At 59.9% G+C, this 124,954-nt stretch overlaps 9 protein-coding genes and 2 long non-coding RNA genes across 27 annotated transcripts; 5 read left to right on the top strand and 6 right to left on the bottom strand.

Annotated features, from left to right (window-relative positions):
* Positions 1-3,538: 3,538 nt before the first annotated feature.
* Positions 3,539-13,107, bottom strand: RHBG (Rh family B glycoprotein). The gene is made up of 10 exons (XM_004778501.2): positions 12,810-13,107; positions 8,060-8,246; positions 7,436-7,586; positions 7,178-7,325; positions 6,116-6,282; positions 5,699-5,836; positions 5,440-5,573; positions 5,018-5,139; positions 4,068-4,141; positions 3,539-3,910 (listed from the first exon to the last, which is right to left on the bottom strand). Exons 1-10 carry the CDS (start codon positions 12,994-12,996, stop codon positions 3,842-3,844), a joined length of 1,377 nt encoding a protein of 458 aa, XP_004778558.1. The 5' UTR covers positions 12,997-13,107; the 3' UTR covers positions 3,539-3,841.
* A 720-nt stretch (positions 13,108-13,827) lies between these two features.
* Positions 13,828-17,841, top strand: LOC106004297. The gene is made up of 3 exons (XR_001177268.2): positions 13,828-13,911; positions 17,086-17,227; positions 17,678-17,841. It is a non-coding gene; the product is annotated as an uncharacterized LOC106004297 (long non-coding RNA).
* Positions 17,842-23,204: 5,363 nt separating this feature from the next.
* On the bottom strand, positions 23,205-29,479 carry TSACC (TSSK6 activating cochaperone). Of its 2 annotated transcripts, none has more exons than XR_006608570.1 (5): positions 29,350-29,478; positions 28,649-28,705; positions 26,253-26,302; positions 24,381-24,503; positions 23,205-23,435 (listed from the first exon to the last, which is right to left on the bottom strand). XR_006608570.1 is itself a non-coding variant. In XM_045086744.1 (5 exons), exons 1-5 carry the CDS (start codon positions 29,404-29,406, stop codon positions 23,218-23,220), a joined length of 690 nt encoding a protein of 229 aa, XP_044942679.1. In that variant the 5' UTR covers positions 29,407-29,479; the 3' UTR covers positions 23,205-23,217. The 2 variants fall into 2 exon arrangements, 1 of the variants encoding a protein (XP_044942679.1); XM_045086744.1 differs by having other exon boundaries at positions 28,649-28,890; positions 29,350-29,479.
* Positions 29,480-29,637: 158 nt separating this feature from the next.
* CCT3 (chaperonin containing TCP1 subunit 3) lies at positions 29,638-46,836 on the top strand. The gene is made up of 14 exons (XM_045086743.1): positions 29,638-29,801; positions 31,578-31,639; positions 32,254-32,304; positions 32,400-32,462; positions 33,463-33,559; positions 38,921-39,038; positions 40,883-41,069; positions 41,663-41,812; positions 42,574-42,706; positions 42,881-42,962; positions 43,959-44,139; positions 45,526-45,771; positions 46,031-46,162; positions 46,500-46,836. Exons 1-14 carry the CDS (start codon positions 29,771-29,773, stop codon positions 46,602-46,604), a joined length of 1,638 nt encoding a protein of 545 aa, XP_044942678.1. The 5' UTR covers positions 29,638-29,770; the 3' UTR covers positions 46,605-46,836.
* On the bottom strand, positions 42,419-48,217 carry LOC123393743. Its single transcript, XR_006608571.1, has 2 exons — positions 47,222-48,217; positions 42,419-43,041 (listed from the first exon to the last, which is right to left on the bottom strand). It is a non-coding gene; the product is annotated as an uncharacterized LOC123393743 (long non-coding RNA).
* Positions 48,218-50,008: 1,791 nt separating this feature from the next.
* LOC101678158 (glycosylated lysosomal membrane protein) lies at positions 50,009-52,651 on the top strand. The gene is made up of 6 exons (XM_004778503.2): positions 50,009-50,186; positions 50,508-50,765; positions 50,947-51,147; positions 51,246-51,464; positions 51,816-52,072; positions 52,181-52,651. The coding sequence occupies exons 1-6, from the start codon at positions 50,067-50,069 to the stop codon at positions 52,344-52,346; spliced, it is 1,221 nt and encodes a 406-aa protein (XP_004778560.1). The 5' UTR covers positions 50,009-50,066; the 3' UTR covers positions 52,347-52,651.
* Positions 52,652-52,846: 195 nt separating this feature from the next.
* Positions 52,847-59,441, bottom strand: TMEM79 (transmembrane protein 79). Of its 10 annotated transcripts, none has more exons than XM_013048979.2 (5): positions 58,930-59,441; positions 58,084-58,196; positions 56,492-57,294; positions 56,126-56,339; positions 52,847-53,791 (listed from the first exon to the last, which is right to left on the bottom strand). In XM_013048979.2, the coding sequence occupies exons 3-5, from the start codon at positions 57,249-57,251 to the stop codon at positions 53,578-53,580; spliced, it is 1,188 nt and encodes a 395-aa protein (XP_012904433.1). In that variant the 5' UTR covers positions 57,252-57,294; positions 58,084-58,196; positions 58,930-59,441; the 3' UTR covers positions 52,847-53,577. The 10 variants fall into 10 exon arrangements, with proteins under 10 accessions (XP_012904433.1, XP_012904431.1, XP_012904430.1 ...); XM_013048977.2 differs by having other exon boundaries at positions 58,084-58,200; positions 58,810-59,441; XM_013048976.2 differs by having other exon boundaries at positions 58,603-59,441.
* A 139-nt stretch (positions 59,442-59,580) lies between these two features.
* SMG5 (SMG5 nonsense mediated mRNA decay factor) lies at positions 59,581-84,340 on the top strand. The gene is made up of 22 exons (XM_045086745.1): positions 59,581-59,795; positions 63,211-63,309; positions 63,812-63,935; positions 64,290-64,446; positions 66,214-66,303; positions 67,206-67,295; positions 68,145-68,223; positions 70,061-70,186; positions 70,272-70,340; positions 70,491-70,699; positions 71,333-71,470; positions 72,008-72,592; positions 74,343-74,518; positions 75,592-75,667; positions 76,260-76,435; positions 77,259-77,417; positions 80,396-80,455; positions 80,914-81,073; positions 81,440-81,530; positions 82,323-82,397; positions 82,739-82,877; positions 82,988-84,340. The coding sequence occupies exons 1-22, from the start codon at positions 59,722-59,724 to the stop codon at positions 83,069-83,071; spliced, it is 3,036 nt and encodes a 1,011-aa protein (XP_044942680.1). The 5' UTR covers positions 59,581-59,721; the 3' UTR covers positions 83,072-84,340.
* A 1,376-nt stretch (positions 84,341-85,716) lies between these two features.
* PAQR6 (progestin and adipoQ receptor family member 6) lies at positions 85,717-89,402 on the top strand. 2 transcript variants are annotated; one of them, XM_004778514.3, is made up of 8 exons: positions 85,717-85,845; positions 86,405-86,481; positions 86,888-87,015; positions 87,119-87,324; positions 87,407-87,554; positions 87,939-88,035; positions 88,124-88,274; positions 88,552-89,402. In XM_004778514.3, the coding sequence occupies exons 2-8, from the start codon at positions 86,431-86,433 to the stop codon at positions 88,824-88,826; spliced, it is 1,056 nt and encodes a 351-aa protein (XP_004778571.1). In that variant the 5' UTR covers positions 85,717-85,845; positions 86,405-86,430; the 3' UTR covers positions 88,827-89,402. The 2 variants fall into 2 exon arrangements, with proteins under 2 accessions (XP_004778571.1, XP_004778572.1); XM_004778515.3 differs by having other exon boundaries at positions 87,428-87,554.
* A 91-nt stretch (positions 89,403-89,493) lies between these two features.
* On the bottom strand, positions 89,494-91,389 carry LOC101680169 (bone gamma-carboxyglutamate protein). 2 transcript variants are annotated; one of them, XM_004778513.3, is made up of 5 exons: positions 90,748-91,389; positions 90,203-90,461; positions 90,033-90,071; positions 89,881-89,950; positions 89,497-89,768 (listed from the first exon to the last, which is right to left on the bottom strand). In XM_004778513.3, exons 2-5 carry the CDS (start codon positions 90,264-90,266, stop codon positions 89,639-89,641), a joined length of 303 nt encoding a protein of 100 aa, XP_004778570.1. In that variant the 5' UTR covers positions 90,267-90,461; positions 90,748-91,389; the 3' UTR covers positions 89,497-89,638. The 2 variants fall into 2 exon arrangements, with proteins under 2 accessions (XP_044942686.1, XP_004778570.1); XM_045086751.1 differs by lacking the exon at positions 90,203-90,461 and having other exon boundaries at positions 89,494-89,768.
* A 137-nt stretch (positions 91,390-91,526) lies between these two features.
* SLC25A44 (solute carrier family 25 member 44) lies at positions 91,527-120,332 on the bottom strand. Of its 5 annotated transcripts, XM_013048971.2 has the most exons (8): positions 120,166-120,331; positions 115,307-115,944; positions 109,786-109,913; positions 100,003-100,070; positions 94,975-95,080; positions 94,320-94,420; positions 93,153-93,348; positions 91,527-92,013 (listed from the first exon to the last, which is right to left on the bottom strand). In XM_013048971.2, the coding sequence occupies exons 2-8, from the start codon at positions 115,929-115,931 to the stop codon at positions 91,960-91,962; spliced, it is 1,278 nt and encodes a 425-aa protein (XP_012904425.1). In that variant the 5' UTR covers positions 115,932-115,944; positions 120,166-120,331; the 3' UTR covers positions 91,527-91,959. The 5 variants fall into 5 exon arrangements, with proteins under 5 accessions (XP_012904425.1, XP_044942683.1, XP_012904427.1 ...); XM_045086748.1 differs by lacking the exons at positions 100,003-100,070; positions 109,786-109,913; positions 115,307-115,944; positions 120,166-120,331 and adding an exon at positions 105,191-107,610; XM_013048973.2 differs by lacking the exons at positions 91,527-92,013; positions 93,153-93,348; positions 94,320-94,420; positions 94,975-95,080 and adding an exon at positions 99,508-99,662 and having other exon boundaries at positions 120,166-120,332.
* Between the last annotated feature and the right edge of the window lie 4,622 nt (positions 120,333-124,954).

Consider the following 124,954-nt stretch of genomic DNA (forward strand, 5'->3'; position numbering starts at 1 on the left):
CTCTGCTTCCGGTCCAGAGCTCCCTCACCCACTATCTGAGTATTTTTGTAAGTAAAACTCTACACCCCAGGTGGGGTTTGAACTCAGGCCCCCGGAGTCAAGACTTCTTGAGCCAGCCAGACGCCCCTGTCTGAGCATTTCAACCCAGGGTTTAGCCAGTTCCATGCGTGAGCCGGACACAGGCCCCCGGGCTGGGGTGGAGGGCCGCACCTGTTTCATTTGCGGGAGGGGACCGCACCTCAGTCAGTCCTGCCACCGTGCACCTTTCTCCCAGGCCAGGCCTGGCCCCTAAGTGTGGTGGACAGGAGAAGGGGGGGCAGGAAGGGCGGCCTGCACTAGGTCTGGGTTTCAGGGGTCAGGGAGGACTCCCGGGGTGTCTCTGTCCAGGACCCTGCTTTGGGGAAACCACGAGCGTTCTTCTCCGGGCTCTGGACCGGAATCGGCTGTGCCAGTCCACTGGGTCCCCGTGATGTGAGAAAATGGATGGCGATGGGGCCAGAGGCTCTGCGGACAGGTAGGGAGAGCGGGAAGAGCCCCACCCACTGGGCCCGGTTGAGGCCCCAAGGGAAGGAACCCCAGTGGGCCAAGCTAGTGAGCAGGGGGAGGGAAGTGGGGGGCCCACCGCGGTCTGACCCCCAAGTCAAGCCTGTTTGGGGCAAGGAGTAGGTGCAGAGGGGACAGGTTGGGGTCACCTCTGCCTGGGGCCGCGGCTGGTGATCAGACTGTGCCGCGGAGACAATGGCGCTCTGTCCCCGGCGCGGGGACGACAGCTCATCTCTATGCGGTGGCTGCCGGCCCCTTTCAGGCGGTGGAAGCCGGCGGCGCAGGGGAATTCTCACAGGCCGGGGCATTTGCATACCCGGGCTCGCGGGCCGAGACATTGGCCGGCATTGTTCCCGCCGGGGCGGTGGCGGCCTCTGTGGTGCACAGGCCGGGGTGCGCGGAGGCGGGCTGCAGGCCAGACAAAGGGGCTGGGCCGCAGAGCCGGGAGGCAGCGGGCAGGGGTCCTGATGGTGGGAGAGAAATATTGGGGTGAGGCGGGGCACCCGCCGAGCCACCGACCCACACTTCGGACACCCACGCCGTGTCTAATTCCTCCCCGAGCCAGGGAGCACGCCGTGATGTGAATCCCAATGGCACAGCTCAGGCCTTTCCCAGGCTGCCGTGTTCAGGCCAGGTCCTTCAGAGGTCAGGCGAGCTGCGGTGGCCGGAGGGCTCCAGCCGCACAGGCCCTGAGACACTGGGGAGCCTCCCTGGACGGACAGAGTTATGCAAAGCCAGAACAGTGGCCATTTCCAGAAACCCTTCCCTTAGTGTCCTGCGGGCTTCCACGCCGACCTCCGCATGGCCCGTCAACCCCATCAGTGCGTCCCTGGAGGGGCGCGAGGGCCCAGTGTCCTCGTCCATCGAGGTCCCAGAGCTGGGGTGCAGGCGGTTCACCGTGGACAAGCATCTGATTGTCTTGCATTGAGAGTGATAATGGTGGTGATCAGAGGGGGCTTCCCTGAGGGCAGAGGCCTATTGGTCCTGAAGGGGTGAGGAAAGAGCCCCCTTGGCCCCGTCCCTGCCATGTCCTTGACCTGCTCCTTGTCACCCTGTTGGTCCAGGCCGGATGGTTGGGTCACCTTGCCCATCAGGGGTGGTGCTGAGTGGGGCTGCAGGTAAGATGGGGGAGGGGCTCCTTAGACACCCGCGTTTCCTGCCCTCTGAGCTCCCGGCCACACAGCAGTGATGGGAGCATCACCCCTGTCCCCCGTCACTCACACACCCTCATCCCCAACCACAAGTGATGGTTGCCTTCCTCATGGCACAGTCCGTGGGGCGCCAGCAGCCTGCTGGCCCTCAGGACCGGGTATGGGAAGGACAGGAGGGAAAGTGAGGACAAACCAGGCATCTGGCTCGGGACAGCTCAGACCCGGACCGCGTCCCCTGAGCACTGAGCGCAGCACTGTCTCCAGGCCACGGGAGGCTTCGTGGGGGACATGGAGCAGGGGACCACCTGTCCCAGGGCACTTTCGAGGGGCGGTCCCCACCTGGGACAAGGTGGCCTTGTCCTCTGGGTGGGCCACCCCACAGTTCCTCCCTCGGAAGCTGCCTGGCTAGCCACCTCCCCCGGAGAGGGCTCAGTTGGTCCCTTCCTCCAGGAAGCCCTCCTCCACGCGGCAGGAAGCGGCAGCCAGCCTGGGCTGGAGCAGGCCACGTTTTCAAGCCTGGAGATGCGGCCGTGGTCAAGCAAGGACCCGAAGGGGAGGGCCTGGTGGAATATGCTGGCGGCCGCGCGCAGAATGACGGTCCAGACCGAACCCGGGCACGCCAGGGCTCGTCCCTTTCCTGACAGGTTTTCAGGTCCCTTTGAGGACTGCTGGGGCGGGGGGGCTCCAGTTCAGCGACCGGACCTGGGGGGGGCTCCAGTTCAGCGACCGGACCTGGGCCAGCACAGGGCTGAGAGCTGAGGCCCCAGGGCGTGGAGGGAGGATGTGGCCTCAGCTCTCCCCCAGCCCCCATCCCCGCCGGGGCTGACAGGACAGGGGACCCTCCTGCCATCTGGGCCGTCACCCTTCTGCTCCAGCTCAGGGGCCTCCCCATGACCCGCCCACCCTGGCCAGCCGTGGGGGCCTCCACGCGGGAAGGACGAAGCTGACGGGCTCCTGGGGCAGGGACGGTCCCCTGGGGCGCTGGTCCCTCGGGGCTCGCGGTGCTCCTGCCCCCATCTCGCTCCCCAGCCAAACTCCACACAGTGAGGAGGACGCCTGCTGGGGGCACCCGCTGCCCCTGACGCCCGCAGTCCTTGGGTCTGAACGGCTGTTGGTCTCCAGCTCCGGCCGACGTCCGGAGGAAGGGCCGGCCGGGGTGGAGGTGTCCCGGCCCTCCCGCCCGCTGCTGGGGGGCCTCTCTGTCGCACGATCTCTGAAGCCCTGGAGCCCGCCTGACACACGGGGGGCTCAACACAGACACGGGGCAGGCATGCTGGGGAGCAGAGCAGGAGCCTCCGGGAAGGACACGGGTTTGGGAGTGAGGGGGCCGGAGGGTCACGGACACCGGCTCCCGCGCCGGGCCCGGAGCGCCCTCTGGTGGTCAGAGGAGGTCAGGCCGGGGGCTGCCTTCCCTCCCGCGGCCGCTCTGGGGGCGCTTCACACTCCCAGGGCCTCACACGGACAGGGGCAGAAGGGGCGCCTGGCTGCGGGCTACTTCCAGGGACTCCGTGGCAAACAACTCCCTCTTCCCCTTCTGGGCCCTGCAGGCGCCTGCCCAAGTCAGGAGTGGGAGCAGCTGCCGTTCTGGGGCAGGAGGACCTGGCCAGCAGTGCCAGCTGTCCTGGGACACATGGACTTTTGGGGAGAGAATGAGCTCCCCATCCCTGGAGGCAAGCAAGCCTAGGCTGGGCACCTACCTGGAGGAACTCGGCCTCCTAGAGGGAGAACCATGGGCCCAGGGAGGAGGGAGGTCGCTGGCCCCGAGGTCCAACGTTCTCTGTGTGTCAGAGCCAGAGAGGAGCCCCCCACATGCCCAGTGCACAAAAAAGAAGTCGGAGTCCTTGGTGTGGGTGGTGTTTATCACCCCGACAGCCTGCCTGGCGCACACCGTGCTGAAACGGCTGCTTCAGCTGCCTCACTAGACAGGCCAGTGGGGGGGGGGGTGAGATCTCCCTCGACCTCGGCCAGGTGCGGCCCCCATCTGCCCACCTTCCACCACCCCGTCCCCAGGGCCGCAGACGGCTCTCAGCCTTTCTTGCAGCAGGAGGGACAGGAGCTAGAAAAGAACTTCCCTACGGTCGCCGGTCGCCGGTCGCCGGTCAGCATCTTCTAAACGCAGGGCGTCCTCTCTCAGGGCTGGAAGCAAGTCAGGCCCGGCTGTCTGGCTCCTCTGCCCTCAGAGGGCCCTGGGCTTCCTCCTCCTGCTCCCCAGGCACCTGGAGGGCAGGGGTGGGGAGCAGGTGAAGCGGTAGCCCCAGGGGCTGAGGACCAGCTGGGGCGGGAGGAGTCCCCCAGAGAAGGAGCGGACAGGAAGGCAAGAGGCAGGTGAGGCCGGGAGGGAGGCTCGGGTCCGAGGGGCCGCAGGCACCTCACCTCCCAGTAAACTTGGTCCTCGTAGCACTGGGAGTCCGCAGGGGAGCCCAGGAAGGGCAGCTTCAGCAGGAGGCCTGGTTGGGGGGTAGGGGGGGGTGTGAGGGGCGGGGAGGCCCAAGGGCCCCCCCAGGACACCTGCCACCGACGGGTCACAGCCGGATTGGGGCAGCCCTTTTGCGCATCGGACCCTGTGCCAAGGACTCAGCAAGGCCCTTCCCGGGTACCCGCCGCAGCCCTGTGAGCTGGACCTGACCCCCAGGGCATGGTGGGGAAGTCCCGTGGCTCCCTCCTTCCCACAGAACGTCGGGGACCCTATCATGACCCGCTGTGACACAGCTCCTGAGCTCTCTGGGGCCTCCCGCAGGAGGGGTGCAGAGAGTGTCTACTGAGTAAGACATTATGCGAGGGAACACATCGAACCTTGTTGGGGCACGAGAATCTCGGGGGGAGAGAAGGGAGGGCTGGGGATACTGAGTCATGGGTTTTGTTTTGAAGGCCACAAGGAGCGAGTCGAGACATTGGGAAGGACCGTCTGACCAGGCATCAGTGGGCAGTCCGCCTCCATGGATGGATCTGGGTTCCCCACCCCGGCACCCTGCCCCTTGCCCAGTGGCCCCTTCAGGACCTCAGCCTGAGGTCGGGCTGCCCTCTGGTGGGTGGAGCGGGCAGTGCAGGGAAGCCCCAGACACCAACTCAACTCAGTGCCTGGCCGGCTCCCCACCTTCTCTGAGCACCGGGAGGGAACAGGTGCCCACTTCCAGATGAGGTTACCCCTGAACTCTACTACCCCACCCCACCCCTGGCACAAAGCAGGTGCTCCCTAATTATCTGAGCCAATGAACGTCAAGGGCGTGGGATCTGCTGGCCGGTCCCCCGGGGGACAGACCTCCTCTGTCTTCTGAGCCCCGCAGAGCTCCTGCCAGCCTCCCGCCAAAGCCAAGGTCACTCACCTCCGAGGCCCCCACCCACGGAAGCAAATGTCAGTGTGACCAACAGCCCGAAGAGTTGGTAGATGGCCTGGGACGTGGCGGTGCGCCGGCCCGCGGCTACGAGCGGAAACACGCTGTCCAGGCTGCAGGGAGAGGGGGTCGGGGGACACGGGGCTGGAGCCCAGGGTCAGGGCGCCAGCGCACTGCATGGCCTCATGCAGCCAAAGGACCTCGAGGAAGCCCAGAACACCCTGTCACCCTCATGGGCTGGCACACCGCTACACGCTTTGAGAACTGTCTGAGGATCTCTTTTGGTCCCAAGGGTAATTCGAATGAATGAAAACAGTGCTTTTTGTGTTGGTCCACAAAAGGAGGAAGAGAGTGAGTGAGGTCACCCTGCGGGGATAATGACTTGGGGAGGGTCAGGGGTGGTGAGGACTCACCCTTCTCCATAAGCTTCGTGGGTGGCCAGCCCAGCCACAAGGACCCCCAGGAGGGCTCCCAGGACTCCAGGCATCCCATGGAGGTTGTGGACACCACATGTGTCTTGGACTTTGAATTTTGCCTCGAGGATGGGCTGGAGGACAGGACACCCGTCATGAGTCTTGAGTGCCCCCCCCGCCGCCCTGGGCTGTTGGAGATGGGGGAGGAAAGGGGCTGAGTGCCCCGTGCTCTGCCCAGGGCCCCGGGAGATGTCCATACCGTGAAGAACTTGTATCCCAACGTGGAGACCGTCCCAGCCAGGAAGCCAGCTGCCAGGGCCCCAAAGGGCGTCAGCATCATTTCACCTGCTGTCCCCACCACTACCCCTCCGGCCAGCGCAGCGTTCTGGATGTGGACCTGGGGCAGCACCAGGGAGGGGGGCATGGGAGGCCCTTCCGGATGGCACGCCCAGCCCGGCCCACCCCGTCCAGCACAGCCGCATCTCCTGCCTCTAGAGTCCCTCTGCCGACTGACCCCTAACCCTCCAGCTGGCCCGAGGTCTCCTCTTGCGAGGACCCTGCACATCTGGTTCCCAGGCCTGTGCTGAGTCCTGTTCTCTTGGAAAACAGGCCTTACGGTCTCACAATGCTCCTCCCCCGACCCATCCCGAGGCCTCCCCGAGGCCTCCACCCCTACCATGTCCAGCCGGCCCCGCTCCCCGACCAGGGCCGACAAGGCAAAGGTGCCGAGGGTGCTCGCCGTCAGGGAGTAGTACGTGTTGAGCGCTGTCCGGTGCTGCCCGTCCCCCAGCACGGTGGGCGCCGAGTTGAAGCTGGGCCAGAAGACCCACAGGAAGATGGTGCCTAAATGGGGAGCCCAGAGGAGAGCTGGGGGGCAAGCCTCCCGGGGAAGCATGCCTTCCTGAGGGGGCCCCCGACTTCCAGCCAAAACACCCCTCCCATTTCACCACAGACCTGGAGGTGAGTGAGAAATGCAAAATCTGGGGCGCCTGGGAGGCTCAGTGGGCTGAGCGTCCCCTTGGCTCCTTTGGGTCATGATCCCGGGGTCCTGGGATCGATCGAGCCCCACAATCCTCTCCCTGCTTGCGCTCTCTGTCGCTATCTCTGTCTTTCTTTCAAATAAAATCTTAAAAAAAAAAATGCAAAGCCAGCCTTTTTGTGGGGGCCCAGGCCCTCTGGCCATTCTTCAGTACCACCTACGAGACAATAAAATCTCCATTTCCTTTCCTGCCTTGTCTGTGAAGGCAGAGACGTGTGCCTGGAAGGGGGAGGCGGTGGTGACGGTCAGCCCCAGCCGCTCCCAGGAGGGACCCATGACCCCTCCCTGCGCCCCGGGCGTGCAGGGGCCTCTGGGAAATCGCCGGGGGCGGGCAGCGTGAGGGGCAGAGTCCTGGAGGTGGTAGATGGGGAGAATGGCGGGAGCAGCTGTGCTGGGCGGAGCCTGGCCTCTGACTTGGGGTGGGGGCTGAAGAGTTGTAAGCAGGGATTGGTGCCGTCAGACTTGGTCTGGGGCTGGGGAACGGGTCTGGGGCGTGTGAACATCCCAGGACTGAGTTCCAAGAACATGTCGAAAACAGAACAAAAACAAACCCGCTGACACTGCTGAGCAGACCCCGGGCTCTTGGAAGGGAGAGCCCAGCAGGACCCCAAGGACTGTAGGCAGTACCCTGAGAACTCGCCTAGAGGTGGTCCTCTCTAGCCACCCCAGCCCCCCCCCGCCCACCCAGGCCAGCCTCACCAATCATGGCAAACAGGTCGGAATGGTAGATGGAGCCCTGGCGATGTTTGCTCTTCTCCAGCTGAGGCCGGTAGAGGACCCGAGAGAGGACCAGCCCGAAGTAGGCCCCGAAGGTGTGGATAGTCATGGAGCCTCCTGCGTCCTTCACCTGGGGAGGGAGAGCAGACGTGTAGGGGCGGCCGTCCGCCCCCCCCCCCCCGCCGGCCCCATGCTCTCCCAGCTTGGGCCTTGCCCTGACGCCCCCCCCCCCCGACTCACCCCCAGGAGGCTGAGGAGCACAAACTCATTGATCCCGAACAGTACGGTCTCCAGCAGGGCCATGAGCAGCAGCTGAGCAGGCCCAGTCCTGCCCAGGACGGCGCCGAAGGAGATGAGCACAGCCCCCGCACAGAAGTCCGCGTTGACCATGCTGGGGACACGGGACAGAAGCGCGGGAGGGGCCGGCAAAGGGGGCCCCGGAGGCCCAGGTCAGGGCCAGCAGGCCGGGAGCACCGGCATCTGGGCCCTTCCCTGGTGGGTGGGAAGGGCTCCCGTGGCCCCCGCTCGTGGCCGAGGAAGGCAGTCTCGGCGAGGTTCTGGGACGTGGCGTGCGAAGCCCACAAGGGGCAGGAGGACCAGATCCTGAACCAGGAGTGCCCCGAACCCCTCCTTTCCCAGGACGCCGTCCATGCGCCCAACAGCCCTTGGGTAAGAAGGGGCTTAGAGAAAGGGCCAGGTGTGGCCGGGTGTGCCGCGGCCGAGGGAGCCGGCAGGCCCCTGGGGCAGCCCCCGCAGGTCTGGGAGCCGACTGAAGGACAGGGCCGCGGCTGGCTCTCCCTGCCAGGCAGGGGCCTCCCAGCTAGCCCAGGGCTGGGGAGGAGCCGGGAGCCCACCACTGCCCACCTCTGCACGCCCACACGGATGCGGCCCCCGTGCATGGAGTGCAGGAAGCCCTGGATGAGCGTGGACCACTGCAGGGCGAAGGCGGCCAGGAGGAAGGTGAAGCCCACGCTGCTGAAGCCATAGCGCTGCAGGAAGGCCATGAGGAAGCCGAAGCCCACGAACACCATGGCGTGCACGTCCTGGAAACCTGCGGGGGCACTCACAGCTGCTCGGTGCCGTCCACCCCCACAGCCGCCCTGCCGCGGGGCAGGGGTCAGCCCTTGCCAGCTGGGGCGCCCAGAGGCTGGAGCCGACCGGCCCTCTGAGACCCCCCAGCTGCGGCGGGGACCCCCCAGCCTGGGTCACCCCCCCAGCCTGGGTCACCACCCCCCCCCCCCCCCCGCCGCCCTCCCTGCTGTCCCCATGTGGGAGCCCGGAGCCCAGCCTCCTGCTCTCTCCTCTGGCCCGTCTTCCCACCCCTGACGGGGCCCTCCTGCCCAAGCTCTGCCCTGCGGCAGCCCCTGACCCCCCACCCCGGGCTCCAAATTGGCTCCCCCTTCGCACTTCGTCCGATTTTTCCCTTTCTGCTGGGAATTCCTCCTCCGTGTCAATCTCCATTCCTCAGACTTCGGAATCTGTGCCTCTCTCCGTTTTGAGGATTTTAAACTTTTTAAAAACAATTTATGAAACAACTTTATTTATTGGGGGGGGAATAGCTCCAATTGTGAACAGAGAATTCCTCAGGGATGGGGGCGGGGACGGGGACAGGAACGGGGGGGCGGGGCTGCTGGGACACTGCCAACGGGACCCTGGATCTGTGCCTTACAGAGGCTCGGGGCAGGAGGGTTCTGCTCTTTTGCGTGTTTCTTTCTATAAGTGTGTATGTTAACTTTATAGAAGACTTGGCTGGATTCATCCCACGCGGTGTCACACAGTGCCAGTGAGTTTCTGGGCAGGGAGATAGGACGCTTCCTGCTTGCGAAATAGGCGAATAGACGTGAGGCTGATACCCACGTCTACAGGGACGCTGGGGACGCGTTACACGGCAGCGGTTTGCTTCGGTGTCTGTGTGTGCCCGCACCCCTCCCTCACTCCGTGTAAACAGGGTTTGAGACGTGACCTAGTGCGGCTCGCGGCCGGCCGGCCCTGCTCGGTCTTTTGGAGGAATTCCGTGCGGGGTCTTTGGCTTTAACTGAGAAATGCTAGGGGAGAGTCATGAGTGTGGTCAGAAATCACACAGTGTCAACAAGCTATTGAGAAACGGGGTCAACTCTGACCCTAAACTCCCCTTTTAGAGCTCCACGTGAGAAATCTCCCTTGGAACTTAGTCCTAGCCAATGTCACCTCCCCCAGGGCCCCTGGCTGCTTCCGCCACATTCCCCTGACAGAGATTTACTAAGAACTGGGGCACCAGGCTCTGGGGACACGGCTGTCACCGCAGCTGCCACTGCACCTGCCCTCAGGGAGCGTCCAACATAGACGTCGGAGAACCAGGGACCCACGCGCGGAAGCCCTCCTAGCCTCCGGGGAGAACACATAACTGGTTGCATTTCCTTTTTCTCTTGGCTGCCTGGAAGCTCCGACCGAGCCACACCGGGATTGCCGCTGGGACCACGGAGGCACTCATTCCTGATGACTACTATTCATTATGTTCTGCGTCTCGGCTTTTCTTTTCTCGTCCTCATTATGTGTTTGTTGTAAACGACCTCAGCTCTCTTGTAGAGAGAGGGAGATCATAAAGGAAAAAAAATCACGGTCCCCTTTTTCTTTCGTCTGAAGAAGCACCGGCAGAGGCCAAACGTGTATTGCTGGACCGTACACGCGATCCGCAGCTTCAGGAGAAGCAGATTTTTCTTGTGCTGGGTGTGGGCTGACAGGAAAGGACGTTGCAAGCCCCTGCAGATGGCTGGGTGGGTCTGGGGCTCAGCTGCCCCCCACCCCCAGCTGCCCAAGGGGTAAGGGCCTGGGGGTCCGCTGCCTTTGCGAAGTGTCCCCAGCACCGTGCCACTTCTCCAGCACTGTGCGCCGCCGAGTCACCAGCTCTGTCCTCCCTCTCAGATCTTAAAACCCAGCAAAAAAGGAGAAGAGCCACCTGGAAGGCAGCCTGTGCCCTAAGTTCTTTGAGGCCTTGCTGTCTGGCTTCTTTTCTCCTTGTGGGAAACAGTAAAGGGGTTGCCATGTCTGTTCTTTTGTCCAAGGACAGCTGGATGGCAAAGGGGCCTTGGTTGCTGGGCTCCGTGACCCTGACGAGCAGAAACTGCCCCAGCACTTGTCTTAACTGGCAATAATATTTATATCTCCTGCTCTGGGCTTGTTTTCAATTACAACTCAGTCCCTTGACCTTTCAACTGGAGTCTAAACATTAAAAAATCTCCTTCACAGCGGGGCATTCCGCAGACTCTCCATTGGCTGTGGCCACCAAACCCATGCACCTTTGGTTGGAGAAAAGATAAAAGTCCCTAGAGATACCCATTACCCTGCCTCCTTCCCTGACTGCTCCTGCCCAATCCACTCGTTGGCTCCTGAGCAAAATAACAAGGAACAAGGGGGCACTTAGAGCTGGACTGGGTGACCACGGACAAGTCACTTAACCTCTGTGAGCCTTGGTTTCCTTACCTGTAAAGTGGGGCTATAAACACGCCCAGCAGAGGAAAGGGAGTGGTGACCTGGGGGTCCACCTCCTCTCACACTCGACTCCCTCCTCCTCCCAGAGGTCACAGACCACTCCGGTCCAGTCACGTCCCCTCCCCCACGTCTCCCAAGAAGACCCCCATTCCACCTGTCCTAACCCCTCTCCCCAGAGCTAAGCTCTCAGAGGCATGTGACACAGGACCTGCCCATACCGTTTTCTGAGACTCTTTCTCATGGCTGTGGCCGTGTCCCCCATCAACTTGCCTTTTCTCCTCTATCTTATTTCCATGACTTGCCTCATGGGACAGGAGGAGTTGCCGCAGCTGGGCGGCTAGGGGACCTGGCTCAAGCCTGGCTGACTTGCTGTGTGATCTTGGGTAGCCCCCTGAGCTCTCTGGCTGTCTCTGCACACCTGAGGCGAGTGAACCAGATGGGCTCTGCGGGTCCCTCCTTCGGCGAGAGGTCAGACGGAACCTCAGAGCGGCCGTGCCCTTGGCACGTTAGCCCCACGGCTCAACACCAGCTGCAGAACTCCCTTTCATCTCCCGAACCAAAGGGCGGTGGCTACGCCTCCCTCTGGCCCTGACCCCTTCCCCTGGACTCAGGGGCAGGGGAAGACCCGGCTCATCAAAGCCCCAGGCTCCAGAGACCTCACACTTCCCTCCACCCCGACCTCCCCCCACACCAGGGTCCCAAGTCCACAGGGATAGAAACCTAGGACATCAAAGCGGTAGGATCTCCACTCCTATCCTTACTGCGGCCCAGGGAGAGTTGCGTGTTGCAGGAGAGCCCTGCCCCCCGCCGAAACAGAGGGGCAACTGGCTGGGGTGTTTCGGGGAGAACCCTGAGGCAAGCAAGGCACTGAGGCCTTGAAGCCCTCCGGGAGGAGCAAATACAGGGTCCTGGCAGGCAGCCAGGTCAGACCCTCGGACAAGAGCTCACTTCTCTCAGCTTGAGAGCTGTTTCCTCCCCACTCTCTACCTCTCTGGGCAAACGCGCGACCCGAGAGCCTGCCATCCAGCCGTCTGGGAAACACGGGAGATCTGCAGCCCCTGCAGAGGACGGCTGGGGGCCTGGGGGTCTGGGGATCTGGCACTTCGAGCTGGGGCCCGGTGCATCTCACCCTCTATGCCCTCAGCATCGGCAGCCTCACTGCATCGGGGTCGGGACCGGGAGAGGGTCAGGTGGGGACAGCCTGACACCAGCTCAGCATAGGAAAAGCAGGGTAATGACAGACCAGGGTTTATAGAAGAGACTCCCACACTCCGGGCCTTGTTTGCATGTGCATCCCGCAAACTGAAGCTTCCTTCTTCCCATTGCCCAGACGGGGAAAACTGAGGCCGAGAGGAGCCCTGCCCAGCAATGGTGATGAAGTCTGGAGAGCTGGTATTTTTGGTCCCAAGATGTGGCCCCAACCTTGAGAGAGAGGCTCTGTCCCCAGCAGGGGATGTTGCTTGGGAAGCCCGAGTCCCAGTTCCTGCTCTGCCATTCACCTGATGGGTGATTACAGGCAAGTCACAGGCCCTCTGAGCCTCAGCTTCCTCCCCCAGGAAATGGGCTAATGACCCTGCCAGGCTTCCTTCTCAGAGCTGTGGTCGGTGGTGGTGTCCTCTCTCTCGGACTCCAGAAGGGCCAGCTTTGAGTGGCTGGGGAGGAAACGCCTCTGTGCCACCGACTCGGCTGCCTTCATAGCGAGTACCTGCCATTACCACCTTCCGCACACCACTCCCCACAGGGAGGACGCTCTGCCTGGGATCAGGGTGGAGGCCCTGCAGAGCCCGTCTGGGAACAGCCCTGCAAAGCCCAGTCACGCCAGCTGGGAGGGGAGACAGGGAGCACCTCCAGCTCGGATCTGGGTTTGAATCCCTGCTCCCTCAACTCTGGCAGCCCAAACCTTAAGCAGCCAACTAATCTCCTCGAGCCTGGGTTTCCCCATCCCTGTCCACGTCGTGGACTAAGGGAGATAATACATGTGCGGCCCCCGGCACAATGTCCGGACACCGCAGACACCAGTGAAAGGCTGTCATTATGAATCTGGGGCACCTTCTTCTCCGAGAGAGTGTTGCCCTCCGGGGGTAGAGACGCCCGAGACACCGCGGACCTTGGGGTCTTTGCTCCCCGCGCCCTCACCCGCACTCACTTGGGTAGCGAAAGTAAAATTCGTTGTCCGCGTGACTGTGATTGCCCCAGTGCCAGAGCGCGGCGTCGGTTTCGGGGTTGTAGCGGACAAAGGCGGCAAAGAGGATGGCGGTGGCGCCCTGGAGGAGGAGGCACAGCAGGGGCAGCTGCAGTCGCCGGCCCTCGGCGCGGCGGGGGGACCCGGCCATGGATAGGGGCTTCCAGTCCCCGGCTCCGGCTCCCTCTCGGGGCGCGCAGGGCGGACTATCCCGGCTCCGTGCGGCAGGTTCCACCCGGGCCAGGCCCCGCCCCCGGATCAGGCCCCGCCCACCGGAGCCAGACCCCGGTCCACGCCCGAGGCTCGGCCCCACCTACCGGAGCCAGGCCCCGCCCACAGGAGCCAGATCCCGTTCCACGCCCGAGGCTCGGCCCCACCTACCGGAGCCAGGCCCCGCCCACAGGAGCCAGACCCCGGTCCACGCCCGAGGCTCGGCCCCACCTACCGGAGCCAGGCCCCGCCCACCAGAGTCAGACCCAGGCCCACGCCGAGGCTCGGCCACAGCTCAAAGCCCCAGCCCCCGCAGGTGCGGAACCAGGGTGGCAAAGGCCTGTGTCCGAGGCCTGAGGTGGGACAACGTCCGGGCGGGGAGGGGGTTATTAGGGACCCCCAGTTCCTGTCTCCCTTGGCCCAGCTGTCTCTCCCGCTCTTCGGGTTGGGACAGGTCCTTGGAGATGGCCTGTGACCTGCCCTGGTGGGGCGCAGCTGAAGGAGCAGGTGGAGTCGGGGGAAGAGAGGACCCTGCCCTTCGAACGTGGCATTAGTTTAGAGAGTGTTTCCCAAGGAAGAGGCCCTTTAAGGCCCCGGCCTGGCCCCTCCAGGATTACCACCAGGGACAGTGGAGGGCTTACTCAGTCTTTTCCCAACTGAAAAAACCAGATGGAGAAGGGAGGCAAAGAGACTGGCCAGGCATTGATGATTAACCTGACTGGGGGTGTCTGGGCCTCAGCAGCACAGTCCCTCCCTTGGGCCCGAAGCCTTCTGGGTCTCCCACCCCGGTCTGCATCCCAGCCTGCCCAGCAGCGGGCCGCGGTGACAGCTGGGCTCCCTGGACGCCTGCACAGGGGTGAGGACACCTGGCCTCTGCCTCAGCAGCTGGAAAGAAGGAACGCTAGATGGAAAAGGGTCTTAGCCTGGAGTCAGGAGCCGCTTCTAACATGGGCGAGGTCTACGGTGGCTGGGGTCCTGGGAGACAGACAGTAAGAACACAGACTGACTGACGCCTACTGAGAGCCAGGCTTTGGAGACGAACCACATGAGCCCTGCCTCCCTCCAAGAGCACCTAGGAGGGAACTGAATTCCCACTGGGGTGAATGTGGGACCTTAGGAAGTACAGAGCCCAAGGGGGCCCAGGAAGAGAGGCAGCAGAACCCACGGGAGCAGGGGTGAGGTTGGGCACAGACGTGAGCTGCTTCCTGGGAGGTCGTGTCTGCAGGCGCTCTAGAAGGACAACCTAGAAATTGGGCATTCCAAGAAGGAGGAGGGGACATTTCAAGAAAGGGACCTGCAAAGACGGAAGCCTGCCCCGGGAGTGTCCAGGGTGTTCAGGGACTGAAGCTGGGGGTGGGGGGTCTAGAAAGATCTTGAAGGCCCCGCAGAGGCACGCGGCCTCAGCCCATGGGCGCGGGGCCACTGGAGGCTGTCACGGGGGGAAGACCCTGGCACTGTTGGTTCTGACACCTGAAGGCCACAAGGGGCTTCAAAGAAGAGAAGTCGACGGGCGTCTCAGTGGGGCCGGTGGGTTGGGAAGCCCTGTGTCCTCCCCGCTGCCCAGCCAGGTCTGAGGGGGCTGTTGTGTGGGCAGGGCTCGTCCCTGGCGGCAAAGGAAGAGCTGCCATCCCGGAGGCCGTGGCTGAGGGTCCCAGGGACCAGCTACTCCCCCCAGCAGGTGTCAGGTGGGGCTCCTGCCCGCAAGGGGGTTTGTCCCTTCTCAGGAATGCGCAGGGACAGGTGTGACGGTGCGGTCCCTGCACAAGGGGGCTTGTCCCTTCTCAGGAATGTGCAGGGACAGGTGTGACGGTGCGGTCCCTGCACAAGGGGGCTTGTCCCTTCTCAGGAATGTGCAGGGACAGGTGTGACGGTGCGGTCCCTGCCCCTCCTTCTTGCGTCCCGTCTGTGCGGCTCATCCCCTCTGCACTTCCCACCGTCTGCTTTAGCCTCCAGCCCCGCGTGGGCTCCGGGCAACTGCTGGATTCTAGGTGTCCGGTTTCCTGACCTAAGTAAGTGACCAGCCAAGGAGTCCTGGGAGGGCAGGGGTCAGCCTCTGGGACTGCTCCCGGCAGCCCAAGCAGGCTCTCTGGCCTTCTGCGGCCCCTGGCTCGTGGCCCGGAGCTCTCTGGCACTACTTGGTCAGCAGGAAGGCTGTTTTCTAGCTCCTGCTGCAGGGGTCGGGGTGGGGGGGGGATGTCTGGTCAGCAGCCTTTGGATAATGATTCTCGGACGATTCATCTGGGGTATTTTCCCGGAGCCAGCCTTCTGCCCCAGGGATGCGGCTTGCTTCCTGGGCACTGTCTGGGAGTGGGGGCTTCTTCGGGTTGCCCAGGCAGGGTCTGGGCAGGCCCTCATAAGCTGCAGAACCGGTGAGAGCAGGAAGGAGTGGGTTGGGACCTCCCAGCATCTTCTGGGAGCCTGTCCCATCTCTTCCTCACCTATTGTCTCTCTTAGTCTCTGAACGCCTCCGGATTGCAGATTCCCCCTCCTCCGTGGTTCGTTCATGCGTCCAACAACAATTCACTTAGTCCCAACCCTGGGCCAGGGCCTAGGGCCATGACCCAAGACTCTAGTCAACATGGGTAACACAGCTGGGTCCTGGAGGCCTACAGAGACCTCTGTGGGATCTACTGGATATTGGGAGGTCTAGAGGGCCAGAAGAGCCGGGCCAGCCGTGGAACATAGACATCTGGGTTCCATCTGTTTGCCCCGCTGTATGGAAAGATCATTATATTTTAACAAATGGTGGTACCAGCCTGTGTCACCCCTGGCCCAGCAGAGGGCAAGATCCTGATAGTCCTCCCCTTCTGAGGGTCCCCCCGACAGGCGTCCACCTGCGAGGTCCTCCCTGGCCCACCACCCAAAAGGAAGAGGCTCCATCCAAGCGCTCTCAGGGCCCCTGCCCTCCCCCTGCGTCCTCTGGGCCTGGAAGCTCTGGTGGAAGGGGGCTTTGTTTCTCAGTCCTCTCTCCACGCCACCCCTCCCCCAAAGGGCCCCTGAGTCTGTTAGCCGCTCGCATCCTGCAGCCTGGGGGTCTGCCCCGTCGTGGACCTCCCTTCTTCAGGTTCCACTCAGCAGCTGGACACGTGGAGGGTGGCCAAGGGGAACTGCTGGGGGCTGCTTGCCCTGGCCCAGGGAGGACCCTGCGGTCCTTGGCTTGGGCCCAGGGCTTGGGTTACTGAGTAACTGTGGGGTTGCCCTGGGGGGGGGTGTAAATGAAGGGGCAGGATCAGGCTGCGGAGGGCCGAGGGTGTCCTGGCCCCGGTGCTAACCCGTGCTGCTAACCATGGTGGGGTGGTCAGGGAAGGTTTCCCGGAGGAAGTGATGCTTATGTTGAGATCTAGCCCAATTTCACACCTGGGGTGGAGGAGGGGGGTTCTTCTCATGCAGCGCTCTGGTATGAAGAGAGAAGAGGCGAGGCTGGAGTGCTCCTGGATGCCCATTTTCTGGGGCTGGATGAATCGCCGCTGTCAGACCCCCCTGAAGACCACAGCCACGGCAGCACCGTGTAAAACACTGCTGTTTTTACTTCCCCGGCATGGTGAAAATTAGATCTAGCTTTCTCTGCCCAGGGCCTCATCCACTTAGGGTGCTGTAAAAGACAGATTGCTTTCTTGATCTTAAGCCCCCCATTTTTTTTCATGTGTTTAACACTCTATCTGCATTCTGGCGACGGGCCAGGTGCTGTGCTGGATTCTGGCGGACGTCTCCCCCACGCTCCGTTGCCACCACATGGGACAGAACCGCGCCCTGTTCTTGGGCCGCCAAGACAGAGGAGACAATGTCTCAGTCACTAAGGCTTGACGGTAGCCGTGTTTCCAAAGTACAGTCCTTGCCTAACCTGCTGGGGGTCTGAGTTCAATCCCCGATCAGTAAAAGTTTTGGGAAACCGCAAAGTGCAGAGGGAAGGGCGTAAGGACGGAAGGACATATGGAACGCAAGGACGTAAGTCAGTCTCAGCTTGGCCCCAGAGAGATTTTGAACAAGTTGTTTACCAAGCCTCCAACCTCTGTTTCCTCGCCTGCTACAGGGAGGGAACTCACCTCCCAGGGGCTATCGTGAGCATCAGTGTCCAGGGAGTACGTGTCAGTGTCCAGGGAGCATGTGACCGGCCATGTGTCCTCAGAAGCAAAGCTCACGGTGATTACCGCTGTTCATAAGGAAACCTGCAAGTAAGCCTTATGGCCATTTCTTTGCCTTAGGGGAAATCTGTGCACTGCTAGGGACGTGGGGAAACTGGCCCTCAGTCCTTAGTTTGAACACAAAAGGAAGGGGGTGCCTGGGTGGCTCAGTGGGTTAAAGCCTCTGCCTTCAGCTCAGGTCATGATCCCGGGGTCCTGGGATCCAGCCTCGCATCAGGCTCTCTGCTCAGCGGGGAGCCTGCTTCCCCCTCTCTCTCTGCCTGCCTCTCTGCCTACTTGTGATCTCTGTCAAATAAATAAATAAAATCTTAAAAAGAAAAGAAAATGAACACAAAAGGAAGGGTGTTCATTTAACCCTCAAGTGCCTGAGTGGGCCCCTTTAAGAGGAAAGCCAGGAGGGAAAGGGTCATATGGGTGTGACTACTGTCAAAGGGGGCCAGGACAGAACACTCTGTGTCTTCCCCCCACCCCCCACCGCAGCTTCTTTTTCCTCAGTGCTCCCAAGGACTCCACCACCACCATGGAACCAACCAGAACCACGGTCCATCCCGGACCCACTGGGAGAGCCAGCTCACGTCCTACTGTTTCCCTCTGCGGGGAGTCCAAGGACTCCCTCTCCTAGCCAGCCCCATGCTCCCTGCCAGTCTTCCCCAAAGGTGAGTTTTGATGAACACCTCTCTTCTCTGGAAAGGGAGCAACTGAGCCGAGATGTTCCCATATGACCCAGGATGGAATGACTGGATGAGATTTCTGTCCGGGGCCTGGTGGGGGTCGTCCACAGTTGGGCAGAAGCAGCTGGGATGGAGGTGGCAAGCTGAGTCCCTACCACCTGACAAGGGCTCCTGGCTCTAGGAAGCTCCTGGCTGCAGAAGAGGGACTGGGCTAAGCCGTCACACTGGAGAACTTCACCTTGTCTGGTGCACACGTAGGATGCAGGCTGCCTGCTCTGGGTCTCTGTCCTGCAGGCCTGCCTGAGTCCGAGACCCCTGAGACCCAGGCAGGATGTGAAATCTGGGGCTCGTGATGCTGGTAAGCAAAATCATAGCCACTCAGCCCTTCCCTCCCTAGCTGTTTATGGAACCACACTTCACAAGGTCAAGCAGGCCTGGCTTTACCCCTGGGGATACAGCAGTGAACAACAGACACTGACCTTGCCCTCAAGGAGATGCTTTTCTAGTGGGGGAGCTGCGGGAAACACACACAAATAGCTCTATAACATGCAGATGAGGCCGGCAGGCGGACGGAGGGACAGAAAGGAAGGGGGAGTGAGACTGGGCTGCTGGGGATGGCCTTGGGAGACTCAGGAGACGCAGGCAGGGAGCCAGAAAGGGGCTCCTACGGACCCCTGGGCTGAGGGAACAGCATGGAGGGCAGGGCAGCTGTGTGGGGAGTGAGGGGGTGGCGCAGGGAGACGTGGGCCGCACACGGAGCACTCAGGGCCCTGGTAAGGAGCATGACTTCTCTGTAGGGATAATGGGAGGCAACCAAGGAGTTAAGAGCAGGGGAGTCACATGATCTGACTTACTACTGTAAAGGAGCTTCTGGCTGCCTGGGGAGCACAAGCGTGCGTGTAAGTGGAAGCAGGCAGCCAGCTGAGCAGCCAGCACCATCCAGGCAAGAGCCGGTGGTCATGGTGACATGGAAGAGGAGGAAGCAGTCAGGCTCCGGGTAGACTTGGAAGCTAGAACTGACAGGGTTTCCTGAAGGACTGCACATGGGGTGAGAGAGAATGGAGTCTAGATTCACGTGTGCATGTTGATGTCCAGCTATTCCAACACCACTGAAAGGACTCTCCGGGGCACCTGGGTGGCCCAGTCATTGAGCCTCTGCCTTCAGCTCAGGTCATGATCCCAGGGCCCTGGGATCGAGTCCCACTTTGGGCTCCCTGCTCCTCGGGAAGCCTGCTTCTCCCTCTCACACTCCCTCTGCTTGTGTTCCCTCTCTCGTTGTGTCTCTCTCTGTCAAATAAGTAAATAAAATTTTTAAAAAGAAGAAGAAAAGACTATCCTTTCTCCATTGGATTACCTTTATTTACTCCTTTGTCGAAGGGGAACTGGCTATGTTTCTGTGGGTCTATGTCTGGGCTCTCCATTGGGTTCCGTTGCTCTATTCATCTAGCCTTTCACCAATACCAACCACACTGTCTTGACTAGTGCAGCTTTACATTAAGTCTTGGAGTCAGGAGGCATCTCCAAGATGCTCCAATGTCATTCTTCAATATTGCTATTCTGGGTCTTTTCCTCCCATACATACCTCACAATAAGTTTGTCAATATCAACTAAATAATTTGCTGGGATTTTGATTGAGATTACATTTAACCTATAGACCTAGTTGGGAATGGGGTGCCTGGGTGGCTCCGTAGGTTAAGTGAGTGACTCTTGATGTTGGCTCAGGTCTTGATCTCAGGGTTGTGAGTTCAAGCCCTGCATTGGACTCCACACCCAGTGTGGAGCCTACTTTAAAGAAAAAAAAAGATCAACTTGGGAAGAACTGACATCAACACTAAGTCTTCCTATCCATGAACATGGACTATCTTTCCATTGAGCAGGACTTAAACTTTTTTTTCTTTTCCTTTTTTTTTTTTTAAACTGAGGGGCACCTGGGTGGCCTAGTTGGTTAGATGACCAGCTGTTGATTTCAGCTCAGGTCATGATCTCAGAGTCGTGAGATCAAACCCCATGTCAGGCTCCATGCTCGGTGCAGAGTCTGCTTGAGATTCTTTCCCTGTCTCTCCCTCCCCAAACTGGCTTTCTCTCTCTCTTTCTCTCAAAAATAAAAACAAAGGGGCCTTTGGATGGCTCAGTCAGTTAAGTATCTGAATTCAGCTCAGGTTGTGATCTCAGGGTCCTAGGATGGAGGCCCATGTCAGGCTCCTCCCTCAGCAAGGAGCTGGCATCTCCCTCTCCCTCTGCCCCTCCCCCTGCTCATGCTCCCTGTCTCTCACATAAATGAGCAAAATCTTTTTATTTTTTATTTTTTTTATTTTATTTATTTATTTATTTATTTTTTAAGATTTTATTTATTTATTTGACACAGAGAGAGAGATCACAAGTAGGCAGAAAGTCAGGCAGAGAGGGAGAGAGAGAGAAGCAGGGTCCCTGCTGAGCAGAGAGCCCGATGCGGGGCTCGATCCCAGGACACTGAGATCATGACCTGAGCCGAAGGCAGCAGCCCAATCCACTGAGCCACCCAGGCACCCCTATTTTTTATTTTTTTTATTTTTTTTATTTTTTTTATTTTATTTTTTTTTTTTTTTTAAAGATTTTATTTATTTATTTGACAGAAAGATTACAAGTAGGCAGAGAGGCAGGCAGAGAGAGAGAGGAGGAAGCAGACTCCCTGCTGAGCAGAGAGCCCGATGCGGGACTCGATCCCAGGACCCTGAGATCATGACCTGAGCCGAAGGCAGCGGCTTAACCCACTGAGCCACCCAGGCGCCCGTATTTTTTAAAAGATTTTATTTATTGGGTGCTTGGGTGACTCAGTCAGTTAAGCGTCTGCCTTCAGCTCAGGTCATGACCCAAGGGTCCTGGGATCGAGCACCGCATTGGGCTCCCTGCTTCGCAGGAAGCCTGCTTCTCCCTCTCCCATTCCCCCTGCTTGTGTTCCTGCTCTGTTTCTCTGTCAAATAAATAAATAAAATATTTTAAAAAGACTTTATTTATTTGTTTGAGAGAGAGACAGAGAGAGAGATCACAGAGGAAGAAGCAGACTCCCCACTGAGCAAGGAGCCCAATGTGGGGCTTGATCCCAGGACCCTGAGACCATAACCTGAGCCAAAGACAGACGTTTAATGACTGAGCCACCCGGGTACCCCAGCAAAAAAAATTTTTTAAGATTTTATTTATTATTTGAGAGAGAGAAAGCTAGCATAAGCAGAGGTAAGGGCAGAGGGAGAGGGAGAAGCAGACGCCTCACTGAGCAAGAAACCCCATGTGGGGTTTGATCCCAGGACCCTAGGATCATGAACTGAGCTGAAACCAGATGCTTAACCAACTGAGATACCCAAGCACCTCAATTAAAAAAAAAAAAAAAAACCTTAAAAAAATAAAACAAAATAAAAAACACTTTATTGAACGTATTAGGCAAATATCACTGCCTAAATTTAAGGTGTACAATGTTACTTTGATACATTTATATGCTGCAATATGATTGCCTTTGCAATATTGTTGCTATAGTCATTATACTGTGCATTAAATCGCTATGGCTTATTTAAGACTCTTTACAATTCTGTACCCTTAAATATCATTTTTGGCCCCAATTCCCTATCCCCTGGTAACCACCAGTTTACTGTTCTTTTTAGTTTGGCTCTTCTAGGCTCCGTGAGTGGTATTACGGAGTGCTGGTCTTTCTCTGACGTCCCTCACTTGGCCTCATGTGCTCCAAGATCACTCACATTGTTGCAGATGGTGGGGTGTCCTTTCTGACGGCTGAGCCGCACGGGGTACCTGGACCAGAGCCCTTTTACCCACTTGTCATTTGATGGGCGCGTAGGTCGCTTCCGGATCTCAGCTACTGTATAAATGCTTCAGTAAACCTGGTAGTGCAGGGGCCCTGGGGGGTGGGGGGCTCAGTTGTTAAGTGTCTGCCTTCAGCTCAGGTCATGATCCTGGGGTCTGGGGTCTGAGGATGGAGACCTGCATTAGGCTCCTTGCTCGGCGGGGAGCCTGCTTCACACTCTTCCACTCCCCCTGCTTGTGTTCCCTCTCTCACTGTATCTCTCTGTCAAATAAATAAATACAATCTTTAAAAAGAAAGATTGTATTTATTTATTTGACAGACAGAGATCCCAAGTAGGCAGAGAGGCAGGCAGAGAGAGAGGAAGGGAAGCAGGCTCCCTGCAGACCAGAGAGCCTGATGTGGGGCTCGATCCCAGGACCCTGAGATCATGACCTGAGCCAAACGCAGAGGCTTTAACCCACTGAGCTACCCAGGCACCCTTGAAACCCTCTTCTTAATCAACTGCTTTCCCTCCTCCCCACCTCTGCAAACCAACCCAGCTCTTCCCCTGCATTTCACAGGAAGAAAAGGCGTCTGGGGAAAAGGACCCAGTCTTGAGAGTAATTTGCCAACGCATCTGTGAAAGTGACGACGCAGCGTGGCTCACATGGCTGAGCTAAGCTCATGTGTCCTCTTCTCAAATACTGGAAACTTATGGCTGGACCTGACCCCTTATTAAAGCTACACTGACTTCCCCGCAGAGAAATTTCCATGTGACGTGTCTTGGTGTTTCAAGTTCAGAGCTGGTCGTCAGTCCTCTGCAGTACAGCTCAGATTCCCCCACTCCGTCTTAAGGAGGTGACCCGCCCGTTTCTAACCCCACCATCCGGCCGACAGCAGTCTCACATCAGGTCATATCATCAACTGATTCAGGTCCCATGAGCGCCATCGCCCTTCCGCCCCAGAATGCCTGCCCGTGGTGTTCCCATGACCTTACAGGTGCCCTGCTGCTCTCCGAAGGCTTCCAACGGCTCGTCAGTGCCTCCAATACAATCAGAGCTTCTAGTGGCTGCGCTTAGTCCCATGGCCCCGGGAAAGCTGCCTTGTCAGATCTCAGCACTCTCCATTCTCCCTCACATCCTCTGTTGGGAAGGAAAGCTTCTCCTAATTTCTAATGGCTTCTTCTCCCACCTCGAGGTCCTTGTCCAAGCCCCTCCACTGACATGAGCCCTCCCCTTACTTCATCTGCCTAAGCCCCACGCCCAGCCCTTCACAGAGTCCAAGATGGGTGCAGCTGCCCTCCCTAAAGACCCCTCCCCTGCAGCCCCCTGCAGCCTCCCTCCAGGCCCCCTCAAGGACTGCTACATTTTGCAAGGAATTAGCTTAGCTGCCTTGTTAGATGCTAAATATCCCAAGACGGTCTCTACCGTGACACGTATCCCCGGTGACCCTCCCAATGCTTTGCACCCTGCGCGCACTGACTGTGAACCAGCCATGTGCAGGATTCCTACACACTGGGTTCCACCGAGGGCTTGCCGGGGAGAAAGCAGAAGACGCACACAGTAACTTTGTTCCACGAGTCATTTAGTGGACTGGGGCAGGTGACTGAACAACAGGCTGCGGGGTAAGGCTGGGAGAGTAGAGTTCTTGCTTGTCCTCCCAGGAGCCAGCTGTGTCATGGACGCTTGTAAATTTTCCAAAATAGCCATCTGCTGTTGGGCGAGCTGGGTCTGGAGCTGGAGATTGGTGTACATACACTCCAGGAGGCCCAGGCATTCTGTGGGCTTGTGGTCAACTCCTGAGGGAGAGCAGAGGAGGTGCACCGGGGGCAGGAGGGAGACGCGGAGACCGTACCGCGGTGGGGAGCGCTCCAGCTGTCCCCGCACAACTCAGCCCGCGCGCACCCGTGCTCGGCTGTCACCTACCCGGCCACACTACTTTAACTGGAAAACTGTCACTGGGATTTGTTCCTTTCTCCCTTGCCAAAATTCCCCCCATAGTACTTGTGATCACATAGCCTGGTCTGCAATCACTTGTTTAATGGTTGTCTAAGCCCCTCTCTAGCACGTAAGCTCCGGGAAGGCAGGAGGCTCTGATTCCTTCGCTGTTCTATCCGCAGCACCGAGAAGCGTGCTGGTGTCTAAGTATTCAGAACGTACTGAGGAGCGAGTGAGACGATCCTTCCACAGCCTGGTGCGGCGTGGGGTCAGCGGGGACCCGCAGTGCCTCCTGTTGTCTCACATCACGTTGCTCCTGTTCTCAAGGACTACAGCCGGCTCCGGGGTAACTCTGGCAGTGATGTGCCTATGTCTTATGTATTTACTGGCCTTGGCTCCTTTGCTAAACTCTGAGGTCAGCAAACACTGTTGTCATGACCTGTCGTATGGTCTAGTGCTGGTTAGGCCCTGCAGGTGTCCGTACCCACGCATTTCCCCACGGGAATGTGAGCAACTGCCTACCGTTTCCTCCCCTGGCCGCTTTTTAACTAAAGTTACTAGCGAGCAATACAATTTTCCTTTCGGTCCAGCCTAGCCCAGTAAATATGCAAATAAGGAAACCAACACAAATTGGTCGAATCCAGAAGAAAACACTATCAGTTGACCTGAACAATCAGCAAGCTGCCAGTGACCCGGGGTTGGTACCAGATCAATAGGGAGAGAGCTCAGGCCACTTCCTGCGTGCAGGCCCTCCCCATCCAGCGCTGGGTCCCTTGGGGAAACCTCCCCCCTCCCCAAATCCTTACCTGAGGGCGGCTTTGTTTTCTGGATGTTCAGGGAAGTGGCCGGTGGGGAACTTGCTGGAAGATTAATAAAGCTAGGGGAGGGTTTGGCTCGACAAAGAGGCACAGCATTACTTTCCTCTTTGGCTGGAACAAAATCAGAGGCAACTAATCAGAGTCATTTCTCACAAGGGATGGCCTTTCTAACTCGACCCCTGCCTTTGGTCTATGAACACAGGTACCAAGGCCCTGCACTCAATAGCTCCAAAGGAAGTGACGTAAGACAGACAAAAAAGAAGCCACAGTGGAAGTAAGGGAAGCCAAGCAGGGATGGGCTCAGCTAACATCTGACAAGTTCTCGTGGACGTGTGCCACGTGCTTACTCCTGTGCCAGACACTCGCGCAACACAGGGTCTCGAACTTGTGGCTTCCCAGGGACTATCTCTTTGGGAGATGAATAGCACACTGATGACGAAATGTGAGATATAACCACTCAAGGACCAGGGCACCTGGGTGGCTCAGTGGGACAGGCCTCTGCCTTCGGCTCAGGTCACGGTCTTGGGGTCCTGGGATCGAGGCACATATCGGGCCCTCTGCTCAACAGGGAGCCTACTTCCCCCCCAACCCCTCTGCCTGCTTGGGATCTCTGTCAAATAAATACATAAACAAATAAATAAAATCTTAAAAAAAAAAAAACCACCCAAGGACCTAAACAATGTGCTTCTGACAATCTGGGTGAAAATGAGAACTTTGTTGCTATTATTGTTATTATTATCTCTAAGGCTTATTTATTTGAGATAGAAAATCTCAAGCAGACTCTGCCCGAAGAACGGAGCCAGGTGCAGGGCTCGATCTCACGACCTGGAGATCATGAGCTGATCCCGCATCAAGTCAGACCCTCAGCCAACCGCGCCACTCAGGTGCCCCCAAAACAAGGCCTTTTATCTCGTAGTTATCCTACGTATGTGACTGGATGCAGAAATGGATGCTTTCGGAAAGGAACAAGAGCTCAAGACAACTCTGGGAGTCGGGGAAGACCGCCGGCCAGGAGAGGGTATCTACCGGAAAAGATACTTCAAGTGGCGGGGAAAGAAGCTCAGGAGAGCAGGGGAGCCACGGGGGGCCCTTCACAACAGTGAGCCTGAGACTTCAGGCTTTCTCCTGAATCCGGTGGAAAGCCACTGAGCCTTTTAGGATCAGAAAATGTGATAAAAACTCTATTTTATTAATTTCCAGGAATTAAAAGAGACTGGATGTGGAAGTTCTTGAACGGGGAAATACATGACCTTGGGCACAAATAATTAAGTTAGAAGGGAAAAGTGCATTTGTAGGGAGAAGGTCATGGGTCCCACAATAGACATGTGTCGATTTTGTTTAGTGAGCAACACTTCCTCTGGAAAAACTACTCTTCTCAGATTCCAGGCCATTCTGGTTGGGACACCAGGCCCGGCTTCCCAGGAGGAAAGGGCGTGGGACCCAACACAGGCCAACCACGGTATCTCATCCTCCGCGGCCATGTGGCTGATCCAAGCGTAAGCACGAGGGGCCGGGGGGAGTGCACAGACGGATCCGGCTGTCCAAGCAGTCTGCTTTCTTCTGATCTGCTATGCTGGGAAAATGTGAAGTTGGGGCAGAGGAAAGCTACTGAATTTGGCCAGCGTGCTGCAAGGAGCAGACACAAGCAAGAGAGCCCAGAGCAGAGTGCCGGGGAGATGGACGGACTAACGGCTGCCGGCACCACGTCCCTCAGTGCAGGCCCGGAGGCCCCCGCTCCTGCAGGGCCTTCTTCCTGTCCTGCGACCATCTCAGCTTCCCTCCCAACTGCACAAGCCTCCGAATTTCCTTGTTTACCCAAGGAAGTCTGAGTTGGGTTCCCATCCGATTAACGTAACTCACATTTTGGACATACTGAATGAGTGGAGACGAGACAGTCCAAGTAGAAATGCCTAGAAAAACAGCCAGAGGTAGCACTGAGCTCAGGGGAAAGGTCAAACTACCAGGCCAGCCCCAAAAAGGGGATAAAGAAGGTGCAAAAATAAATCAGCTCTCTAGAGTGAAAAAACAGGAGAGCAAAAACAGGACCTTGGGGAGCTCTTCCTCGGGAGTTTCAAGATGAGAGTGGCCAAGCGTACAGAGGCGGCGGATGGAGAGGCAAAGCAGCTGAGTCTCCGAGGGAGACCGCGAGTCACTGCCAGGCCGAGATCAAGGGGGACAGAAAGACGGACTCCACCGGCTCACTTGCACACCTAGGAGACAGCTCGATGCCCGCGAGCGTCCACCACTGACGATGCCACAGCAAGCAGACCTGCACGGTTGTGACTCTCAGGGAGCGGACAGCGCTGCGGTGTAGACAGCCACTAAGCGACTCTCAGGGAGCTGACAGCGCTGCCGTGTAGACAGCCACTAAGTGACTCTCAGGGAGCTGACAGCGCTGCCATGTAGACAGCCACTAAGCGACTCAGGCAGTGGATAGCGCTGCGGTGTAGACAGCCACTAAGCGACTGAGCATGTGCGTCATTCCACCGGGAAGTGTGAGAGAGCACCTAACCTAGAGCCCATCTGGACAGCTGGGGACTGTGTTCCCCAAAGCGATCCTGTCTCAGCCGGGATCTGGGGATGAAGATACAGGACGGCTGTCTTCAGAGGAAACAAGCCTGGGGCAGAGGTGTGACAGGTAGGTTGAATGAAAGAAGCTGTCATGTTCTTGTCTTTAACTCCAAGTGCAACAAAGCCCCCCCCCCCCCCAGCAGGGCACAGAGAGTCCTCATAGCCGGGTGCCAGGCTGAGGTCCTCTCTACTTGGAGACTCACTGGGCCTATGAAAATGCAAATCTGTTGGGGCACCTGGGTGGCTCAGTGGGTTAAAGCTTCTGCCTTCGGCTCAGGTCATGATCCCGGGGTCCTGGGATGAGCCCCCCATCAGGCTCTGTTTCCTTCCTCTGTCTGTCTGCCTGCTTCTCTGCCTACTTGTGTTCTCTGTCAAATAAAATAAAATCTTAAAAAAAAAAAGGCATATGAAAATGCAAATCTGTTTTATTTCCTACTACTGCTGGTGAAGGTGAAGGAAATTCGTCTTTGGGGGTTTTTTTAGGCTGCGTTTGCGCATTTTCCAAGCCCGGCTGTAGGCCCCCCCATCTCCTTTTCCCCACGCCTCATCTGACATTTGAAGGCTCGTGCGGGATGGTAAGAAGACAGAAGCTGAAACGGGGGGTCTCGTGATTATTGTCACCATTCGAAAAAATCTAACTTTAACTTCCATACAAATGCACTTCTCCACAATTCAGTCCCTTCCTAGGTGTAGGAGGATATATTTTCCACCAGGCTGGCAGGTGTGAAGGTGTGAGGAATACTGACACACAGTGCACGGGAAGGAACCACACCTCCGGCAACACAGAGGGGAAGGAGGCTGGGAAGCAGCTTCGGGAAGCAGAACACAGGAAGTAAAGGGAACAGGTGCTTTATGGACATTACCTAGTGGGAACAGGTGCTTTATGGACATTACCTATTTCTCACAATGACCGTAAGACATTTTACGGTCACATTTTATCTGAAAAAAACTTAAGGTAGGAAATTTGCTTAGGATTCCACAACTAGCCACGTGGCAGTGCTGGGGTTAAGTCCCGGCCTGGGGGCTCCATGGTCATGCTCTTTACCAGCCCCGATGGCTGTGAAGAGAGTTAGTCTGCTCCGTCTAAGCTGTGACACAGCCGCCTCTCCGGTAGGAGTCATCTACTCCACCCACGGGGAAGTGGCTGGTTCTGCAGTCCGCCGCTCCAGGCACCCCCCAGTCGGCTGAGCGGGACTGCGGGGGACTGCGCCGCCCCCCCCAAACGGAGTATCTGTTTTCTCTTCCCACCACTAGGTCTCCTGGAATCCCTGCGCACTAAGTCGTGTTCTAAGCAGTAAGAGGGAAACAAAGGAAGAACAATGTATTCCGTCAACGTGTCCTCGAGCAACTATCCTGTAACAGATCCAGTTCGAGGCCCTGGGAATACAGCAATGTTCCCGTTTATTTATTTATTTTTAAAGGAAGGTGTAGGCCCAGAATGGAACTCAAACTCATGACCCTGCGCTCAGGAGTCACAAGCTCTGCCGACGGAGCCCGCAAGGCGCCCCAGCAACGTTTCCATCTGAAGGGAAACCGTAGAACAGCTGCAAATACGTTCCACTTAACAGAGAGAACAGTGGGGGAAGTCTATATATACAACTAGAATCCTTTTCCCGAACTCTGAGCAATTACGGAGGCCTGGCTTTGGTGTGTGTGGGGGTGGGTGTAGGGCCTCGGACACACACCTTCTCCGCTGGGACGGCCAGCACGCTGCTCCATCGGGACACCAGCAGGTGCGGTGCCTGGGGAAGAACCACAGCGTTACGGGCCCGACAGCCCGCGCTGCCACCACCAGCGACGGTTCCGGCTCTCTCCGGCGCATCTCGGGAGGTCCTGCTGCACGTCCCGGCCGAAGCTGGCGGCCGGGGTCGCCGGCGCTCCCGCGGGGCTGCGCTAGCTCGCAAGCAGGTCTCCGCCGCTGCTCCCGCTGTCCAGCACCGAGCCGTCGGGAACGACGCCCAGAGCTTCGCGAGGAGCCTCCCGCGAGCGGGGCCTCCCCCACGGCTCCGTCCCGCAGCGGCAGCCCCCTGCCTGCCCTGCGCGGCCCCGGCTCCCCTCCCCACGCCGCACCCCTGCTCGCGTGGTTTTCGGTGCGGGGCCGGGAGTGGGGCGCAGGAGGAGGGCGCGGGGGAGCCGGGACCGGAGCCCCGGGGCGCGCTGCGGGCCGGACAGCGGGCTGGCGTCTGCGGGAGGCGCCTGCGGAGCGAGCGCGGGGGCCGCGCGCGGGGTCTCGCCGCGCGCCCCGAGAGGGGCTCTGCCACCCAGCCGGCCCCAGCGACCCCGCTCCCGAGGCGGCCCGCGCCGCGGCTCCTCCCGCAGCTAAGGCTGGGCAGGGCCCCCCGCGGCCCCGGCGCACCCCGCACGCCGGCCGGCCCGGGCACCTCACCTGCGCTGTTACTCTAAAGCCTCCGGCCCGGCACCCACCCTCGCAGTTGACACACATGCGCCGTGGCGCGCCGGCCAACTGCCCCGGCCTCCGCGCCTGCGCAGACCCGCGCGCCGCACGCGGCCGGGAGCGGCCACCCTACTGCGCAAGCGCCCGCGCCCTCCCCGTGCCATCGCCGCGCGCTCTCCATCTAGCTTGCCCGGCCGTTCCGGCGTCGAGGGCGGGGCTAAGGAAGCCGATTGGCCGGTCTTCGTGCCGGTCAACGCGCTGGCTGCGGTGATTGGCAGCGACCCGGAGGGTAGCGGGTTGAGGTGTGAGCCTTGAGGAGGCAGCGTTTTCTGGGCTTCTCTCTGCTTCTCTCTCTCCAGAAGGTTCTGCCGGTCGCCCCAGCGCTGGGTACCGGGCTCTGCATCGCGCCGCCATGATGGGCCATCGTCCGGTGCTCGTGCTCAGTGAGTTGGGGGGAAGCCGGGGCAGGGGCCCCCTTCCGCCCCTTCCCTCCGCGCTTGGCCGTGGGGCCCCAGCCGGGTCCCGCCCGGGTCGGGCCGCGCAGCCTTCCCGTCGCCTCGGAAGCCCCCGCCGCCGCTCCCCGAGTGCCCCGACCGGGTCCCTGGCCTCCCTGGCCCTGGCCGAGCCGCCGGCTGCGGGCACTCGCGCTCTCCGCGCCGCCGCGCCCCTGCTCGCGTGGTTTTCGGTGCGGGGCTGGGGAGTGGGATGGGGCCCGGCGCGGCCCGGCCTCGGCGCCGGGGCCGGTGGGGCCGGTGGGGCCGGTGGGGCCGTGGCCGCGGGGCCCCGCCGGCTCGCCTGGCTCGAGCGTGCGGCCCTTACTGGCGGCGCAGGAGCCTGTCCCCGTGGGGTGGGGGGCAGCGGCCGGAGAGGGGGTCCGCGCACAGCCGGTGGGACCCGCGGTCAGTCTCCGTGACGGCGCCCGGGGTCCGCTCCAGCGACGCTGCGGGGTCCGGCCGGGGTGTGATTCGCCCCGCGGCGACCTCTGCGCCGCGGTCTTTCCTGCGGAGTGTTCCTGGATTCCTCTCTGAGGGCCGCCTCCATTGTCCTCGCTCGGGCCGTTCCCGTTTTTCGGGTAACTTCTGGACCCCGTGCAAGCTCTCGTCCCTCCCTTACGGGTTTCGGTGCGCAGATGCAATAACGCGATTTCCTCCGTTTTCCCTGTCCCTAGGAAAGAACTGTTTTTAGAAAAAAGAAAAAAAAAAAAGATTTCACCGAACTGGGGCAAAGCCGCCTTCGTTCTCATGAGTCTGCCGGACAGTCCAGGCGGGACTTTAGTTACGGCGACCTGAAACGGGAATCCAAATGCTGAGGGTCCCGAGCGCGTAGATGAGACGGGACTGGGTGAAAATTTTACCCATTTAACCTGTAGGGAGTCTGTGGTCAGCATTAGGTTGGTCTGGTTGGAGCCACGGGCTTGTCTCCATGGGGAGGGCCCAGGGCCGAGTGGTGCATCGTGAAGCCTTTTCCAGGTCTGCGTTTATCCCTGGCACTAGAGGCTAGAACCGAGCAGGCCTCCTGTCAGGATTCGTGCTTAGCTCTGGCTGATGGTGGGGGTCCCTGAGGCATTCCTGTTCTAGCCAAGTGTGGAGCGAGCGTGTCTGGTAAACCGAGCCCCTCTCAGAGCATGTTCTCACTGCACAGCACACCGTGGGGGCACGGCAGTGATTGCGCTGGGACTGTCAGTGTGATTCCCTCTGCCCACGTAGGAAGATAGGGACCCCCCAGACTCCTTCCTTTTTAGCATAAAGCAGTGATTGATGCTTTTTTTAGGTCAGCGGTCCTTTGAGAACCTGATCGCTCTAGAGCCTCTTCCCAGACAAGAACACAGTATCTCCCCATTTTCTCCCAACCCCAGGAGTTCACCATTCCACTAGGGCCCACTCATGGACCTCAGGTTATGAATCTGCTGTAAATATGTGAACGTTTGGTTCGTGGGAAGGCGATGACCAGGGCTCCAGGGTTGAAGTGTTAGGGATTGTTTGTGTGCCGGGGCTTGACATAAAGACGTAGTCACAAGTACGTATATTTACTTTTTTAACAGTTTTTAAGGTATGTCGACACAATAACTTACACGTATTTGAAGGGTACGGTCCGGTGAGGGTTGACCCTTGTTACATCTGTAACACCTGTGTGTGTGTTTATTTTCAAAGGTCAGGGAATTAGAGTTTCTATACGGTGGGTGAATCCTGATCTGTTGCATTTTATTTTATCTGTTTTAGGCCAGAACACAAAGCGTGAATCTGGAAGAAAAGTTCAGTCTGGAAACATCAATGCCGCTAAGGTAGTGTGTCTTTGAAGTAGTTTAAAGTTTGGATTAGTTTGCCTCCAGCTGCCTTCCCTGGTCCTTTTGTATTCATTTGCAGTTAGGCAGAAGAAAATGACCTTTCAGGCCGTTTCTCTCATGGTGGTAGGTAGAAAGATACTCTCCCGCAGTGAGTTAGGCCTAATACCTGGGCATAATTCTGTTAGTGTATATTGTTTTGTAACCTGCTCGTGTCTGCCTGCCATTCCCCACGAGTTACTTGAGGGAAAGGACTGTCTTCCCGTTGGCATTCCTAGTGCCCACTGTAGATCCTGGCGGGGTACTCAGCACGTGCTTCTGGACGAAAGAGTGAAACCTCCCCGGAGCTGGTTTAGCGCAGTGTGGAGGCCCCTGTCGTGGGAAGAAATGCTAACACGTGGACCCGTGGTTACCTGGGTTACGGGAACCGGAAGCTCTGGAAGCCACGTCCCCCTTTCCTGTGAAAAATTCTTTCTGCGTCCACCCTGAAATCACTCCTGGGGAGAAGTAGCAGCCCCTGGGGCTGTGGCGGCCTGTACCGAACGTGCCTTCTGACGCACGCACTCACGGGCCTTCTGACCGGTGGTCTGCGTCTGTCATTTTCTTTTTGCTAGACCATCGCGGACATCATCCGCACGTGCTTGGGACCCAAGTCCATGATGAAGGTAGGCCTGGCCCTTCCTGCACTTTCTGACTTCAGATTTTTCCTGTCTGTTACCTGGAACAAGTGTAACTTAGGTATGACTTACTTTTGTCCTAGATGCTTTTGGACCCCATGGGAGGCATTGTGATGACCAACGACGGCAACGCCATTCTCCGAGAGGTGTGACTTTTTGTTGAGCTTTCCAGTGTTCGCTTCGGCAGCACACATACTGAAATTGGAACGTTTTGCTTTCTAGGAATTTTATAAAGGATCCGTAAAATTATGTATGCATGATGGTTAGTTTCTTAGGACTGCCGTGGCTTTAAACAGAAATTTATTTTCTCATAGAGTGGAGGCTAGAAGTGAAAAATCAAGGTGTCAGCAGGGCCCTCCTCCTTCCGAAAGCTCAAGAAAAGAATCTGTCTTTGATGCTACCAGCATCTGGTGGTTGACCGCAGTCTGTGACATTCCTTGGCCTGTGGACTCAGTCTCCGTTTTTGTTTTTTTTTTTTTTTAGATTTTTATTTAACAGCAGGCACAAACGGGTGGAGGTGCAGAAGGAGAGGGAGAAGCCAGCTCCCCACTGAGCAGAGAGCCTGACGTGTGGGGCTCTATCCCAGGGCCCTGAGATCATGACCTGAGCGGAAGGCAGAGTCCTAACCCACTGAGCCACCCAGGCGCCCCCTGTCTCCTTCTCAGTTGTTATAGGTCATTCTCCTGTTGTGGCTCTGTTAGAAGGACAACAATGATTGGATATAGGGTCTGTCGTAATATCACACATGATCTAATTGTAGATCTTGATTACAACTGCAAAGACTGTGTTTCAGTAACATTCCCATTCACAGTTTCCAGAGGGTAGGACTCCAGCTGTCCTTTTGGAAAACACAGTTCAGCCGCAACACTGGGGCTCCTGGGAAGTAAGCTATGAAAGTAAGAGGCTCTTCTGTCTTTGAGAAACTTGAGTAGTTGAGTTGGGACGCATTTTTCCCTAAAAAGAGGGGGACTTGGAGAGAGGATTCACTTAGATATTTTGGAGACCCCTTAAAATCATGTAAGCTGTGGTAAAACGGTACTGGGTAAGGGAGAGAATATAACAGCTCAAGAGTCAGGACCCAGTAGAGTGGGTTCCGAGGTCTTTGAGTATTGCTGATTCCGTGGCAATCTGTGTTTTCCTTCTCAGATTCAAGTCCAGCATCCAGCAGCCAAATCCATGATTGAAATTAGCCGGACGCAGGATGAAGAGGTTGGAGACGGGACCACATCAGTAATTATTCTTGGTAAGAGGACGACAGCAGTGCTGATAAGGGAAGCTCAATTGAAACATGAGGTTTTTTCTTTCCCCCCTTTTTTTTTTGTTTAAGATTTTATTTATTTGGAGCACCTGCCTGGGTAGCTCAGTCATTAAACATCTGCCTTTGGCTCAGGTCATGATCTTAGGGTCCAGGGATCGAACCCGACATCGGGCTCCCTGCTCAGCAGGGGGCCTGCCTCTCCTTCAGTCCTGCTCGTGCACGCATGCTCTCTCTCTCTCTCTCTCTCTCTCTGTCAAGTAGACAAAATCTTTAAAGATGTATATGTTTATCGGAGAGAGAGACAAAGAGATCGCAAGCAGCGCGGAGGGGTACAGGGAGAAGGGGAGGGGCCCACGTAAGACTTGATCCCCATGACCTGAGCCGAAGGTAGACACTTTACCTGCTGAGCCACCCAGGTGATCAAAACATGAAGATTTTTATCGGAAATAACATATGTGTCCTATTTTAATAAGGAAATTATTACCAGTCCGCTAATTACAAATATTTAAATAATTTATTGGTAATTTTTTGTGTATTTTCTCTAAGTGAGCATAAAACATTCATTATAGTGTAGGATGAACTAAAAACCTGGTTGAACAAAATACAGTGTGTTCTTGTCATTCATGGTAAGTTGCATTCTAGAAAGTCACCACAGATGCTGAGTTCGCAAGCGCTAAACCGTCCGTCCTGGAGTAGATCCGTGTCCGGCTCCTTTGAGCTTCTACACACTTTTTAATACCTACACACCTTATTGCATTTGTTTGGTGGGGGCGGGGGGGTGGGCAGGGGAGAGGCTGAGGGCAGAGGGGGAGAAACCCAAGCAGAGTTCCCGTAGCGACGGGAGCTTGGAGCCTGATAGGGAGCTCGATCCCACGACCATGAGATCATGACAGCTGAAACCAAGAATCAGGTGCCCTCATACCTCACTTAATGTGAGGGGTTTTTTGGTTTGTTTTATTTATTTCTATTTCAATTTTTTAGAAAGGTTTTATTTATTTGGGGGAGAGAGTGATCGAGAGCACGAGCAGGAAGGAGAGAGAACAGGCTCCCCGCCGAGCAGGAAGCCTGATACCGGCTGCAGTCCCAGCACCTTGGGATTAGGACCTGAGCCAAGACCAGATGGTTAGCTGGCTGAGCCACCCAGCCTCCCCTACTTATTTTTAAAGTAATCTCCCAGTTCACCGGGGTGGCTCAGTTGGTTAAGCGTTTGCCTTTGTCTAGGATCATGATCAGGGTCTTGGGATCAAGTCCTGCATTAGGCTCCTTGCTTAAAGGGGAGCCTTGCTTCTCCCTCTGCCTGCCGCTCCCCCTGCCTGTGCTCCCACGTGAGCCAGTGCGTGCTCTCTGACAGATAAATAAAATTATAAATAGAATAAAAAACCAACCAAATAAATAATTTCTACTTCCAGCATGGGGTTTGAGCTCATAACCATAAGGTCAAGAGTTGACGCCTTTCCAAGTGAGCTAGCCAGGCACCTCTCGGTTTGTTTTTTGTTTTGTTTTGTTTTTAAGATTTTATTTACTTATTTTGCAAAGAGAAAGCGATCGCAAGCAGGCAGAGAGGCAGGCAGGGCAACGGGGGTGGGGGTGGGTGGTGCGTTGCAGGTTCCCTGCCAAGTGGAGAGCCCAATGTGGGGCTTGATCCCGGGACCTTGAGATCATGACCTGAGCCGAAGGCAGAGGCTTAACACAGTGAGCCCCCCAGGTGCCCCTCAGTTTTTTTTTTTTTTTAAAGACACCCTATGGGGGCTCCTGTGTGGTTCAGTCATTAAGCGTCAGACTTTTGGTTTCAGCTTAGGTCATGATCTCATGGGTCCTGAGGTCAAACCTAGCGTCAAGCTCTGTGCTGAGCAGAGTCTGCTTGAGAGTTTCTCCCTCCTCTTCCCCCTTCCCCTCCGCCCACTTGCACAGGGGAATGCACACGCGGTCTCTCTTTTTTTCTCAAATAAATAAATTATTTATTTTTTAAAGGTTTTATTTATTTGAGAGAGCAAGGGATCATGAGTGGGGGGAAGGATAGAGGGAGAAGCAGAGTTCCCACTAAACGGAGCCCAGGGCGCCTGGTGGCTCAGTGGGTTAAGCCTCTGCCTGTGGCTCAGGTCATGATCTCAGGGTCCTGGGATCAAGTCCTGCATTGGGCTCTCTGCTCAGCGGAGAGCCTGCTTCCCCCTCTCTCTCTGCCTGCCTCTCTGCCTAACTTGTGATCCCTCTGTCAAATAAGTAAATAAAATCTTAAAAAAACAAAACACAAGACTTGATCCCAGGACCCAGGGATCATGACCCGAGCCAAAGGCAGATGCTCAAATGACTGAGCCACCTGGGCGCTCCACAATAAATAAATTTTTAAATAAAAATAAGGACACATTATGTAATACATGTTTCTGATTCATTGAACTCACAGCCAGTAGCACCGTAACTCATGCCTGAACGAGGCTTTTGTAATGTGTTTTCTCTGTAAGGCACGTCACTTTTCTTGCACTTAGGAAGGCTGGGCTGGACTAGTGCTATGCTTGGGCCAGTTTAAACAGTGAAGTCAACAAAATGCACAAAAATGTGAACCTGTATTGCATAAAGTATGGGAGCTGAAGCAGGGCAGGGCATCGCATTGCGTGACTTGAGTGTTCATCTCAGCACGTGTGTGTGAGTGACAATGAAAATGCCCCTGATTTGGGGCTCAAAGATAACATTTTATATATTTATTTGACAGAGACCATGAGAGGGAACACCAGCAGTGGGAGTGGGAGAGGGAGAAGCAGGCTGCCTGCTGAGCAGGGAGCCCGATGTGGGGCTCTATCCCCGGACCATGGGATCATGACCTGAGCCAAAGGCAGATGTTCAGCAACTGAGCCATCCAGACGCCCTTACAAATGACATTTTAGCCAGTTGTGCGGGTGACGAATGTTGACAATGAGTCTTGACCGTACATATTTTAATAACATCTTTCCATTTTCTGTAGGATCATAAAGGATCAGTTCTGAAAATTTGACGTTGCCTTTATTTCTCTGTGTGTTTTAAGTCAATGGAGAAATGCTTATAATCAAGGCATTTATTTTTTAAAATCTGATTTCAGTAATACATTGTTGAGGAAATCACCATCACCCTATCTCTCTTCCGCCCCCCAGCAACCCTCAGTTTGTTTTGTGAGATTAAGAGTCTCTTATGGTTTGTCTCCCTCCCAATCCCATCTTGTTTCATTTTAAGGAAATGAACTCTTAGATGTCAGTTAATGATGTTGGCCCACATGCCTGGAAGTAGAGTGCATATAACAGAATTATTGTATGAACTTTTAAAGTGATGTTTTCAGTTATTTTTAGGAAGTACAGAGTTGGGTGGAGATGTAGTGTGTCACCACCAACTAAGCACTTGGTTATTTTTTGACAGAGCGTGAGCTGGGGTTGGGGGGCGAGCAGAGGGAGAGAGGGGGGCTTCAGCGGACCCCCTGCGGATCGGAGCTGGACTCAGGGCTCTGTTCCTCTGGCCCTGAGATGACCTGAGTCGAAACCCAGGGTCGGATGCTTAACCTGGAGAGCCACCCAGGTGCCCACTAAGCATTTGTTCAGACCCAGTTCTCTTTGAGGAGTGAAAATTAGGTGTGGCTAGTTCTGTGCTTGGAGGGAAAATTCGGAGGACGCAAGAAGGAAGACAGACTTCATGTGCTTTCCCACTGTTTCGTGGCTGCGATGAGCAGTGGTCACCAGGCAGGCTTTCCTAGCTAATAACCTAGTTAAGTCTCCCGGAGAGATGAGGGGGTTAAGTATCCACGAGTCTAGGTAGCTCTGATAAAGAAAACCCTGGTGTTCCTAGAGTCATTCTTCTTTGAAGTTGTCCTCACTGTTCTCTAACAGGCCATACCCTTTCCTAAGTGAACTTACTCCAGCGTATTTTAAAATGCGTATTTCTGGACGCACCTGGGTGGCTCAGTCAGTTGAGTGTCTGACTTGGTTATGGCTCAGATGATGATCTCAGGGTCGTGGGACCAAGCCCCGCATTAGGCTCCACACTCGGTGCAGAGTCTGCTTGTCCCTCCTCCCCTTCCGCCCCTCCTGCCATGTGTGCACACGCGTGTGTGTGCGCTCGCTCTCAAACTGAATAAAGTCTGTAAAAAAATAATTGCTTGATTATTTTAACAGGTATTTTGGTCACTTAGGAATTGGTGTAAGGTATCAAATTCAAACATTCAAGCACGTGCCAAAGTCCATTTGTTTTTGTTTTTAAGATTTTATTTATTGGACAGAGACACAGCGAGAGAGGGAACACAAGCAGAGGGAGTGGGAGAGGGAGAAGCAGGCTTCCCGCTGAGCAGGGAGCCTGATGCAGGGCTGGATCCCAGGACCCTGGGGTCATGACCTGAGCCGCAGGCAGACGCTTAAGGATTGAGCCACTCAGGTGCCTCTCAAAGAGTACACTTGTGAACCTTGACACATTTGTGTACATTTTTTTTCATTTGTGTACATTTTAACAATCAGTGTTAGTGGACAGGTAGTACAAGCAAATTGTACAAAAGATCTTTTTTTTTTAATTGTTACAAAAAGTATATTTGTCTCTCCAAACTTTTTTGTTAAGAAACAGACTTGTGGGGCACCTGGGTGGCTCAGTGGGTTAAAGCCTCTGCCTTCGGCTCAGGTCATGATCCCAGGGTTCTGGGATCGAGCTCTGCATCGGGCTCTGCTCAGCGGGGAGTCTGCTTCCTCCTCTCTCTCTGCCTGCCTCTCTGCCTGCTTGTGAGCTCTGTCTGTCAAATAAATAAATAAAATCTTTAAAAAAAAAAAAAAGAAGAAGAAACAGACTTGTGTGTATATGTGCATCTATATCTATTTGTGTGTGTTAGAAAATAAAGACAAATTTTTTTAGTAAGGGGATGTTTCACAAATAATCTCAGTAAATTTTGTAAAATTTTTGTGGTTATGCTTCCAGGTATAAGGTTTTTATGTGTATTTTTGTTTTTAGTACAAATGGTTTCTCTGCCTCCCAGGTTCCGAGAGAATCATAAACAAGTCCATTTTCCTTTATATGTTTTTCCTTCTGGAGTCTTTGAGGGGGAAAATGTCTCCTTTTGCTTGGAAAACTGGTGACAAACGCTGATCTTGAAAGATCAAGTGAATAAACTGTGTTCAATCTTCGATCACTTAAAGCATGTCTGGTGAGGGTATTTTTTTCATGGATTGCCTTGTATAAAGTATAAAATTTGGATTACAAAAAAATTTTATTAACATTCCATTGGCATAGGTTTTGGGACCATCTATTTTAGGGAAAATGATAAGGTATTTTTAGAAGTCTCATGAAGTTGCCTTGAAATCTTGGTACTTTATTAAAAAAAAACACGATGGCTTGTGTGTCTCTTTTCAGCGGGGGAGATGCTGTCTGTGGCCGAGCACTTCCTGGAGCAGCAGATGCACCCAACGGTGGTGATCAGTGCGTACCGCAAGGCCCTGGACGACATGATCAGCACCCTTAAGAAGATCAGGTATTGAGATCAGAGGTACTGTCAGCCGTGGGGGCCTGGAAGATGGAGGTGTTCTGCGGTGGTGAAGGAAGGCGCATCACCAGGGCTTGACACTGTTGTCCTGTATGCGAGGAGGAGAGAGGAGGACAGCAGAAGACAGAGGACAATGACACAGGGCACGGAGCGGACAAAGGGAGTTGGGTTCAGTTCTCCCACATGTCTTCGGGTTACATGCAGTTTGCTTGTTCCCCTGTTAGGGGCTGCCATGGAAAATGTGTAGCAAAATAGACCCACCTTCTCAAAGCTTAGATGCCAGTGGGGGGAGTTAGTTGAAGAGTTGGATAACTAATTATTCAGGGTTTAATACTAAAGTGCCCTACCATCACGTAGGATTATGACTCATGCAGTTAATTCTCTAGTAAAATGCTGAGGAGGGCGGTAGCCGGCAGTTTTCCATTAAAGTCAGGAGGAGTGGGACTGAAAATCTGTTTGAGTCCCATCTAGGAATTAAAGAACTTGCTGTTCATCTGCTGTGTACTAATAGGGTAACGATAGGAGTGTGGAAAGGCAGGACTTCTAAAATCAGAGGATGTGAGGTCATGACATAACGCAGAATGTCCTGGGTTTAAAAATTCTGTGTAAAGCCTCTACTCTGATGTGGTTGGGTTTTTGGTGCATAAGCCTCGAGTAACTTGGCGAGCTGTGTGTTGTAGTACCTGCTAAGAAACGGACTGTATGTTAAAGTCTGTCTAGCACTTTCAGGGAATGTGGTGTTGTTTGCCTGAAATTAATTTTATGAAGTAAGCTGTAAGAATGTAGAGATAACCAAAGGATTTATTGAGTTTGTGGAGCTGAATTGATAGTTTCTCTTATCAAACAATAATTGTCTGAATGTCCTAGGTGATACTTGTCAAGCTGTTGTTTCTTCTCTAAAATCCATAATTCTTGGGGCGCCTGGGTGGCTCAGTTGGTGAAGCATCTTCCTTCGGCTCAGGTTATGATCCCAGCGTCCTGGGATTAAGTCCTACCTCGGGCTTCTTCCTCACTAGAGTCTGCCTCTCCCCCAGCTCATGCTGTCTCAAATAAATATTTAAAAAAAATAAAATCCAGGGGCACCTGGGTGGCTCAGTGGGTTAAGCCTCTGCCTTCAGCTCGGGTCATGATCTCTGGGTCCTGGGATTGAGCCCCGCCTCAGGCTCTCTGTCAGCGGGGAGCCTGCTTCCCTCTCTCTGCCTCCCTCTCTGCCTACTTGTGATCTCTGTCTCTGTCAAATAAATAAAATCTTTAAAAGAAAAATCCATTAATTCAAGAGCTATGTAATGATAGCATAGCATATGCCTTACACTGTTACATGAAAATTCGGTTTAGGTGGTGTCCAAGGTATTGTAGAACTTCGGTTTTATGGCTGCAGATAGTCTCACCACATACAGGTGTGTGCTGCTGTTAGGAGAGGCTGAACACAAACACGGCATGTGGTTCACCACGGAATCAGCTGCTTGAGGATAGTGCGGGCCGAGGGGGGTTACCAGGACGAGCTCTTGGCATTTACTAGTGGTGGGATAAGGTGTCAGAGGCAAAATGTGTTTTGACCCAAGTTACAAAGTGGAGTTTATTTGGTTGAAGCAGAAGATAAAGAACACACCATTTTTCTGTAAACTCTTAAGTCTGGAGGGTCGTCAGGCATGAGGAGACACTGGTCGGATTTGAGATCGCTTCCAGGGACGGCTTAGTTGCAGTCTTGTTGAAAGGCACGGGGAGGGACAGTTCTGCCCGTTGCCCCCCACCGGGGTCCCTAGGCTGTAGATGAGGGACTTCCTCAACCGTCCGAGCTGTCCGCTGAGCACACTGCCTGCCTCTTCCTCCAGTACCCCTGTGGACACCAGTAACCGAGACGTGATGCTGAACATCATCAACAGCTCTATCACCACCAAAGCCATCAGCCGGTGGGCCTCGCTGGCCTGCAGCATCGCCCTCGACGCCGTCCGGACGGTGCAGTTTGAGGAGAACGGTCGCAAGGAGATCGACATCAAGAAGTACGCCCGGGTGGAGAAGGTGAGCTCATCCGCGCGCTTGCAGGACGCGCTGCTTCCGAGCGGGAGTCGCCTCACTAGGGAGGACCGAGGGTTGTGTTTTTATAGTTAGAACATTTGCTGCCCAGAAAACTGCAGCTTGAAAAAGAAGGTACCCAGGAGGTGTTCCCAGAATAGTTCTGCTGCTTTCAGTGCTGTTCCTCCGCAAGGCTTCCGGGGGCTGGAGGAGGGCTTCTCGGTGTCTCTGTGTCTGGGCCTCTTGGTGAGGCTGTGACCCAGGCCCCAGAAAGCGCTCCCCAGCTCTGCTCCTTGGAGGACCAAAAGTAGCATTAATAGCCGTGGGCCTGTAGGTGGAGCCCCAAGCCTAAAACATCTGAGAGAATCTTTGCGAGTCCCTGAATTTCTCAGCGTCTCCGCTGACCTTCAGATCGGGGTCCTGGTCCATGATTGGTGTGCCTCCTGGAGGGAGAAGTGTGGTTACAGCTGTTTTTGACGTTCAGGGAAAAAGCGACATCAGAAACCTGCATGTGCTCATTCGGGAAAGCCGAGTGTCTGGGAAGGGAGTTGAGAACTGGCTGCTCTTGGTTGTGGATGAAAAGTGGGTCTTTTGCTCAGATACCGGGGGGCATCATTGAAGACTCGTGTGTCCTGCGGGGAGTCATGATTAACAAAGACGTGACCCATCCCCGAATGCGGCGCTACATCAAGAACCCACGCATCGTGCTGCTGGACTCCTCTCTGGAGTACAAGAAGGGAGAAAGCCAGGTGAGGCTCCCGGCCCGCCTCCTCGCCGCTGGGGGAGGACTCGGACTGCGAATAGGACACGGAAGTAAAGGCGTGTTTGTTACCCTGCCTGCTGCGTCCGCAACCTGCATGTCTACTTTCTGCTTCCCACGGGAACCCTTTCCCGGTGTTGGTGCTGATTCTGATTTCCCTTCACAGCTGAGGGATTCAAAGCTCAGAGAAGGTAGATTAATTGAGGAACACAACCGTCCCGGCCAGGTCAGGGTTTGAACGCAGCTCTGTTGGCTTCGGTTCCATACTGCCATGCCGCCTCTCCTGACACGAATAGAACATAGGGTCAGGGGTAATTCAGCTTGGGAACGCCAAGGAATTTTCAGAGGGAGGAGGTTCACCAGGCTTTTACTCTGTGTGGCTAGAATAAAGTAACAGGCTCGTTAACGCAGGCATTGGGAGGAAGGTGTATTTTGTTGGCGGGAAGAATTAAGACCCAGATACTATGCACACTGACGGGCCGGAGGGAACGTTGCACTAGGGTCCGGGACCTCAGGCCACAAACTCCCCTGAATGCCTTTGCCTTTGACACTTCCACTTAACGTGTAATTAAACATTAACACGGAACCACACCCCTGAAACCAATAAGACATTATGTGTTAATTTTAAAAAAAGGAAAAAAAGTGAAGGCATTCAGCTGCAGGGCTGGAGCTGAACGGGCTCCCGAGGGCTGGGCTCCCGGCCAGCAGGCCTCTCGGACCTGTAAGTCCGCAGCTTTCTCCACCTCGCAGACTGACATCGAGATCACGAGAGAGGAGGACTTCACGCGGATCCTGCAGATGGAGGAGGAGTACATCCAGCAGCTCTGTGAGGACATTATCCGTCTGAAGCCTGATGTGGTCATCACAGAGAAGGGCATCTCAGGTAGGACTCCATTCGCTTCCCCTCCCGGTGAGCAGAAGAGGGCGGCTGCCCCCCCGCCCCCCGTTGGCGTGGACCGAATGTAAACGCGACGGTGTGGGGGACGTTGGGGATGACACCGGTTCAGGACCCAGGATTCCGGCTTCCAGTTTGACGTCTCTGTTCTCGGGTTTACAGATTTAGCTCAGCACTACCTCATGCGGGCCAACATCACAGCCATCCGCAGAGTCCGGAAGACAGACAACAACCGCATCGCCAGGTGAGTTGGCCACGTGAAGATGAGATTCCTCCTTCCCGTGTGTTTTCCTTTTGGAGCTTTATAATGTGGTTCCCGTTACCTGAAAAGGTTTAATGTAGGACACAGTCAGATTGGGTATTGATGGGCATAACCTGGGCTTAGCTGTGTGCTGTCTCCAGAAAGGCTCCGGACCCGCAGCTGCCTGCTGCTGGCCAGTAGTGACAGGCTCAGGCTTAGACGTCTGTGGTCCCTGCCTCAGGGTCTGTCACAGCCTGTCTGGGGTAGCTCAGCCTAGAGCACGGCTGTTGGATTCCCTGACTGGATCTTCAGCTGCTGGTCATGTAGCTTACGACTGACTCGCTGTTTGCCGATTCTGTGTTCACATACCATTCGTTTCTGATACTAATTTTTATTTTAAAAAGCTGAGTCCACCCCAGTATCAAATATCAGACCCAAGTCAAGTGTTATACTTCCGCCAGCTCTGAAAGGGCTCTGAGTGCGCTCGGCTACAGAGGGCGGACCGTGGGCCCGGGAGTGGGGGGCCCGGGCAGGTGAGTTCCGTGCTCCGTGGAGTGGAGTCAGACGCACACTCACGGACTCCCTTTCCTCCCTTCTGGACTTCGCGCTGTCTTGAGTGCAGCTCCGTTACTGGCCTGGAGCTCTCATTGGGCCTTGCGGGACGCAGCGCGTCTGGAAAGGACTGTAACGTGGCGCACACGGTGGAAGCGCCCGGGAGCACATTTGTCCGATGCTGAAGGGCCACAGAACATCCTCGGGTCAAACTGCACCTGCTTGTCTCATTGTTCCGTGTATTTGCAGTTTATCAGCCCTGTCCATGCAAGGACACGTCACATACACGTGTTTGAGAATCTTACTGCCGGGCAGCCAGGAGCTCCCGCGTTACGTAGCCGTGTTTCCAGCAGTCCACTTCGGGCCTTACCCCCAGCCGCTGGCCTCCGGCTGGGAAGATGAGTAGAAGCCCCCAAAGTCACATGCCCCCCCCAATCTGGTCAACAGAGCTTGCGGGGCCCGGATAGTCAGCCGGCCAGAAGAGCTGAGAGAAGAAGATGTTGGGACAGGAGCAGGCGTGTTGGAAATCAAGAAAATTGGAGACGAGTACTTCACATTCATCACCGACTGCAAGGACCCCAAGGCCTGTACTGTCCTCCTGCGCGGGGCCAGCAAGGAGCTGCTCTCCGTGAGTCTGCCTTGGGGGCGTGCGCCCGAGCTGGGTCGTCCTCTCTCTCTCTCTTTTCTCTCTCTTCTTTCTTTCTTTCTGATTTTATTTATTTATTTGACAGAGATCCCAAGCAGGCAGAGAGAGGGGGAGGCAGGCTTCTTGCTGAGCAGAGGGCCCTAGCGGGGCTCCATCCCAGGACCCTGGGATCCTGACCTGAGCCGAAGGCAGAGGCTTTAACCCACTGAGCCACCCAGGTGCCCTGGGTCGTTCTGTTTCTTGAGAGAGGCCCCTAAGACCTAAAATCCTTCTGTTGCCCATTCATAGCCATTTAATTTTTGATATGTGGCCACAAATATCTTCTTTTTTAAGTGAATAATAATTTTTTTTTAAGATCTTATTTAGTTGGGGCACCTGGGTAGGCTTAGTCGTTGTATGTCTGCCTTCAGCTTGGGTCATGATCCAGGGTCCTGGGGTCAAACCCACATCAGGCTCCCTGCCCGGGGAGAAGCTGCTGCTCTCTCTGCCCCCCCCCCCCGCTTGTGTTCCCTCTCGCTGTGTCTCTCTCTGTCAAATAAAATCTTTAAAAAAAAAATAAAAGATTTTATTTGACACGAGCACAAGGAGGGGGAGCAGTAGGCGGGGGGGCGGGAAGCCGGCTCCCCACTGAGCAGGGGGCCTGATGTAGGACTCGATCCTGGGACCCCAGGATCACGACCTGAGCCGAAGGCAGATATTCAACCAACTGAGCCACGCAGGCGCCCTGAAAAACAATTTTTTAGGGGCATCGGGTTGGCTCACTGGATAAACACACAGCTCGAGCTGGAGGTCATGAGTTCAAGCTCTGCCTTAGGTACAGAGATTACATGTGTATGTAATTTTTAAAAAATTATTAACTACAAAAAAAAACACATAAAATTTACCATCTGAACCATTTTTGAGTATATAGTTCCGTACATATTTACATTCTCAGGCCACAGATCTTCAGAACCTTGTCATCTTGCCAGACATACCCCTTCGGCAGTGACTCACCATTTCCCCGGGAACCACTGCTTCCTTATTTCTTAAGCTGACGTTACAAATACCACTTTTGTCCCAGGTTAGGTAACTTACCCAAAGGTGCACAAGCAGGGCCTGTGGCGCCCGGCTCCCGCAGCGCCGTGGGAGGAGACGGAGGGGGACTGCTCTGTGTCGCCTGACTTCACCCCCCGCCCTCTCGCACACCTGTAGTCCCTGTGCTTCTGCGAGGCGCAGGGCATCTGCTCTGCCCCACAGTGTTGTAGGGACCTTTCCAGCTGCCCTCCTTGATGGTTTACCAGACGTGGCAGTTAGGGAGCCCTCGAGTGCCTCTGATGTGTCCCTGAGTCCCCAGCCTTGGGCTTCATGTCATCCATTTGCTTTCCCAAGGAAGTGGAACGCAACCTCCAGGATGCCATGCAGGTCTGCCGCAACGTCCTCCTGGACCCCCAGCTGGTTCCGGGGGGTGGGGCCTCGGAAATGGCCGTGGCCCACGCCTTGACAGAGAAGTCCAAGGCCATGACCGGTGTGGAACAGTGGCCATACAGGGCTGTTGCCCAGGCCTTAGAAGTCATCCCTCGCACCCTTATCCAGAACTGTGGGGCCAGCACCATTCGTCTGCTTACCTCCCTTCGGGTGAGTTCCTTCCCACGCTTTGCTCCTGACGGGGTGGGCAGAGCTGCTTGGCCTAGGAGGATGGTTCACATCTGTGCGTCTGGCTCTCCTGACAGCTTGTACCTTCAGGTGTCCCCTCTCTCTCTCCGAACACTCGACGTGTTTGCAGTCATTGTCATTCCCTTGTCTCATGTCACTGTTTTTGCCTTATTACCTCATGTTCCTGCCCACTTGTTTCTGGGGTTTTCCCTTGAGCTGTTGATACTTCTTCCGACTCCAGGCCAAGCACACCCAGGAGAACTGTGAGACGTGGGGTGTAAATGGTGAGACAGGCACCTTGGTGGACATGAAGGAACTGGGCATCTGGGAGCCATTGGCCGTGAAGCTGCAGACATACAAGACGGCAGTGGAGGTGAGGCGCCTGAGTGCGCTGGGCTGCGGGCGGGCACGTCCCTGGAAACCAGCGTGTTGGGCTCGATCTTAAAGGGGGGGCTTAGAAGACAGAGGGTTCTCGGAAGGTCTCGCAGAGTATCCTTTTCTGTACTCCCCTCTAGCTCATGCAGAAAGCAAGGTGACCCCACAAGATGTGGCCCTTGCTGAGGGAGAGCTGTGTTTTCCGTGCCAGGCTCGGTCAGGGTAGACGGCAGATAAAATGCTAACTACGTGGAGGAGCTCGGTGTTGGGTTTTAAAGAAAACAAGCGCTCTTGCGGTCTCTGCTGACCTCTTTGGGGCTGTGGTTTTCCCCCAGACGGCAGTTCTCCTGCTGCGGATTGATGACATCGTCTCGGGCCACAAAAAGAAGGGGGATGACCAGAGCCGGCAAGGCGGGGCTCCCGATGCTGGCCAGGAGTGAGTGGCCGGCACCCAGACCTCGACGCAGAGCCGGTGGAGGCTCCCTCTTCCCTGAGCCAGACCGCCAGGGACACTGTGGATGTCTTTGCTTGGAAGGGTTCGGGTTGAGGGGCAGCCCAGCCCCTTTTCTGCCCCAGCTCAGTTTGCAAAAGGCGCTGACATGTAATTCTTCTCTGTTGTAAGCTTTCCATTTAATTTAGTTTGCTTCCGACGATTAAATCTAAGTCATTTGAGACGGTGGTTCTGTGTTTTTCAGTCTTGAGTCTTATCTCCGCCTCCTGGTGACGAGGGAGGAGGAGGAGACCTTACTGGGAAGGAAGGGAGACGGGAAGGGGGCAGGCACCCGCCTCCTTGAAGGCGTTTTTCAGACTTCCCAGCAGATGCTGGTCGGGAAGACTCTTGGAATTCAAAGGGTCGGACTTCCCACTGGAAGCAGCACCGCCTTGTATAAAGGGCCCAGAGAACAGGAGGAACCTGTCCAGCCCCTGGGTGTTCCCGCGGGGGTTGTGTAGACAGCAACACCCAGTGCACGCCACAGCTCAGGTGTTTGCCCTAAAAAGCGTGAAGCTGGGGTTTTTCTGTTGTTCCCTTTAACTTTCAGAATCCCTCGCGTCTTACCTGGAATGCTTTTCTTCCTGACCGCGTCTGTCCCCCGGCCTGCTGGCGTGCCCTGGCACGCTCCGGTCGCCAGAGGGCCTCTGCCTCCTTGCTGGCGGTCGTGGAAGGTTTAATTGTGTTTCATGCTTTGTTCTTATCCGGACAGGAAAATAACGGCCAGGGATGCTGGAGGCCAGGTGGGGCCAGCCTGTGATTTCTTCAGGGTCCGTGTTGGCTCCTGGGCCCTCCACATCCCCTTTGTCCTTAGGAGTCATAACGGTCAGCCCTTCCCTCCTCCCTGGCCGCAGGCCTTAGTCGTGCTGGGCGGTGTGCTCGGTAGAAGGAGAACAGCACACAGTGCCTCCTGCCCAGCGCGTTCCAGTCCGCGTGTGTACTCCGGTCTCCACGGAGACCCCGATCAGTCCCATCCCCTTTCGCACTGGGGCGTCCGACTGGCACAGATAAAGTCGAGTCAAGGGCCACAAAGCTGGAGAAGGCAGGCGAGCTAGCTGTGGGCGGTCTGGCTCTCGGCAGGCCGTGCCCACCGCAGGAAGCATGAGGTGGTCCCTGGTCTGTTTGCCTCCGGGGCCCAGCGATGGCTCAGCCCCCTCTGAAGCCCTTGCTCCTCCTCCTGCCCTGCGGCTCTGGAACAGAACAGGCCCGCCCGTCCTGTGCCGAGGGCCCTGCCTCTGTTTAATTCATCATTCCTTCCGCACTCTAGGACCTTAGGGGCGAGGTAGACGACCCTTGAAGTGGTGCTCATGAAGACCCTGTGGGTCTTTGCTCCCTGTTGCAATTTTCCCCAACGTCCATTCTGGCTGCAGTTGTCCCTGCCGGGTGTCGGGGTGAACGCTGGGGGAGCGTGTGGTGGCCGGCCTGCTGTGCTCAGACCCTTGTCCCTGTGAGCGCCTCTGAGCCGGACTCCCGGCCAGCTCCTCCTGTCCAGGCCGGCTCCGGTGTTCCCAGCCTCTCCCTGCCGCGCAGGCTGCCTCCTCCGTCACCACCCTGTGGGCCCGTGACCGCAGCTTCGCCACCTCCTTGACTGGGCGTGCCACCCCCCATGCGTCAGAACCGGCCACATCCCGTTTTCCTCCTGTAAAGCAGCATTTTTGTGAGTGGTGGGGAGGCTGAGTTCCTGACCACTCAGGCAAGACACCAGTCTCTACTTCACCGTGTCTTGGTAGCTCAGACGATACAAGCACTTGTCTCAAAAATGAGTGGTTTTTGGGGTTTTTTTTGTTTGTTTTTAGATTTTTATCCATTTGAGAGCAAGCATGAGAGGCGAGGAGGTCAGAGGGAGAAGTAGACCCCACAGAGCCGGGAGCCCGATGCGGGACTCCATCCCGGGACTCTGGGATCATGATCCGAGCCAAAGGCAGTTGCTTAACCAACGGGGCCACCCAGGCGCCCTCAAAAATGAGTTTTTTGAGAAAACTTGAGTTCATCCCAGAGGAGCCATTTGGGGGGAAAATAAAATTAGATCCCTACTTCATTCCCGGTTTCCAAAATTACTTCCAGGCAGCTGAAAGTTTTCAATATAAAAAAATGAAACCAAAGGAAAACCTGACATTTTAGAATCTATCCGTGTTGGGGAGAATAATGAACATTGTGAAAAAGATGGTGGAGGCGTTGGGGGCAGTGATGCTGGTTCTAGTACAGAAGTGAACTTGAAAGAACGAGCACTTGGCGGTCAGGAAGGTGGGGCCTGCAAAGAATCAGGCCAAGGTGTAACCCCAGAGGAGTGGCCAGCCTCCCTCACCGGGACAAGGCGGCGAGTGTCAGACCCTCCCACACAGGGCCTGGCCGTGAGAAAGCTCACACACTGTCCCTGGGATCAGCCGCGCGTAGCTTCCCTATCTGGACTCCGATGCGTACGAAATGCTGTCGGTACAGGGGTGGTCACGCCTCAGTCTGCCGCCGCGGATTGCTGGAAACCACCTCGGCTCTGGGAAGATGTATCCGGGGGACAGGCCCCCGCGGCGAGACGCGCGAATGGAGAATGCGCCGGGAGGAGAGGGCAGCTGACAAGGCGCACGCGGGAGAGCACACGGCAGGTCGTGGTTTGCCGCCGTTTCACGGCATCACACGTATGTGTACATGTGTGGCACGTGGCACGCACAGAACAGCTCGGGTCTTGTTCTGCTTTCTTCAGTAGGCTCTGCGCCTGGCGTGGGGCTTGAACTCGCAACCCCGAGACCAAGAGTCACCCGCTCCCAGCAGCCTGCTGGGTGCCCCTGCATGGTGCTCCTTGGGAAGGACAGGTCCCAAACACCACAGTGGTGGTGGTCTCAGGAGGGAAGAAGGGTGACACCCTCCCTTACCTTAAGAAGTCTGAGTCATGTGCATTTATTATTAATATAATTTTAAGGAAAAACACGAAAACAACAAAGAGGTTTATTCAGCCAGACATAACTCCTTTTGACAAATACACTGTTCCCATCTCTTAGTTTGGAAGTGTCTTATAAGGCGGAGCTCCCGTAGGTCAGGAAGGGCATGCACGGGCTCCATGGTCATGGACGGACCCATGGGGGCACCCCGTCTGCGCCCGAGTTCTGTCCAATTCCTCTCTGCCTTCCCCACAGCACAGCGTTATCGGGATCCTCTGGGATCTCGAATCCCGGCATCGTGGCCCCTTAACAGGCAGCCAGCGTGGCGGTCGGGTAGGCGAGGTCGGGGTGTCTCACTTGGGGTCCCGCTGGGGATGACGAGCGGCCCACCTTCCCGACCTTCTCTCCCGAGCCTGGGCCGGGGTTAAAGGAGGCGGCCCCTTTAAGGACTGCGCGAGGCCCCTCCCTGCGCGGAGGTCAGCTGAGTGTGCGTGTCACATGACTCTGGGGTCTCTTCCGCCCTCTGAAGTTGGGGCCCCATGTGCCGCCGCGAGGGGCCCCGCTGGCGCTGGGGGCGCGGTGCCCCCGGCCCCACACTTCTCCTGAGCCTGCTGGCGTCTGCAGCCCCGCTCGGCCTGCTGGGGGACGAGACCCGCCAGGTGAGGGACGAGACCCACCGGGTGAGGGGCTAGAGCCCTGGGCGCTCCGGCAGACGCTGGCCTGGAAGGGCACCCGGGCAGCAGGGGGCGCAGGGGGCTGCTAGTGCCCACGGGAGCGGGTTGCAGAGGGCGGGGGCTCCCTGTCTTGCCCTGATGGCCCGGAGGGACCCAGGCAGGCCTTTCCTCACCCCCCAGCCCTGCACCCTCATCTGCCCGCCAGGGTCAGGGCGTCCGGGGCTCTGTCCACCTCGGCGCCCCTTACCTCTCCCCATTCCCCCAAACGGCTTCAACCTGTGTCCTTTTCCCTACCCCATGATCCAGGTATCTCTGGAGGTCATCCCGGACTGGCAGGGGCCCCCCCAGAACCTGCTGCACATCCGGGCGGTGGGCGCCAACTCCACGCTGCACTACGTGTGGAGCAGCACGGGGCCCCCGGCAGCCCTGCTGGTGGCCACTGACACCCCCCGCAGTACCCTGGCCGTCAACTGGAGCCGCCTGCTCTCCCCGGAGCCGGACGGGGGCCTCACCGTGCTCCCCACGGACAGCGTCCGGTTCTCTTCTGCCATTGTCTTCACCAGGGTAAGGAGGCTGGGGAGAGCCAGGGGGAGGAGCAGAGAATTCATCGGGGTGCCGGGGGAGGGTACTGAAGACTGTCAAAAATGGGATCCTGGGGGTTGGGGTCTGCAGGGGGGTGGGGGTGGGAGGTGGTTCGGGTGCAGCGGGACACAGCAAGCCCCTCCCACGTCACCCCGCCCACCAGCTGTTTGAATTTGATGACACCAACACATCGGAGGCGTCTGCCAAGCCTCCGGGAAAACCATATCCCCCGTATTCCCTGGCCGAGTTCTCCTGGGACAACATCACAGACTCTCTGGACCCTGCCACCCTGAGTGCCACGTTTCGAGGCCACCCCATTCGTGACCCCACCGGGGCTTTTGCCAACGGCAGCCTGGCCCTCAGGGTAAGGTGTGGGGACTCAGAGGAACCCGGAAAGCTGGTTTGTGAGGGTGGGGAGGGCCTGCAGATACAGACCCCGCTTCCCATGCCTCCCCACTCCAGGTGCAGGCTTTTCCTGGCTCCGGCCGGCCGGCCCAGGCCCCACGCCTCCTGCATTCAGTGGACACCTGCCAGCTCGAGGTGTCCCTGGTTGGGGCCGCTCCCCGGGGAAACCGTTCCCTGTTTGGGCTGGAGCTCGTCACCCTGGGCCAGGGCCCCGACTGCCCGTCCATGCGAGAGCAGAGCTCCATCGATGACGAGTACACGCCTGCTGTCTTCCAGGTCAGGCTTCCGGCAGGGTGGGGGCCGCAGGAGGAGCCCGCGGGGCCAGAGGTGCCGGTCGGTCACCACGTACCAACGGGCAACTAGTTTAGCAGCTTTAGGTGCTTTAGTCACTGTGGCCTGAGGAGGGCTGAGGAGGGAGCTGCGCACAGGCTTGCAGAGGGCAGGGCTAGGAGGCGCCCGGTGCTTCCCATCCAGCTCCCACTTCTACAGAGGACAGACTGAGGCTCTGTGCACGTGGCCTTCGGTCCTGGAGGTGGCCCCGGCCCCAGGCCAGACAGTGACAGCAGGAGGCCCAGAAGGGTCCACACAGGGTGTTGTTCTCATCCTGTTGTTTTTCTTTCTCCCCAGTTGGACCAGCTGCTGTGGGGGTCCCCCCCATCAGGCTTCATGCAGTGGCGGCCAGTGGCTTTCTCCCAGAGGCAGAGGGGCCGGGATTCAGCCCTGCCCTGCCAAGCTTCCCCACTGCGCCCCACCTCGGAGTACCCTCTCCCCCAGTCCCCCATTGTCCGAGCCTTCTTTGGGTCCCAGACCAACTTCTGTGCCTTCAATCTGACCTTTGGGACTTCCACAGGCCCCGGCTACTGGGACGAACGCTACCTCAGCTGGTGAGGGCCAGGGCGGGGCCGGGGCCTTGGGACTGGACGTGGGGGAGCCGGGCCTCCCGGTCTTCCCACCTAACCTGCTGGCCTGCCTTTCCCACTCTGCTTGCCTAGGTCCATGCTTCTGGGCGTAGGCGCTCCTCCGATGGACAGCTTGTCCCCGCTCATCTTGGGCATCATGGCGGTGGCCCTGGGGGCCCCGGGGCTCATGTTGCTGGCAGGAGGCCTGTTTCTGCTGCTGGGCCACAAGCAGTGCTCCGAATACCAGCCTATCAACTGAGGCCCGCTCGCCGGGGCGGGGGATATGCATTTCGGGCCTGCCTCGCCGGTCTGCCGAATGGAGGGTCAGCGGCTCCCTTCTCCATCCGGCTTCCCTGCAGGACCTCAGAGACCACCCCCAGGGGTGGCTTCCTTCATCCTCCGGGGAGGGAAAAGCAACAGGGTGACGGCTAGAGGTGGGGAGGGTCCCTTGGCATCCCTTCCCGCCCCTCAAGCCCTGTTTCCCAGGATGGGACTCGGGCCTAACGAGAGGCCTCTGACTGGTTGGCCACCCTGGAAGGGACGAAATAGACTCTTTTTCCCCCACAAGGGCTCGTCTGTCAGTGTGCGGGCTTCATGGGTGGGGGGGCGGTGCTGGTTCCAGGAACCGAAGGCTGAGGTGTGGGCATGGGAAGTGTGTGCAGCCCCCTCTCTTCCCTCCAGCACGCCCCTCTCTGTCCTGTGGGGCAGAGGGTTCTGGACCAGTTGGCTCAGACCAGGAAGGGACACCTGAGAGTGGGGTTCAAACATGAATAGTGAGGGGGGACCGTGGCGGTCATTTATTGTCACACGTTCACACAGGGTTCCCATCGGCCACCGCACCCTGCAGGCACCCCAGCCACCGTGTGCGTGGGCGCATGCACACATACCCCTGCCCCTCTCTGGACGGAGGCTTCCCCTCCCCTCTGCAGGTTGGAGGTGGGGGGTTGGGGGCCTGACTGGGTCGGAAGGGAGCAGGCGGCAGCTCTGGGCTGGGGCAGCTTCGATCATCTTGACCGAAGCTAAAAGTCCTACAGGGGCCCGTGGTGGAGGGTCCTGAACCCAGGCCCGCAGGAAGGTTTCCGCCAAACGTATAAGTCCCCTGTGATCAGATGCCCAGGCTTTACCTTGGGCACGGGCACTACTGCCAGTCTTCCTGCGGCCCATGGCACAGAGATAGTCGGCGGAGGCTCTGCCTGCGCGGCCTCATGGGGGCTGGAGTGTGGGGCGGAGGTCAGCACGGGGGTCCTGGAGGCAGCGCCAGGGGTGGGGGGTGTTGCTCAGGAGGGAACCATGCCCCTGCTCCCTGTGCCACCCCCTGCCCTCAGCCCGCAGAGGGGCATGGCCGTCCACCTCTTTCCCTGCAAGAAACCAGCTGAATTCCCTCCCGACGGCCGAGGGCTCCCGAGGTGACGGGGGAGAGCAGGGGGCAGACGGGCAATCCTGGGGCTTGTCCCCCGAGGCACCGAGGCTGGGGGAGCCGAGTGGGGGCCTCAGCCCCAGGGACGAGGCCTGAGGTCCAAGGCCGAGCGGGCGTGGTCGGGGTAGTCCAGGCGGCTCTCGGCAGCGGCGAGCATGCGCTCGGGCTCCACCACGAACATGTAGTACAGGTTCCACACCAGCATGGACAGCAGCGGCAGGAACGTGAGGCCGTAGCCAAAGCCTCGAAAGGAGCGGCCCACGGCGAAGGTCAGCCAGTATATCAGCCTGGGGGCAGCGGGAAGAGGAAGTGCGTCAGCCGGCTGGCTTGCGGGCTGATGGGGGCGGCAGGCACGACACGACGTGGGCCCTAGTGTGGACATCCCGCATCTCCAGGAGGCCCTCGTCATTCCCTCCCTCTCTGCTGACTTTCCGTATTTAAGTCTGGAACTTCAGCGTAGGTGGGAGACCTTTCTGTGGTTCGGAAGGCAAAGGCAGCAGCGAGGACGGTGAAGCGCCCCCGTCCCGACCCCTGCCCTCGGCCACCCGCCTCCCCTCCACCCGCCCTCGGACGTCCAGTAACCCCGCGGCCTGTGAGTCAAGGCTTTATGTGCAGATGAGCAAGCACAAGGCGGATGTTCTCCTTTTCCCGTTTTGAGGGTCGGTAGCACACCGTACAGACCGTTCGCGCCACTGCCTGTCCAGGTTAGGGTTGTAGCCATACATAACGCACTTCCTCGCCTCTCACAGCCGGACCGTACCCCACTGTACTGGTTTCTCGTTTTGCAGATGAAGAAACAAAGACTCCAAAGGGATTAAGTAGAACTGGCCCAAGGTTGCACATCAGGGAAATACTAAAACTGTGATCTGAACCCAAGCCTGAGCATCACCCTCTCTCCTGCCATGTTAGAGGACAGAGGGAAAAAGAGTAAGGAAGCCGACTTCAAGAGGCCTGGAGCCAAAGGGATAGGCCTTTCCGCTCTTGGAAGATCCATCCCAAATACACACCCCTAGTGCCAGGAGGACAGCAGCCGCCTCTTGTCACATGAAGGACCACTCGCCACAAAATGCCTGTGCCTCCACTCTAACTCGTGGGACGGGGAAGAGCCTCGGCCCGGGCTGGCAGGTGCAACGGGACACTGGGTTCCAGCAGCTGAGCCCTCCCCGAGCACCAGACTCCCGCAAGCTCTGCGTGAAGTCCCTGTTGAAGTCCCATGCTCCGCAGGGGTGAAGCCCCACGCTCCACAGGGGTGAAGCCAGGCAAGAGCGTTGAGCACCTTGCAGGCGGTAGGGAAGGAAGGGCCCTGTGGGGGACACACGGAGGGGCTGTGCTCCAGGCCCCATGGCTGCCGGCGGGCCTCCCCTGACCTGCTGGGCTTCCCTCGCCGTGAACTGGGTGAGAAAGGCCAGACAAACGTCATGGCTGCTTAAGCCAGCTTCTGTCTGAGGCCGGCGCTCCCCAGGACGGACATGGGCACACGGGAGGGTGAGTGGCATAAGTAGGAACACGTTCATCTGGGGGAACATCTGGGAGAAAACAGGCTTCAAGATGGCCGGGAGGCTGGTGGGACAGACGGCCACTGGACTCCAATCAGAAGAACGGCACACGGATGCTAGCTCAAGAGCAAGAATGTTCTAGCACTTAAAGGGACCAGGAATCCTGCATGAAAAGTAACAAAAAGAGGGATGCCTGGGGGGTTCAGTCGTTAACTGCCTTCGGCTTGAGTCATGATCCCAGTGTCCTGGGATCGAGTCCCACATTGGGCTCCCTGTTCAGCAGGGAATCTGCCTTTCCCCGCCACCCGTCACGGCCCCTGCTTGTGCGCACCCTCTCCCTCTCTCTCTCACTCTCTCTCTCTCACAAATACAAGCTTAAAAAAAAAAAGTAACAAAAGGAAATACATTAGGGAAAAAACAAAAAGATCTGCGTGTGCCTTCAGAAATTCAAAAGTGCTTTCTGGGTTCGCAGCAGTTCATGTGGAAACGCCCCACAGGGTTTCGGGTGACTTCCAGACAAAAGCAGAGGAACGAGAGCCAACATGGCTCCATGTGTACCAGCAGGAGGCCAGTGCCAGTGACCACGGCTCTCTGGCCAGAGGGAAGGTCACAGGACACTGAGGCACAGGAAACTGTGGACGGGGGGGGGGCAGGGGGGGAGAGGGTGCTGGAGTGGGGACTTGGAGCACTGGTGTCAAATACCTGAACGGCCCTGGGCAATTCCAGAGTCGAAGTCAGGACAGCGGTTTATAACACAAAGACAAGACTCTCTAGTAACTGGGGCCTTTACACAGACGCGGAACTGAGCATCGGTCACAGGGGGTGTCTAACTAGAGGCTAGCGGGGGGGGGGAGGTTGATGGAGGTGACACCTGGCAGCCTTTCCAGTTTTGGGTTGGTCCTTGTCTCTCTAAAACAATTTCCTTTGGGAACACAGAGCGGGTCACCTGCTGCCAGGTGAGGTCAGGGGCAAGGAAGAAAGCGGACTCACCGATGCAGGGGGCACATCCGGGCTAATGCGGAATCCCGAGGTTATCCCTGCCCCCCCCCCCGTCTCCCCAGACCAAATGCCGGGGTCCCTCCAGCACCACCGCCTCCCCCAGCCCCACCCAGCCGGCCAGCTCACCGGGAGACGGCAAAGAGACCGGTGAGCAGGGGGAGCAGTTTGAGGGTCTCCTGGGGCAGGTAGGTGGAGAGCACGGCCAGGTTGAAGAAGTACAAGATGAAGAGCTGCACCGACTGGGCCACGAAGCGCCGGTGGATCTCCACCTCCCGCCGCCGCTCCCCGAACGGCCGCAGCGCCGAGAAGCACAGCAGGCTCAGCCCGTACACCAGCAGCCCTGGCGGGTCGGAGAGCGCATGGTCAGCCCGGGAGCCCGCAGGCGGGAAGCCTGGGAGGGCTCGCGGTGTGGGGGGGTGAGGGTGGGGCCGCGGACCCCGGGGAAGGGGAGCTCCCGCCCCCGGCCCCGCTCCCTGCTCCCCGCCGGCTCACCCAGGATGATGGGGAAGGTGGCAAAGACCCCGCAGCGCAGCGTGTAGATGAGGCGGGAGCTCATGGTGGGCAGCCGCGGGGCGTCGAAGGGCAGGAAGGCGTAGGCCCCGTACAGCAGGCAGGGGAAGAGAACGAGCGCGGCTCCCACCGAGGCCACGGCCCTCAGCCCGTCCCGGCCTCCGCAGCCCCCGCAGCCCCCGCAAGTGTGGCCCGGCGGCCTCACCACAGCCTCGGCCCACTTGCGCTCACAGGGCTCGGGCTGGGTGGGCCGGGCGGGCAGGCAGGCCCGGCGGCCCTCGCCCTCGCCGGCCTCACAGCGCACAGCCGGGTCCTCCTGGGGCCGCCGTTCGATGCACTGGAGGTCAATGGGCACGAAGGCCCGGGCCGCCTTCTCGGGCAGCAGGATGGCGTCATCTTCGGACAAGTCCTCTAGCTTGGTGGGTGGCTCTGACCGGAGGGGCTCGGGCTCCATGTCCCGCCACCCGGGGGGGTCTGGGAACAGGGCACTGGGCGGGGGGCCGGTCCCCCAGGGCAAGGTGGCCGCCTCGCTCACTGTGCTGTCAAGGCCATCCTCAGGTCCCTCTCCGGCCGTGGTAGACCCAGCTGAGGACCCCACCTTGGAGGATGCGGCTCCATGGGTCTCGGCCTCACCTTCCCCTTCTGGCTGACGGCCATTGGGGACCAAGGCCTGGGGTGGGCTCTTTTCCAGGGCCTCAGACCCCTTCACTTCCAGCAGGGCCAGGGTCTCGGGTTCTGTCATCCTGGGGCCTCACTCCTGGGGTCTACCATGAGGGCCTATCACCCTGGAGGGAGCAGAAGAAAGTCAGGAGAGTCAGAAGTTCCTGGTTTCTGGCCCTCGGGACAGGTTGATAGAATCGGAACTGTCTGGGGCAGCTGGTCTCATGGGCTCTGGCCTCTTCTGGGACCTTCGGGAGAACATGGGGCCAGAAAAGGTGTTGAAAAGAAGGAGGTGGGAGGGAGGTGAGCAGCTGAAATGGAGACCCCCGTTCTGCGTCAAATGCTCCCCAGCAGGAGCGGGTGAGTCAGGGGGCACAGGCGCTGGCAACCGCGGCCTCGGCCAGCTCCCACCCACACCGTCTACTCCCTCCACCAAAACCCCTGGGGTCACAGCCCCCCTCCTGCAAAAACAGGAGGAAGAAGGGGTTTCTAGAGCTTTGCCAGGACCTCCCTTCCCACCAGCGGCCTCCCTGCCCCTCCATCTCCAATCCTTCCCGTCTTCTTGGGGATCCCTGCTTGGAACTCTCCTGGTAACCGATCCCACTGATCTGCCTACAACTCTGTCCCAAGGATCCGGCAGCGGCCGTGCGCCCGGCTCTTTCGTCTCCAAGGTGGGCACCGGGGCAGTCTCCACTCTCTTCACCAGCCCCTGTCCGCTGTCCTCCATCTCCAGAGGGCCTGGGGCTGTCCCTTCTGAGTTCTGGGCCTAATCACGGCTGTTCCCCATGCCTCCTCTCCTTTCTTTCCTCCCTGTTTTCTCCATCTCACTCCTGCTTGATGGGGCTGGGCCCCTTCCCCCCACCTCCTCCAGGGCCTTCTGCCTCTAGCCATGTAGACCCATGATACCCTCTTACTTTCCATCTGGAGAGACGGAGGGTCCCCAACGTCTGGGAAGGAGCTGCCCGGCTCCCGGCTGGCTCTGCAAGTGTTCCTCTCAGTCTCTCTCCCTTTACCTGTGTCTCCAAACCTGTCTGACCAGAGCAGGTGGGGCCCAGATTAAAGGGGCAGGACCCGCCCTGCTGAATCTGCCGACAGAAAAAGCATTGTCGGAGGACGTCGTCATCCTCTCTGAAAGTGGGGGTGCAGCTGGGCGTACAGGGGAGCGTGCGGTCCAGGCACATGGGATGTGTGGGGGCCCGAAGCTCGGCAAAGCAGAGGGTAAAGAGTGGGTCTGTACGTGAAAGGGTGCTTGGAGTAGGTTGGGAGACCCAGAAAAGAAGTGGAATTTCTACCGTTATCCAAGAATATTTGTGGAGCACCTGTTTCTAGCCAGGCACTATTCTGGGCACAGACACAGGAGACAAGATGACAGGCAAGGTCCCTGCCCTCCAGAAGCTTATTGTATTGGGGTCCCAGGTAATGAAGAGCCTAACCTGTCAGACGATTAGAGTAGAGAAAAACTTCTTAGCCAAGATGACATTTAAGCTGTGACCTCATGGGAAATAAGGAGTGTCCTAAGGAGGGGACAGCAGGAGAAAGCCCAGCCTAGGTGGTTTCAGGAACAAAAAAAGGTCGGTGCAGGAGATGGAGGGGGAAGGGAGGTTATGTTCCCATCATAACTCACAAAGACCCCAAAACACCTTGCTTTGTAGCCTGGGTGCAAGGTTAGGAAAGCAATCAGAATCCAAGGTGACCTTCCAAGGCAGAGGGCGCGTGGCCGCTCACGGCCGTGGGGGCTGCTCGCTCCCGTGGGGCCTCACCCCCGCGCCGTCGGAGCTCCGGGAGGGCGGGACAGGGTCTGGGCCGCTCGCCCCGCATCGCGTGGCCGGGTGTGACTGTTCGCGGGGCTGCTGAGACGCGCGGGTGTGGGTCTGTGCGACGGGAGCCCGGGAGCCGCGGGCGCGGTCAAGGCTGGCGTCCCGGAGGGCCGTCCGCTCGCGGGCCGCCTTGTGAAGGGAACTTTCAGGGACACTTGGGTTTGTTCGCGGGACCGCGGGGGGTGGGGGAGGGGGAGAGGAGGGGAGGGGAGGGGAGGGGAGGGGAGGGGAGGGGTCGGCCGCGATCCGAAAGCGCCGCGGCTCCAGCGGGGGCTGGGGTGAAGGGTCGGAAGGACGGACCGGGGCCCCCGCAGGACGGAGCAGAGCCTCGCTCCTAGCTGCGGCCATCTGCCGCCCCGCAGCCCAGCTCCAGCCCCTCGCCGGGCCCGCCGTCTGCTCGCGGCCGGCGTTGTCAATAAAGTTTCCCGCGGCGGCTCGCGGAAGCCGGAAGGAGGCCGCGCTGCCCAGACTTAGTTCGGGCAACTTCCCGGGAGGGAGAACGAGCTTCGCGAGATTTGGCAGCGTTCAGGCCGCGGGCCCGCCGCTGGGCGGCTGCTATCGCGAGATTTGGCGGGCGGAGGCGGAGCTGTCGCGGGCAGCCGCCTCACAGCGATGGCGGCCGAGCAGGGCCGGCGGCGGCGGCGGCGGCAGCGGCTCCGGCCGGACACGGCAGTGGTGGCGGCGGCGGCGGGCGGCGGGGGCCTGTGACCGGGAGCCGCCCCGGACCCGGGCACCATGAGCCAAGGCCCCCCCCCAGGGGAGAGCAGCGAGCCCGAGGCCAAGGTCCTCCACACGAAGCGGCTTTACCGGTGAGGGGCCGGGGCGTGCGTGCGGCCGCCGGGGGAAGTGGGCGCCGCGGGGGCGGGGCCGCGGCGGGCGGGGCCGGGGCGCGGGGGGCGCGGGAGGGCGCGGCCGGGCGGCGAGCGGGGTGGGCGCGGGGCCCGGCGGGGGCCGGGGCCGGGGGCGCACGTGGAGGAGGCCCCTGGCCCGGAGCCTGGGGCGGGCGCCGAGCTCTGCGGGCGGCGGAGGCGGCGGCGGGGTCGCGGGCGGGGAGCACCCGGAAGCGAGCGGCGCTCCGAACCCCGCAGGACGCGACGGAGGCGAGCGCCCCGGCCGGCGGTCCGGAGAGCCCGCGGCTCCGCGTGACCTTGGGCCTCGCCGTCCGCAGCCGGGAGAGGCCGGGCTTGGGTCGGGAACGCCCTGCCGTGCGTCCGGCTCCCGTCTTGCGGAGTTTGAATGAGAAGAGAGGCCGAAGACGAGCTGCGTCGGCCTGGAGGGGCCCCGAAGGGCCGAGTCCCGAGTGTTCCTAGGTCACGGAGCCCATTTCAGGGCCCCCGGGCCCCCCCGGTCGCGAGCCCTGCGCCCTCCCAGCCCCCTGACTACCGCCCCTGGCCAGGCCGCGTCCATCCCCAGTGTCGGGGTCCCGCGGCGCCACTCGCCCTCCGCAGGTCCTGGCGGCCGCCCCCGTCCCCCTGCGGAGGCCGCTGTGCGCTCTTCCCACACGGGGCCGAGGATTTTTTCTTTCGGGGCGGGGGGTGCAGCTGGATCGTGGTTTCTAGAACTGGGGCAGAATGGGGTGCAGCGTGAGGCGAGGTTGAGGCTGCTGCTGTCTAGTAGAGGGTGAGGTTCGTAGAACAGGGGCCCTCGGAGCGGCGGCCCGTCTCGCCCGCGCCACTCGCAGTGCGGGGCTCGGGGCGTGCTCTTTCCCTCCCGGCCCTGGGCGTCCTGCCTTTCTGGCCTTTGTAAGTCAGAGCACAGGGGAGCATAGGCTGCTCCAAAAATAGCAAAGTGATCCAATGCGGCAGCCCCCAGCCGCCTGGGGGGGGTGAGGAGCCGGCTGAGGGTGACACGGGGCCGCGTCACGCTCCCGAATGTCCGCGCTGTCCCTGGAGCGTGGGCCCTGCCTGCGAGATCCCGCACCGGTCTCCAGCTCTCAGCGACGGCTGGTCATCCTGATCCTTCGCGGCCTCGCTCTCCCTCAGCCCGCCCCAGTACCTCACGGGACCCACAGGGTGATGTGGGCCCACGTGTGGCTTACGTGCGCGTGAGCGTGCCTGTGCCTGTGTTCCTGCAGGGTGGAGACCGAGGCAGCAGAGGGTCGCAGTGGTGCCTGTTGGAAGGAACCGGGGAAGGGAGGTCTGCTTCCTCTGCCCCAGTAAATGTGTTGTGAGATACCAAACTGCCACTCTGAGCGTCAGTAAATTTGGGAAATTCCCACCGTCTGTTTATAGTCGGAGATTCTGAAATGTTTTAGAAAAAGAGAAGGCAGCCGTCGAGGGGATGCTGGAAGGGCCACAAACACGTTAATTAATTAGTCTGATTAACAATTTTTAAAAAGCCGTTTTTTGGGGTGCCCGCTGGCTCAGGAGCGCGTGCAGCTCTTGATCTTAGGGTCACACCTTCAAGTCCTATGTCGGGTATAGAGATTACTTGAGAAAGAAAGAAAGAAAATCTGCAATCAGAACTCCCCAGAGTCGCGGTTGTTAAGCTTCCCTGGATCGGGAACCAAGCAGAGCTGTGCAGCCGGCCCGTAAAGACATGCACAGATGCTCCCGAGGTCTGTCCGCGGCACGGAAGTTGGAAGGCCCTGCCCTGGGGAGCTAAGGGGGCCTAGAATAAAGTCAGTGATGGCCATCTGACAGCCCTGGCATGGAGGGCCAGGCCGGCTAAAAGGGCCGCCTCCCATCTGTAGGCAGCCCAGAAGGCATTTGCAGGAACGCTGAGCTCTGAAGATTGCCTGTGAGGAGGCCTGCAGTCCTCTCCCGCCCGCTCCTCTGGGCGCTGGCGGCCACTTTGCCCTGGGCAGGGCAGCCTCTGTTGGCGTCCCACCTGCGCCACCGCAGGGAGCCAGCCTGCCGTGGCCCACTTGACCCAGCCCAGAGGCCCACGTCTCAGTGTTCTGAAAGAGTCACCAAACCCTCCCTTTCTTGTGTGCCCAGAGCTGTTCCGAGTGTCCCTGTTTCCCCAGCTCTACCTGCCTTCCTCTGGCTTTTCCCCTTCTAGAGATGACGCGTCCCTCTGGCACTTCTCAGCCATCCATGGTGGCGTTTCAGTGGCCTTTTCTCGTGGTGTCTGGCGTCTCCTCCTGGCCTTACGACAAGAAAGATAGAAGCTAATACTTGCTGAGTCTGCACGTATGAGGCACCGTCATGAGCGCTTCACGTATTCGCTAATTTAATCCTCGCGCAGTGGGGCGTGATGGTGCTTCCATCGTGTAGATGGGAGAACCGGGACACGAGGAGGTTATTCCCCCGCCCGGCACCCAGAGCCTGGCACAGCAAGCGAGGAATGGAGGAGACCTTGCGGCGACGCAGTGCAGCGCCCCCGTTCTTCCGTACCCCACTAATTCAGAAATAGAAATTTATGCTAGGAAGGCCTTTCCTTTGTGTCAGGGACAGTAAGTCCTTGGACAGTGATTAACTCGAGTCCCGTTACTTGTTGAGTGGCTGCCGTGAGCCAGGGCCTCAAGCGAGTTCTTTCAGTTCATCCTCACAGTCCCCTGTGGTGGCTGCCATGCCTGTCCCCGTTTTTATGGACAGGGAAACTGAAGCTCGGAGAGCTTAATTTGCCCAACGTTACAGATGTGGACACAGCCAGGGTCAGAGCCTGCATTTCCTGTTTGCGTCCCAGCACAGGCTCTTTCCGTTAAGAGAATCCAGCTTTTGGGGCGCCTGGGTGGCTCAGTGGGTTAAAGCCTCTGCCTTCGGCTCGGGTCATAGTCCCAGCGTCCTGGGATCGAGCCCCACATCAGGCTCTCTGCTCAGCAGGGAGCCTGCTTCCTCCTCTCTCTCTGCCTGCCTCTCTGCTTACTTGTGGTCTCTGTCTGTCAAATAAATAAAATCTTTAAAAAAAAAAAAAAAAGAATCCAGCTTTTCCTGTCACAGGGCTTCTCTGCTTTGACCCCTTGGACACTTGGGGCAAGATATGTATTGTGGTGGGCTGTCCTGTGTATCGTGGGGTCTCTGGCAGCACCCACTGTAAGCCAGTAGCAGCTCCCCTGCCCACCAAGCTCCGCCGCAAGTAGTGACAGAACTGTCCCCCAGGGCAGAGGGCTATTCTTGGGGTGCGTGGTGGCTGTTCGTCTGGTTTTGTACAGCGTAGCCTGCAGCCTTCCCATTTCCCTGCCCCTAATTCTGTAGCTTCTCCTCTAGGATCAGTGCCCCCCGCCCCAGCCTGCCTGGACCTATGCAGGGCTCAGGGCTCTCTGCCTGTGCTTCCCTCCAGGGCCGTGGTGGAGGCTGTGCATCGACTTGACCTCATCCTTTGCAACAAAACCGCTTATCAGGAGGTGTTCAAACCAGAGAACATTAGCCTGAGGAACAAGTAAGCCGGAGACTCTCAACGACAAAGCCTTAAGCTTTCTCTGCCTTTCTCCCCCGAAACCCTGTTGCACACAGACGCGTGTTCTGTCTTACCTCCTGAGCTCATGGTAGGGTATCGGGCTGAGAACTCTGGCCTTCCTGAGAGAGGACGTGGGGACTCCTCACTGTCTCCGCAGCTTCTTCCTCTAGCGGCCTGATGCCGCTGGACGGCACTGAGTTGGGGGAACCGGCCATGCTACCAAGTGGCGGGAAAGAAAGATGGGGTTAAAAGGCAGGAAAAAGGGAGAGAAGTGTGCGGGGCGCAGAGAGGATTATTAAAGTTCTTACTGCTCCCGCCTCTATCCTTGGGGGTTTCCACTGCTTTCCAGGACTGCTGTTTTTTCTGGGTCCTGCAGACTGACCCTGGACGTCCCTTGGGAGGCATGGGGATTGGTGGGTCGGGGCATGGCACATGCCTCCCTGTCCGAGGATGGTCAGCCTCCCGTGCCGCCCTGTGCCCTCAGGCTGCGCGAGCTGTGCGTCAAGCTTATGTTCCTGCACCCAGTGGACTATGGGAGGAAGGCCGAGGAGCTGCTTTGGAGGAAGGTGTACTATGAAGTTATTCAGCTCATCAAGACTCACAAGACGGTAAGGGGAGGGCCCAGGTTTCGAGAAGAAAGGTGTCTAAAGAGGGACGCTGAGAACAGAAGAGACAGCTGGGAAGGGGGACCAGGACACGGTTGGAGGTAGAGGAACCACGGGCAAGAGGCAGGAAGGAGGGAGGGGCCCGATGAAATTAGGCTTGGCCGGGGGGCCTCCTCCCAGACGGGAAGATGAGAGGTGGATCTGAGGGTGTGGGGTGACCCGTGAGTGAAGGGCATGTGGGCGAAGTTCCAGAGCCAAGAATCCAAGTTCGGTTCCTGGTGAGAGGACTGGGGTCAGGGAGGGGAACAGCCCTGTGAGCTCATGGCTTAGCAGTCCCTGCGCTTTCCCGCCGTCCAGCACATCCACAGCCGGAGCGCCTTGGAGTGTGCCTACCGGACGCACTTGGTCGCTGGGATCGGCTTCTACCAGCATCTGCTTCTCTATATCCAGTCCCACTACCAGCTGGAACTTCAGTGCTGCATCGACTGGACCCACGTCACCGACCCCCTCATAGGTCAGTGACATCCGACAGGTGGGCTGGGGAGCGAGTGTAGGGGCCGCCGCATCTGGTCTTCTTACTCTTCTGGGTTCTGTAGCTGGTGACCTGGCCAGGCACAGAGGATTCTAGCCAGACCTGCAGACGGTCCGTGGATTTCGGGTTTCTCTAAACAAGCGTGCGAGGTTGGGTGAAGACCTGGAGGAAAGAGAGAGGTGTCCGTTGGTCGGGGGTGCAGACGAGGCGGTGTCCAAAGGACAGCCCCGATGATTGCGAGCAGGCCTGTCCTGGAGGGTGGAAGTTACAGCACCCGTTCTTCTTGCCCTTGAGTTTGCTCAGCACTATGTGTGTGTGTTCTTTTTTAATTTAATTAATTGATTATTTATTTTCATAATCTGTACACCCAACGTGGGGCTTCAAGTCACGACCCCAAGATTAGGAGCCTCCCACTCCCCTGACTGAGCTGGCCGGGCGCCCCCAGCACTTTCTTTTAACTTCAGAAATTGTTTCCTAGCTTTTTTGTGCGTATTGAAAGTGTTAGAAATGTTTATGGGTGGTCCTTCAAGATTGCGCTGCGCGGTTAGGTGTCACAGATAGGTAAGCGTGGCAGCCCGAGGGGCCGCGACTGTGCTCCACCTCGTTCCCTCCTCGTCCAACTCTGGCCGCTCACGCTCCTTCCCTCCCCCTGCCTGTGCCCCTGCCCTGGCCAGACGCTGTCTGTGTCAGCTGGGGGCATTCTCCTTCAGAAGCCCAGCACTGCATCTGGTGCATTTACAAAACATTTAAAAACAACGAGGTAACCTAAGACCGCCCTCCTAGACACCATAGCAGATGGCCGGAGGGGTCCAGAGCCCCTGCAGTGAAGAGCCTTCACTTCAGAGGCTACGTTTCCTGAACTCAGTTTTTCTCCTCATTGATGTGCTCGCGACCGGCTGACTGAGGACGTCTGCAGAACGTACTAGGAAGGGCTTCTCAGGGCGGGTCTCGTAGCCAGCAGCGTGGCAACCTGGTGATGTGGACAGAGGGGACCAGCTCGAGCCAGTTTGCCTTTCAAGTCCTGGCTCTGCCACTCACCAGTGTGTGACGCCCTTCTTGACTGCCCGGTGGGAGCAGTGGAAGTCACACTCTCCAGAGGTTGCCGTGGGACCCGTTGACACCAAACAGGACTGAGACCAACCAGTGCCTGATACGTGGGGAAGCTGCCCCCCAGAGAGCTCGAGCTCTCTGAACTGAGAATGGGGAGCTGAGAGCCCAGCACATTGGCTCCGGGCACGGCAGGCTCACCTGTCTCCTGCACGGGCAGACTCCCCAGTAGGTGGCCTTCTCCATAGGCCTCCTCCCCCCGGAAGCCTGGGGCACCTGCCTTGGCCTCTTGTACATTTCATTCTTCCCAGCAGGTTTCCCGTCTGTACCCAGACCTTTGCTCCTTACGTGGGAAGCTTCTACCCAAGGCACCCAGGACTGACTTGACACTTGGCCTTCCCCTCTTCTTCCTTTCTAGAAGCCTTCCTATGATGACCTTTCACGTTGCCCTTCCCCAGCAAACTGTCCTGACCTGAGGACCCTTGCCCATCTCCTCCAGTTCCTTGCCGTCCTGTGAATGATCCCTACCTGCAAGCCTCTGTCTCCCCACCTGGTCCTGGATGCATGTCTTCCCTGCCCCTAACACAGGGTTTCAGGACGAGCTTCGGATTCTTGATCTCCTTCCCCACCTAGGAAAGATGTTTCCCATTAGGTAGAGGGCCGGGGAAGGGGCTTCTGAGTGTCCCTTTCTGTCTTTCTCAGGATGCAAGAAGCCAGTGTCTGCGTCGGGGAAGGAGATGGACTGGGCACAGATGGCGTGCCACCGGTGTCTTGTGTACCTGGGGGATTTGTGTAAGAACTGGCACTCGTTGGGGCAACGGTTTGGGCTGCAGGACAGGCAGGAAGCTGCTTCCGTTGGTACCAGCTTGTGTGTGTGGCGGGAGAGCAGGAGGAGTCGTCTGCGGTCTGTAACTAACATGTCCCCTTGTCCCTGCTCCTCCATGAGCCAGAGGGACCAGTGACTATGGAAGAAGGAAATAAACTGAAAAAGTCTGGGTGGTAACTCAGGTTCAGTAGTGGGTTAGGAAGATTTTTTTAGTTGGATGTTTTTCTCCTTTGGGGTATGTTTTTTTCGTTTTTGCTCTACTCCTAGAGGAATTGAAGTTCAGCCTCCTGGAGGGTTTCCCTGCCTGGCAAACGTTCCTAGAATGGAGGAGTACTCTCTTGCCTGCTGGGCCCTGGGCCTCTAGTCCTGGTAGCTAAAGGTTCCTCATTAGGCTATTAGATGCATTACTTTTTGTCCCCTGAGGCTTTCCTCCCTGCCCCGCACACTCCTGGCCCCCTCATGGGCCCTTTGTGCAGAGAGAGCAGCGGCTTTGCGTTAGACTGGCCGAATGTCCTCAGTAACGTCTTCCTGCAGGATCAAACAGCTGTATTCCATGACCCACTGCTGGAGGTCGTCCCGAGCAGTTACGGCTGCGGTGGGTGCCCGGGTCCCCTTCCGTTGGAAGGAGATAAACAAGAGCCTGTTTACAAACACTAAACATGACCCACACCCTGAAGCTCCCAGCAGGGAAGAGAGAGTTGAACGACTGGCAGAGTTAAGATTATGCCCGAGGCCCAAGCAGTCAGCCTCATAGCTCAGGTGTCTTCCTCCCAGGGTCTTCCTGCAGGTCCACAGAGTGACTCCAGGACGAGGGGAGGTTTTTCTGGAACACAGCAGCATCATGTTTCCTTCCTTCTGTCTCCTGCAGCGCGATATCAGAATGAATTAGCTGGCGTAGACACCGAGCTGCTAGCTGAGAGATTTTACTACCAAGCCTTGTCAGTAGCTCCCCAGATTGGTAAGTGGCGTCCAACTCAGGCCTCCCTAACCGGCAGCAGTTTTCAGCAGGAAGACGACATTGAGAGGGCAGGCAGGCCGCACTGGCTTCACTGGGTCCTCTTGTGCTCGGTCCCGTCACACTTTGCCTTGGTTGTGCATTCTCCCTCTCGAACACAGGCTCGAGAGAAATGCAGATTCTTTTTTTAAGTTTTTTTTTTTTTTTTTAGATTTTTTAAATTTATTTGACAGAGATCACAGGTAGGCAGAGAGACAAGCAGAGAGAGAGGAGGAAGCAGGCTCCCTGCTGAGCAGAGAGTTCGATGCCGGGCTTGATCCCAGGACCCTGAGATCACGACCTGAGCTGAAGGCAGAGGCTTTAACCCACTGAGCCCCCCAGGCATCCCGAGAGAAATGCAGATTCTTTATCTAAGAAGGAGGGAGGCAGAGGGGAAGGAAGAGAAGGCTCCTTTGTCTCTGAGGCCTCTGCAGAGAGAGGACACTTGAGGGACAGTGGGAGCAGGGGCAATGCTCCATTGCACGGAGAGGTGGGGATTTGCTTGCAGTAGGAGGGCTCAGGTGAGAAACAGAGCTGGGGAGGAGCAGAGGGCTCCGTGGGTTTCCAGCGACCCTAGAGTTGCCACAGCCGCGGCTGACAGAATGGCACCCGGTGGTGCTGATCCCTGGCAGGCGAGGCGGGAAATGAGTGTCCAGTCAGTCCCCCAGGGAAATAGGATTGGCCACTCCTCCCCGGGGATGCTGGTGTCCCCTGCTGACCCAGGCCGCCGCCTCCTCACGAGCCCATGAGTTTCCCGGTGCTCAGCAGTGCTGGGTCATGGCGGCAGACCACATGACTTCTGTCTCCCTCCAGGGATGCCCTTCAACCAGCTGGGCACGCTCGCAGGTGGCAAGTACTACAATGTGGAGGCCATGTACTGCTACCTGCGCTGGTGAGTACTGCCCGCGGGCCTCGTGTCCCAACCGCTGCTGCTTCGCTTCCCCGCCTTTTCCTAGCTCCTGCTTGTCACGGATCCGCCTGGATTGGAAGGCGCTCAGGCAGCCGGCAGAGCTGCCCACCGTCTGCTGGGAAGTGCAGGATGGCTGTCTTGGGGGAGGAAGTCAGCGGGGTGTGGTAGGCAGAATGGGGTCAGGGTAGCAGCTATGCAGAACAGCACAGCCGTCGGCCTTTGGTGTCTGAGTGACCACGGCGACAGTGTGGGAGGGCCCGCTGAACCGCAGGGTGGCCACTGCTTCCCCAGTGCTGACGCGCCCTCAGAGTAAGGAGCCTCGGCTTCAGGATGGCTGAGCCGAGTGGGCTTAGGTCACCCGAGTCGCCAGAGCCGAGTGGACGTGTGTCTGATAGGTTGCTCGGTGCCCCAGTGAGGTAACAGTCAGGAATAAACCGCCTGGGCCCCAGCGGCAGCTGCCTTGTTGGGGCCGATGGCTCCATGAGAAGCCAGACGTTCCAGAAGATGCTGCTGTGAACTAGGCTTCCAAGCAAGGGGAGTGGAGGGAGCTGGTTCTTCGTAAGTGTGTGGGCCGCCTGCGGAAGTGTGAAGTGAGCGACTCCCTTCTCATTCCCTGTGCCGTGATCGTGGTTCATTTGGTCCAGGAAACCTTTCTCCTTGAATCAGCACAGTGTCTGCTCTTGGGGTGCCTGCCCCCTGTTCGGGGCCGGCATAGACCGGCCCCCGTGGCTGCTGTTCTTAAATACAGGTGATCAGGTTCGTGGGCTTCCGTTGCCTCCTCCTCAGTCCTCTCGTACCTTTCTGGGAATGCCCCCCTTACTGGTCCTTGGTCCCTCATCACCCTCGTGACCGTGATTGCGAGTGATCACTTCCAGAGAGAGCCTGGCACGTCCAGGTTTAGGAGGTGCCCGCGGGGGCCCTGCCTTGCTGTGTTAAAGCACTCACGTCTCCCGTTTGTGGGTGAGGCATCTGGGTGGGGCCTGGTCAGGCCTTTCTTTGCCCCCAGTGGCCTTTTCTAGGATCAGTCACTGGTATTCAGCAGCCCTGGGGGCTGCTCTGTCTGGAGCAAGGCTCTTCCGGACCCTTCCCACTCAGTGGGTTTCTCTTCTTGGGAGAAGCTGCTCTGCATCGTCCTCTCCCCCATCCCCGATTTAAGGCGAGGACGCACAGAACCTACTTCTGGACGGAAGGAGTGTCCGTGACTTTGTGACTACCTCTTATTCACCAGTAACACATATTTCTTCTTTTCTGTCCCTTGCTTCTTATGACAAAAATACATTAAAAACAGCCCAGTGCCCTGTTGGTGTTGTGGGTGCTGACGCAAGGCAGGCTGGGCTGGGAGCCTCCGCGCTGGCTTGGGTCCGTGGGGCCGGTGCAGTGTCTCTGCTCGTCCCAGCTCTGCGCGCACGTGCGTACGTGTGGGTGGCACGTGCTGGGCCTGGCCTGTGGCGGGCTTCTCTGCACACTCTCGCCTCCGAACCAGTGTCTGAGCATGGGAGCTGTGTGTGCACACATGTCTGTGCGCCGGCGTGTTAGCTGCCGCTTGTCGTTACGTGCTCTGTGCTGCCGTATTTCAGGGACGGTCCCTGACAGAGCGGGAGCAATTATTGTGCTTACGGAGGGAGCGAAGGTCTTCCGTTCACTGTGTTGTCCGAAGTTGTGTCTATGTAATTTATCTGGAACGGTGGTCTTGCCCTGAGTCTGTACACAGAAAGGGAGCCTGGGGGCAGCGTGCGTTTGCTCCAAGTACTGTTCCTCCAAGCGCCAGCAGAGCGCCGTGCCTGCCGGGGCTGCACAGTGCACTCTGTGTCTCCTTCAGCATCCAGTCGGAGGTGTCCTTCGAGGGGGCCTATGGGAATCTCAAGCGGCTATACGACAAGGCAGCCAAAATGTACCACCAGCTGAAGAAGTGCGAGACTCGGAAACTCTCTCCCAGCAAGAAGCGGTGAGTAGGGCCCGTGGGGCTGGGGCAGTGGGACTGGAGGGCCTCTGGGGCATTTGCCATTTCCCTGGGGCGCCTCTTCTTCCAGGTGTAAAGACATCAAGAGGTTGCTGGTGAACTTCATGTACCTGCAGAGCCTCTTGCAGCCCAGGAGCGGGTGAGCGCCAGCGGATGGGCCCTTGACCTGCATCCCGTGAGCCCCCTCCCGCCCGGGCCAGCTCTCTGCAGTTCCCACCAGGCCCCGCAGCTCGTCTTGCCTGCCCTGGGCCCCATCACTGACCTCCTTGTCGCCCCTGTCCTTCGGCAGCCCGGTGGACTCGGAGCTGACGTCGCTCTGCCAGTCAGTCCTGGAGGACTTCAACCTCTGCCTCTTCTACCTGCCCTCGTCCCCTGGCCTCAGCCTGGCCAGCGAGGGCGAGGAGGACTACGAGGGCGGCTATGCTTTCGTCCCGGACCTCCTCGTCTTTCAGATGGTCATCATCTGTCTCATGGGCGTGCACAGCTTGAAGAGAGCAGGTGACTCCCACGCCCAGCCTGCCCCCCACCCCCCACCCCTACCCGGCTTCCTCCCCGGGCTGCCCGCCGCGCCTGCCTCACTGCTGGGCTGGGGACCCCTCCGCTGCAGGAGCTTCTGGTGAAGGAATGAAGGCAGCAGCCCGTCCATACTGTGCTCCCACCTCAGGCCCCTCCCGCAAACACACTGTTGGTCACAACCCGGACCAACAGGAGGGACAGGGTACTTAGCCGATGACCCAGACAGAATTCCAATTTTGTTGTCGGGAGCGGTTGGGCAGTTGCGCAGACCTTCCTGGGAGCGGCACACATGGAGCAAAGTCAGGAGGAAAAGGGAGGCGGGCCTGGGTGTGTAGGGGCTCGGGCTGTGGGGAGCCCGCCTGAAGGCGTCCGAGCCAGGGCAGATGGCACGGGCCCACAGGATATGCTTGCCCGAGGACGCACACGGTGAGCCGGCACGTCCTGGGCGGCAGCATAATCACGCAGATACCTCAGAAATCCTTTTTTCTTAGAAGAAGCTTTGAGAAGTAGTTTGGTCCTTGGAAGGAGGAGAGCAGGTGAGATGGGGCTGGAGCTCATGGCGCCTGCCCCTCCTCAGAGCCCTGGGCCGCTCATGCCCAGCTTTCCCGGCTTTAGGGTCCAAGCAGTACAGCGCAGCCATTGCCTTCACGCTGGCGCTCTTCTCGCACCTCGTCAACCATGTCAACATACGGCTGCAGGCGGAGCTGGAGGAGGGCGAGAACGCCGGGCCTGCGTTCCAGAGCGACGGCACAGGTGCGGGTGGGGGGGCTGGTCCAGAGCGACGGCACAGGTGCAGGTGGGGGGGCTGGTCCAGAGCGACGGCACAGGTGCAGGTGGGGGGGTTGGTCCAGAGCGACGGCACAGGTGCAGGCGTGGGGGTGGGGCTGGTTCAGAGTGACGGCACAGGTGCAGGTGTGGGGGCTGGTCCAGAGCAACGGCACAGGTGCTGGCGTGGGGGTGGGGCTGGTCCAGAGTGATGGCACAGGTGCGGGCGTGGGGGTGGGGGTGGGGCTGGTTCAGAGTGATGGCACAGGTGCAGGCATTGGGGTGGGGCTTGTCCAGAGCGATGGCACAGGTGCAGGTGCGGGGGGGCTGGTCCAGAGTGACGGCACAGGTGCAGGCTGGGGGGGCTGGTTCAGAGGTGGGGGAGGGAGCATGGGGGAGGGAGCGTGTACATGGGCAGGTCAGGCTGGTGTGCGGTGACGGGAAGGGGAGCACATGGGGGGCTCGGGAGGTGGTGAATTGCTCCAGTTTGCCCCCAGGCCCCACCTGACTGTCTTCTTGGCACAGATGAGCCCTTGGAGAAGGAAGAGGTGCCAGGCCCCGAGCCCCCTCCCGCAGCACCTCCAGCGGGTGAGGTCAGAAAGAGCAGGAAATTTTCCCGTCTCTCCTGCCTCCGCCGCCGCCGCCACCCACCCAAAGCAGGAGATGACAGTGACCTGAGTGAAGGCTTTGAATCGGACTCCAGCCACGACTCTGCCAGGGCCAGCGAGGGCTCGGACAGTGGCTCTGACAAGAGTCTCGAAGGTGGGGGAACGGCCTTTGATGCCGAGACAGACTCAGAAATGAACAGCCAGGAGTCCCGGTCAGACCTGGAAGACATGGAGGATGAGGAGGGGACACGGTCCCCAGTCCCAGAGCCTGCTCGGCCCAGGTCAGAGGCTCCCGAGTCTCTCAATGGCCCCCTGGGCCCCAGTGAGGCTAGCATTGCCAGCAACCTGCAAGCCATGTCCACCCAGATGTTCCAGACCAAGCGCTGTTTCCGACTGGCCCCCACCTTCAGCAACCTGCTCCTCCAGCCCCCGGCCGAAGCTCACGCCACGGCCAGCTGCAGGCCCTGCGTCAACGGAGATGCGGACAAGCCCTCAGAGCCAGGTATCTGGGCCTCTGTTCCCGCCACTCTGGTCCGTACTTCCCACCACCCCCCGAGGGAGGCGGCTTGCCTGTCTGTGCAGGTGCCCTCCCCGCCCCCTCGCTGCATCCGTGTGCTCTCTCCGGTCCGGTCCGGTCTGGTCCAGCAGTGTCGTCCTCAGAGTCCCCACTGCTGCTTGCAGTCTGCCCCTTCTCCCACACCGCCCCTGCCCCTGGCCCTTGTCCCACCAGGGACCTCTCTCTAGGGGGTCTTCCCTGTACGGGGCGCCCAGTGCCTGCTCTCTGCTGGGCGCCGGGCTGGCCTGTCGTCGGGTGCTTTGTTGAACTTGCACAGCAGCCTCGTGCAGGACGAGTTCTCCTCCCTCTTCTGAGTGCTGCCCCTCACCTGGTGCTTGGCTCCTTCTTACTTGCCGTCTGGTTTTCCCTCAGAAATCACGGGGTCTGGCATTCTTCTGAGGCTAGGGGAGAGTTCCTCCCTGCGGTTCCTGTAACCTCTGCCCCGCCACAGCTTCCAGGCCTTTCCCACTCAGGCGTCCTTGTCTGTTGGCTTGTCTGGGTCCCCAACGAGACCGTGAGCCTCCTGGGGGCAGGGCAGCGTGGTCTGGTCTGTCCTTGGATCGTCCGTTCCTAACACCGAGCCTGTACGAGGTGTGACGCAGGACCCGCTGCAGGGATGAAATGCTCGGAAGCCGGCTGCGGGGGTGGGGCCCGGGAAAGTGCTGGGGGGCAGGGTTGCGCACAGAGCTCGGCTTCACAGACCCTGAGATTGGGACCTGAGCCGAGCCCAGGAGTCAGACGCTTAGCAGAAGGAGCCCCCAGGCGCCTCGGGCTGTCGTTGAATTCTGTATGCCTTTTCTCCCTCCCCAGCGGCTGCATTCTGGTTGCCCGCTGTGCGTCGTAGCAGGGAGTAGGCCGTTTATAAACACCGGCTGAGGAAATAGCTTAGACCCCTCACAAGTTAGCTTGAGACCGAAAGAACCATATTTTGTTTTATTTGTTTATTTTTCAGTGGGCTCCACGCCCAGTGTGGAGCCCAGCACAGGGCCTGAACTCCTGACCCTGAGATTAAGACCTGAGCTGACACCCAAGAGTCAAACACTGAACCGGCTGAGCCAGCCAGGGCCCCAGAAAGAAACCATTCTTGTTTTTCTTTCTTTCTTTCTTTCTTTTTTTTAAGATATTTATTTATTTATTTGACAGACAGAGATCACAAGCAGGCAGAGAGGCAGGCAGAGAGAGAGAGAGGAGGAAGCAGGCTCCCTGCTGAGCAGAGAGCCCGATGCGGGGCTCGATCCCAGGACCTGAGATCATGACCTGAGCTGAAGGCAGCGGCTTCACCCACTGAGCCACCCAGGCGCCCTTTGTTTTTCTTTTTAAGATTTTATTTGTCTGTCAGAGAGAGAGAGTAAGCACAGGCAGGGGGAGTGGCAGGCAGAGGGAAAGGGAGACGCAGACTCCCCACTGAGCAGGGAGCCTGACTCGGGGCTCAACTCTGGGGCCCAGGGATCATGCCTGAGCTGGAGGCAGACCCTCCGCTGACTGAGCCACCTCCGGGGCTCAGCAAGGGTGGAGGCACTAGTTTCTCAGCTTAAGAGCATCCGGCTGGTGGGCGTGGAAAGATGTGGGGGTGCGTGGTGAGTTCCCCATCATCAGCACTCCGCCCCGGGGTGCGGGCAGGGCGGGCCGTGGCCTGGAGCTGAAACCTGAGGCTGTGTTCTGGCCGCTCATCCTGGCTCCCCGTCCCCCACCCCAGCCTCCGAGGAAGGCTCCGAGTCGGAAGGCAGCGAGTCCAGCGGGCGCTCCTGTCGGAACGAGCGCAGCGTCCAGGAGAAGCTGCAAGTCCTGGCGGCTGAAGGCCTGCTTCCCGCCGTGAAGGTCTTCCTGGACTGGCTGCGGGCCAACCCTGACCTCATCGTCGTGTGCGCGCAGGTGCGGCTCTCCGGGGCGGTGGGCGAGCTCCGCCGTGGGGGGTGCTGGGGGGCCCCTCCACGTGTTCCATCACGACAGACGTTAGGCACCTGCTTCGGGTGGGCCGTTACGCTTTCTATAGGGACAGGGTTAGACGTGACCTCTGCCCTCCAGGAGCCTGTGGCCCCGGGCCGGGACCCGGAGTCTGTGCACAGGGAAAGCGAAAGCTGCTTGTTGCACTTTGTGCCCTCGTGCCGCGGGTCACGCCCAGCCTCAGGACTGGGGTCAGTGAGGGCCAGCCTCAAGCCCTGTCCCAGAGTCCAGAGGGAGGAGTGGTGCCTGGGAGACGGGCCCCGGGGGCGGCAGGACCGCCAGACAGGGTGGAGGCGCTGGGGCAGGGGAGCCCTGGAGGTAGTGGCGTCAGGCCCGGGCTGTGGAGGCAGGCGCTGGGGGGTGGGGGTGCGGTGGGGGCAGGGGGTGCCTTCTTAGGGTCTGTCTGTCTCGAGCCTGGAGGGCCGCACAGTTTTTGTCCAGTGTTGCTTTATCCCAGGGGCACATCTGCCCTGCTGTGGAGGACCCCTCCCCTGCGGGTCGCCCTGTTCTCAGAGGAGAGCTGGGGTTAGGGCCAGGCACACCCTTGGGCGTGTGCTCATGTGTGCTGGCGGCGAGTTACTCACTCCCCTTGAGTCATCGGGAGGTGTGCTAAGGATGGGGGTGTGGGGTCCCGTCCCCACACAGGTATTCCAGGATGGGCGCATGGAGAGCAGAATGGTGGGGAGAAGCCGCCTCCGGCGCTCGGGTTTCTCCCCACTCCCAGAGCCCAGTGTCCTTCCTATGGCCTCAAACCTTCTCCCCACGGTCTTGCTGCTGGTGATGAAGTTCAGCCAGGCCCGTGGGCCCCCTTCATTTCTCGTGAGATTGGCTCCCTGTTTCCCAGGTCTCCCAGGACTCCCCCGCCCCATCCCCCTCGGCCTCTTTTGTTGATTTTTCCATCAGCTCGCTCTAGGTCTGTGCCCATAGCCAGCCCCCGCCCCGCCCCTGCCCCCCCCCCCGCGTCCTTCTCCTGCCCCACCGAAGGCTTCCCTTCTTCGCAGAGCTCTCAGAGTCTGTGGAATCGCCTGTCTGTGTTGCTGAACCTGTTGCCAGCTGCTGGCGAGCTCCGGGAGTCTGGTGAGTGAGTGCCCAGCACTGCCCCTGCTCTCCCTCTCCCTCGTGGCCCCACAAAGCCCAGCCCCCTCCCTGGTAACCCAGCCTGGGGGGAAGGAGGCTGATGGGGCTCTGTGTCCGGCCATCCTGGCACACAGCGGCCATTGTGGTCTCTGCGTCTCTGGTTTCCTCAACACTGCCCCACTGTGGGCAGGTGGCCTGGTTGGCGAGGCAGGGTGCTCCCCGGGGAAGGCTGTGGGGTGGACAGGAGCAGAGAGAGGCAGGCCTGGGAGCCAGCTCCGGTCACCGAGAGTCCTCCTGGGCCTCCAGAGCTCATCCCCTCTTGCCACGTTCGAGCTGCGTGTGTGCTCCGGTTCCCAGCTCGGGCCTCAGCTGAGAGGGTGCATGTCCTCCTCGAGAGCCCTCCTCAGGTCCACGCTGGGCTCGGGGAGCCTTTCGGGTCAGAGCACACTGCTCCTGTGCCTGCCCTGCTCCTCCAGCCCCACCAGTCCTGTGGGACAGCCCTGCACGTCCATCTCCCTACTCTCCAGGGGGAAGGGCCATGTCCCTCAGGGGGCTCCCACAGGGCAGCTGGTCTCACGCGGCTTCTCCCCAGGCCTGGCCCTATGTCCTGAGGTCCAAGACCTTCTTGAAGGTTGTGAACTGCCTGACCTGCCCTCCAGCCCGCTGCTCCCAGAGGACACGGCCCTTCGTAACCTGCCGCCTCTCCGGGCGGCCCATCGACGCTTTAACTTTGACGCGGATCGGCCCCTGCTTAGCGCCTTGGAGGAGGTGGGGACGGCGTTTCTGACACCGGTAGCTCTGTTCAGCCAGCCCCGCAGTAAAGCCGGTGGCCCTCCCGTCCCGACGGACAGGGTCCTCAGGGCTGGGCTTGGCGTGAGCCGTGGGGCTTGCCTCCTTCCCGGGGGATGCTTGTGGGTGTCCTTCCGTGGCCTGCCTCCACCGTGTCCGGCTTTTGCAGAGTGTGGAATGGGGGGCTGTTAGGGCTTAGGAGCTGTTCTCAGGCTCTTTTCCGCTCTGGGGCCGGCATCCTGTGAGCTGGACAGGAAGCCGTCCGAGAGAGCTGGAAGGGGCAGCGCTGCCTGACCGGCCACCTGTGTGTCTGCGTCCCTATGCGGGTTGCCTGGGGACTGCCCGGTAAGCCGAGCAGACAGGCACCCAGCACCCTCGCCGGCACACGGGGGCCTTTTGGTTCCTCCTCTCCAGCCAGAAGGCCTGGGCTTTCGTCTGTTTCATGTTTTAGGGTTTTAGAGAGGATTCTTGTTTGAGGGGGAAGAACAGTTTTCCTAACCAAAAGAAGAGGCTGGAACTGTTGGTCTAGCTGTGCCCCTCGTTTTTGCACTCGAGGAGGGAGGTGGCGGGAGTGCCCAGGTGCCCCAACGCCCAGCCCACTGTGCTGCCTTTTCTGTCTCCGCCTGGGTCCTGGTTAGCCAGTCCTGCCTGGAGTCCCCTTTCCTGGCAGCCCAAAGCTCTGGGTCTCGGGGCTCCCCTCTCCACCGGCCTTTCCAGGGAGCCCCTGCCCCTGCTGCGGGGGGGCCGGGGGGGCGGTGCCTGGGGGCCCTGCTGCGCCTGACCAGCTCCCTCGTGCCCGCAGTCGGTGGTGCGCACCTGCTGCATCCGCAGCTTCGGGCACTTCGTGGCCCGCCTGCAAGGCAGCGTTCTGCAGTTCAGCGCGGAGGCCGGCATCTTCGTCAGCATCGCGCAGTCGGAGCGGGAGGGCGTGCTGCAGCAGGCGCAGGCGCAGTTCCGCATGGTGAGCCTCGGTCCTGGGGGGCAGGGCCTGCACGGAAGAGCGAGGGGACGGGGGCGCGGGGCTGCGGGGAGGGGCCTCCCCCCGTAGGCCTGCAGACGGGGGCAGCATAGGAAAGGAGCGGAGCTTTCAGTAGAGGCAGCCTGGCCCCCGTCTGTGTCTAGACTGCCCGGGCTGGAGGCCTGTCCCTGTCCCCTCCTGTCTGAGCTCCCTGCTAGGTTCCCCCATGGGTTCCCTGGCCCCAGGGATGCTGGCCTCTCGGGGTTGCTGTGACGTCAGAACGAGCTTGCCTCTCGGGCATGTGCTCGCGGGCGCTCCTGGCGCTTCCTCTCCTGGCGATGAGGACTGGGGGTGGGGGCAATGGCCGGATCCTTCCCTACAGGACCCCCAGAAAGTAGGAGGTGGCCGGGGTTAACCTCTTCTCCATTCAGAACCTGCTCCCCAGACGTTGACTGAGAGTCCGCTCCTAGCCAGGCCAATCTGTTCTGTAGACCCTGGGTTCGCGGCAGTGAGCGAGCAAGGAAGGCCGTTTGCTCTCGGTGGCCTGATGCTGGGGAGCCGGGTCTGGGCTCTGCGCTGGGGCCTGCATGGCTGAGCACACTGTCCCCCCCGGGCTGGATGGCAGCCCGTTTTGGGGGGCAGCGGGGGATGTCTGGCACTGAAGCATGGCCCGTGAGTCTCTGCAAACCTTGAGGTTCTTCATCCGAGGCCTGTCCCCTCCTCCCAAGCGGCAGGCCTCCCCACCTCTGAGCATCCGCTTCGCACGGACAGCGTGCGTGGTTGGGAAGGGGCACAGGCGCACCAGGAACACCCTTCTTCGTGGTCTTAAAAGCAAGCTCCTTTTGTTGAAAAGCAAACCTGTCGTGTTCTGTAGAGGAAAACACGTAATTACAAAGACATTCACGGGGAAACCACACAGCTTTAAAAATACTAGTTTTTGCAGGCATTTCCTTTAGCTTGAAGCTCCAAGACTCCCATCGCAGGGATGGAGCCGCTGAGAGCCCCTCGCGGTTGGTGCTGGACCCCAAGGTTCCGTCGCCTGCCGGGGCTGCCCCCAGCCCTGCAGAGTGGCCCATGTCCTCCCCAAGGGTGCATCCCTCAGCAGCAGCGTGCCCTCCCTGTACTGACATCTGCCAGCGCAAACTGAGAGCTTTCCGTGTGCCGAGCCAACGTAGCCCGGGACAGCGCGATCAGCCCTGGGCGCAGCTCAGTGAGGGGCGCTTACCCTCTCCTGCGCCCCATGATGGGACACAGCCACAGAAGAGGGATTGTCTGTGGCAAAGCCAGGGCTCTGCCATCGGGCAGACCAGCTCTTCTTAGCTGCTGTGGCTGCAGCATTTGCCTGGGTGAGGCAGGCCAAGGTCCCCTGAGGACGAGGGCCGAGGCCGAGGCCCACATCTTGGAGCGGCTGGCCTGACGATGCCAGAGGCTGAGGTCGGCGCAGCTCTCCTCTTCCTGGACCCAGATGGAGGTCCCTTCTCTCCCCTCGGCGGAGTGGACCTCGCAATTCAACTCCAGCCTGAAAGGCTGTTCCCCGGGCCAGATTCTGCAGCACCAGCACTGCCCGGCCTCGCCGGTCTGTCAGCACGGCCCTCCCTCTCTCTGTCCTGTGCCCAGCGTCCCCAAGGGGCCATTTTGTCATATGGTCCTCTGGAGGGGGGTAGGCGCATCTCGCACAACCATCGTGTAACTGTCACAGCTGAGGTGCTGGGGTGGGCGCAGTACTCTTAGCCCCAGACTTTCCTCCGATGTCACTGGATTCTCCACTGACGTCTGTTTTCTTTGTTGTTTTTCTAATGATTTTATTTATCTGAGAGCAAGCAAGCAAGAAAGACAGAGACAGCACAGGCAGGGGGAGCGGTGCGCAGAGGGAGAAGCAGGCTTCCTGCCGAGCAGGGAGCCTGATGCGGGCTCGATCCCGGGACCCTGAGATCATGACCTGAGCCGAAGGCAGCCACCGCCGGTGCCCCAGATGTGCTCCCACATTATGTTGGGTTGTGTGTGTCCTTGGTCAGCTCTGGGCTGTGGCGGTTTCTCAGTCTTTCCGTTCTTGACCTTGACACTTGTGAGGAGTGTCTGTCAGTTGGTCTGTAGCGCGCCCTCAGTCTGGCTCTGTCCAGACAAATCGTGGCCACGTGTTCTCGCGGCGGACGCGGTTGTACAGGTTACTGCTGTAGAGCATTGTTCTGAGGACGTCCCTTCACCCATCGAAGGGCCTTCGGTGCCGTGCCCCCTGCCGCCCATCCTTTGTCTCATCTTTAGACCACGTTAGGGAGATTGGGCTTCATCCCCGGAAGACAAAAGGGACCGTCAGAGGCCTCGGGGCCCAGCAGCTGGTGTCTGGGTGCCGGCGGGGGAGGTGGCTGGGGCAGAGGCAGGGCCGGGGAGGAGGAGGTGGGAGGAGCCAGCTTAGACGGGGGTCCCGCAGCGGAGGTGAAGGGGAACAGAGGCGTGAGTGGTTTTTCGGACGTGTGGTCAGCAGGACAGGAAGGCGACGACTTGGGGAGCAGAGAGAGGGACCAGTCACAGCCCAGCTCAGCCTCCTGGCGTACACAGCGGCTGCTTTCCCAAGTCGGGGACCGCCAGAAGGGGAGCAGCAGGTTTGGAAGAAGTTGGCAAGTGGTTGGCGATCGTGGTGTGCGGGCGCCGCGCAGAGCAGAGGGCAGAGCTGGTGGCCTCCGTGTTGCTGGGCACTGTGTGTGTGGCCCCCGCGCGCAGCTGTGGCTCCCTGGCCCGGGTGCCTGGCCTGCCGAGAGCTGCGGCGCGGGTCCCAGAAGCCCTTCTCTGCCAGGGCAGTGGTCTGTCTCCTGAGCCTCCCTCTCTCTCACGTAGTGGGGGCGAGAGAGCCGACCTCACATGATGCCTTCCTGTCTCCGACGCGGGAGCTCCTCTCGGATAATCTGTGAGAGCTCTTGATCACTGGGGAAAGGACTGTGGCCCCAGCTCTCGGTCCCAAGCTTAGCGCGCGTTTTGCCTTGTAGGCGCAGGAGGAAGCCCGTCGGAACAGGCTGATGAGAGACATGGCCCAGCTGCGGCTTCAGGTAGGCAGTCGGGACCCAGCGGCGGCCGCTCTGCATCTGCTCATTGGCCGGACCCCACGGGCAGATGGTGCCCAGCCGCTGCCCCCCTGCTCTGCCCCCAGCGCCTGTTCTGCCCCCGCACCCCCGCTGTTCCAGTGTGGCGCCTGCCCCTAGAGCTCTGCTCTGTCCGCCCCCGACCTTGCGCACCGGCTTCCACCCGAAGCAGGTTGCCTCCCAGACTGCCTTCTCCGGCTCTCTCCTCGCTGGGCCTCCTGGGCCCTTTCTGCCTTCTCTGTTCGCTTTTCCTTCTCTTTCTCTTTCCTTCTTCTGCCTCCTTTTCTTCCAAGGCCTTGGTACAAGGAGCCCCCCCGTCCGCCTTGGCAGCAGGGGACACCCCACGAGAGCCCCCTTGGGTTCCATCCTCCACGCCCAGGCTGCAGGGCCCGTGCAGCCGCACCTACTCTGCCCTCTCTCCCCAGCTCGAGGTCTCTCAGCTGGAAGGGAGCCTGCAGCAGCCCAAGGCGCAGTCAGCGATGTCTCCGTACCTCGTCCCTGACACCCAGGCCCTCTGCCACCACCTCCCAGTCATCCGCCAGCTGGCCGCCAGCGGCCGCTTCATTGTCATCATCCCGAGGACAGGTAGGTGTACTGGGGATGGGGGCAGGGTGTGGTTAAGAGAGACTTGGGGCTTGCAGTCGAGAAGCACTCACGGAGGCCCAGTTGGTACACGGTGGCCTCGGTCAGGTCCTGCCGTCTTTCTAAAGCTCGGTCACTTCGTCTGTGGAATGTATGTGCCAATCTGTTAAGTGCTGACTCACGAGACAGTTGGGAGGAACGAGAAAGACCTAAGCGCACGCACTTGGTAGACCGTGAGCTCTGCTGATCGGAGAAGGTCCTATTTTGGAAGAGCCCTGGGAGCCACCAAGGAGCCCAGGTCCCTGCTTCTACTGCTGCGGGTGCTGGGGTTCCCTGCGAGCTCACCTGTTCCCCCCCCCAACCCGCCAGTGATCGATGGCCTGGACTTGCTGAAGAAGGAGCACCCAGGGGCCCGGGATGGTATCCGGTACCTGGAGGCGGAGTTTAAGAAAGGAAACAGGTGAGTGTGGGCCTCACCAGGCGTCTCCTGAGCCCTGGGTCCCCGTTGGGGAGAGACACACTTGCAGTCCCTGCGCACTGCCGGGGGGGGGGGGCGGGGGGCGGGGGGAGGGGACAGAGATAGGACAAGTCAGGGTCTCAGCTGTGGATGCGGGGTGGGGGGCTGTTGTCAGACCACCCAGGCTGTCATCTCTGTCTCTGGGCAGACGGGAGGTGAGCGTCGTCAGGGAGCTGGGGCAGCACCCCCACACACACCCCCACCCCTCCGGCTCCCAGCTGCCGCTGTGGGCTGCCGCTGTGGGGTCGGTCCTGTGGGGTCTGTCCGCGATCAGGGCTCCTGGGGTGGGAGTGCCTTCACCTGCGCAGCCAGGCGGCGACTGCTGAGCCCCGCTCAGGCCCTCCCTTCGGGGCTCCAGGCTGGGAGAGCCACGGGCGGTGGGTGCAGCAGAGGGACAAGCTGGCTCCGGCGCCCCGGTGTCCCGGCGGCATCGGCCCCTGCCCGGCCAGGAAGCCACACAAAGCCTGCTTGTTTGGACCCTGTCTCCAGAAGCCCTGACTTGAAAAGCATCTGCTGCTCCTCCCTTCCCAGCTCCTCCCCCGGGAGGAACCAAGGGATCGATGTTATCGGGAGGAAAAGCGAGCCCAGCTTGGGGGGGGGGGGGCAGGAAGCTCCTTAGAAATGGCTCCAAACAGAGCCCTGATGGGAGCGAGGTGCCCCTCCGCTCCCCTGGCACACAGGGAGGTGCTTTAGGGGAGGTGCCCTGCCTCCTCTGACCCCCTCCCCCTGCTGCAGGTACATTCGCTGCCAGAAAGAGGTGGGGAAGAGCTTCGAGCGGCACAAGTTGAAGCGGCAGGACGCGGACGCCTGGTAAACGCCGGCCCCGCCTCGCTGCTCTCCCCACCTCTCGGGCTGGACGGTGCTGCAGCGGCTGGTGGGACCAGCCTGGGGCCATGCTTGACCCGCCAGGGCCTCCTGTGCCTGTCCCGCGGGAGGGAGAAGTAGCCCCAGCCCCACAGCCCCTTGGTGTCCCTGCTTAGTGTCCCTTTACCCAGTCCCCATGCGACACTCTCTAGAACCACTGTCCCTCTCTGCCTGGTTTCTCCTGCGTGTGCTCCTGCTGCCCTCCCCAGTCCCCAGCTTCTGGGGTTGCTGGTACGCGGGCTGCCCTCACGCTATGGCTTGGCTTGCCTCCTCTTCCTCCCTACCAGGACCCTGTATAAGATCCTGGACAGCTGCAAACAACTGACTCTGGCCCAGGGGGCGGGTGAGGAGGACCCCAGCGGCATGGTGACCGTCATCACAGGCCTTCCGCTGGACAACCCCAGTGTGCTCTCGGGTCCTATGCAGGTCGGTCCGCCAGGCAGCAGGATGGGGGTGAGCGGGGGGGGGGGGTGCCCGGGCCGACGTCCTCCTCAGACCACTCCATGCGCTTGCTTGTCGCTTCCACCATCCCTCAGGCAGCCCTGCAGGCCGCTGCACACGCCAGTGTGGACATCAAGAATGTTCTGGACTTGTACAAGCAGTGGAAGGAGATTGGTTGAGACGGACCCCACGCCCTACAGTGGGGCTGCGTCCAGATCTCTCCTGCCCTCCCTGGCAGCCAGGACCACCACCTGTAGTCACCCCAGCACACGCAGACGCACACACGCACGCAGGAAGGAAGCCCAGCCGCGCAGGCCACAGGGAGGGCCCGGAGCCGGCCGAGAGGGCGGTCTCCCTGTCGCCACGATGACGTCAGGAACGTGAGGGAAGTGCTGGGAGCAGGAGAGGCCTGGGGGCCCCCAGCCAGCCCTTCCGCCTCAGCCCACCGCTGTCCTCGGGGGCAGGGGCAGGCGTGGGCGTCTGCGCTCCATCGGAGAGCTTTGTGGACCTCTGAGGGGAAGGGCCAGCAGGAGGGCCCGTCTTCTCACTCAGGATGCCCGGTGATTGGCGCCGGGAGTCCGCACCCTCTGGCGCGGGGCGGGGGAGAATTGGGTAACACCAGACACGTGGGTAGTTCTCTGCGGACCCTTCCTCTCCTGGAGGACCGCCCGTCCTCTCCCTTTGTGCGGGCAAGGCAGCTCTGGAGCCTTGGGGACTCTTCCAGAAGAGGGGCCCGGAGCTGCCAGCACCAAGAGGAGGGCCAGGGCTCGCCCCCTCCTGCTGCGGGGGCCGCGCACCCAGCCGCCCCACTTCTGCTTCCGCTCTGCGTTTGCCTGGCTCCCAGGGCCCCGAGCAGGTCACTCTGTCTGTCGGCCGTCTGGCCCGCAGGCCAGGGAGGGTCTCTGGGGCCCCCAGCCCCACAGTGGTGGCACCTGCGTGGGGGCAGAGTGTGATGCCAGGAAGAGAAGAGGGGAGCGGTGGGAGGCCGGGAGAGGCCTGCATGGAGATGGGCGGCAGGAGGGAGAGGCCCTTAGAGCTGCCCGGCCAGGGGCTGCTGGCCCGCTGGGGCGGAGCATGGGGTTCACTTGCGCGCAGCGAGGGGCGAGGTGAACGTGGGAGCCGGGATCGGGAATCGCTCAGGGCAGCGGGCTTTGCAGCGGGCACAGGCTGTCCGGAAGGCTCTGGCCAGGAATGCTTTGGCCCCTTGCCCTGGGGCTGGCCAGGAGCTTGGCCAGGGGTGGGGGGGTGCCGGGGGTCTTGGCTCTGTGCCCCCCACCCCAGCGCTAGCCTAGCTTCCCGGGCTGTTCTCAGAGGAAAGCAGGCTTCTTGCCTCCTTCCTCTAAGACAGCACATCTGGGACAACCTGGGGCAGCGGGGTCACCCCCCTCCCAGGCCTTGGCAAAGACTGAGACTAAAGCGTCACTTAATAAAGACCCCTCGAAGCCCAACCCCGTCTCCTGGTGCCATTGTGTCCGGTTGTATTGGGATGTTGGCACTTTCTTCCTGGCGTTTGCAGAAAATTTCTTCGAGGTGAACCCCTCAAAGCAAGAACCCAGGGATGGTTTTGTGGAAGACTCCGTCAAGTTCTGTGGCCCTGTGAGCGGCTCGTGGCTTTGCAGGGGTGCTGGCGGGAGCTCCAGCAAGGACAGCAGCTCCGGTGGGGCGGGCGATGCATGGCCTCCAGCTGGGTCCCATGAGCAGGGCTGAAGCTCTTCCACGGGGGCGGGGGGCGTGCGTGGGGGCCCGGACACCAGCCTCTGGGGCCTCAGCCCTTGGCCCCCAGCAAGGACTGGAGCGTCTGGTGTGTCTGGGGATAAACAGGAGTGGCCATTCCCTTGTGGTTCAGCCCCATTTCCTGGAGGCGTTCACTCTGGACTCTGCCCAGCACCCAGGCTCAGCGAGAGGTGCTTTCTGAGGTCACAAGTCAGGATTTGGGTTCCCGAGCCCAGGCGTCCCCCTGCCCCCACCGCCCTGCTCATGGCAGAACCTGGACCCCTGGCGCGCCCCCTGGTCTGAGGAGGGTGCCATGCCGCCCTGGCCAAGTCCGGGCTGGCTCTAGCCTGGTGTGGCCAGTCTGATGTCCATGGGCTTGGGTCAAGCCGGAGGGGCTGGCTGTGTGCAGGAGGCCGAGTGAGCGGCCTGCTAATGGGGTTGGGCCACCCCGTGCTGCTCCCTGGGGGCTGGACAAGGCTGGGATTGTTCCCTGGTTCCCCTTTGTCTCACTCCCCGCCCAGGCCTGGCCCGCCTGCCCGCTGCTCTCTCCCTCCTGTCAACTTGGCTGGCAGGAGCCTGGGACTCTGCCCGAGGAGCCCCGGGCCTGCTGACCCACCGGGTGGGGAGCGCCGGCCACGCTCTGGGTAAGCCTGGGGTGTGACACCTGCTCTGGGGGACCAGAGGAGAAGCGCCTGCTCCAGACCCCTCTTCTGTTTAAATGGCTACTGCACACAGCCCTCCAGAGACCCCAAACCCTACCGTTAAGGGAAGGGACCCCAAAGGGAGCTAGGCCCCAGCATCTCCACCCCCACCCGTCCCCAGGGAGGTGGACAGCGTGCAGGATGGGTCAGATCACCCCCATCCCACTCCTGGGAGGGGCTACGGGACCGGGGAGGCCTCATCTAAAAGCCAGGCCACAGGGACTAGAGACCGGGTCTGCCTCCGCCCAGCAGGGTCCCCAGCACCCAGGTCAGCAGCAGAGCCCGGCAGGAGCAGAGGCCCGGGACCGGCTGGCGGTGAGGCCCGGAGTGAGCCGCCGCGCGGGAGGCAGGAAGAGGGGCGGGGCAGGGCTGTATTGTTGCCGCGCTGTTTTGGCTGGGGGAGGGGGAGGGTCCTCCTCTCCCTCCCCCGGGGCAGCTCCACCCGCCGGCTGGCCCAGCCCCTCCAGTGGTGCCAAGGAATGTGCCTGGGCGAGGCAGGAGGGGCCGCGGGGCCGCAGCCACCCGGAGGCAGAGCCCAGGTCTGGAGCTGAGGGGTACGGGGCTCAGGAGGGTCGGGGACCCCCGGGGCACATGTGTAGTCTTTAGAGAAGAGCCAGGCTCGCCCTGATTCGTTGCGACTCCCGCGGCCATCCGGCCTCTCCCCGAGCTCTGGGCGAGCGCGGTCAGTTTCTGTGCTCGGCGGGGCTCCGCGGGCCAGGGGGCGTTCTGGGGCGGGGCGGGGGGTGCGCGGATGCTCTCGGCACTGACCTCCCTGACTCAGGCTTCCGCAGAGACGGAAACGGGGGGCTGGGGACCCGGGTCCGGGGTTTGGGACTACTAACCCGGGCTGCCTTCGCGCGGGGGAGCGCCCTGCACTGTCTGTCCCGGGCTGAAACTGAGCAGCCCCTCTCACTCGCGAACCGAACGCCCCAGGCGGGGACGGGGGCACGTGGTATGACGGAGGACGCCAGCTCCCGCGCGCACCTGCGGGCACAGCGCACTCCGGCTCCCGGTGGCCAGGCCCGGCCTGCCTGGGGTGGGAAGGGGCCCAGGATGGGGGCAGACACCTGATGCCCTCACCCCGCGCTTTGTCTCTAGGTCACGGGTGGAGGTGCCGGGCCACCATGCTCAGTCTCAAGCTGCCCCAGCTCCTCCGAGTCCACCAGGTCCCTCGGGTGAGGGGCTTGACCCACCAGCTCCCCGTCCCCAGGCTTCCCCTTCTGAGCGGCTGGGCGTGGGTGTGGGGGGCTCCTTCCTGCACGCAACCCTCTGCTGTCTAAGGAACCTGCTGGCGACCCCTCCCCAGAGCCCAGGATGCTCGTCCACCCAGAGTCCCTTCTCCCCGCCCCCCCGCCCCACCTCACCCCTCCCCTCTGGTCCCCTTCCCACTGCCTCCCGGCTTTCTCCTCCGCTCTCTGGGTATTTGGGACGCGGTAAGGCGGGGCTCTGAGTTGGCTTGGCTTTGGGGCGGGAGTGACCTCCAGCCCAGTCTCTTCGACGCGGCTTGCGGAGGTCTCTCGCGGAGAGAAGGGCGGGCCCAGTGGCGCCCCCCGACCTTGTGCCCCACCGGGCCCCGCACAGGTGTTCTGGGAGGACGGCATCTTGTCTGGCTATCGCCGCCCCAGCAGCTCGGCCCGGGACTGCGTCCTCAGCTCCTTCCAGATGACCAACGAGACGGCCAACATCTGGACTCACTTCCTGCCCACCTGGTGAGCGGCGCCCCGACGTGGTCCCCGGGGGGGCAGGGGCAGGGGCCGCGGGGCCCGCGGGCGCGGCGGGTGGGCGGCGGGCCTGAGCACCTGCCGGCCGCAGGTACTTCGTGTGGCGCCTGCTGGCGCTGGCGGGGGCTCCGGGCTTCCGGGCGGAGCCGTACCACCGGCCGCTGCTCGTCTTCCTGCTGCCCGCCTGCCTCTACCCCTTCGCGTCGTGCTGCGCGCACACCTTCAGCTCCATGTCGCCCCGCGCGCGCCACATCTGCTACTTCCTGGACTACGGCGCGCTCAGCCTCTACAGCCTGGGTGAGCCCCGCGGGGCGGGGGCGGGGCCGGCAGGCTCTGGGGGCGGGGCCGAGCGGGCGCGCCCTGGATACGTCAGCTCCAGCCCCGCCCCCTTGCTCCCCAGGCTGTGCTTTCCCCTATGCCGCCTACTCCATGCCGGCCTCCTGGCTGCACAGCCGCCTGCACCGGCTCTTCGTGCCTGCTGCCGCGCTCAATTCCTTCCTGTGCACCGGCCTCTCCTGCTACTCCCGGTGGGTTTCCCGCCAGTGCGGAGGGGGAAGGCGGGGGGACAGGACACAGCTGGAGGCCCGAGACACACCGGAGGCCAGCGATGGCTACCTGCGCCTGGGGCTCTTGATCGACATGAGTAACAATGGCCCGGCTTACTGAGGACTCCCCCGGGGTCGCTCCCCCAGCACCAAACCTGCCCCGTCTCCTTGGATTCTCACGGCCACCCTGGAGCGGCGGGCGGGCGGGTGTCCACCGCCTTCACGGGTGTGGTCACTTACAGAGGCTCCCAGGCCCTAAGGGCTTTCATGGCCACTAAGCTAGTGATAGTCCATCTTGGCCAAAGGACCCCTGACCTTCAGTGACCACCGCCAGCAAGGGTGGTGACTAGCCTTTCCCTCCCTCAGGTTCCCCGAGCTGGAGAGCCCTGGGCTCAGTAAGGTCCTCCGCACGGCCGCCTTCGCCTACCCCTTCCTGTTTGACAACCTCCCTCTCTTCTACCGGGTAAGGGAGCCCAGGGCTCCTGCCCTCCCTGCTCCCCAGACCCTCACTCCCGAAGGCCCTCCCGGCAGCTCCGCTTGTCTTCTGCCAGCTCGGACTGTGCTGGGACAGGGGCCCCGGCTGCGGGCAGGACGCGCTGAGCGCCAGCCACGGCTACCACCTGCTGTGCGCCCTGCTCACGGGCTTCCTCTTCGCCTCCCACCTGCCCGAGCGGCTGGCCCCGGGACGCTTCGACTACATCGGTGAGAGCTCAAGACTGGTGCCCATCCAGGAAGGGGTGAGGGGAGACAGCGTCCCAGAGCACAGAGCGAACCAAGGAACGGGGTACCGCAGCCAGGGAGAGCACCCAGGGTCCAGGCGCACCCCCTCCCCACATAACAGTGGAACCAGCAGCACGGGGACCGGGGGCCTTCTAGGTTTTCTTAGTCCCCGTTTAGGGGAGCAGCCCGCCCAGAGCAGGAGGTAGTCACGGTGGCCCTGGGAACGGAGTCTGTGCCCTGAGCTGCCCGCCCCCCACAGGCCACAGCCACCAGCTCTTCCACATCTGTGCCGTGCTGGGCACACACTTCCAGCTGGAGGCCGTGCTGGCTGACATGGGATCTCGCCGAGCCTGGCTGGCCACGCAGGAGCCCCCCGTGGGCCTGGCGGGCACGGTGGCCGTGCTGGGCCTGGCGGTGGCCGGGAACCTGCTCATCATTGCTGCCTTCACAAGCTCCCTGTTTCGGGCCCCCAGCACCTGCCCCCTGGTGCAGGGCGGCCCCCTGGAGGGGGGTATGAAGGCCAGACAGCAGTGAGGCCCCATCTCTGAGCCTGCCCTGGGGGAAGGCGGAGGCCAGGCCTTGGTGCTGGGGAGGAGCCCAGGCCTGATGGGCGGGGCACATGGAAGCCTGGAGCGAGAGCCGCTGCGGAGAGAGGGCAGAGGAGCCGAAAGGGCCAGGGCGCTGCTGCCGGCGGCAAGCAAGAGGGGCAGCGACGGTGTGCTCAGCGGGGCCGGGGAAGTGCTGAGGGTCGGAGAGGGGCAGCGCGAGTGCCAGGCCGCAGCTGAAGGCTGGCGACGGGGAGGTGCTGAGGCCCTGACACCTGGTCCCGTTTCTGGCTGCGAGTCTCTGCCAAGCCCGGGGAAGCACTAACAGGACTAACCTAGACCCCCGACCCCGCACGCTCGGCCTGCAGACCCACCAGGGCTCTCTGCCCTCGGGGAAGAGGCTGTCCCCCGCACAGCCACGCGCTCCAGCTGTCCAGGCCTTCGGGTCTTCCACAGAAGTGGGTGTCCTGGGTGGGGGGAGGGGTGCTGGGCTAGAGGGGGGACCCTAATAATTAAACCTTTAGAAAGCTCCCTTCGATGCTTCCAAATAAACCAGTCAACGGCAGATCTGGGGGAGCACTGAGACTGAAAAGGCCTGCCTCCCCACCCCCTCCACACCGCCCCCCAAAACCCCACAGACAGACAAAGAATCACGGCCCCAGTTCCTCTTCCGGAGTTTATTCTGGAGCAGCGGGATGATGGGGACCCCACCCTTGCGGGACGGGAGGTGAGGAGAGAGGGGGGGTGCGGGGGGGAGGCGGGGAGGGCTGCCAGCTGGCCAGGGCCATCAGGGTGCCTGCTCTAGGCCGTGCCGTAGAAGCGCCGGTAAGCGTCCTGGAAGCCGATGTGGTCAGCCAGCTCGTCGCAGTCCGGGTTGAGCTCGCAGACTTCCCTCTTGGGCTCCAGGGGGTCCGGGTAGGGGGCGGGGGCTCTGGCGCACCGAGAGAGAGGCATCAGCCTCCAGGCGCAGCGCCCACGGCCCTGGGGCTCCCCACGCGTCCCCAGGCCCGGTCTGGAGCCACGGGGCCCCGGACAGCACTCACCCCAGCCCGGGGTCCAGGTAGCGCCGGAGCCTCCTCACCACCTCGCTGCCCTCCCGCTTGGCCACGAAGGCTGTGGGGCACAGAGGCGGGCGTCAGGGGGCTCGGGGCCTGCGGGGTGACACGCGCACCCCCCCACGGGCCCTGCCTCATACCTGCTCCTCTGCGGGACTCTGCACCGCTGGGCTTCGCATCTGCAGGGGAGAGGGTCTGGTTCAGCCCTGCTCGTCCCGGCCCCCACCCCCAGGACAGAGCCCATAGGAGGGGGGGCGGCTGGGTGAGCAGCAGGTAGGGGAGGGGAGGCTGGGGCCGGCGGGCCACTCACCGGCCAGGCCCGCCAGGCAGAGCGCAGCCAAGGCCAGCAGGGTGAGGGCCGTCACGGGCCTCATGGCCGGTCTGTCCTGTCTGTGTCCGTGAGCGGCTGCGGGGCTGCTGGGCCTCAGTTGGTCTGTCTCTCGCCGCGGCCAGCACCCGCGCCACTTATACTCCTAGTTGAGCCCCGCAGGCGAGGGGGGTGCCCCCCATGTCGTGGGCGGGTCCCAGGGGACTGTGCCAGGGCCGTGTGGGAGTCATCTGCCCCAGCTCTAAAGGCCAAACCCCGAAGGATGTTGTGGTTGGAACTGGAGCTGCCTGGGCAGGCCCGGCCCCTCCCCAGGGGGCGCACCCCAAGTCCCCCGGCTCCAGCCTCAGTTTGAGCACCAGTGGGCCAGGCCGGGGCGGGGGAGCCGGGGGAGAGAGGGGGGCTCCAGGTCTAAAATAGGCTCCGGGAGAGCCGGGCTGCCTCTGGAAGCCTGTGATTTGCACCACCAGCCAAGGGCAGGAGCCAAACCCCAGGGAGGGGGAGCCCGAGGCAGCGATGCCCTCACTCACCCCAAGGCAGGGCGGAAGTGCCCATCCCCACAGGGACGTCCATGGCAGGCCTGATGTAGGGGTGCTGGGGACCCTCGCCCGGAGCCCCTCGCAGGGGCACAGACAGGGCCTGTGAGGAGACGGAGGCTCTCTGGTCCTCTCCTCGGGGTTCACAATGGGGACCGGTCTTCCGAGACAGACGTCCGGCCTGCAAAACCCCACCCCGGCACCCCTGAGGGCCACGACCCCCCAGTCCAGCCTGGAGAGGATGGGGAAAGGGTGCCCTCATGCCGCCTCGCTGCCCACCCTGCGGCCTGCAGCGGGGCGGGAGGGGGTCTCCCGTGTGAATGCCGCAGCCCTGCTGGGCTCCGGGCAGCCAGCAAGGGTCCCTCGATATCTGCCCGTGTGTCTCCAGTGCCCCCAGCCAAGCATCCGGGGGGCTTTTTCTGTGCCCCACGTGTACGCATCCACTTCACCCGCCGGTCAGAAGACCTGCCCATCGGCGCGTGTGTGCGCGTGCACAGGCGCTCACCATGTGCCAGATGGAGGGAGGCCTGCCTGGGGCCCCCGTCACAGTGAACCCGGGTGGCAGACAAGGGCTGGCCCTGGGGTCCCGGTCTCCCGGTCGAGGGGCTTTGCTGCCTCCCTGCACGGGACATGCGGTGGTCAGCGGCGCCCCCACCAGCCCGCCCCGGCCTGGAGGCTCTCAGAGCAGCTCGGGGGGGCCTCGCGGCGGGGCCTGGACCCTGGAGAGACTGGGAGAGGCTGGGAGAGGCCCGCGGAGGAAGCATCCTCGCAGATTACAGTGGAGGAGAAGCGGAGGAGGTTTATTTACGGATGTGGGGAGAACATGGCAAGGGCCCTGGGGCTGGCTGGCAAGGGGGCAATCAGGGCGGCCCGAACACAGATGCCCCGGGCCAGGTCCGGGGGGGCTCCGGAACGGGCGGGGCAGGCGGCTGGCTCCGACCTGCAGGACAGAGAGCCTGGGGCCTGATTCCCGGCGTGGGTGCTGGCCGACAGCCCTCGCGTCCGAAGAGAACAGGGAAGGGTCTGAAGGTGTGTGTGTGTGTGACCTCAAGGGAGCCCCCAACGCAGAAGGGCTGGTCAGGCGTCATCCTCCGGCTAATTCCATCCGCACTCAGGGACTGGCCACCACTTCACTGGTTCTCAGGGGCAGCCGGCCCTGGCCCTGGCCCTCGACTGCCCTCTGTTCCTGGTCCGGTGGCCGCCTCCTCACTCGGGCTCCCCCAGCACGCCCAGCAGCTCCTTCTGTTCTCTGTGCAGGGCCTGGCAGCAGCAGAGGGGACACACAGCCCAGGAGAAACCATAAACCTTCCCCTCCACTCGGCCTGACCCCAGGCCTCTTTCCCCCAGCGACACGGAAGGGGTCTCGGCTCAGGTCACAGGCCCAGCAAGGGAGGGGCAGGCAAAGACCTCTGTGGAAGGTGTCCCCTACTCAGCTAGTGTTTGAGGCAGGCTGGCGGTCGTGGCCACCGAGGCTGGGCCTCCCCAGAGCAGCGCCCAGCATGACTAAGGGCCCCCGAGTGTCCCCTGACACTAGCAGGGTCGCAGCTGGGCCATGGGCTGTGACACGGACAGCCCTGCGGGTGCCACACGGAGTCACGCACCAGCTCACCAGGGCACCCACCGCCCACACAGTGGGGCTCTCTGGCTGCGTTGGGGCTGCTGTGGCTCTGAGCAGGGGCTGTGCGCCCCGCTCTGAACACAGCAGCTCTGAACGTCAGGGCTGGCCGGCTTGGAAGTCGGGCTCCAGACAGGAGAGTGAGCCATGGCCTCGTGGGGACAGAGTGGCAGTGGCGGGGAGCACACTGCCTGACGACTCAGCAGGGTGCCCCCAAGGAGGCCCGGGTCAGGACCCTGTGGGTACCTGCTGCCCAGTGCCCCAGAGCCAGGGAGGGGGTGAGGGCAGGAGGGAAGCGAGCAAGCCACTGGCCGGCTCCGGCTGCAGCCTCCGAGGCTCGGGGACCCGGGAGCCTGGGATGTGGGGACCCACTGTGGCGAGGAATGGAACAGGAAGGCCTGCCCCGGGAACCCGCAAGTGGTTACGAGTAAAGACGGGCTGCGCGTCTGGGTGACGGAGCGAGCCCAGCAGTGGTGCCCACAGCCCTGGACTGGAGCCGCTCTGAGGGGGAGGGGGGAGGGGGAGAGGGAATCCCAAGCAGACTCTGCTGACTGCAGGGCGGGGGGGGGGATCCGAACACGAGCCCGAGCGCATGGCCTGAGCTGAGCTGAACCGGGGTCGGACGCTTGACAGACTGCGCCCCCGGGCGCCCCCAAAAGCTCCTGGGGGTCTCGTGGAGAACCCCACAGCCACAGGCCACCGAGCCTAACAGGAGGAGCCTGTTCCTTGGGCTTGCTACCTGCCATCAGGCCCCACGGCGGGGGACACGACCGGGGACACCCACCTGCCAGGCCTGCTGCCGGGCCTGGGCCTGCTGCTCCAGCTGCTCCAGCTGCCGCCGCCCGGCCAGCACGGCCTCCGCCAGCCGCCGGTTCTCCGCCTCCTGCCTGCGCACCCGGCGCTGCAGCGCGTCCCGCTGCTGCAGGAAGTAGGGCACAGCCACGCTGCGCACGTCTGCCTCGGGGATCCCGCTGGGGCGCCTGGGTGGCGGGGGTGGGGGGAGCACGGGTGTGGGTGAGTCTCAAGCGGGCCGGGCCAGGCCCCCACTGCTGGGCTCACCGGCCGGCTCTCGGCTCAGGCGCCCGGGGACCCCTCTCCCGGTTCTCCCCACCCGCCAGCCGCAGGTGGCCCCCCATGTCTAACGCTCCAGAGCAGGAGGCCATCTTCCAGCCACGGCCTCTGCCTGTGGGACCCTGTGTCCCCGCTCCTCAGCGAGTGGGGCCACCCCGAGAGGCCCCGCTGGTGCCGGCCGCCTGGGAAGCTACGGCAGGCGGGTCTGGAGGTGAAAGCGCGAGTCCCCAAGGCCCGCAGTGAGGACGGGCTGGTTCGGAGGGGCAGGGGGGTGGAAGCCACCAGAGGTTCTTTAAAAAATTCGTTTTTCTGGGTGCCTGGGTGGCTCAGTGGGTTAAGCCTCTGCCTTCGGCTCAGGTCATGATCTCAGGGTCCTGGGATCGAGCCCCGCATCGGGCTCTCTGCTCAGCGGGGAGCCTGCTTCCTCCTCTCTCTCTGCCTGCCTCTCTGCCTGCTTATAAACTCTGTCTGTCAAATAAATAAAACCTTTAAAAAAAAGTTCGTTTTTAGCTCTAAAACCCAATTCTCTTATGTGTTAAGGTCACAAAGCATAAAAAATTGGAAGGCATGAGAAAGGTGTTTCCTGGCTCTGGCCTAAATTCAGGCAGGGGGTGTTGGGGAAGGCAGGAGCCTGGGATCCCCCCATCCTGTGTGGGGTGCCCCGAGCCACAGGAAGGTCAGCTTTGGGGGCGCACTGTAGGGGTCCCCTAAATACTGTGAAATGGACAAGTGACTAAAACCCGGCCGGACAGGCACTGCAAATCCGCCAGGTGGATCCCGAGATGAGCGCCCCCCAAGGACGGTCCCCCGTGGGCGGTGAGCCCCCGACAGCACGCGCCGGCTCTAGGGCTCGCCTTCCCCCGGGGGCCACGCTTCTCACCAGGCCGGCTCCGTGCGGTCTTTGCCTTCTTCCACGATCCTGTCCAAGGCGTCCAAGACCGCCTCCAGGTTCCCCTCCGCTTTGATCTCCGAGATCTCCTCCTGAAGGGCAGGCGGGCCACAGCACTCAGACGCCGGACAAGCCCGCCGGGCCCACACACGCAGGACCGGTAAGATTTTGGCTAACTCCTGTCTTCATACCAACATTCCAACTTCTCTCCGTGTGGCTTTAATAATTAAGGACAGAAAGTACCAAGTGGACAGCAGAGCCCGCCCAGCCCCTCGGGGTGCCACCGCCAGGGCCCAGCGCGGTGCCGCGGACGCACACGGACGCACACGGACATGGCGCCCTCTGGAGAGACCACGGTTACTTCAACGCGCGAACACAGCCCTGGCCTCTTTCGCATTCCCCGCAGCAGGCCGGTCCACGGTTGCCCACGGTTACGTGTCGCCTCTGCGCCCTGGGCACTGGGGACGCGGGGAGGACAGGAGCCCGGGGGGCAGCAGGCACACACCCCAGCCCGGGCCACGGGCAGGAGAGCAAAGCCACGCCGGAGAACTGACAGCGGCCACGGCAGCCCGCAGCCACAGAGGGCAGCGCTGAGCCCTGGGGACCCCGAGGGCCAGCACCCCCTGCTGGGCTCCTTGGCACTCACCCGGACGGACGCCTGCAGCTGGGCGACAAACTTGTCGTGGATCCGCTGGGTCACGTCCGGCTGCAGCTGGCAGAGACGCTTGTAACAGTCGCTGAATCTCTGGTAGCTGGCGGGCAGGACAAACAGCCGGCAGAGGGTCAAGCGCCCGGCCAGCCTGCGCCCGGCCTGGCCGCCTCTGCCTCCCTGCCGCAGGGGCCGGCCATCAAGTCCACGGCCCCGGGGGAAGGCTGTGGTTGCCACCCGCAGCCCCACTCAGCCGCACCTGATCCCCGGGCCCCCCCCCGCCCCGCCCCACAGCAGAGGCCATCTAAGCTCTGGAGTCTCCCCTTACGAGTGGGTCACCCCCGTCCAGCCACAGTGCCTCAAATCACCGGGAGCTAACACTCCGTGCCGGCCGCCCCCACAGTGTCCAACCCACTCCCGGGGGCGGGGAGGTCCTGCTGCGGGGGTGGGCTGCGGTCCTTGAGCAGCTCTGGTCACTCCAGCAGGACAGGACAGGACAGGACAGGTGGCCTCTGGCAGAGGTTTCCTTCCTCTGTAAAGGAGCCACACAGGAAGGAAGCAGTGCCCCTTCTGTGGGAGGGGACGACCCGTGCAGGCGGCAGTGGCTCCAGCTTCAGGCCTCCGTGGGGACCTTGGCCTGAGGGCAGAGCTCATGGCCTGAGGAGGCTGAACGGAAGAGGGGAACTGGGGTGTCCGAGGACATCATCATGCGCTGGAAACACCAAACCAGAGCCACCCACCTTGGGGCTGCTAGTTAGTGAGGTAATGAATTCCTCTTACTGTCATGCCTTTATTTAACAAAAATTTTTTAAAGATTTTATTTATCTGAGGGAGAGGGAGAGAGAGAGAGCGTGAGCCCAGGGTTGGGGGAGCGGCAGGGAGAGGGGGCCGGAGACGCGCCCCTAGCAGGGAGCCCGACGCGGGGCTCGATCCCAGGGCGAGATCATGATCTGAACCCAAGGCAGACGCTTAACCAACGGAGCCCCTGGGCACCCTGTTTGCGCCCTGTAAAAGGAGGTCTCTGTCCCGGCTGTTGGAAGCTGGTCCCCGGATCCACCCTCACAGCTGGAAGGATCAGAGGGTGCCCGGGATGCTTGATCTCTTGCACAAAGAAATTCAAATAAGGCAACGGAGGCTCCTCCTCCCCACTCCCTGCTTTCTCGTCTCTCTCTCTCTCTTCTCCCTCCTGCCTGTCCACCGTCTGCCAGCACTGCTGGCCGCCAACCAGGTCCTGGGTGATCCTGGGAGGGAGCCGCACGGCCTTCGTGGGGCGTCCGCGGGAGCACACGTGGACATGGGGACGGCTGCTCGTAGGGGGCACTTTGAAGGCAAAGGCTCTCAGGATGGTCTTTAAGCTGCGGTGGGGGGAGCTCAGTGACCCACAGGAGCGTCTGAGCCCGGAGTCCCCAAGCACACAACAGCCCACACTGTGCTCGGCGGGGGATCGGACGCTCCCCAGCTGTGTGGCCAGACTGGGGGGCCACGGGACACACATGGTGTTGTGTCCCTGGAAGCCGGCGCCTAGCCCCCCGCTGCTCGGGGTTCACTGCTGGTCCCCCCTTCTCATGGCTCCCGGCCTTCCCGACCAGCTCCTGCCCTACACGACGTCTGCGGAGCGGGTGACACCTGTGCGTGCACGGGGCCCTGCGAGGGACATCTGCTAGTCCGCAGGAAACCTGTGAACCTGCTGTTCAACCGCCCCAGACACGAAGTCCTGCCGTCTGTCCGCAGGTGATATTAGAAGCAAGGCTACCGCCGCCTCCCGGCCCAGCACCTTCCTGGGGCCCCGGGGCGGCTGCCGTTCTCTGTCTGGAAACGCTCCGCCTACGGGGCGCCGCTGCTGTCCTGCGATTGCGGCTTGAGCACTGACACCTTGGAGACTGGCATGTGCAGAGGCCAGGCCTTTATTTCCAGAAGGCCGCCTGCAAGCCTCTGCTGGCAGCTCCACATGAGGGATGGTCTCTCCCTGTCGTGACGGTGCCCGCTGGACACCAGCACCTGTGGGGGCTAAACCTTGGCCCCGTGAGCAGGAGCAGGGACAGAGGTTGGCACCCTTGAGCCTCGGCGGGGCCCCAGGCATCCTGTGTCCTGACAGCCCCACTTGCCACGCAGTCTGTGGCTACAAGAGGAATGTGGCGACGCAGGACATCCGGCCAAGCGGGCTGGAACGAAACTGGGTAATTGTGGCTTCAGAAAGACTTGGCTCGGACACCGGAGATCCTGTTCCTCCTCCGGGCCTGCTGGCCGGTGGAGGGTCTGAGTGGGCCCCTGTCCTGCGCTCCGGCATCCAGTGGTGGTGGTGGCGAGGATGCGGGGCCCGGGGATCAGGGACAGGCCATCGCCCACCAGTGCTGCTGTGGAGGTCACTGCGTGGCCCGCTGGGCTCCGAGGACTCAGTGACGGCAAAGCCCACACGCGCAGATCCCCGAGCAGTGACCGCGGGCCGCCCGGGAGCGGAGGGCGGGCGGCTGGACTGCAGGACGGCGTGGGGGAGACGGGGGCACGGGGATCCCGGCTTTGTTTGTTGGACACTGCGAGGTCCCTGCCACGCCTGCTCGTGTAAGGCTCACGGCACGACGCTGTGGCTCTCCCACGGTGTGAGGACGACCCCGAGAAGTGCAGCCGACACCCCCAGCTGGAGGAGACACGGGAAACCGGGGAGGAACAGCTTCTCCTCGTGGCAGGCGCTCCCGCAGCGGCCGCCCCTTGCAGCACGCCGCGGTCAGGCCCGTGGACACCGCGTGCGACTCCGCGTGCCCCGGGCGTCCTCACCCTCTAGCCCATGCGCGTCCCTTTGTGTGCCCCCTCCCGCCCCCTCCCCACCCCACCCCACAAGTTCCTTTCTCGAGAGCAGGGTCAGGCTCGGGAACAGTTTGAATGCCCTTGTGACTTCTAAAAACATACTTTGAGAGAAAAGCAGGTCAAGTGATGCATTTTGGAAAGCATTCGGGGCCGTCACGCTCCTACACTGTCCCCTCCCTGCATGTCCGGGGTGCCCGGAACTGGGCTGGAGGCAGCTGCAGCCCAGCACCCCCACTGCGCCCCCAGGGCCAGCGGGTGTGCACTGATCTGGCAGAGGAGTCCTCCCTCAGGAGCAGCCCCGGGGGGGGGGCTCTCTGCAAGCCCCCTTCACCCCTGCTGGGACGGTGCCCCAGCCTTGGCCTTCCAAGGGCACGCAAGGGGCCCATCAGCTGCGTGTGGCTACGTGCACTGGTTCTGCGGCTCACGGCCTGTCCGTCTGTCTGGGTTCAAACCCTACCTCTACCGCTTGTCGCATGAGTGACGTGTGACAGGGTCCGCACCTTTCCGAGCCTCGGGTTCTGCTCCGCCCGGCGGGCGAGTAACTGCGCTCACAGAGCTCCCGCGAGTCACGCGTGTGACGCACCTAGCACAGGGACCCCGCGCAGACGAGCACTGTCAGTAGCATTGATTCCACCGCAGGCTTCACGGCGCCCACAGAAGTGCCCAACGGTGAGCTGGCTTCCCGGCGTCGAGAAGCCTCCCGGCAGACAAGAGCTCCCTAACAGCGTCCTGGTGGCAGAGGCCGGCTCGAGGCCCGCCCAGCCGAAAGAAGACCCCACTGGCCGCACGACAGAGAAAAGGCTAAGCTGTGCCCCCCCCAAAGAGGGCTATATTTATCACCAAAGTCATGTTTGAAATGTACTAATTATCAAAACAAATGACTATATTAACTGATTTTAATCTAGTTCTTCTCTTATACTCTTTTAAGTTATATTTTTTTAAAGATTTAAATTATTTATTTGACAGAGAGAGACAGTGACAGAGGGAACAGACAGAAGCAGGGGGAGTGGGAGAGGGAGAAGCAGGCCTCCCGCGGAGCAGGGAGCCCGATGCGGGGCTGGATGCCAGGACTCCAGGACCATGACCCGAGCTGAAGGCAGACACTTAATGACTGAGCCCCCCAGGCGTCCCTTTAGTTTGTTTTTAAAATAACCTCTGTGCCGCATGTAGGGCTGGAACTCAGCACCCCGAGATCTAGAGCGCCCTGTTCTCCAGCCCGCGCACCACGGGAACGGAGATCCCCGTGGTCTGAACTCATAGAAGGAGCATCTCATTAACTGCACTAAAAACTCTGACTTTACCACACAAGTTTATTTATTTTTTTAAAGATTTTGTTTGAGAGAGAGCGCGCAGGAGCAGGGGAACGGCAGGTCGAGGGGGAAGCAGGCCTCCCGCGGAGCTGAGAGCCCGATGTGGGGCTCGATCCCAGGATGCGAGATCATGACCTGAGCCAAAGGCAGACCTGGACAGATGGAACCACCCCAGCGCCCCGTATCACGAAATTTAACTTAAAAAAATTACCCTCAACATACGGAAGCCCAGAATCATGCCCCCGGGTCGGTCAGTGCAGGGCTTTGCAGAAGGCTCGCCACTGCCCCCCTCCCGCGGGCCTGCAGCTCTAAGCACCGCCCCACCCCCACCCCGAGCTTGTGGCCCCGCTGAGCGCCCTCCACCGACCGCCCACCAGAGGGCGCCTCGGCCCAAGCCCAGGGAGAGGGCGCTCGAAGCCCGCGACAGAGCCGGGGGTCTGACACCTCCCCGCGGCCGGCTCACCAGCAGGTGCCGGTGGGTGGCTCCTCCCCGCTGCCCCTTCTGGGTGCCGGGCTCAGCGGGCAGCCGCGGGCTCCTTGAGGACCGCACGGGTCCGTGATGCATGATGACGACTGTGGCAACAAGTTAGCTTTTAAAAACTCCTCTCCATTAGGGGCGCCTGGATGGTGAGGGTCGGCCTTCCCTCTGGGTCGCGATCTCCGGGTCCCCGCGCCTTCCGCCCGTCCCTCTGTGCCTCTCCCTGCTCGAGCTCCGGCTCTCTCTCAAGTGGGGACACAGGCCCCTTGTAACCTCAACTTTTACTGCTTGGAAACTTCGGGAACTACCAGAAACTTAATAGTGAGAATCTGAAATTGCGGTACTTTTTCTGAAAAACACTTCTTCCGATTTCATAAATATCAACAAAAAGATTTTAAAAAATCCCTCAAAGTAACTGTACAGCGGCCCCCTTACCCTCGGTGCACACACGCCAAGACTCTGCCTGCGACTGGACGGCGGCGAACCCTGCAGTGCTGCTTCTCCTGTGTGGACACAGCACCATAAGCTTAAGTTATGACCCAGGTACTGTAAGGGGTGAACGACACTGTAACAACGACCGTTCTGAAAAACATCCTCATAACAGCAGTACTGCAGTAGAGTCGCGTGAGCGTGGTCTCTGCACAGCCCCGTGTCTCCAGTAGCTGCTGCGGAGAAGGGGAGAGGCCTGGGGGTGCAGAGGCACGGCTTCCCACCGGGAGGGGCTCCGCTGTGCTGCTCCGCGGGCTGGGAACCAACCGTGCAGTGGGGTGCAGGCAGAATACCGACCTGGGCTGGGCCAGGCACGAGGAGGGGGACCGAAGGCGCAGAGAACCCCGAACCTGTCCAAACAGCTTTCTGACCCCAGACCTGTTCCCTCCCCAGCTCCCGATGCCGGCACCGCCCTGCGCCCAACCACTGCAAGCTGGGAGTCCTGGCATCCCTGTCCCTCCTCTCCGCTGTGTCCTACACCCCCCCCACCCCGTCACCTGTCTGCACCACCTCAGGCTGCTGTGGCCCCTACCAGGCAGTTAGGCACCGGACTCTGGGCGGAGGAGCTTTTCAAGGTCAGACAGATCGTCTCAGACTTCCCAAAAAAATGGAACAGCTTAAAAAAACAAAGCCCAAACTGAACTAGTAATGGTCATTTGTAAAAGACTGTAAAATGTAATGTGTCAACTAGTCAACTGCAATTTTATTTTAAGATTTCATTTTTTTAAGGAATGTCTATACTCAACGGACAGGCCTGAACCTACTACCCCAAGACCAGCAGCGCCAGCCACTGAGCTGCCGGGCACCCCCGCGCCTGCAACTGTAATACCAGAGAAAGATCATACTCGTGGGGTCTGCGTGCTTCCCTCCATAACCTGGCTTTAAAATCTAACATCATAATGTGATCATTTCCCATGAGTAGAGATTATTCAAAATGGAATTTTATTTTTTTAAAAGATTTTACTTATTCATTTGAGAAGGAGAGAAAAAGCACAGGAAGGGGAGGGGCCGAGGGAGAGGGGGAAGCAGGCTCCCCCTGAGCAGAGAACCCGACACAGGGCTCGATCCCAGGGCCCTGATATCATGACCTGGGCTGAAGGCAGGTCACTGAGCCACCCAGGTGCCCCCAAAATAGAATCTTATTATTTTTTTAAAGATTTTATTTATTTATTGGACAGACAGAGATCACAAGCAGGCAGAGAGGCAGGCAGAGAGAGAGGAGGAAGCAGGCTCCCCGCTGAGCAGAGAGCCCGATGCGGGGCTGGGGACTCGATCTCAGGACCCTGAGATCATGACCTGAGCTGAAGGCAGCGGCTTAACCCACTGAGCCACCCAGGCGCCCCTAAATGAAAAACATTTCTATATGTAAACAAATACATCAATAACGGGCGAAACATCTGAGTCAGCCGTTCTCCAAAGACGACACAGAAGCGGTGAAAAAGCGCTTGGATGGGCTCAACCCGGGAGTCCGGAGGAAAGCGCGGACCTGCGGCACGGGAGACGGGAGACGCCACTGGGCGCGCAGCCGCCAGCCTCCGGCACAGACCGCCGGCGAGGAGCCCGGCGAGGGTGTGGGCAAACCGAGCCGGTGGAAACGCAGAGCAGCACAGCTGCGCCGGAGGACAGCCTGGCACCTCCCCGGACGGTGACACCGGCAGTGACGTCGGGAGCCAGCAGAGCTTCCCAGCACCGTTCCTGACGCCCGACCCCAGAGAACAGCCCCGCCGCCCGGGGCAGAAGCAACGAAACGGGGTGGGAGGGCCACGGGACAGAATGCAATCCGGGCACAAAAGGACGGAAATCCTGACACGGCGACAGGGAAAAACCCCGAAATCCTTCCTCATGCGAAGTGCGAGAGGCCCCCGCGTCAGGCCAGCGCGGTGCGCTCTGTGTGGACGGAGAGTCCAGACCAGGCGGGCGCACGAGACAGAGGGCAGTCGGGGACCGCGGGGAGCTGGGAGAGGATGGGGAGTGACTGCAACGAACACGAGGTTTCTTTCTGGGGTGGTGAGAATGTTCTGGAACTAGAGAGGGGCGACGGGTGTACAAGTCTGCGAATGTGCTGTGCACCACGAGGGTACATTTCCCGGTGTACGGATTAAACAACTTCGCGGCTGCTTGAAGCCTGGCCGCCGGCACGAATGACGCGGTAACTACCCGCACCAGGAAGTTCACGACCAACCCGCCACTTCAGCGGGACCAGACAGTCCCTGACGTCCCCCCGGAAAGGCACCGGTACCGGAGACAGAGATTTGCAAAAAACCCGCCACGATGTACCAGACCACACCAGACGTCCCATCCGCACTGGGATTCAGAACTCCGGACCCAGACGGGTTGTGGCCGCGCAGCCGGCTTCGGCGCGATCGAGGACTCGTGGATGACGCAAAGAAAAACGGACCCAAGCGCAGACTCACAAGACACGGTCTACATGAGAAGAAAGGGCAAGAAGCGGTGAAGGAGCGCCAGGGACAGAGGCCGGCGGCGCGGGCGCGGGCCAGAGAAGCGAGCTGGAGGCTGCGAGCAGCAGCGGAGCCGCCGGAGCCGCCGCGGCGCCTGCCCCGGAGACGGCGGTGCGGCGTGCGAGGAGTCAACCGAGACCGTTAGAGAAAAACAAGAATTAAACAACTGTGAAAATACGAAAGGTGGTAGAATTCGTAGAAACCAGCAGTAGTCGTATGACAATTAACAGGATTTATTTTTAAGATTTTATTTATTTGCCAGAGAGAGAGCACAAGCAAGGGGAACGGCAGGCAGAGGGGGAAGCAGGCTCCCCGCCGAGCAGGGAGCCCGATGCGGGGCTCGATCCCAGGACCCTCGGATCGTGACCTGAGCGGAAGGCAGCCGCTTAACAACTGAGACCTCCAGGCATCCCTGACTTTTTAAAAACCTCTCAGAAAACTAGAAACACATAGAGACTTTCATAATTTTTCAAAAATACATAGCCAAAACTGTTTTTATTTTAAAGATTTTATTTATTTATTTGACAGGCAGAGAGGCAGGCAGAGAGAGAGAGGAGGAAGCAGGCTCCCGCTGAGCAGAGAGCCAGACGGAGGCTCGATCCCAGGACCCCAGGATCACGACCTGAGCCAAAAGCAGAGGCTTAACCCACCGAGCCCCCCAGGCGCCCCTATACAGAGCCAAAACTTAAACACTGTGGAGAAGGAGGAAGAAGGCGAAGACGATGACATCACTGTTTACTACCACGAGTCCTTGGTGACGATGTGGGTGAATCTCACAAGGGCAGCGTCGAGGAAAAGAGTCCAACATAAAAGATCACAAACCACAGGATTCCTTCCATTTGATAAAGTGTTGGGGGGGGGGAACCCAGGCAAGATTCGTGTCTGGGTAACAAAAGGCAGGAAAGTGGTTACCCTTCCAGCTGCAGGTGAGGACGGGAAGGGGCGCCTGGCACTTCATGGGGGTGTTCCGGATCCGGGTGCCGGTCACAGGGCGCGCTCATTCGCGGAAATGGATCCGGTGAACACCGGGGACCCGCGCACTCGGAGGAGGTTACGCTTCGGGAAGAGTGCAGCAAGACTGCTGGATACAACTATCTCACAAAAAGCAATAGTTTCTCTAAGTCATCAGTAAGTAATTTTTAAAAGAAAACAGAAAACAAGAGAACATTCCCGACAGTAACAGAAACTATCAAGTACGAGGTAGTGACCTAGTAAGAATGCGTGAGTTCGTTGAAGAACGTTAAAACTCCGCAGAACGGGCGCCCGGTCGCTCAGCGGTTCAGCATCTACCTTAAGCTCCCCATGATCCTGGGGTCCTGGGATCAGCCCCACATCGGGCTCCCTGCTGAGCGGAGAGCCCGCCCCTCCCTCTGCTGCTGCCCCTGCTGGGCCCCCTCCTTCTCTGTCTCCCTCTCTGACTAATCGATAGAATCTTAGGAAAATGAGTCTGAAAAAGAAAACCTGGTGGCGGCCGGCGGCAGACAAGGAAAGCCACGTGACTGACAAGTGCGGCGAGGGGCCCCGGAACTGCTGTGGAACAGCCCTGTCCACGCCTTCAGAGCGGCAGGGGTTGGGTGGACGCCGGTGCCGGTGAGGATGGAGACAGGAACAGCTTTCCTGGGAAGCAACCTGGCCAGGCAGAGGCGGGTGCGAACCCCAGAAGCCAGGGCCCCTCTCAGCGCTGTGCAAAAGCAAGGACAGGGGCAGCGGCCCAGGCAGGAGCTGCGGAGGACGGGCCGAGCCGGCCAGGGGTCTGCCCCCGGCTGGGTGAGCGCCGGATGCCCACCAGGGAATGAAAGGCGGCCCAGGCCCTGCACCCCAGGCACCCAGGCTCCGTGGTGACCCCGCAACGCAAGCGTGTTCAGTGAGAACGGCCTCCGCGGGCCCATCATCACTCACGTCCACTTACAAACAGGCACGAAACCTGTTTTACAGGGAGGCGAACACACCGGTGTCCCCTCCTTGCACTGGCCAACCCAGATGCCCCGACCCGCCGCTCTACTCCTCGGAGTCCCTTCTGATGGCACTGGACTCCGCAGAGCCGGCGCCCCGCGCCCCGACCGCCGGTCCACCTCCGGCTCCGGCAGCACTGCCGGCGACACTGCGGGCAAGGCCTCCCGCCCCAACCCCGCGGGACACCGAGCCCACGAAAGCGAGGCGTATGGAGGGGGGCGGGCGGGGGCGAAGACGCAAATACCTAAAACAGGAGCGACCCGGCCTGGGCAGGTCTGGGCGGTGGCTTTCGACGGGTCCACGCGAGCAACTGCGGACGCTTTACCAGGCTCCTTCCTGCGACAACTGCAGGAGAACCGCTCCTGCCCGGAGGCCACCAGCGGCCGCCAGCGGCCGGCACCGGGCGCCCCTCCCCGGCGGCCCCGACGACCTCCGGGCCTTGGCACAAGCCTGTCCGTAGCCTTCGCCCCGTCGGCCCCCCGGTTCCGCTCGGCGTCACGTGCTCTGCGGCTCCCTCCGCGCGGCCCTCGGTCTCCGCCCGCCCGGCGCCCGCCCCCGCACGCCCGCCCCGGAGGCCGAGCGCCCAGCTCCCCGCCCCGCCCCCGACGGCGCGCGCGACCACGTGACCGCGGGCGGAACCCGGCCAGTCGCGACCCGGCGCGAGGCCCCGTGACCGGGCGGCCGCCGCGCCCCTCCCCGGCCTCTCGCTTCCCGCCCCTTACCTCCCGGCAGCGACCAGCTTCTGGAGGAAAGTTTCCACCAGCGTGTCGAGGAGCTTCACCCTCGGGATGGTGGCGCCGGGGGGCACGGCTGGACACGACCCTTCAGGACCCCTTTCCTCGCAGCCGCCGTCTGCGTGGACGCGGCGAGCTGCGGCCATCTTGAACTCCGACCGCCAAATCTAACGGGCTCGCTCGCCCCGCCCCCCGGGCCTCCCGATTGGCCGGCCCGGCACCGGACGCCTCCGGTTGGAAGGGGCGAGTGTCCGTCACCGAGCCGCGGGGGCGGGGCGGCGCGCTCCGGCGGGCCGAGGGACCACGCGCACGCGGACGCCCGGGGGCTCGGTCAAAAGGTTTAATCACACGGCAGCGGCTTCGTACAGTGCATCAGCGGGGGTCCGCCGCTCGCGTTCGCGGAGTCCAGTGGGCCACGCGCCAGCTGCACCTGCGTGCCCGCCGCCCCGCTGTCCCACGTTCCTTCCGGGGCGGGCCACAGACCAGCCCCCCGCGAGTCCAGCGGCCGCCGTAACCCGAGGCCATCCGCCCCCGCAGGGGTCGGGGCCCCCTGTCCGAGCACGGGCCGGGGCGAGGGAGGGAGGTGGGCAGAGGGAGAGGTGGAGGAAGGAGGGAGCGGTAGACACACGGAGAAAGAGGTGGACAGAGGGACAGCCAGACAGAGGGAGAGGTAGAGAGGGCGGGGGGGGGGGTGCGGCACCCCGCATGGGGAGCTCGGGGCGGGGCGGGGGGGAGCAGTCTGAGCGCACGCACGCCCCCTCCTGCCACGGCCCGCCGAGTGGCCAGCGTGGGGCCCGCCGAGTGGCCAGCGTGGGGCCGACAGCAGACGGGCCTCTAGGGAGGAGGCGTGGGGCGAAGCGCGGAGACTGCAGGGACAGGAGCCCTGGCCTCCACCCTCCTGGTGGCTCTTGGGCAGGTGGGTGACTGAGGGGTAGTGGGTCAGAGTCACCTGTGCACCCTGGTGTGGGGGGGAGCCACTAGGGGACGGACACTGGGGGACACCTGACAGAGGAGGAGAGGGGACACAAAACCAAAGGGAGGTGAAGGGGGTTCGCCCTCAAAGATCTGACAGACCCCGGTGGACAGAGGTGGAGAAGCAGGGTCTGGCTCTGACCTGGCCAGGGAGACAGAAGGGGGCAGCCGTAGAAGTGTCAAGGCCTCGGGTAGCTAGCACCTTTCATGGCACCGCGGCCATTCCCGGGGTGGGACTGATGAGAGGCAGGAAGCTCCTCCAGCCACACGTGTGACCTCTGTGGGTGCGGCAGCCTGGGTGGCAGCGGCGTGTGGGGAAGGAGGAGTGCCGGGCAGCCGCGCAGGGCAGTGTCGGGCTGGTAAGTGCAGCGGTCGTGGGCAGGTGGTTTTGTGGCCTGCTGACCGGGAGGCCTGTGACCGGGAAGGCTCTTCACTGGGATGAGGAGAGAAACACCAGTGGTTCCACGACTCGGAGGCTCCCGCTGTGAGGCCTATGTGTCCATGAGTCCCGCTGACCCGGGTACAGACATGGGTGGCCCCACTGCGTAGGGCCCAGAGCTCCACTGGGCTTCCCCGGACCGGCTGTTCTCTCTGCCTGGCAGGCCCTCTAGTCACCCCGGGCCTGCACGTCCGGGGGCTGCTGGCTCGGAAGGAACGTGGACGGGACAGATAATTGGTATTGAGGGAAAAGCCGCGTTTTCCACCTGTCTTGAGGAAGGGGTGGGCTCTGACTGCAGGACTGGCGCTTCAGCAGGACTGACAGTACCTAGTTCACAGGTGTTAAAAAAACACACACAAGATAAAGGATCAACATTTGTCCCCGACCTAATACCTCTCCAAAGAGAGGACAAGTGCTCTGGAACACCAGAGGTTCTCGCTGCTCCTACTCCCCGTGCGGAAGTGCTGGCCCGTGCCTCCAGCGCCCCGTGGGCAGGGAGAAGCAGCGCAGTCCGGCGGGCAGCTCAGTCCCGAAGTAAACACGAGCGGGCCCGCGGAAGGCAGCGGGAGAGGGCTCGTGGCAGCCGATGGGAGCAGGGCTGAGGGCCCAGAAGACCAGTGACGGGAAGCAAGCTCTATGTACAGCTCTTGTCTGGGTGTCAGGAACACAGACGGTGGGGGAAGCCAGAAGAGGTTCCGCAGGGCGTGGGGCGGTGGCACTGAACGGTGGGTTTCCTTAGGACGGGGCTGAGGACCGGGACTGAGCCAGGGAGCCCAGCAGGGCAAGAAAACGAAAAGTAACGGGCGAGGGGGTCCCGGTGTGGAGCTTCTTCAGCAAGAGCCGTTCCGTCTCTGCCCTGTCCCAGACAGGCCCCCTGGGGTAGGGCTGCAGATGTGGGGTGGCGGGGAGCCCGTCGGGAGGCGGCGCCACCCCTCCACGCGGCCCCTGCCCCAGAGCAGCGCGGCCACCAGTGGGCTTGACTCCCGCTGCGGGTTACCAGTGTCGGGAGTCGACCAGCTCCGGCCGGAGGCTCAGCTTCTTGAGGCTCTCGTAGCCCACCACGATGACGATGGTGGAGGGCGTAGCTGAGATGATTCTGGCCGAGAGGCCCTTCATGAGGCCCCAGGGCCCCTCTTCCGCCATCAGCTGTCTGAAGGTCAGGATGATGGAGCTCTTGCCTTCCACCTGGAGAAGCACACAGCGGAGGAGGGCCGCGGGCTGCGGTCAGAGCCTTGTGCCTTGGGGTCCGGGGTGGGACCGTGCTTGGGCGCGGCAGGGTGGCCCGGGGCTGCGTGTGGGCCCCAGTGCCGGCCCGCCTGCCAGGGTCGGATCCTGCTCCCCGGTCACCAGTCACCGACAGCACAGCCCCGTGGGGAGTGTACTCTGTGCTCGGGGCCCTCGCGCGTGCAACAGCAACGGAGCACCCCCGGCCCCGCCGCGGTCGTCTGAGCGGTCCCGCTGGCAGGCCCCGGTGCCCTGTTAGTGCGAGCTATTACCACCGTCAGGCCGGCCCTCCGCTGCGGCCCTGCCCTGGCTGCGTCCCTCTGGCCTCAGGGAGACCGGGTACTCGTGGTCCTGCCGCTCTGTCCTTTCCATTCCGACCACTTCAGCCCCTCAGTCCCCGAGGCTGGACTCCTCCCCTCACGCTGGCACCCACACACCCCCCAAGGCCCCTGTTCCCTGCCACACCGGAGTCCAGCTGAGACTGGCACCTCCTCTGTTTTTCTCGACAGTCCTGCCCCCTTCCTGTGCCCCCAGACCCTGCCACCGAAGCACACTTGGTCCCACTCAGACCCTCAGACGGCGCAGGACACCAGCTCTCCGTGTCACGCCTCCCCAGACTGGGCGATGTTCACAAGGCCATGGGCTCGGAGCGTCAGCCCCTCCCCCCACGTCCCGCACCACACCCCGCTCTTCCTCCGCACACCCTCCGCACACCCTGCTCTTCCTGGGCAGCACTCTCCTCTGCCCGCCTCTGCCCCCTGCCCTCCCTGCCCTCCCGCAGAGCCACAGCAGGGGCAGGGCCGCTCGGGTGAGCCTCCAAGCCTCCAGCGCGCTTTGTCCCCTCCCGCCCGGCAGTGCCTCGGCAGCAGACACCTGTCCTTTCCCTTGGTCTCCTCACGGAACACTCGAAATAAGCCTCAGAAGAGGAGGGAACCTGTGCACTTTGTTATCTGCAAACCAATCAGATGCCAACTGATTCGTTCAAAAGTGTGGGGGGGGATGCCTGGGGGGCTTAGTCGTTGGGCGTCTGCCTTCAGCTCAGGCCATGGGATCGAGCCCTGCATCGAGCTCTCTGCTCGGCGGGAAGCCTGCTTCTCCCTCTCCCACTCCCCCTGCTTGTGTTCCCTCTCTTTTAAAAAGATTTTTAAAATCTTTTTAAAAAGTGTGTGGGGGCGGCATTCTTTCCTAGGGACGAGTACACCTACATTTACCGGCCACCTCCGTCCCAGCATCCTGGTATCAGGGGGCGGACTTCACCTCCAAGCTGTTGAGTTCCCTCCCCCCCAGCCTCACCAGCGACCCCACTCTCCTGCACAGCTGCCCTCCAGCCCTACCCACCTCAGACGTCACAGTTCCCCAGTATTCTCACCTAAAGCTTCACACCGCAGCCCCTGCCACCCGTCTGTGACACACCCAGATTCAGATTCTGCTTCCTCGGACGAGGTGCCGGGGAGCTCTCTTTGAGCTGAGGGAGGACAGGGACGATCATCCCTGGACAGCACCACCAGGGCTCTGTCAGCGTCCCTGCCGCGTCTACATGGCACAGTCGGTGAGACCTGCCCAAGAACAGTCTGCAGAGAACCCAGACCTACCCGCCGAAACGGACAGACGTCTAATCGCCCCAAACCTGCGACGTAAGGAAAAGCTGTCCTATCGGCTACGCTAGCAGGCGGCCGGGCAGGGAGGAGCCCGGCGGGCATGGCCACGACAGGAGCAGGGCATGCTGGGACAGGAACAAGTGTGCGAGGCCACAGACACTACGAGGGCAACACTAGGGGCTTCGACGTGCTCCGCTGGTTTCTGCAGAAGCGAGCCGGCTGCGGGAAGGGGCCTGGCTGACAGGACAAGGCCAGCTAGACTAGAAGGCCATGGCTCAGAGGTCAGGAGGGCACGGGGGAGCCCGCAGGTCACCCACCCTCCTTCTCACCCGGGCGGAGGCCGGACTTACCTGCACTCGGGTGCGGATGACGTCCATGGGGTTGGTGAGGACGGAGGCAGTGGCCGCAGCCAGGGGCCCCGAGACAGCCTGGAAGACGATGTGCGGGCACTCCTTAGGACAGAGGTATGAGAGCTGTTCTGGAACCGAGGGAAAAACAAGGCCTCAAGACCCGCGGCATCACGCGGTCAGCCCTCAGGCTGCTTCTGCGCCCAAGGACGAACCCTCTCCAGCCCCAGCCCCCTCGGACCCCGGAACACCCGTCTTCTCTTCCTGGCTTCCGTCGGAGCCAACAACACTGATGGCTCTGAGGGCCCTTCCGGAAGCCATGCTGGGTCCATCTCCAACCTGAACAGAACAGTCCTCTGGGGAAGGGGTTTCAGAACCTCTCTGCACACCAGTTCCTTTCATCTGATGGACAGAAATCCTCCCTGGTGCGAAAACCCGATGCCTGTGCTCCGCTCCTCTCGACTCACGGCCAGGAACGCACACGGGGCCCGTCTTCCCACGCAGGCACGAGGAAGGGGCAGGGTGACTGGCACGGGCTCTCTTCCCCGCATCCCTGTCCTGACCTTGTGCGTTCTGGACCACGTGAATATTTGTACTGTACTTTTTCATTCCAGCTTCCTAGCAGGTGGCATTACGTTAGTTTCCTACGGGGGACACAGTGACTAGAAAATCCCGCATCCTGCTCAGTGCTCGCGACATTAACCCCTTCAGCCCCATCACCTGTTTCCCAGCCTCCCACCTCCCCCCTGGGGACCAGCAGTGTGTTCTCTGGAGCAAACAGCCTGTTTTTTGGTTTGTCTCTTTTTTTCTTTGTCTTGTTTCTCAAATTCTATGTCTGTGTGAGATCCTATGATACCTGCTTTTCCCCGACTGGCTTATCTCACTTAGCATTATACCATCTAACTCTGTCCATGTCATGGCAAACAGTTAAGTTTTCATTTTTTTTAATGGCTAATACTCCATTATGTATATACCTATGTGAATTTATTTTAAAGATTTTATTTATTTGTTTGACAGACAGAGATCACAAGTAGGCAGAGAGACAGGCAGAGAGAGAGGGGGAAGCAGGCTCCCCGCTGAGCAGAAAGCCCGATGTGGGACTCGATCCTAGGACCCTGAGATCATGACCTGAGCCAAAGGCAGAGGCTTTAGCCATTGAACCACTCAGGCGCCCCTATGTGAAATTTTTTAAAGATTTTTAATTTATTCATTAGAGAGAATGAGCGAGCACAAGTAGGCAGAGTAGCAGAGGAAGAGGGAGAAGCAGGCTCCCCACTGAGGAGGGAGCCGGATGCGGGACTTGATCCTAGGAGTCTGGGATCATGACCTGAGCCAAAGGCAGAGGCTTAACTGACTGAGCCACCCGGGGGTCCCCCGCCATATGAATGTTTTTAAAAACAAAAACAATACTGAGAGAAAGTCATATCCCAGAGAGAGGTTTTCTCCAGGCTGTACCAAGAAAGCAAAGCTCATTTCTCAAACTGCTGATGGAGACGGCCAGACTCACCCACCCCCTGGTCACTGGGAAGCTCAGTGCGGCTGAACTGTTAGCTTTACCCTCTCTAGCCATGAAAGACAAGAGCTCGCTTGTTGAACAAAGGCTCCCTGAGTGGCCACGTGGCCAGCCGCCCCAGACCCTGAGGATGGAGGTGTGAATAAACGAGGTCAAATCCCATCCTCAGAAAGGTTCCTGTTCTACGGCGGTGGCGGCGGCGGGGGGGGGGGGGATACAGGCAATCCCAAAAACCAAAACCAAAAGACAGAGCTAGGTCAGAAGTCACGTGTGTCCCCTGTCGATAAGGATAAAGCAGGAGAGGGGACAGGGAATGCGGAGTGCTAGCAATGCAGGGGCTGCCGTTTTAAACACGGTGGGTATGCAAGCCCTCTCCAGAAGGCTCGAGTCTGAGCAAAGACCTGAAGGTGAGTGCAAGCCCTATGGATCTGTGCAAAGAACTTTCCAAGCAGGGGAACATCCTGTGCAAAGGCCCTGAGGCAAGAGCATGCCTTAAGTCTTCACGGGCAGCAAGGCCAGTGTGAGGTCGAAGCTCTGGCTTCCGCTCCACAGGAGGCTGGATGCGCGGCAGGCTCGCCACTGCAGGTTCCGTCTCCGTGTTCTCTCTATAGCTCAGTTACCACAGAACCTTAAAGAGTTTTCTTCTCATGCCCTTACTTTTGGTCATTTGTGGCCACCTAAAGATCAGGGGGTAGGCATGTGGGCCTCTAAATCCGGTAGCACGGGAGGACTCCGTACGGCCTGCCGGAGCTGCCTGCCTCTGCCACCCGAGGTTGCTAGCCACCGGTCAGCATAAACCGAGAGAGTGACCAGCATAAACCGAGACACCTGCGTCCTGTTTCTCCAGAGAAGGAAGCATCTCACGGCCACTGCGTGGTGGCGTCCAGCTGGGCGCTGCCAGCTTCCATGGGCCTGTCTGCACTGGCCCCTGGGCCTGCCACAGCAGGCTCCAGGTTCCCGCTGTAGTCATGCACACAGACCATTTTCCTGGGGCTTCGGGAGAGGATGAGAAAACAAAGCAAGAGGGTTGGGGCAAGAGCTCCAGGTCTCTGCTCTCCACCACTCGTTCAACCAGCGCTCATGGGCTCGAGTATCTGCAGAGCAGATGGTAAACCCAAGCTCACTTGGTCTAAGGCCCTCGTGGCCACATGATTTTGGACGGTAATATAAACGCCTGTTTATTTCACGCTACCGGATGCCAGGCACTGCGCGGAGCACAGGACACACAGCAGCGAGATGAACCTGGAAGGGCCTTCATGGGACTCCCATTCTGCTGTGGGAGCTGTGAGTCAAGGACCCAGTGACCACAAATCACGACAAACGCTGTGAAGGAAACGAGCTGAAAAAAAGACGAGCCCTTTTTCCAACTGGATGAAGACGTCTTCTGTGCAAAGGTGGCGTGTAGGCTGAGGCCTGGAGCGCCAGAAGCACGACGGGGGACAGGGTGCTCCAGGCCGAGAGAACGTTATGTGGAAAGGTGAGGACAGAGCTTGGTGTGTTTCAGGAGCAGAGAGCAGGACAGTGAGGACGGAGCAGACCACGGGGACAGAGGCCACTGCGGGCCGCGCAGCACAGCGGCCGGATCATGGAGACCTGCACTGGCCACGGGCACACTCGTGTTCACTTTGTAAACTTGTGTTTACATTTATTCTAAATGCTCAGAAGGCACCATTGGCAGATTTTAAGCCTTTGGGAACGACGAACCATTCTGCTCATTCAACAAGTATTTACGAAGCACACGTGTCACGTGTCCAGGAGCCCGTCTGTGCAGTCAATAAATGTCAGTTTCCTCCCCCTTCCAAGAAACTTTCCAATCAACTGTATCTTAATTGTATCTCAACTGAAAAATGCATTAGGAAAAAGGGAGCCTTTCCACACCGTGGAAGAGAGAAGGTGCGACAGTGGTAAATGTGTACGTACTTCATGCTCGACACTCACCACCTCTGAACACATCATCCTGCTTGACTTTAACAAAATAAATGGTGTCTTGGAGTGGGAAAAAAAAAAAAGGAGAGAGAAGGTGCACACAAATGGCATCAAGGCAAGCTATGCAGCTGCAGAAGGAAGCTTCCAGGAGCGCCCCGGGGCTCAAGGACAGACAGGTGGTTTCGGGGTTAGGAAGGGCTCCAAGGACAGATGGAGGCGGCAGTGAGCAGCACTCACGTAGGTCATGGCCTCACAGGGCTGGTGCACCTGGACGGCGGAGAGGAACAAAGCCGGGGTGGGAAGATTTGTCCGTGATCTGGCCTGGCTACCACGCACATCACACCAGGGGACACTCCGCTGTAAAGGGCGGCGGAAGCCAGGCGAAAAGATGGGCCCGTCCTCGGCCAGCAGGGGGAGCCGCTGAGCACCACGCCCAGGGTTGACAGAGCGACTCCGATGCCATGTGCGCTAGGTGGGATGGGAGACCAGCTAGAGGGCTGGCGCAGCAGCAGGCAGGGTGGCCTTGGAGGCCTGGTTTCTAGGGAAGGCAGGAGAAATGGACAGAGAATAGGAAAAGACATTCTGGGGTCACCAGGACCCGATGTGGGCACAAGGGAGTGACTGTGTCAGTGACATGGAGAATAACCTGGCCACTGAGAAGGAAGGGAGTCAACCAGCTTGGGATGAAAGACAGTTTCCGGCGTAGTGTTTCGGATGTAAATGCATGCGTCCAAGTTGGGAGGCCCAACAGTCAGTGTCTGTCCAGAGCTCTGGGAAGTTAGTCTAGGGACAGACACAGATTTTCTGACATGGCAGAAAAGGACAAGTCAATTGTACATGAAATCACATGAGGAGAGAAGGGCAGAGACAGATGCCGGAGAAAGCGCTCATGTTTCCTAGACTGCTGCTTTCTTTCTTCTTCTTCTTCTTCTTCTTCTTCTTCTTTTTGGCGAGAAAGAGCACACGGGCACAAGCAGGCCGGGGGCAGAGGGAGAGGGAGAAGCAGGTTCCCCACTGAGCAGGGAGCTGGATGTGGGGCTGGATCCCAGGACGCCGGGATCATGACCTGAGCCGAAGGCAGACACTTAACCGACTGAGCCACCCAGGCGCCCCTCTTAAGAGTTTTTCTTAACATTAAGATTACCAAGATCAGTTCCCAAAGGATCTGAGGCAAAAGGTCACGTGGAGTCTGGGTGAATTTTACCAAATATGCAAGAAGAAAGACTGTGCTGAACAGGAGAGAGAAACAGAGCTGGCAATAAAGAAGAAGGCACAGTCAGGAGAATAGGAGAATCACAAACGTGTAGTCCCTGAGGGAGAGCGTGATGACAGGTGAGGAAGGCATCATGAAGTCTGGTTAGAAAGGTCCCGGAGAGCCTGGGTGGAATGCCCACGGCCAAGGCTCGGAGCCCACAGCAGGGACTGTGGAGGCTGCAAGCAGACACCGTCCTCACAGGAGTCTGCTGGTGGCCCAAAGCCACGGGTGGGTGTCAACGGTCACAGGCACGCTCAGGTCCTGTTCTTGGCAATGCACTCTGCCTTCCAGAGGGAAGTCTGGCAACAGGCTTATTGAGGCCCTCAAAAATGTTATCTTTGGACCCAGTAATCCATTTCTGGGAAACACCTAAAAAGAAGTAAAATGTCTTACAAACAAAAATACATTCTAGGAGCGGAGGGGTTCCAGGCTCTTCGACACCCTGAATTTAACAACGCTGAGGAAAGGCATCCAACGCAAACACTCATCTGAAACTTGAAATTTCCTCTTCAGATCCCAAATATCCCATGAATTTTGTCCTTCCTCGCCTTCCAATTAAAGTCCACGAACCCCCACTGATTAAGGCAATCAACATAATTGATGTTCGAGAGTCGTCTACTTTACTCGTCTGAGTCCCCCCACAATGACAGAAGCTCCCCGAAAGCAAGAACCCATGTCTCATTCATCCGTGAGCCCTCTTGGGATCAAATGTTTGTTGGACAAACACCCCGTTCTTCCCTGAAATCCTCCGCTCTGGCTTGCACAGCGCCCCGCCCGCCCCGCCCCCACTTACCCCACCTGCCCAAGCCCTGCTCTCCCGCCCCCCTTACCTGCATAGAAGTGATAGAAGGGCCACCAGACAGCACTGTTTGGGATGTAGGTAAGCAGTGACGCCACGTACCCCCGGTAGAAGCCTCGGAGCCCGTCAGCCCGCAGGATCTGCTTGATGATGTCCTTGGTTTGGCCAAAGGCTACCACCCCTCGTCCCTGGGGGCTTGCTCGCACTTGGAAGCGGCCCATTCTCTCGCCCTTGCGCTGCATCATCAGGTGCTGGGACACCACATCGATGGGCACCGTGATGCTCTGCGCCACAAGGGAGGCCGAGCCGCCGGCCACCAGTGACTTGACCGTGTTGCTCTGGCTGTAGTCAGCGACAAACTTCCGGGTGAGCTCGTACGTGGTGACGTAGCACTGGCCGGAGATGAGCGTGAAGGTGTTGACCAGGAAGCCCCGGTAGAGGCCAGTCACGCCGTCGGCTCGCAGGATCTTGACGAAGGCATCGAAGGTCCCGTGGTAGAGGCTCTTGCCTTTCTGGACCTGCAGCCGGGTGCGGATGAGGGTGAACGGGTAGACGCTGACGCGGATCATCATGGTCATGGCCACCCCAAACACGTAGAACTTCTTCTTGTCCAGGTGCTCCCACTCGATGATCTGGATGTTGCGCTTGTCCTCCATGGCGCCTACAGCCCTGGGGGTGCGAGCGAGCAGGAGGACGTGGGCAAGGAAGCCAGGGCTTGCGCTCTGCCCTGCGCCTAGGCTCCGAACCCCGCGCTCAGGCTTCATCTCCGGGGTACCCGCCTCCCCAGAGTTTAGATCCCACCCGGTCCAGCGAGGCCGGCTCTCTTGCCCGAGTCATCCTTCGTGCCCCTGCTCTCTCCTTGGTCAGCCCTTCCCCAATTCCAGAAGCCGCCCCTCACCTCAGTGACTCCCGCAGCTCCGCTCCCGGCTCGGCTCCCTGCCCCGGCTGAGCAGACCACCGAGCCCAGTCCCTGCCTCTGCCCGGGCCCTGGAGTCAGAGCCCATGCGCCTCCTGCTCTGCTCACCCAGGCAGAGCTCAGGATGCTGCCCAGAGAAACCACCTGGCCAGGGGCAAGGCCTCCACGGGATGAAGGGATGTCACTGAGCGACACTTAGCAAGTTCCTAATGCTGAAGGGAAGCCGGTGCTCCATTTTGGCTGCTCCAGGGCCTCCCAAGGAGGCACCGCCTTGACCAGTAACCTTCAGCAGGGTGCTGCTTTTGTCACCATTTACCGGCGGCAGCGGACTGGGCCCTCCGAGCGGCCCAGTTACCCTCACTACACTTATCTTCCCTGCGGCCTGCATTAGAAGAAAGTCTGCCCCCCTCCCCGCCCTCCAGCAAAGGATAGAAAGTTAGCAACAAGCCAAAGGTCAGAGTCCCCTTTGGTTATTAGATAACTCGCTCTAGAGAAAAGAAGCAGCAGCAGAGAGCAAAGAGGTTTCCCTGAAGTCTGGAGAACCATAAGGCACAGGACAGGCCCAGCCCTTCTCACCCCTGCACACAGAAATCGTCATCTCTGTGCTGTACAACGAGGGCAGACCCAAGCGATAGGAAGATACCACCTCTGCCTTCCAGACGCGCACAGTCTGTTTTCAAAGACAACAGCAATCCCTCCGGGGAATGGATCTAAGACTCAGACAGAAACCAGGTCAAAGTACGCTGCTGTGGCTCTAATGTCAGGCCTGGCCACCACCGAAGTTCTCCATCAAAACCAGCACTAATGCAATAACCATATGAAACCGGGACCTTCCAACTTAAGAACCATCCAGCAATGGGTCATGATCTACTGGACATGCCCTGAGCGACAACGGAACGTGTTCCTGCACAGGACACCGGACATTTTTGGCCAGAGTGGAAACGGGGAGGTGGAACCGGCAGCGAGAAGTCAGGGGCTCCCCAGGCTTTGGGAGAAATCCCGACAGGCTTGGTAAGGAGGTGGCCACATTAAAGGGACAACTCTAGAAGCCGAAATGTTCCTGAAGCCAGTGCCTTAGCCAACCTCATGTGTCTAAATGGAATCCATCCTTGACCACCTATCCCAACCAAAGGTCCCAAGTAGCCTGAGGAGCTTCTTGCTTTGCCATGGAAGTCAGCAGAGAAGCACAGTGAGCTTTCCGGGGAGCCCCCACCCCCACCCCCAGCGGGACTGTGTCACTGTCACAGAAGGCCAGGCTGCCTGCAGGGCGAGCCAAACACCTGTGCCCGGAGGGAAAACCTCAGCTTCAGGTGAGGCCAGCGGAGGAACCCTGCAGGGCAGAGCCGTGGGGACAGAGCAGGAATGCATGCAGACCGCCAGAGCAGCAAACGGTGGCTTAGAACAACCAGCTCGGCCCAGGAGGAGCATCTAGGATGTGGGAAATAACCGAAAGGAAGGCTGCCGTGTCACTTGCTGCGGGCAAAAGTGGCCCTTCCTCCCCAGCCTCAAATGGGGACACCCACCAAGCCCCACAGTCCTCTCCTCTGAGGCCTTCAAGAGAAGGTGGTCACTGTCACCTGCCCAGAGTGTCTGGTATCCAGGGTCCCAAGGTCATGTTTCCAACACCACTGGGCGATGAGCAGAGAGAGACTCAAGGATTTTCCGAATACCTGTCACCTCATGTGACCTTAGAACCTCACCTGTGCAGAGTTAGACACTTCGGCATCAGATAAAGTAAAAGGAACAGGTCCAAGGTCATGGTGGAGGCAGGATATGAGCCAAGATTTCTCCTCTACTGACCATGCCTTCTACCCCACGGAAGTGAGGAGTTCTGACACAAGTCACACTGCTCAGTCTAAAGCCGGGTCCCTCCCACCTGTGGCAGGCAGCATTAATGCTTTCATGGCTGCTGGTCACTCAAGGGTTAAAGGGTTAAACATAAGCTCCTGGGCCTGCAGATGACCAGAGATTTCTCTCAGCTTTGCTCCAGAGAAACCGAAAGCTGCCTCTGCTTTCCCAGGGTGCTGGTGGAGGGACTGACCAGGCTGAGCGGCGGGCCAGCACTTGGCTGTCACCGGACAAACACGGCAGGGCTCAAGCAAGACGTCCTCCTGCTGGGCTCGCGCCAACTGTGCTAAGCAGGACAGAAAGGAAGAGCAGTGGACTCGTTCTCAACTTGTCCAGCTGAGTCATAAAGAACCACTAACTCCTGACAAGAAGTCTGACGGCGGGACCCAGCACCCCATGTCTCCATCCTTACCTGGGCCTATTGACTGTAAAGTCCCACAAAGAAGTGGGGGGACTCTCCGAAGCCAAGGCAGGTGTCTTCTACAGCTGCCATGGTGACCGAAGCCACTAAGGGTCATGCCTCAGAGGGAGAAGCTTGTGCAGCTGAAGGTGAGAAGGCCCCGCACGCACTCCCTCTAACCCTTCAAAAGCTGCGGCTGCCCTCGAAAGTGGGATCCCAGCCTGCTCTTTGTTACATAACCTCCAAACTTCCTGCTGAAATACCAAAACTAGTCCCTCCCGCTCTACCCGATGGAAAATCCTCTTGGCAGGCACCCGGACGCGCATTGCCTCTGGGCTTCCCTTCTCCCCACTCAGCAGCCCCGTTCTTTCGGGCTCTTCCCCCAACCCTTACTTGCGTGCACAGCTCCGAATCTGAATTTCCTCCCGTCTTTCAACAACTGCCCAGGCACAAAGTTTGAAGTGCTTCCTATGGAACCCAACAGATGACCCAGGACACGCCGAAGTCATCAAACGCGATGTCAGAGGCAGCGCCTCCGCTACTAAGCCCAGCAGGGGAAAGGGACAGATCGGTGGTCTCTGCACCTCCCCCTTCCACCTGCACTCTTCCTGATCCAGAAGCATCCCTCCAGATCATTCTCTAGGTACTGAGGTAAGACTCTGGTTCAGGACACGGCGGGCCACCTGGAAGGCCGGGGTCATGCAGTGGGAAGAAGACCCGAACTCAGGAGGTCCGAGGTCCACTTCCATTACTGGTATGATCGGAACCATGTCGCTTCATTGAAACTCAGTTTCCTCATCTGGGAAGCGGGGCGGCCAGGCCTGCCACACGTGTACCGGCGAGGCGGTTCGTGGGAAAGCATCCGGTAACAGCGAACATCTCTACCACTGCAAAGCTCTCCTGGTCAGAGCCGCGCACGCACCGGCAGCTGGCCCGGGCTGGGAGCTTGCAGACAGACGAACTGAGGCTGCAGGCTAGCGCGTCCAGTAAGAGCCACTGTCAACGAGCTGTCTGGGTGACTACTGTGCCCCAGCGTTTGGAAAAGTCTGCTTTAAGTGACGACGGTCACTCTCGGTATAACGATGACAGAGCTGCTCAAGAAGTCCAGGACCATAACGACTCTATCCTGACCTGTCGCCAGAACTGGGCCCAGCACTGGTCACCCGACGCAGGCAGAGCTGTTCCCGCGGCCACCCGCACCAAAGCCAACCGCGTCCCGCAGCTCTGGACCCACACGCTGGGCTCGGCCCCCGGTTCTCAGCGGAAGCAAGGCCTCTGCCCCACTCTGTCCCTCACTCTCCCCGCACGGGCGCGGACACATCTCCACGCTCGGCCACCGCGACGCCTCCGACCCCTCCGACCCCGCCCTCGAGGCCGACCCCCCACCCGTCACGGAGCGGCCCCACCCAGCTCTCCCGGGTCGTCCACAGGCACCCACGCGATCCTCGTCGCAGACACCGCACGACAGCCGTCCCGGCGGCGCCTGCCCGGGCCCCCCGCACGGCCGCCCTCGGCCCGGGGCTCGCTGCCGGCCGAGCCACGCCCCCGCCCCGCTCCCTCCGCCGCGCGCTCCTCCGACGGGAGCAGACGCCTGGCCGCAGCCGCCCCTCGGCCCTGGGGCTGCGAGGCCGGCTCCCGCGGAGCCGCAGGCGCTCGCCGCCGCCGTGACAGGTCCGGGTCCTCGGAGACCTCCGCCGCCGGGCGCTCCGCGCCGCCGGCTTCTCACCTCCGCCGATCAGGGCGGTTCTGCCGCGACCGAGGCGAGCTCCGAACCCGGCCCTTTAGGCCACAGCGCCCACTCGAGCCTCCGTGCCCGGCGGCCGCCGGCCCCCGCTCGCATCTTCCTCCATCTCGACCCGGCTCCCGGTACAGCCGGAACCGGAAATTGGGGCACTGTCGCTCCCGCCCCTCGCGAGGGGGCGGGGATACGCCGGGGGCAACTCCACCAATGGCGTGCTGAGCTTTGAGCCTCTCCCCCGCCACCCCCGAGGAGGTGAGGGGCGGAGCGCGCGGCCATCCTGAATTCGGGCAGAAGCCACGCCTTCGTTGGCCTCGTCATGCCCTCAGTTCTACGGCGCGTGCGTGTCCTTTCTCGTTCGCGGAGCCAAGTCACCCGGCCCTGCTTGAGGATCCCGTTGTAAGTGGGTCACCTTGTGTTTCGGGTCTCTTGGAAATCTTAACTCCAAATCTAATCTGTGATTTTTGCGTGACTTTTCTCATCTGTGGAGCCAAAACAGTAGAGGCCGGTGTGCAGCAGGAAGGAATGAGGTTAGACAACCGATTCTGAGGCTTGAGAACCCAAAACATTGCAGGAATAGGGGCCATTCTGGAGGTGGAGTAAATGACATTAGGGTGTCTTCCGGCTCTGAAACGACCTGTGTTTGGATTTTAAGGGAGAGGAAGAGCTCTTTAAATGAGGGTCTGGAAGACCCGGGGTGGAGAGAGAGTTCACTTCAAAATGGGATTTTCCACATCTCAACAGCAAAAGACCAACGACTGGGTGGACAAAAGACTTGAATAGACGTTCTTTCTCCCGCCTCGGTTCGTTAGCAAGTCCAGTCGCAAGTCCAGTCTTGCATTGGCACAGACCACGGTGCAAGCTCTCCTCTCCCCTGTCACCTGCAGCCCATCCTCAGATGCCGTGGGCTTCATTTCTCTTTGTTTTTATGTATGTATTTATTTATTTATTTGACAGACAGAGATCACAAGTAGGCAGAGAGGCAGGCGGGTGGGGGGAGCAGGCTCCCGGCTGAGCAGGGAGCCAGATGCGGGGCTCGATCCCAGGACCCTGAGATCATGACCTGAGCCATGAGCCGAAGGCAGAGGGTTTTTTTTTTTTTTTTTTTTTTAAAGATTTTATTTATTTATTTGACAGAGATCACAAGTTGGCAGAGAGAGAGGAGGAAGCAGGCTCCCTGCTGAGCAGAGAGCCCGATGTGGGACTTGATCCCAGGACCCTGAGATCATGACCTGAGTTTAACCCACTGAGTTAACCCACCCAGGCGCCCCTATGGGCTTCATTTCAAAAGCCTGTCCAGAGCTTGCCCACTCCCCCCCAGCCGCAGGCTGCCTGCCTGGCCCCTGCCACCGCTCTCACTTGGATGACTCCAGCAGCTACCTCACCGGTTTCTTTGCTTCTCCCCCTTGCTCCTGCTATGTTCTAGTCCTGGGATCGAGCCCCACATCGGGCTCTCTGCTCAGGGGGAGCCTGCTTCCCCCTCTCTCTCTGCCTGCCTCTCTGCCTACTTGTGGCCTCTCTGCCTACTTGTGATCTCTCTCTGTCAAATAAATAAATAAAATCTTAAAATGTTTAAAAATAAAAATAAAATCTTTAAAAAAAAAAAAGGAATTGTGTCTACTTTGTTCATCGGTGTGTCCTCAGCACCTCACAGTACCCGTCACGTAGTAAGTGCTCAGTAAATGTTTGAATGAATGAAAGGATTTCAGCATTGAGACTATATGCCAGGTACACAGAAGCCCGGTGAAGCAGCAGCCATGTGTGAAAGGGATTAGAGCAAGGTGTGCCCAGGGCACTAACTCTGCAGGGCAGGTTTGAGAACAATCCAGAGGGGCTGATGTCCCAGGGGGAAGAAACAGCATGCCTCAAGGAACGTCACTGTTAGTTCTGTCAGGCAGAAGGCTACTGATCTCTGTGTCACCAAGGTCTGGACTGACACTGGACACTCAGTATAGGTTCTTGGAGAACGGTCCCAGGTGCTCAGTCGCTGGACGTAGTAGAAGGCGTATACAGAGCAGCTGGAGGGAAGGCACGCTGTCCCCAGAGGTCCTGCTGGAGTTCTTTAGTCTGGATTGAGTGAAAAGCCATTTCAAGTTTTTTTCTTCAGATTTATTTACTTATGTATTGGAGAGAGTGAGCTCGCCGGAGCTCAAGCAAGGGGAGGCGTTGCAGAGGGTTGAGGAAGAGAAAGAACCTCAGGCAGGCTCCCCGCTGAGCGTGATGTCGTCCGCAGGGCTCGATCTCATGACCCTGAGATCACGACCTGGCTGAAGTCAAGAGTCAGACACTCAGCCAGCGGAGCCCCCAGGTGCCCCAGCCATTTCAAATTTGTGGCAGAATCGTTTCTAGCAAGTTCTTCTTGACCCTGGCCGAGAATGACCCTCCAGAGAAGGGAGTCTGGATGGGAGTGGCAGAGAGGTGGAGGGGCCGGTGAGGGGTCGGCTCTGGTGGCCTTGGCGAGGCGGTCAGGACCTGGTGGGAATGCAGGGGCAAGCGAGGGCCGGGAGCAGATGGGGTGGGGACCCAGTCCCCAGGGAGGGCTGGGAGAGAGGAAGTGTAGGACGAGCCCCAGGCCTCCACACTGCGGTGTGACTAGCCCGCACAGGGGAACACAGGAGAGGGTCTGGAGGGAATGACAAATTGAATTTGGGACATGTTGCGTTAGAGATGTCTGTGGTGTGTCCAGGTGGAGGGAAGCAGTAGCTGGAAGGCAGGTAAAGCACTGTCCCCCTCCATACCTCTTCCCCAGCTCGTGGCCCGCTGTCCCTGCTGCGGTGTTGTAAGCCCCATGCAGACAGGAAGCAGGCCTGGCCACGTCACATTCTGGACCACAGCCGGGGCAGAGTGCATGTTTGCTGAGCGGACGGGTTGGCGGGGACGGACGGGCGTTCTTCGTTAAGAGGTGGGAGAGGGAGCAGTAGGTCTGGACACACTGTCCAAGGGATCTTTATTTTAATATTTTATTTATTTGACAGAGAGAGACAGCGAGAGAGGGAATATAAGCAGGGGGAGTGAGAGACGGAGAAGCAGGCTTCCTGCCAAGCAGGGAGCCGATACGGGGCTCTCGATCATGACCTGAGCCGAAGGCAGACCCTCAACGACTGAGCCCCTCGGCGCCCCTGCAAGGGAGCTTTTAGCGGAAGAGAAGCGAGTGATGCTGCGGGAACCTCAGACGCTGGGACAGGCAGGCAGGTGAGCGAGTGCGCAGCCCGACGACGGAGCAGCACAGGTGTTGCTGGACGGAAAGGTCACCAAGGTCAAAGGCTGCACGGAGGTCACGCAGGGCGAGCCGGGACGGAGGCTGTGCTGTCACAAATGGTGAGAATCTCCAGAAGCCTCCGGTCGCCACTGTGTAGTGCCTCAGGCCTCACGCTGCCGGCTGTGGGGGTGGCCTGAGATGCACGCGCCCCCCCCCAGGGTCGCTCACATTCTTAGGTTTGGCTCCGGTTGGCTCAGGCACCTCCCGAGTGAGGCAGACAGTGAGCACCAGGGAAATCCCGGGGAGGAATGACCACCGGGACTGGGGCCAGCTGGGAAGATCGCGTGGAGGCATCTAAATTGTACCTCAGAGGGGAATGAGGAGAGAGACGTTTCCAGAGTAATGTTGAGGGGAGGCAGTGAAGCGCAGACAAAGGATGCGCTTCCGGACGCCTCTGGGTGGCCTGGAGGAAGCCGTCCGGCGGGCTTGTCCTCGGGCTGGCTGGAGCCGGGAGAAAGCTCGCTGAGGAGACGCCTGCCTGGCAGCGAACAATGCTTGAATCAGGAGGGGCTGCCGATACCTTCCTTCCTTCCGAGAGGTGAGGGATTGCCGCGGGGACAGGGACGCAGGCCAAGTGCAAGTTCCCAGCAGCCCCGTTGTGGCCCCGCGCCCCCCCCCCGCCCCCGCAGCCCCACTGCTCTTGGTCGACAGGTCCCCAGGGTGGGAGGGGGCGGCTGGAGCCCCAAGGCGCGTCTGGCAGGTGCTTGAACAGCAGAAGCCGGGCTCGGGCTAACAGTGTGCTCGGTGACCAAGGAAGACGGAGCCATTGCACGGGGCGGGGGCAGAAGACATTCCTAGAGAAGAAGACCTCCTCCAGAAAAGAAGGCACAGAAATCAGGGTCTGGAGGAGAGACTTGCCCACCGTGCTCACTGCAGCGGTGTCTGCCGTAGCTGAGAAACGGCTCAGTGGAGGGTCCTCCGGCGCGAGGGGAGGGGAGAAGCGGCAGGACAGGTGCCCAGGGGAACAGTGCTCCGCCCTGGCGAGGAAGGAGGTCCTCCAACATGCGTGAGCCTTGAGGACGTCACGGGGACTGAAAGAAGCCCGTCACAGAAGGCCAAATACTGTGCGACTCCCCTCACAGGACACACCTCCCGTAGCCAAATTCACAGAGAGGGGACTGGTGGTTGCAGAGCCTGCAGGGGCCCAGCAAGGGGGAGATGCTCGTTGAGGGGCAGAGACCCGGGGCCGCAGGAAGGCAGGCTCTGGCGGCATCACATAGCAAGGGGAGCACAGGCAACACTCCGAGGTGGTCCGTGACGGGGGTAGACCGCCTGTTGTTTGCTTTGAGCCGCATTACAAATAAAATCGTTAAGGAAAAAGGAGAAGCCCCAGAGAAAGAGTCGTGGGAGTGCAGTGGCCAAGTGTGAAGGTGGCAGAGAGGTCAAGGCCCTTTGGGGCTTATGAGTAGCTTCAGAGTCATCGGTGCAGACAGGTGGCCAGAAAGCCAGAGCACAGGGCACCCGAGAGGGCAAGGTTGTCCCCGGGGGAGCCGTGGGTGGGCGGCAAGAAGGCGCCCT

This window comes from Mustela putorius, unplaced genomic scaffold (genome assembly GCF_011764305.1).
Source record: "Mustela putorius furo isolate JIRA1106 unplaced genomic scaffold, ASM1176430v1.1 tig00000997_pilon_pilon_pilon, whole genome shotgun sequence".
Taxonomy (NCBI): Eukaryota; Metazoa; Chordata; class Mammalia; order Carnivora; family Mustelidae; genus Mustela; species Mustela putorius.

What these genes read in the sequence shown, in the direction of transcription:
- TSACC (XM_045086744.1), bottom strand. Translation starts at nt 29,406, where the DNA reads ATGTGTGTCAACTGCGAGGGTGGGTGCCGGGCCGGAGGCTTTAGAGTA. An exon ending in GCTTTAGAGTAACAGCGCAG is followed by an intron (nt 28,891 to 29,349) that starts GTGAGGTGCCCG and finishes GGTGCTGGACAG; the next exon opens with CGGGAGCAGCGGCGGAGACC. An exon ending in GAAAACAAAGCCGCCCTCAG is followed by an intron (nt 23,436 to 24,380) that starts GTAAGGATTTGG and finishes GCTCTCCCTCAG; the next exon opens with GAGTTGACCACAAGCCCACA.
- LOC101680169 (XM_045086751.1), bottom strand. Translation starts at nt 91,015, where the DNA reads ATGAGGGCACCCTTTCCCCATCCTCTCCAGGCTGGACTGGGGGGTCGT. An exon ending in CACTTCCGCCCTGCCTTGGG is followed by an intron (nt 90,072 to 90,747) that starts GTGAGTGAGGGC and finishes TCTCCCCTGCAG; the next exon opens with ATGCGAAGCCCAGCGGTGCA. An exon ending in TACCTGGACCCCGGGCTGGG is followed by an intron (nt 89,769 to 89,880) that starts GTGAGTGCTGTC and finishes TCGGTGCGCCAG; the next exon opens with AGCCCCCGCCCCCTACCCGG.
- CCT3 (XM_045086743.1), top strand. Translation starts at nt 29,771, where the DNA reads ATGATGGGCCATCGTCCGGTGCTCGTGCTCA. An exon ending in GCAACGCCATTCTCCGAGAG is followed by an intron (nt 32,463 to 33,462) that starts GTGTGACTTTTT and finishes TTTCCTTCTCAG; the next exon opens with ATTCAAGTCCAGCATCCAGC. An exon ending in CATACAAGACGGCAGTGGAG is followed by an intron (nt 46,163 to 46,499) that starts GTGAGGCGCCTG and finishes GTTTTCCCCCAG; the next exon opens with ACGGCAGTTCTCCTGCTGCG.
- RHBG (XM_004778501.2), bottom strand. Translation starts at nt 12,996, where the DNA reads ATGGCCGGGTCCCCCCGCCGCGCCGAGGGCCGGCGACTGCAGCTGCCC. An exon ending in AGCGGGGCCGGCTGGACATG is followed by an intron (nt 5,837 to 6,115) that starts GTAGGGGTGGAG and finishes GTGCTGCCCCAG; the next exon opens with GTCCACATCCAGAACGCTGC. An exon ending in CGTGGGTGGGGGCCTCGGAG is followed by an intron (nt 4,142 to 5,017) that starts GTGAGTGACCTT and finishes CCCCCCAACCAG; the next exon opens with GCCTCCTGCTGAAGCTGCCC.
- PAQR6 (XM_004778514.3), top strand. Translation starts at nt 86,431, where the DNA reads ATGCTCAGTCTCAAGCTGCCCCAGCTCCTCCGAGTCCACCAGGTCCCT. An exon ending in GCTCAGCCTCTACAGCCTGG is followed by an intron (nt 87,325 to 87,406) that starts GTGAGCCCCGCG and finishes CGTCAGCTCCAG; the next exon opens with CCCCGCCCCCTTGCTCCCCA. An exon ending in GGGACGCTTCGACTACATCG is followed by an intron (nt 88,275 to 88,551) that starts GTGAGAGCTCAA and finishes CGCCCCCCACAG; the next exon opens with GCCACAGCCACCAGCTCTTC.
- TMEM79 (XM_004778530.2), bottom strand. Translation starts at nt 57,251, where the DNA reads ATGACAGAACCCGAGACCCTGGCCCTGCTGGAAGTGAAGGGGTCTGAG. An exon ending in CACCTTCCCCATCATCCTGG is followed by an intron (nt 56,340 to 56,491) that starts GTGAGCCGGCGG and finishes CCGACCCGCCAG; the next exon opens with GGCTGCTGGTGTACGGGCTG. An exon ending in GGTCTCTTTGCCGTCTCCCG is followed by an intron (nt 53,792 to 56,125) that starts GTGAGCTGGCCG and finishes CGCTGCCCCCAG; the next exon opens with GCTGATATACTGGCTGACCT.
- SMG5 (XM_045086745.1), top strand. Translation starts at nt 59,722, where the DNA reads ATGAGCCAAGGCCCCCCCCCAGGGGAGAGCAGCGAGCCCGAGGCCAAG. An exon ending in GGACAAGCCCTCAGAGCCAG is followed by an intron (nt 72,593 to 74,342) that starts GTATCTGGGCCT and finishes CCCCCACCCCAG; the next exon opens with CCTCCGAGGAAGGCTCCGAG. An exon ending in CGGCAGGACGCGGACGCCTG is followed by an intron (nt 82,398 to 82,738) that starts GTAAACGCCGGC and finishes CCTCCCTACCAG; the next exon opens with GACCCTGTATAAGATCCTGG.
- LOC101678158 (XM_004778503.2), top strand. Translation starts at nt 50,067, where the DNA reads ATGTGCCGCCGCGAGGGGCCCCGCTGGCGCTGGGGGCGCGGTGCCCCC. An exon ending in ACGGCAGCCTGGCCCTCAGG is followed by an intron (nt 51,148 to 51,245) that starts GTAAGGTGTGGG and finishes TCCCCACTCCAG; the next exon opens with GTGCAGGCTTTTCCTGGCTC. An exon ending in GACGAACGCTACCTCAGCTG is followed by an intron (nt 52,073 to 52,180) that starts GTGAGGGCCAGG and finishes CTGCTTGCCTAG; the next exon opens with GTCCATGCTTCTGGGCGTAG.
- SLC25A44 (XM_013048971.2), bottom strand. Translation starts at nt 115,931, where the DNA reads ATGGAGGACAAGCGCAACATCCAGATCATCGAGTGGGAGCACCTGGAC. An exon ending in CTTCTATCACTTCTATGCAG is followed by an intron (nt 109,914 to 115,306) that starts GTAAGGGGGGCG and finishes CCTCGGTTCCAG; the next exon opens with AACAGCTCTCATACCTCTGT. An exon ending in CCCGGCAGCAGGCCTGGCAG is followed by an intron (nt 92,014 to 93,152) that starts GTGGGTGTCCCC and finishes TGCTGCTGCCAG; the next exon opens with GCCCTGCACAGAGAACAGAA.